At 49.8% G+C, this 137,463-nt stretch overlaps 5 protein-coding genes and 1 pseudogene across 8 annotated transcripts; 3 read left to right on the top strand and 3 right to left on the bottom strand.

Annotated features, from left to right (window-relative positions):
• The first annotated feature begins 512 nt into the window (after nucleotides 1–512).
• PEA15 (proliferation and apoptosis adaptor protein 15) lies at nucleotides 513–9,814 on the top strand. Its single transcript, XM_030303392.1, has 4 exons — nucleotides 513–621; nucleotides 6,139–6,312; nucleotides 7,467–7,622; nucleotides 7,775–9,814. Exons 2-4 carry the CDS (start codon nucleotides 6,141–6,143, stop codon nucleotides 7,837–7,839), a joined length of 393 nt encoding a protein of 130 aa, XP_030159252.1. The 5' UTR covers nucleotides 513–621; nucleotides 6,139–6,140; the 3' UTR covers nucleotides 7,840–9,814.
• A 333-nt stretch (nucleotides 9,815–10,147) lies between these two features.
• On the bottom strand, nucleotides 10,148–51,929 carry DCAF8 (DDB1 and CUL4 associated factor 8). 3 transcript variants are annotated; one of them, XM_030303388.2, is made up of 14 exons: nucleotides 51,499–51,929; nucleotides 50,708–50,780; nucleotides 38,354–38,428; nucleotides 35,085–35,758; nucleotides 34,010–34,150; nucleotides 32,415–32,509; nucleotides 27,336–27,446; nucleotides 19,557–19,629; nucleotides 19,024–19,081; nucleotides 18,409–18,516; nucleotides 17,023–17,153; nucleotides 13,194–13,313; nucleotides 12,714–12,830; nucleotides 10,148–12,092 (listed from the first exon to the last, which is right to left on the bottom strand). In XM_030303388.2, exons 3-14 carry the CDS (start codon nucleotides 38,400–38,402, stop codon nucleotides 11,976–11,978), a joined length of 1,794 nt encoding a protein of 597 aa, XP_030159248.1. In that variant the 5' UTR covers nucleotides 38,403–38,428; nucleotides 50,708–50,780; nucleotides 51,499–51,929; the 3' UTR covers nucleotides 10,148–11,975. The 3 variants fall into 3 exon arrangements, with proteins under 3 accessions (XP_030159248.1, XP_030159247.1, XP_030159249.1); XM_030303387.2 differs by having other exon boundaries at nucleotides 51,653–51,929; XM_030303389.2 differs by having other exon boundaries at nucleotides 51,823–51,929.
• Nucleotides 24,097–24,526, top strand: LOC115505676 (annotated as a pseudogene).
• A 10,821-nt stretch (nucleotides 51,930–62,750) lies between the features above and the next one.
• Nucleotides 62,751–70,704, bottom strand: PEX19 (peroxisomal biogenesis factor 19). Its single transcript, XM_030302597.1, has 8 exons — nucleotides 70,609–70,704; nucleotides 68,815–68,924; nucleotides 68,269–68,434; nucleotides 67,751–67,836; nucleotides 66,913–67,074; nucleotides 65,896–66,072; nucleotides 65,624–65,668; nucleotides 62,751–65,458 (listed from the first exon to the last, which is right to left on the bottom strand). Exons 1-8 carry the CDS (start codon nucleotides 70,676–70,678, stop codon nucleotides 65,375–65,377), a joined length of 900 nt encoding a protein of 299 aa, XP_030158457.1. The 5' UTR covers nucleotides 70,679–70,704; the 3' UTR covers nucleotides 62,751–65,374.
• Nucleotides 70,705–73,632: 2,928 nt separating this feature from the next.
• COPA (COPI coat complex subunit alpha) lies at nucleotides 73,633–119,109 on the bottom strand. Of its 2 annotated transcripts, XM_030303405.1 has the most exons (34): nucleotides 118,978–119,099; nucleotides 115,149–115,262; nucleotides 114,890–114,963; nucleotides 110,578–110,658; nucleotides 106,471–106,547; nucleotides 105,642–105,751; nucleotides 100,582–100,691; nucleotides 98,639–98,738; nucleotides 97,713–97,848; nucleotides 97,192–97,274; nucleotides 94,515–94,665; nucleotides 93,491–93,557; nucleotides 92,514–92,589; nucleotides 90,552–90,634; nucleotides 89,503–89,642; nucleotides 88,617–88,702; nucleotides 88,364–88,502; nucleotides 82,752–82,914; nucleotides 82,507–82,653; nucleotides 81,541–81,730; nucleotides 81,322–81,417; nucleotides 79,819–79,907; nucleotides 79,503–79,626; nucleotides 78,145–78,234; nucleotides 77,846–77,955; nucleotides 77,385–77,462; nucleotides 77,150–77,218; nucleotides 76,491–76,627; nucleotides 76,064–76,250; nucleotides 75,869–75,979; nucleotides 75,382–75,543; nucleotides 74,560–74,754; nucleotides 74,209–74,279; nucleotides 73,633–74,026 (listed from the first exon to the last, which is right to left on the bottom strand). In XM_030303405.1, exons 1-33 carry the CDS (start codon nucleotides 119,015–119,017, stop codon nucleotides 74,220–74,222), a joined length of 3,675 nt encoding a protein of 1,224 aa, XP_030159265.1. In that variant the 5' UTR covers nucleotides 119,018–119,099; the 3' UTR covers nucleotides 73,633–74,026; nucleotides 74,209–74,219. The 2 variants fall into 2 exon arrangements, with proteins under 2 accessions (XP_030159265.1, XP_030159264.1); XM_030303404.2 differs by having other exon boundaries at nucleotides 73,633–74,279; nucleotides 118,978–119,109.
• Nucleotides 119,110–119,207: 98 nt separating this feature from the next.
• On the top strand, nucleotides 119,208–134,103 carry NCSTN (nicastrin). Its single transcript, XM_030303406.1, has 17 exons — nucleotides 119,208–119,327; nucleotides 120,788–120,892; nucleotides 124,518–124,641; nucleotides 125,351–125,472; nucleotides 125,896–126,041; nucleotides 126,739–126,889; nucleotides 127,153–127,262; nucleotides 127,521–127,673; nucleotides 128,368–128,472; nucleotides 128,638–128,715; nucleotides 129,421–129,593; nucleotides 130,924–131,026; nucleotides 131,161–131,256; nucleotides 131,560–131,647; nucleotides 131,914–132,068; nucleotides 132,301–132,513; nucleotides 133,334–134,103. The coding sequence occupies exons 1-17, from the start codon at nucleotides 119,243–119,245 to the stop codon at nucleotides 133,454–133,456; spliced, it is 2,130 nt and encodes a 709-aa protein (XP_030159266.1). The 5' UTR covers nucleotides 119,208–119,242; the 3' UTR covers nucleotides 133,457–134,103.
• The last annotated feature ends 3,360 nt before the right edge of the window (nucleotides 134,104–137,463 follow it).

Genomic DNA, 137,463 nt, shown 5'->3' with positions numbered 1-137,463 from the left:
GAGGAACACAACCGGGCATCACCCCCGAGGAGAGAAGATCCGGGGCTCCAGGTCAAGGGGACGAGGCCCCGTGTTGCTTCCCGCCTGCATCCCTACCCACGCCCCCGCCCCCAATGTGGAGAAGCCCGAGCCAGCCTCCCATCCCTCGCTAGCGGGTCCCCTGACCCAGAAAGGGAGGAGAGAGGTTTTTCCAAACACAGGTCAGCCAGCTAAGAGGATCAGAGGCCCGAGGCCCGCCGAACGCCTAAACCCTAACGCACTCTGTGCTCCCCAGGGTCCCAGCCGCCGCGGCCACCGAAAGGGAACCAGGGGACGAGGGTGTCCCGCTGGGAAAGAACGAAAGCCGAGGGCCGGGTCCCGCAGTCCCCGGGGGCGCGGGCAGCGGCCCTCGGCAGCCCACCCGCCGGCCCTCCCTCAAGCCCCGCCCCCGCCCCGCCCCCGCCGTGACGTCACCGGCCGGCCGGGCGGGGCGCGCGGGGCTCGGACTCGGGCTCGGCGGGCGGAAGCGGCGGCGGCGGCGGCGGCGGCGGCAGGAGCGGCGGGAGCCGAGGAGGAGGCTCCGGACGCTGCCCAGGAACCGGGACGCCGGAGAGCCGCGCCCTGAGCGCTCAGCCCGCGGCGGTGAGAGGCGGGCCGGGGCCGGGGCCGGGGCCGGGGCCGGGGTCGGGCTCGGGGCCGGGCGGGCGCGCAGGGGCGGCGACCCGGGGCCGCGGGGGGCGGCCGGGGTGCGGGGTGCGGGGCCCGGCCCGGGGACACTCGGCCGGGAGCCCGCTTCCCGCGCGGGCCGGCTCGGCCAGGACCCCCGCCGCGGCCCGCGGGGGCCACCGGGGGACCGGCGGGCGCGTGTCCGGGGCAGGGGGGCGGGAGCCGGGGGCGAGGAGGAGCAGCTAAGGCGAAAGCCCTAATTTCCTCCAGTCCGTGTCGGAAGCGACAGGGACACGCACACCTACGAGAGACACGCCAGCACACACGGTGACACACACCCATGTGACTCTTCCACACATCGCTTCGCACACAGCAAATCACAAACGTCCCTGCACTACACATCCACCCCCTCCCCCCACGGCCTCCATGTGCACGTCCCCTGGGAGAACATCTGTCTGCGGGACAGCTGAGTGGGGGCCCCTGTCCCCAGGCCACCCTGATTGTCTGGGCACAGTCTCCGAGCCCTGGGCCTCAGGTTGCCCCTCTTTAAGACAGAGGGACAGGGAGACGGGATCCGGAGTGAGTGAGCCCGCCTGGCGCCCCGACGCTGGGGGAGCCGGGAAGGTAAGGGGCTGCTGCGGCCTCTGCCCCCCAGGTCCACTTAGGTGCCGGGAGCGGCTGGTTTCTGCGCCCCGAGCGGCCCGGGGATGGAGGAGGGGGTGGGAGAAGAGGAGAGGGAGAAAAAGAATGAGTATGAGTCAGCCAAGGATGGAGCCCAAGTCAGAGAGAGAGAGAATGAGGAGAATGTGTGCGAGGGACAGGGACACAGTCGGGGACGGGAGGGGAGGAAGCGAGGCCGAGGTGGCCAGAGCAGTGGGAAGAGGGCTGGGGGCTGGGCGGCACGGGCTCCGAGAGCCAGGACCCGGCGAAAGCAGGATGGGGCGAGGCCCCGGGGAGTTCGAGAAACGTGCTGAATGTGTGGGTTTTGTTTCTCGACGAGTCTGGCCCCCAGGCTGTCAGAACGATTAGCTTTAATTGCTCCTCCCTTTGTGGCTAAACACTCCGTTGGGGAGATTGCCAGAGATGCCCTAGGCTGCCCACTGCCCCGGTTGCCTACTTCCTCGCCGCCCCCGACACCTGTGCCCGTCCTGTGTGCATGTTGTCATGCGTGAAGAGGGCCACGGAGTCACGCCCTGCCGGGCCGTCCCCTTCCCTACGGACCCTCACGCGCCACCTGGATGCAGCCAACCAGTTCAAGCCCCTCCCCCCCTTCCCCAAGCTGCCGCTCTCTGGGCAGCAGGGAAACTCACTCTTTCCTAAGAGTAGTAGCCCTGGGTGTTCAGAGGGGGACACTGAGTCACAGACCCCAGCGGTCCTCGGTACTCGGGGCCACCACCCAGTGAGACCGGCTGAAAGCCCACTGATAGGACAGGAGGAAGGGAGCGAGAGACTGCAGGAAGGAGATGGGTGAGGGGGAGAGGTGGGAAGGAAACCGAAACAGGAGTAGGAGAGACACCACCAGCTGAGTGGCCAGCACTTGGGCCACCTCACCAGCGGGCAGCCCTCTCTGCCCTGCCCGACCCGATGCCAGAGGTCTCCTGATGCCCCCATCGTGGGGCGTCTGCCTTCTCTTAGACTGAGGGCCTCTGTGCCCAGGGCTAACCCACCTGCCTTCTCAGCCTGAGGCCCGGGTATCCCGTCTCCCCTCATTCCCCGGCTGGCCGGCCGAGTCTTGGAGCCCCCTTCTTCCTTTGTTACAGGAAGAAAGACACTGCCCCCCGCCCCCCAAAGCTGAATGGAAGCTAAGGGAAGAAGTCAACTGAGTGGGTTATTAAGGGAATCATTAGGACTAGGACTGCTTGAACTTGGGGCCCAGGTAGAACGGGCGCCCTGCCCTCCCTACTCACCCCTCTGCTTCCCCTCGCCTGGCACCCCATGCCCGGATCCAGAATCGAGGCAGTAAGACCCCCTCCTGCTGGTGTGGGAGACCTCCTCCACCCCCCACTCCGGCAGCTGCCACAGATGGGGTGGGGGGGGGGGAAGGCTTTGTTTTGAAGTTTACTGGGAGTTTGGGACCAAACGGGAGAGGGGATGGGCATGAAGTAGTGTCCCAACGCACAGGGGTTACCCCGATTTGCTAGGCTTCTCAGGGTGCCCCGGCCCGCTGCTTCCGCAGGTGGTGCCCCAGGGCCCCCACCTGTCTGGCTCCGGGCTCCTATCCCCGGAGGCCAGCATGTAAGATCCTCCCCACCTGCCCCTCTCCCCCCAGCTTCCTCCATCACTTCCACTTTTGTCGGGGCTCCACCTGGGGCCAGCTTGGAAGGAGAGGGAGGGAGGGAGGGAGGGAGGAAGGAAGGAAGGTAGGTGTGAGGAAGCAGTGAGCAGAGCACAGAATGATCTGGGAGGGAAGGGGACTGACTTCCTGGCAGCCTCAGCTCCGGTCCCGGTTCCTGCCTTGGTATCCTGTCCCAAGAATGGCCTCCGCCCAGGCTGCCTGGTGTTCCCCAGACAACCTCCGTGCTGCTCCGGGGACCTGGAAGACTTTGCAGGGCTGGGAGGGGAGGAGACGCCTCTGTAGGCCCCGAGGAATCCTGAGTCTCGGTGACAAAAGTGACCGGGGGCGAAGGAGCCCGGCTTCTGCCAAGCCCCACCGGGGCCACACCGCCCCGAGGACGGTGCTTGTCCGTGAGACTTGAGAGCCACCTAAGGAGATTCCACTTCCTTGCACCCCAAGAATTCCCCAAGGGGCTGGCCTTGCCCCTGCTGCCCCGCCCAGGCCTGGCTGGACGACGGATCTCTCCAGGGAGGGAGCCCCCAGGCCGCCTTTCCCACTCCCGCAGGGGGCCTTACTGCACAGCTTCTGTCCCTCCTTGCCGCTCCCACACCCCTCCCATCCAGTGGTGTCATTGTCCCCACCGCTGGGGGAGGGGGGGGCAGAACCGAGGTCACCCTGGTAACCGCGGAGTGCCCGCACCCTCCCCTAGGATCCCTCCTTTGCAGCCTCCTTCCCTCTCCCAGCCCCGGCTCTTCCTCCATTCTGTGGGCCCTCCTCACCCTTCCCTTCTCTCTGCTTTCGGGCCTGTGATTACAGAGCTGACACACGCGTGCGGCGTTCACACACGCGCACGCACACACACACACACACACACACACCTCGTACGCTCACCGCCACCCATCCAGCCCTAGCACGTACACATCCATTCCCAGAACACGCACGCACCCCCACACCCCGCCACCGCCACCTCCCGGTGCCCGCGCCCCTCAACGTTCCCCCCACCCCCGCGCCTCTTGGGGGCCTCGCGTCTGCCTCGCGCTCTAAGAAAGCTCCTACCCACCGCCCCCCTCCTTCGTGGGTGGCTCACTCACACATTAATCCCTCCCCGCCCACCTCCCCTGGAAGTCTGTGTTTTAGATTCAGAGCCCTAAACCCAACTTCCTTCCAGGAGAGACACACACACACACATTCTCCTTCCACAGGATCTAGTTACAGCCTCTTCTGCGTGAAAATGGACAGGAGACCCCTAACCGCTGTCCCATTTCCCAGCCGAGGGCTTGGTCCCAGGGTCTCCTCCATGGGGGGGGGGGGGGCGGGTCTTCTTGGGGGCACCCTGCCTCCTTCCCGTGCTGCCCCTTCCTTTTGAGCTCTCTCCACCCCCCCCCATTGATGTCCTCATGCCTGGACCCCCCTGCCCGTCACCCCCCTCTCCTGGCCCGGGATTATGGAGGGGGTTGGGGGGGGCTGGGCTCCAGAGCCTACTGCTGTGACCTAGATTTCAAGGCAGAGACGGCTCCTGGTGCTGACAGTCAGAGAGCATTGTTCCTGGCCCGGCCTGGTGGGGCGGCCGCCGGGCCCTGCCGGCTGCTTGCACCTAGCTGTGCCAGCGAGCGTGCCCGTGAGTGCCTGTGTCTTGTGGGGGTCCTGCTGGCTCATTGCGTGTGTGTGTCACAGTGCCTGCCACCGAGGGAGGCTTGTTGGTTCTGGTCCGAGTAGGGGGTTGGGAATGCGGACTTCTGGGTCCACGCCTTTTACTGTGCCATGCCTCTCTGCCTCAGTTTCCCTGCACCTAGACCAGAAATAAGGAAAATGGGGTGAGGCCAGCCCCTCGCCGTCTGCTACGTTCCCAGGCCAGCGTTGGGGTGATTTGTGGGCAGTCCCCGTCAAGTACAAGGTCGTCTAGCTCCTTGTCCCAATCCTTGGTTCAGCCAGAGTTTAGGATAGAACTTACTTTTTAAAATGCTTCACTTTTCTGATTATAAAAGAAACATATACTCATCGTGGGGGGGGGGGGAGCCCCTTTTAAACTCAGCACCGGAGTTTCACGTCTTATCACTTCCAGAAGTTCATTCTAAGGTCTGACCTTCCTTCTTCCTGTCTTAGTCACGCTTCCTACCTAGTGGGAAGGAGGGCCTTGAACGTTCTCTACCTTCCCACTTCAAGATCTTCCCGAAAGAGGGGTGGGGTGAAGGCCTGGGGGAGCCGCAGCCTCGCCCAAGCCCCCTCCAGGAGCCCATCCCGAAGGTGGTGCCAGCCGGACGTGGGTGCAGGCAGTGGTGACAGCCCCTTTGCTGCCAGACTCTCCCAGAGCTGCCTCGAAACCCCTTCCCCTGCCACCCAGCCAGCCTGGGAACCGGGCAGGGGGCCAGAGCCAGCCGCTTGGTATTCTGGGGCGCGGGGGCTGCGGGCGTAGCACAAAGGCTAGGAGAGAGGGCTGTGCGGAGGCCCGGCAGCCATCAAGGGAGAAACGGGCTCCACAAAGGTGGGGGTGGCCCGTTGCTTCCCCCTCCCCGCCCGCCCGAGCCCTAAGGACTGAATACAGTGGGGCACGGAGGGGCCAGGGGACCGTTAGACCAAGCACCTAGGCATCCATCCAAAATGAGTCATTGGAGGGGCGGTGGGGAGTTGAAGCGAGGGACCCCTTTGCTTCTGGGGAAGAATGGGAGCTAGAACACACGAGCTCTAACCAAGCAGCGCCCCCCCCTGCCCCTCCTGCCCCTCCCAGAGCTTCTCACTGCCACGGCCGGCCAGCCTGCCTCTCCCTGAAGGTCGTTTTGGAGTGTTGTGGGGTTTTTGTTTTGTTGGTTTTTTTTTTTTTTTTTGACAGGGGGAGGGGTTGCAGGTGGGTGGGGCGATTCTGGGGGGGGGGCCTGGGAGGCAGTGGGTGAGAAAGTCTGGAGCAGGTTGCTATGGTAACCGCCTCCTCAGTCAGGGGAGCTGTTGCCAGGGTTACTGCTGGGGGGGGCAGAAATGAAAAAAGATGGGGGAGAAGGAGGTGTGACTTGTCACTCTAGGCTGAAGCTTGGCCCCTAGCTTCTCATCTCTTCCCGACTGTGCCCGCCGCCCTTGGGTCTTCATTTTCTCCCTCCAGCCGGGGGAGCCCCCCCGCCCCCAGCCTCCGCCAGGGTGGAGGGAGCTGGTGGAGGCGGGTGCCGGTGAGGAAACCGGACCGGCACCTCCAGCTCAGCCGCCTCTCCCTTTGTTCCTCCCGCCCCCAGTCATGGCCGAGTACGGGACCCTCCTCCAGGACCTGACCAACAACATCACCCTTGAAGACCTGGAACAGCTCAAATCGGCCTGCAAGGAGGACATCCCCAGCGAGAAGAGCGAGGAGATCACTACTGGCAGTGCCTGGTTCAGCTTCCTGGAGAGCCACAACAAGCTGGACAAAGGTGGGCGGGGGCCGCGGCCTCTCGGGCTCAGTCCTGGCGGCGGCAGCGAGAAGCAAGGTCAGGGCCGCACGCGCCAAGCACTCTCCTCTCCGGCAGGACGGGAGAGAGGCTGCGAGTAGAGACCCGGGGGTGGTGGTCCCTGCGTGCCTTACGGTGCTGTCAGTCACTAACGGGGGCGCTCACACGCCCCTGTGCTATTGTCAGATGTGTGACAACACATTAAAACACAAGTCGAAGGCGATGAGATTAGAAGTAAAACCACAGGTTCCGACGTTTTTCGTATCCACTTTTAGAGACCACTGCTCTGGGAGTGGCTTGGGCGGGGAGTCGGTGCGTTAAGCTAGCCCTGCAAGGCAAGTGTATTTCGAAGGCAGGGTCCCAAGCGGGGGCATGCCTGGCAAAGGACCACAGTCCCAGAGGCAGGAGTGTCTGGTGTGCCTGGAAGAGCAAAGGGGGCCTGTTTGGCTTGGCTGGTGGGGCCTAGGGTACATTTAGCGGTGGCTGGAAAGGTAAGTTAAGGCTGCGCCGTGGGGGGCCTTGAGGGACGGGGTATTCGGCGGGCGGTAAGTGACCCCTGGGCCGCGAGAGGTACTCGTCTGCCTGTAGCATGGCGAGCGGTCAGGAGGCGGCTGCAGAGGGTCACAGGGGAGGAGCCAGGGAGGAAGGACGGAGGGCGTCTGCAGTCTAGAACCGGCCCAGCCACGGAGAGCATCCTTCTGGCCACGGCCGTGCCCGGGCTCACGAGGCCCAGCATCTCTCCTGGCTGGCCTGGGGCCTGCACCCCCACGGGTGCTGTCGGGAAATTCTTTCTGATGCTGACGAGGAGGAGTGCTAGGGAGTCAGCCTGGGTGTGGGGGGTCAGGAAGGCCATTTAACTCTTCTGTTCTCCCCTCCCCGCAACGTGGAACCTGGTATTCAGCCCGAATCCCTCGTTCTAAATCCCTAATGTTTTAAACCTCACTGACCAACCACCTGCTCTTCCCGGGAAGTCCTCCCCATTTACTGTTGGTGCCTTAGCTTTCTTGTCCTGCTCGGCGGCCCAGCCCCTTCCAGGGGCGTGCCCTCTGATAGCCAGTGTGGGTCCCAGAAGCCTGGCCTGGTGGGGCAGGGGAGGCCTCTCCAGCCTGGCTGACCCCGTCTCCGTCTTCCTTCAGACAACCTCTCCTACATCGAGCACATCTTCGAGATCTCTCGCCGCCCTGACCTGCTCACCATGGTGGTGGACTACAGAACCCGTGTTCTGAAGATCTCCGAGGAGGATGAGCTGGACACCAAGCTGACCCGCATCCCCAGTGCCAAGAAGTACAAAGGTAGGAGGCCACGCCTTCACCGTGCACCTCTCCCCCCGCCCAGGGGTGATCCTTGGAGCACTGGACTCTGGGGAGAACGGAGGCGGATGCGGCGGGCCTGCCTGCCGTCGTCCACGCCTCCCGTCCCTGGACACCTCCCTTTTTGCCCCCAGACATCATCCGGCAGCCCTCGGAGGAAGAGATCATCAAACTGGCTCCGCCACCGAAGAAAGCCTGAGCGAGGGGGAGGAGAGGAGGAAGGTTGGACCTTCACTGGACCACTCCCTTCCCCCAGCCTCCAGGGGAGGGGCGAGGGCAACCCCCCCAGTCTACCCACTTACTAACCTGGTCCTAACCCCCTTACTGTGCGCGTGTGTGTGCGTGTGCGCACGCTCTGGCTGTCCGTCTGTATGTCTAGCTCATCAAGTTCCTCCTCCTTGTGAGGGGATGGGGGTCGGGCTGGGGGGGGGGGGGGCTTCGTTTCCCCACTTTAGGGGGAGGTGGGGGCTGTTTCTATGCAAATAGAAATGGGCACATTCCTCCTACTGCCCTTTCCTCCACTCTTCCCCCACACGGCCGAAGTGTGGGAGCAGAAAGGACCTGTATTTTCCTACACTGAGGAGCCGAGCTGGGGGTGAGGGCCTGGGGAGAGGTGGGTGGACCTGATGACGAGCAGCGGGAGGGAAAGTGGTTACCCAACCCCCACCCGGACGGGGCAAAGAACAGCCAGAGTTCCGAGTTTGTACTCCCATGCTGGATTGGCCAACGAGTCTTTTCTAGTGGTTCCTCAGGCTGGAGGGCCTGGGCCCCAGCAGGTCCCATTTTGCTCCCCTCCCATGGGCCTAGGATGGGTATGAGCCAGGGATCTAAGGAGAGAGGACCACTGGATCCCTTCCTGGCCCCGAAGTTCAGACCCCGTGGAGCACCCAGCATTAGACCCTCCCGCCTCCCCCAGAGCCCATGCTGGGAGCAGGCCCCCCCTAAACCAGATGTGGGGAGGGGGGCCCTCTTTTCCACTCCTTTATTCCTACTCAGACTGTTGCACACACTGACTCCAAACCTAGGGAGACTGAGGAATGAGCTCCTTAGGTCTTAACCCCAACCCCGTCCCACCCACAGGGTCCCAGCGTGGTGACTACAGGCGACCCTCCCTATCTCGGGTCTAGAACGCCCCCAGCTGGAACGAAGGGAAGCAGCTAATTACAGTGTCTTCCTTTGCACTGACCACCCCCCCCCCCCCCCCGCCACCAGTTCAGTCCAGGAGGGGACTTGTTAGCCCGTAGCCCATCTTCCCCACTATCCTGGCGTGTTGGGCTCGTGAATGCCTCCTAGCCAAATCACTAGAGTGCAGTGACCCCAGCCTCCTTCCTGTGCCAAGATGCCCTCCCTGCCCTGACCGTGCTAACTGTGTGTACATATATATCTACATATATGTATATTAAACCCGCACTGCCATGTCTGCCCTTTCTTGTGTCTGGCATTAACTTAGTGTCTAGGCCAGGGCGGGGGTGGGGGGGGGGGGCGCGGTGAAGGGAGCGCCAGTCCAGTGGCTGTGTAGTGAAAACGAAGAAACTTTCTTCAAGTTTAAATTCACATGCAATCTCAAGAGACTATTCAGAGAAAGTTTTAAGTTCAGAGCTTTGAAGACGTGGGAGCAAAACTTAAGTGGGAGCGGAGGGCTGGCTGTCAGAGGAGGGAAGAAGCCAGACTGGCCGGAGAGAGCCGCCTCTGTGCCCAGCCCAGCCGTCCCCTCTGGCCACCGCTGCGGACACCTGCCTTAACACATACACCTTGAGTACTCCACACAGTTTTGCCTTAAAGGACCTTCCCAAGTTTCCCCAGCCCTGTCTGGCTTCTCCCTCAAGGACAGAGAGATACTTGCAGAATTGGGAGGGGGGAACTGAGCACGAATTGTCCTTCCGGTCAGGATATGTGATGTGAGAGTGTGTGTGTGTAAGAGAGAGAGAGAGAGAGAGAGACAGAGGAAGGAATTAGGAGCTTTCTCTGAAGAGGAGAGAGGGTGAGATGGGAGAAGGGAGACAGGGTCATTTTCAACAGAGTCTAGTAGTATCTCTGTAAGGCAAAAATAATCTAAAAAGACTAACCTGCCCTCCCATCCCTGTACTGCTGTGAGATCGTCCCTATCCTGTGCTCCCCTGTCTGCAGTGTGCACGGCCTCATTCTAACCCTGGAATAAAGGTGATTGTACTGTACCCGGTTCTAGAATTTCTGTGAATTACCAGGACTTTGGAGTCTTTGAATGACTGGGGAAGGGAGGGGGAGCAATACCCCAAATCCCTCACTGCAGCCTGGAAAACACCCCTAATGGTATCCTTCCCCCCGCCTCCCCCCACCCGTCTCCCGAGTAGCCCTGAGCTATGGGGCCTGCTCCACTGGAGCCCACGCCTGGAAACAGGACTGTCCCAGACCAGACCTCCTCAAACCGTAAGGGAGACAGGGCCAGGAGCCTATAGTGGAAGAGACCAACCCGGTCCATCACGAATGAATGGGCCACATGTCGCACACACACAGCGGCAGTCAGAAAGGAGAAGAAGAAAAAAAAAAAAAGCTTTACTGAGAGAAAATACACAATCAATTCCAGAGTGCATGGTTTTCAGGCCACGCCACGACCCCTCCGGCAACAGGAGTGCGCGCGTCCCCGCCTTGGGGAGGAAACGCAGCAGCTGACATCTGGTCTGAGAGTTGCTAAGAAAAGGGGCAGGAGGAAGGAGTGCCTTCCATCCCTTCACTCTGCCCTTCCTTCCTGGCCTGTTCTAGGAGAATCGGGCCGCCTCAGGATGCAGAATTCCTGGTTGGGGGCTGGGGGGGCGGGGGGGGGGGGGGTGGATAGCAGCACAAGCAATAAGGGCAAAGATTCAACTCAGGACTTTCATTCAGCGGCCAGTGACGAGACAGGTGTCCAAGCCCCAGCTATCTTCATCCTTAGATTAACGATTTGTCCCTCAGTCGCAAGACGTCAAGAGGTGAACCAGCCAGAGAGGCCGCCCCAGGAGGCCTTTCTCTGCTATACTCTCCTCCCACGAGGCAGGGGGCTGCTGGGGCAGGGTGGGTGGCTTAGAGAATCAAGCAGCTACAGGTAAGAGTGAGCGTGTCCTCTGTCACGTACAGTATGAGGAGAGACAGTCTGCAGTGGCAGAACCTTCCTGAAGTCACAGTGCAGTCAAGTTTTAAAGACGGGCCAGCCTCTGGTTGGGAGAGCATCCTGGGACACCCACAAGACCCAAGGAGAGGTAGGAGATCTGGGGCAAAGAACTGAAAGGAACTCCGTTTTCCCAGCCCCGCAGCCGCGGCAGGAAGCGGAGGAGGGCAGAATGGAGGATCTTCCCGTTCTGGAGCCTCCAAAAACCCAAGGGGTCGGCCCCCATCTCTGGTGGCCGCAAACAGAGGGCGGGCTGGGCCCTGTGTGACTGCGAGGGCAGGACTCCCACCCTCCACCTTCAGTCCCTTCCCTGCAGTCACGGAGGACATACAGGTATTCAAACTGACAAGAATTTTAACGTGCTACATCCAAGTTTGACTTGCTTTTTAATATATTTATAGATATAAAATTAGGCCTCTAACAGTGACAGGGCAAGGAGACTGCTGCCACCAAACAACTTTTTTTTTAAGTAACAGAAGAGGTAACATCCTTCCTATCCTTCCTCCACTTCTGCCCCTCCTCCCGCCACCCCAGCCCCTCTCACCAGACCTAGTTAGGGGTGACGGGATGAAGAGAAGGGCATGTGTGAAACACCGTGGGAAGGACAGAGGACGAACGGGTGGGAAGGACAGTGAAGAGTGTGGGGCGGTTAGGGGCTCCGAGGACTCCCGAGAATAACGGGATCCTGGGATGGGGTCGTCTGGGGGCGGCGGGGGGGGGGGGGGGGGCAGGGGAATGCAACTGTCACAGACTTTTAAAACATAAAGAAAAAGGTCAACAACCTAAACCAAAGAGAGAACGGCACATCCACCGCCCCCACCCCGGCCCATTGGTACTGAACAGCCAGTTATCCCCGCCCCCCACCCAAGAAACAAGGGAGATTAAAGAAAAGGAAACCCCATTCCCTACCCCAAACCAGTTAACAAAATAGGCTCCCCCCTCCCAAAAAAAAACAAGGCTTTGGGGAGAGGCCGTTTCTGCTGAGCCCTCTGCACCTCTCCGCGGAGCCCATGCCAGGGCCTGGCTCCTACTCCTAGCTACTCCGCAGGTTCGCGCCCCCTCCGGTCTGTCTTTCTCCCAGGAGGTCTTTCTTTTATCTAAAGCAAAAAGTCCAAAGTGCGTTTCTGCTGAAGGTAAGGGCCTGAGACAGGAAAGGGCTGTCCAGGCAGGATCGGGGTTGGCAGCTCCGGCCCGCCCCTCCTGGGTCCGAGGCCTCAGGAAGGCATGCACTGCACCCGGTCGGGGCCCTCCTCCTCGTCCGATGTGTCTGAGGAGCTGGGGGACTCATCCGAGTCTGCATCTGTGGCCCCAACCCCAGGCTCTCGCCAGCGCTGTAGAATGGGAAAGGCTTGTTAGTAGTTTCCCCACAAAGAGGACAAGCCCGTTAGGGCTTAACTGTAACTCAGGTGCTCTAGGCCAGGGGTCGGCGGACTTTTCCTTAAAAGGGCCAGATAATAACTATTACCGATCACGGCTATTGCATTATGTCTATTGCAACTCTTCGGCTCCGCTGTGGTAGCACGAAAGCAGCCACAGACAACGTGAATGGACGGGTATGGCTGTATTCCAGTAAAACTTTATTTGCCAAAACAGGCAGCATGCCAACTGCCAGAGTTTGCTAACCCCTGCCCTAGGCCTCTTCGGGCAGAAGGAAAAACAGAAAGTCACTCTGACACTTATCATTTTTCCCCACCCCTTCCCCACCCTCACGCCTCTGCAAACACCGCGCTCTCACGCGCGGCGATGGAGAGCAGAGAGCAGGCCCCACCCGCCTGCCGGGTGGCTCTTCCAAGGCTACACCAGGGCTCTGGTGGGGGTGCAGGACAATGGATAAGAAACCCAACCACAACCACCCGACCGCTTTTTAAAATGGCGAGGAAGTGTGCACTAGGACATGTGACCTTTGCGGGGGTCACCGCCCCCGGGCGCCCACCCCCCCCACGCCAGCTTACCCGGTGGTGGCGTCTCTGTCTCAGGTGATGCATGAGGAACCAGAGCATGTGGCTATCAAACAGGTCAGTGTGGTGCAAGCTGTCTTCATCCCGCTCCCGCTTGTTCTTCTTAATCACCTGAACCAGAGAGGGTGCTGGGGGTGAGTGTGGCGAGTAACGACTAGGGACCCCGGCCCTGATCAGAAGGGACTGGAGCCCCATCCCCCTGAAAACGTCCTTCAGGAGCTGTTAAGCCGAAGGGGAGCCAGACCAGATTAGGAAAGGGTGCCCCAGGTTTATCCACTGAGAAGGTCAGGAAGCTCTAAAATAGAACGATCCTTCCTAAAGACCCCCCTTCCCCACTCCGCCGTGAACTCAGGGCACTCCACAGCTGCCCCGGGACCCCTGCGCAGGGGATGCTCCCCGAGGGCCAATCACAGCCGTGTGGGGGAGGGTGTTAGACTCAAAGTGCAACATGGACCTCCGCAGTCAGCCACTTACATCCTTCAGCCCCGTCAGCTCAGTGGAAGTTTCAGCAGTGGGTGCCCAGATCTTGACATCATGGTCTAGGCCGCTGGTTGCCAGCACAGGCAGGTGAGGGTGGGGCTCAAGACAGTTTACCTGGTCAAGAGGAAAGGAAACCACAGGCTCAGGGGTATATGGGAATAGGACTTAAAAACCACCACTCACCTTGAGCCAAACATATTCCTCAATCAGAGCTGAGAGAGTGCTGGGAAGGCAGGCCCAACCATCACGAACGCAGGCCAAGGGCCCTGGGGGTGGAAGAAACGCTGGACACAGACTGGATAGATAGAACGGGCCCATCTCTCATCTCCCAGGTATAGGCAGGGGTGGCCTCGCCCTAGACACAGCCGCAGGGGCAGGCGGGTGACTGGCCAAGCTCACTGCTGGCTTCACAAAAAGGCAATGAGGTCCAGATGACCTCATCTACTCCGGATTCCACAGTTCCAACTTGCCCAAGGCTGGAAAAAAAACATCTCAGTGCCTTTCACCAAATGGCAAATAAATTTTTAAAAATGAAGAAAGCAGCAGCTGCCGCTGAGCCCCCAGAAAAGAGAGAACAATCACATTCACTTGGCACGGTTTACTTGGACTGGAGGGAGGCACAGGCTGGGGAGGGGTGAGGCAGTGGAGGCACGCGGATGCTGGAGAACCCTGCACGCCCCAGGGGGACGGCATCCTGCTGTGCACCCAGAAAGCCCAACAGGCTCAGCCATAGGGTGGCACAGTGTAGGAACACAGCTTCCTGGGGCATCCATGGCATCAATCTAAACCACCTCTGGGTACAGTGACTGCGCAGGAGAAAGGGACTGTGGCAGACAGGCAGGCCTTCTGGCTTCAGCAGCTTCCTTCTGTCTGGAGGCACCCATGCCCCCTGCTGTCTAACTTGGAAACATCAGCCTTCCAAACAGGGCAGGGCAGGGCAGGGCAGGGCAGGGCAGGGCAGGGCAGGGCAGGGCAGGCAGCTCCCAGGGCCACTGGAAGAGCTGGTCCCAGATCTAGCTGCTAAAGCATTTTGGGGCTTAGTCAGCCGAAGAATAGATAGGAAAGGCACCCGGAAGGAAGAGGGTGTGGCCCTAGCCGGTCCTCCCCCGTGCCCCCCCCCCCCCCACCATCCCATCCCGCCTTGCAGCTGCCCCCGTAGGCCAAAAAAACAACCCCTGGCAAAAAGCCTCTTTTATCTTTTCCTTCTCTCTGGACCAACCTCCTCTGCCTGGCCTGCACACGCAGAGAGCGCAGCTGAGGGGAAACTGGGGCCAGCATGGAAAATAATACTGACCCAGGCTTCCAATCGTCTTTGTTCTTCCATTTTACAAGTAAATAAATGCTCAGAGAAGACTGAAGTGAAGCCCGAGCCTGACAGTAAAGCAGAAACCACGTTTCCCCTCTTCTCCTTCTCTCAAGCCCCGTATCAGCTCACTGCGAAGTTTCTACTGGGGCTCTTTTCAGGTAGTGCGGACAGTTCTCAGCATCTGCGGCATGAGGAGACCCCAGACAGGAGCTCCACTGCCGGAGATTATTATCCAAAGATACATGACAACTTACACGTACAAACCAGAGATCATTCCGCCGCCTCCTGATGAGCCCTCCACCCTGACTACCTCTCCTGGAGCAAGTCAGCAAAATCAAAACAATTCCTTGGAACTTGGGACTAAGGACAAAGCCAAGGGCAAGAGAGACAGCAGTCAATACCGTATAGTACCTGGGTTGGAGCCTGCAGGGGGAGCCGACAGAGAGCTTCTGGGCCAGGCCCGTCTGAACGCCAGCACTACCCGGTCAGTAACAACCTGAGCGGAGCAACGAGCTCCAGCCTCGAGAGGCCTGGGCTGGGAGATACGCGGATGGGACAGAGCACTAAAGTGCTCTGGGGGACCAAGGACTGTCCTTAACGTCAACCCCACCCCCTTGTCCTTAAATGGGAACAAAGAAAGGACTAGAGACTGACGCAAAACCAGAGTCGAGAGACCTGGGCAAGGCGGATGATAACTTCTAAGATCCCTTTTGGCTGTTATATTCTACTTTACAATGAGCTGCTATGCATCTTCTTTGGAGGCTGGTGCCTGGCGACCTGCTGCGGGGAAGTTAGGGCCAAAAACACGGAGGTGGCCAGGTGGGAACACACAGATCATCAAGCTCACATGGGGACAAGAACAAGCTGGGAAACGCTCTTCAGGGTGCGGCCTCTAGATCTCTTGTTCTGGTCTCTCACTCTCGTGACCACCAGATCCAGGCGTGGGGCCCGCCTATCCCAAGCGGCTGCCCTCTCCACCTGAGAACCTGGACTACCCATCAGACCCTGCTACTGGCAGAGCTGAAAGCAAACCGGCCTGCAGAGTGGTTTGGGAGAGGGCATTCGGCCCTGCGTCTCTCCGGAACGGAACGCAAGACAGTTTATGATCTAGAAAGGATTCACTGGGCCCTTCTGACTTCCTTCTGACTACATGCCTACTGCAGAATTCTCACGAAGACTCCAGTGTTTTAGTTTGTTCACTGCAGGTGATAGAGGAGGACCTACGGAAGGGCAGGACAGGAAGCGGGCAACAGTGAGATACGCCTTCAAGCTCCACACCCTCTCCACATGCGTCCAGGCCAGAGAAGCCTGGGATCTCTACTGGCCCCAGGTCCCAAAAACTTAGACAAAACCAGAAAAAAATCTGAAAGAGCTTCACGTGAAGGCAAGAAACACACAAGGAAAGGGAGCCTGACTGCAAAGCACCGTTTTAAGTTCTACCACCATTGTCTGGACACCTCATGAAGAGATGGGCTCTTTGCAACTGCCCGGAGCTGAGACGGGATGAAAAGGGAGAGAGACCAAGCTGTCTCAGCCGTTCCTGACAGGCTCCTAACCAGACTCGGGCAATCAGTACAAGGCAGTCTCCCAAACTGCCTCTTTCAGATCTTCTGCAGTCCAAAAACCTTACAATAGGAAGCCACTAAATTCCTTTTCAGAGTCTGGGTCTCAAAAAAGAAAAAAAATATATGATGAGCTAGATGGGTCTTAAGAGCTGGCCGTACTTCACTCCCCAATTCAGGACCCCTCATGCTTCCTTTCTGCCCTACCCCTACGAAGGCTGTCTGGAACTCAAAGGACAGGCAGACTGAGCTGCTCACGGGCTGTACAGCAGGCTGCTCAGTCATTATTTAAACCACCACCACGACAAATCACCGTATTTGCTCTGTCCCCATCTAGATGTAGACGTTATGGGTTTATATTCGTTTAAATATGAACATGACATTTCACCTCTACGTATTTAATACGTAGCTCCTAAGTACAAGGATATCCTCCTATATAAATAAAATGCTATTGTCACATGACAGAAACCTAACATTGAATGCCCCACGGAAGGCTGTGTGGACCATATTCTGACTCTCCCAACTGCCCGAAAAGTGCTCCTTCTACCTCGTATCCACTGACCCAGGATCTAGTCCAGATGCCTACTCAGCTACTCTTAAGGGATGAGGCACGTGGCACGGAGACCCCTTTGGCACCGGGCACGATGGGAGTGCCCTGAACTCCAGTGCTCTCCTTTCAGAAAAGGTGCATGGCTAGAGACCCCCCGATTCGGGCCACAGGCTCTTCCCTACACTCCCTCTCTCTCCCGAACAAACCATGCCTCAGAGGGGCAGAAGGCAGAACACGGGAGAAAACATTCCATGCAAACCTCAGCACCCCCTGGTGCCTTCGATGTGGCTGGCCAGACTCCAAGACAGGGCATCGCGCCGCCACAGTGAACTCAGGGGCCCTGCGAACACCTACCTCAATGGCGAGAAGAGCAGGGAGCCGGCCAGGCCGGCACAGCGTACTCACCACGCCTCCCTTGTCCCCCTCCATGAACTGCACGATCTGGCAGGAGGACTTCTCCCAGAGGAAGATGTGCCCGCAGTCACTGCCGCTCACCACAAACTCGCTCTTGGGGCCATAGAAATTGACGCCTTTTACTGAAACGACGAACGAGGGAAGAAACCACACGGAAGTTGGCATCAGGCCTGTATGTATTTACCTCATAGGGAATTTAGTTATTCACAAAGTCCGAGTCAGCAAAGAGCCACAGAATCCCTTTCGTTTTCACAAACCAAATCAAGGGCTTGTGCGTATACAACAGACAGAGCAAGAGTCATGCCATTCCCCGAGCCTGCTTCTGGTCCCTCCAAGAGCTCCGTGGGGCAGAGGGGCTCCGGTCCCTCGGTGGCAGCCTCAATCACCGTGGTCTATACCCTGCGGGGCACCCCCGGCCTCACGAATGCCTTACCTGTCCCGGCCTGAATCACCCCACTAGGCAGCCCTGTTCCACACTCCCGGCCCATCCTTGGTTTGTGTGCTTCCTTAGGACCCCGTCAGTGCTTCCTGGGCCGGCAGCGGGGCTAAGGACGACGGAGGAATATGCCACAGCTGCCCGTAAGAAGCGCCCGTACCCAAGACTGAACAACAGGGCTCCACTCTGGGACGTGGCTAGGGGAGCTGGGGGCCCAAGCTCCGCGCCGAGCACGGGGCTGCACCCTCGCCCTGGCTGCCCGTGGACTAAGTTCCAAGCCCAAGTTCTCCCGCTCTCCTCACTCGCTCGGAAGGAAAGGACACGTCCCTCCAAGTCAAAATTATGACAGATACTTGTTGGGAGTGGTGGCGGCAACAGAGCCGTGGCCACCCCAACTTTTCTGTACACGAGAGTCCAGTAGGGAGCTTCTCAAGAACTCCAACCACGCTGTACCCCACGCCAGCTGAATCAGATGTCTGAAGACAGAAGCCACGCTTCGGCATTTCCGAAAGGTCGGCAGTGAGTGAGTCCGTGGCACGGCGAAGCTAGGCAGCCACACGCAGAACCCAGACGGCCGTTCCTGCCGCAGACTGGGGAGGAGCCCCCAGCACCACCCTCCTCCTCTGGCTCCTCCCAGAGGCCCACCGCCCCCTCCACCCTAGAGTGAGCAGCTCCCCATTTCAGGCAGTTCGGTACCACCGGCAGCGGGCGGCTTTCCCAGCCTCCCCGACAAGCCTGGTAAGCCTGCAGTCGCCTGGAAAAATAGTCACCCACGTCTCCTTACGCCCAGAGGAAGTAACCTCACTTGGTGAAAACCCCTGGCCAATTAATCAGGGACACCCTCCCCCTGCCAAGTCCCTCAGGTAGTTCTTATCTGTACAACCTGATCGAAACACTGCAGTTCTCTAAGCCACCGGACAGAAACTAAAAGACAGCCTCACCTGTGGCATTATTTCTGTGGCCCTTGTATCTCTTCACATACTGGGCCCCGTCGCTGTGAGAGGAGTTGAAGAGGTAAATGTCTTCGTCGTTGTAACTGGCCAGGAGCTCTGCCAAGAACAAGCAGACAGTAGTGAAGGCAAAGGCTGAAAAACAGCCGGGACCAGGAGTCGGGGGCTGGGGTGCAGCTTCTGGCCGGTAGTGCCCCCTCCTAATACCCGGGGATGGCACCCATCTCACTCGGTTGGAACGGCAGGCAGGTCAGGTGTCCAGGGTAGACTGAGAACACGCTGCCAACCCAGGGGTAGCAGGATGCCCAGGAAGGTCACACCCACTGACTCGAGGAGGAGCCGAAGGCGTGAGCACCTGCTCAGGCAAGGAGCCTGGGCTTCGGGACGGGCGCTGCGAAATCTGATCTGCGGGTGGCGCCCGGCGCCTCCGGGGGTCGTCTGCTGTGTCCTCCCGCTCGTGTGCTCACCAGCAGCGACTACTCCCCAGCTGCTCCGCTCGGAGCCAGGGCACGGCGGTGAGCGCCGGAGGGCACGCGCCTCACTGGCCCGGCAGCTCCCTGGACAGAGGGGGCGCGCCAGCCTCGGAGCCGGGCCCTGCGCACGTACCTGTGCCGTCGTGGCTGAACACAAGACAGGTGATGTTTGCTTTGGACTCACTGTTCACCTGCAATAAGGAGCAGATACTGACTGATGCCCCACCCCCCCACTTGTCACACCACCTTCAGGAAACAGGTTTTCCTTCAAACTCCCCTACATCTTCTCCCAGAGAGTGAGAGAGCGGAAGAGAGAGACGGACAGGAGTACAGCCAGTGACACGTGGCCGCCTCGGGGGAGAGGGCTTTCGGCTGGCCGTCTTCTGTAGGATGCCAGCCATCCTACATCCGCCCTATCTCACTCAGCCCCACCGTCACGGGGCAAGGCAGGTATCTTTACCTCCGCACTTTGTCGCTAAGAAAACCTAGCTAACGGAGGGGAAGCGGCTGCCGGAGACCGCAAAGCCAGTAAGTGGTGGAGCCAGGATTCAAATCCAGGGGTCTGACTCCAAAGTCCAAGCTCCACCCGCCAGGCCGACAAGTTTGGGGACAGCCTTGGGGTTGAGTCGGGGAAGCCTGGAACCACCGGCCCCTCGTGAACCTTACCAGGTGGTGAGGACAGAATTTCTTGAGCACTCCGTTGTTCTCATTCTCATCAATTTTCCTCTGGTCGTAAATCCTGCCGTGGGCGGAAACGACGGAGATGTTACAACTTAACAAACCGATCCCTTGAAGAGCTGCAATGCGTAGTGGCGGGAACCACGGCCAGTGGGAGGTCAGGACAGATAAAGGACAGTCCCCAACCAAGCTTCTGGCTCCCGCTCTTCCCTGAAGGCCCGACTCTCCTACCCCCTTCCAAACCCTAGCTCTTCTCCAGGTGGTAATCCTAAACCACATCAGCCTGAAGCGGCTTCTCTCCTCTCCCAGCTTGTAATCGCTTACTGTTGATTTCCACCGAAAGCTCCCCAACAGGGTCCGCTGCTACCAGGCCGGGCTCGTGCAGGTCCTCGGGTCTTCGGTCCCGTCTTGGTCCCTTACTTGGCTGGTTCTCCCTCTCGTTCCCCACGGTGGCAATTACGAACACCCACCACACCAGGATCTCCTCCAGACGTCCTCTCTCCTGCCTTCATTCCCATCCAACCACGGTCCCCTTCCCTCATCTCTGCAACCCAACCTCTGACCATCCATTCCAACATCTGGGGCAGATGTCGTGTGCGAGCGTCCCGCCAGGCGCTGGACATCCGGGAGAAACCACACACGGCGGCGTGTTTCCTCCAGTCTCCGCGCCTCCTCTCCGCAGCTGCTCTTAACTTCATCCCTGCAGGACCTGATTCCGTCCGTCTACTCTTCAACCTCCTCCTCGTGCCTGTCCGCCCACTTCCCAAAAACCCTCCCTCCACTGACCGGCCCCACCGCTGCCTTTTCTGCCCTTCCCTGTGGTAGTCAAATTACTAAGCGGAGCAACCTGCATCAACGTTTTCACCTCCTCCCTATTCACTTCTCAATCCACTGCAGTCCAGCCTCGGCCCTCAGCCCTCTACTGAGACTTGTCTGGCTCAAGTCACCAGGACCTGACGGCCTCCACCCACAGCAGGATCTCGGGGCGTCTCTCTCGCATCCCGACAGCGTTCACCACTCCTGCCCTCAAACGGTGTCTTTCCTTGATGGCCAACGGCCCCTTACTGGTGTTCATGAGCTCGTCTGTCTGTCTCTCTAAAATGCCCATGTTCCCCAGAGGCCGGGTCTTCAGCTCTCCAGCCTCTGTACAGGGAAACCGCAACCTAGAGAGAGGTTTCACTGAGATTATTTGTATCCTTCTGACCTCCTTGCTCATGTCGTCACCAGAATCATTCCAAAATGCAGTATTTTGTGTAGATTCCCGGCTTAAAATCTACTCAGTGACTCTGTATTTTCTACTAAATAAAGTCCAAACTCCTTAGTACATACAACTCTCCATCTCTTCTCAAAAGATCCTACACGTTACACAAAAACAAAACAAAAAAGCGATGCTTCCCTGAAGACACCGTGTCGCAACCTTACTCTCTCACCTCCACACACACTGCTCCCTCTACCTGATACGCTAATTTTGTCTTTAATATTTCCTCTGTGAGAAAGAACAGCATGGTGAAAGGGTTTCTACCATATCTGAGGCGTACGATCTGAGTTCAAATACTAACTCTGCTACTTAGTAGATGAGTAATCCTGGGTAGTTACTTAATATTTTTAATCCTTACATACCTGTTTCTCCAGAATGCTCCCTGTATGTCTAGTCAAGTGTGTGTCTAGCACATAGCAGGTGCTTAGTAAACACTGGATGAAGAAATGAATGAATCAATACATACTTCTATTCTCCACAATTTCTTGCTTAATATCCTCCTGCGTTGAGAATTACCCAGAAATCTTTGCTAAATGAACACCGAATAAAGAAAAGACAAATAGGACAGGTGCCTGGGTGACTCAGTTGGTTAAGCGTCTGGTTCTTGGTTTCGGCTCAGGTCACCATCTCACATTTCGTGGGTTTGAGCCCCATGTACAGCTCTGTGCTGACATCGCGGAGCCTGCTTAGTTGCGTCTCCCTCTCTCTCTGCCCCTCCCCTAGCTATCAAAAAAAAAAAAAAACAAAACCCACAAATAGGAGACTGCTATATTGCTAATTAGTACTCTTCAACAAACAGAGCATCTGATAATCAATTTTTTCCCTCTAAACTAAACCAACAGTTCTTAAATGTCACTAAGCAATCGTAAACTTTGTAAGTCTGCAAATTAGTAAAACATATTTACTTATTTTTTAATGTTTATTTATTTTTGAGAGAGAGAGAGAGACAGAGACAGAGCATGAGCAGGGGAGGGGCAGAGAAAGAGGGAGACACAGAATCCAAAGCAGGCTCCAGGCTCAGAGCTGTCAGCACAGAGCCTGATGCAGGGCTCAAACCCACGACCTGTGATTATGACCTGAGCCAAAGTCGGACACTTAACCGACTAAGCCACCCAGGTGCCCTGTAAAACACATTTAAATATGCAATATTTTGGTATACGGACCATTCAGTATTCCTCGGTATCTAATGCGCTCTGCCCCTCCTCTTTATGAGGAAATCTTTACATTCCTTCCCCTTTCTTCGGTATTTATCAAGAACCTACTATATTCTGCGGGGCGCCTGGGGGCACTCAGCCGGTTAAGCATTGGACTCTTTATTTTTGGCTCAGGTCAGATCTCCCAGTTCATGGGATCAGATAGCCCATGTCAGGCTCTGTGCTGACAGCATGGAGTCTGCTTGGGATTCTCTCTCTCTCTGCCCCCACCCCCCACCCCACCACCCCACCCCCGTGCATGTGCTCCCGCTCTCAAAATAAATAAACTTAAAAAAAAAAAAAAAAAAAAAACTACTATATTCTAGCTGTGAAGCTAGACTAGGGGTTGGTAAACTTTTTCTTAAATGGCAAGATAGTGAATATTTTAAGCTGACAAGCCACCTGGTCCTTGATACAACTACTGAACTCTGCCACTGTAGCATAAAAGCAGCCTTGGATAACACGTAGATGAACAGCCAGGGCTGTGCTCCAATAAAACTTTACTTAGGAAAAAAACAGGCAGTGTAGCTTGTCAATTACTGAGCCAGACAGCGCCGATACAAAGATGAATACGAATTTTTCCCTTATTTTCTGAGCATAGGACAGGAAGAAATTTCAAATGGCAGAGACTTTATTTTTTTAGAGCAGTCCCAGGCTCACAGTCAAGTTGAGAGAGCTGACAGAGATTTCTCATACACTCTCTGTCCACACGTGAGCGTGATCCCCACCATTATCAACAACACCCACCAGAGTGGTTTGTGTTTGCTCTTACCAAGGATGAAGCTACACCCACACATCATGATCGCCCAAAGTCCACAGTTTACCTGAGGGCTCGCTCTTGACGTGGTCCTTTCTACAGGTTTGGACAGATGGATGATGACACCTACCCATCAATATGGTATCATACAGAGCGCTGTCACTGTCCCCAAAATCCTCTGTGCTCTGCCTGTTCTTCTCGCCTCTCCCGTAACAACCACTAGTATTTTTACTGTCCTCATAGTTTACTGCCTTTTCCTGAATATCATGTTGCTGGGATCGCATAGTATGTAGCCTTTTCAGATTGGTTTTTTTTTTTTTTTACTTAGTAATATGCATTTCATGTCCCTCCATGTCTTTCTGTGCCTCGTTAGCTCATTTCGTTTTTAGCACTGAATCCCATCCCATTATCTGGATGTCCCAGTTTATGCATTCACCCACTGAGGGACACCTTGGTTGTTCCCAAGTTTGGGTAATGATGAATAAAGCTGCGATGCACGTCGTGTACAGGTGTCGTTGTGGACAGAAGTTTTCGGCTCCTCTGGATAAATACCAAGAAGCATGGCTGCTGGATCAAACGAACAGCATGTTGAGTTCTATGAGAAACGATCACACTGTCTTCCAACGTGGCTGTACCGTTTTGCATTCCCAGCAATTGTTAGGGTTCCCGCGGCTCCACATACCTGCCAGCAGTTGCTGTGGTCCGTGTTCTGTAGCAGTCTCTCGTTGCTTAATAAGTATTTTCCCGACGACACAGAGGTGGAACACCTTTTTATGTATTTACTTGCCACCTATATACCTTCTTCAGTGAGGCGTCTGTTAAGGTCTCTGACCCATTTTTTTTTTTTTGAGCTGTTTTCTTATCGTTGAGTTTTAAAAGTTCTTTATGTATTTTAAACAACGGTCTTTTCTCAGGTCTTTTGCAAATATTTAATCCCAATCTGTGGCTTGTTTTCTAATTCTCTTCGACAGTGTCTTTTACAGAGCAGAAGTTTTTCATTTTAAATTTTTTTTTTTTTTTCAACGTTTTTATTTATTTTTGGGACAGAGAGAGAGACAGAGCACGAACGGGGGAGGGGCAGAGAGAGAGGGAGACACAGAATCGGAAACAGGCTCCAGGCTCCGAGCCGTCAGCCCAGAGCCCGACGCGGGGCTCGAACTCACGGACCGCGAGATCGTGACCTGGCTGAAGTCGGACGCTTAACCGACTGCGCCACCCAGGCGCCCCAAGTTTTTCATTTTAATAAAGTCCATCTTATCAACTGTTTCTTTCACAAACTGTGTCTCTGGTGTCGTATCTGAAAAGGCGTCACCACTTTTGGTCCAACATCTCAGCAAGGCCCGCGGTGGTGCCCGCTGCTCTCTGAGCTCTGCAATGCCACCCAAGGACGACGGGAAGAAGAAAGATGCCAAAAAGTTGGCCAAAAAAGACAAAGGCCCAGTGAACAAATCTGGGGGCCAGGCCAAAAAGAAGTGTCCAAAGGCAAAGTTTGGGACAAGCTCCATAACCTGGTCTTGTTTGACAAAGCAACTCATGACAAACTCCAGAAGGCCGTTCCTAACCATAAGCTCAGACTCTAGCTGTTGTCCGTCCTGAGACACCGGGGATTTGAGGTTTTCTGGCCGAGGCAGCCCCTCAGGAGCCCCTTAGCGAAGGATTTATCAAACTGGTTTCAAAGTACAGAGCTCAAGCTATTTACACCAGGAACACCAAGGACGGAGATGCCCCAGCCGCTGGTGAAGACGCATGAATAGATCCCACCAATTGTACGTTTTAGACAATAAAAACTTATTAAGTCAAAATTGAAGTAAAAAGGCATCACCATACCCCAGCAAGGTCATCTGGGTTTTGTCCTACGTGATCACCTAAGAGTTTCATAGTTTGGGGTTTTACTGGTAGGTCTATGATCCACCCGAGTCAGTTTTTGTGAAGGGTGCAAGGCGTGTGCCTAGATTCCCTTTTTTTCCACACGTGGATGCCCAGCTGTCTCAGTACCATCTGTGGAAGAGGTTACTTCTGCTCCACTGGACTGCCTACACTCCTTTGTCAGAGGTAAGGGGACCACACTCACACAGGTCTACTTTTGGGCTCTCTGGTCTAGCCCACCGATCTGTCCGTCTGTTGTTTTGCCAGAACTACGCCATCTTCATTACTGTGAGTCTTGAGATCGGGTAGCGTCAGTCCTCCAGCTTCGTTCTTGCCCTTCGACACCGTGTTGACTGTTACGGGTCTCCTGCCTCTCTGTATAAACTTTAGAAAGGGTTCGTCACTATCCACAGAATAACTTGCTGGGATGTTGATTAGAACTGCACCAAATCAGCAGATCCAGTTGGGAAGAAGTGACATCTCCGCGGCAGAGAGTCTTTCTATGCCCTTCACATTTTAAATCAGATAAAGAGTGGCTTCGGCATGACCTCAGCACCCAGCACCCTTATGTTACCTCCCTCCACGCTCCTCCAGGTACCCACCAACTTGTCACGTTATAGCCTCTCTCTTCCCGCCTCACCTCCTCTTCCCCGCCACCTGCCGGAAATCTAGTGTTCTCTGTTTTGTGAAGATCAGCCCAAGGACAGGGAAGCAAAGGGACCATCTACCCACTCCAAGTCCTTTACCAATATATTTACCTGTCCACCAACCACCACAGGATTCATTCATCTGATACATTCTCCTCTTCTTCACGCCTTTCGATTCGTTAGCCAACCCAAACAAGATTTAGCAGGAGGCACTCACACCTCCACCATCTCCATTTGCCTACTTTTTCCCTTCTTTCCCCTCCTTCCCCCACCTTTTTGGGCTCACAGACCAAAAAGCATGTCTCTCTAGGCTTCCTTTCAACGCTCCCTCACGACACTAAAACAAAATTCTGTATTCATGATGCAAAGGCCTTGAGGATGAGTAAGCTATTTCTCCGTGTTCCCTTGAAGGAATTCCTTTAGGCTAGGAATGAAAGCTACTGGCGTATGATGTAAACTATCCAGTAACGATACTTTCAAATTTGTACCGAAAAGGTGAGCTCTGATGGGGAAATCCCAAAACATTCACCTGGCTGAACCGAAGAGGTGCCAGACAAACTGGGGATGACCCTAACGTCAGAGAAGAGCTGGGATGCCCCAAGGGCCATCTGCTGGCACAGGGTCAGGGGGCCTCAAAACCCACACAGGCTTCTGCCAAGTAAACAGCCTGTATCTCCTCAGAATCTGGGGTGTACAAAGGGACAGGGGATACCGAAGCTGGTAAGAAACAGAAAATCGAAGTATTTCCCCTTGTGCTGAAATGCTAAAACTGATTTCCAGCTTTACTCTAACTATGGCCAAGTATTAGCTTTGGATTAAGGCATTATCCACTGCAGTTCTCAATAAAGCCAACTGCTTCAGTCTCCTCCAAACATCAAGGACCAGTGGATGAATTATCTACAGACACGGACTTTTCAAGCAATCCAGGACTCTAGGCAGGAAATCCAAATCAGGAATTTCCGTAAATGCCCTATTTGCAGGAGGCACCACCTGGTCGTTCTGACAACTCCAACCCCTGTTGATCAACTGCTTCTTATTTAAAAAACAAAACAAAACAAAAACTACCACTATGTATCTGTTATTGGTGAATAAAGGACAGGAATTTGAAAAGCAAGGGAAACAGGAAGTAGAGAGTAACAAAGTTGCCCAATTCTCCTGTGGCAGGATTCTTGAACAAGGGAAGGTCATCTCTCATGCATTTCTAAAAACTGAATCTATCCCCAAGACACTTATCAATGAAATTAATTTCAGAATACAGTTATAAAAATGAGTTTTCGTTGAAAAAGGAAGATAATGCTTTCCACCCACCACCAGGAAAGCAAAAAGTCATTTATTTTCCTAGTGATCCTGTCTCCTCCCTTTTAAACTGATGATCACTCAGCAAAGGGGGATGGTATAGCCACAGAAATATAGTTCACGCAGGCCAACTGGGTAGGGGTTTTGTGACGTGACTAAGTTTGTGACGAAGGGCTAGAAGGAAGCTAAGTGGTGCACGTGAGCACTGAATCTCTGAAGTCTGGTTTTCCTTAGGATGGGCCTCAACAGCAAGGGTTATAGCAAATGTTCCCAGTGACGAAGGTATCACTATGAAAAAAGAAAACTGGTTCGTGACGGTGGGAGTCAAAAACCCTGAGTTCACAGTGAGAACTCCCACTCAGATCTGTATGTGAAACCATTCAAAATTTTTAGTACATGTTAACTTATACATGAAAAATGGTGGAAAATATTTACCAATAGAGGATTTGCTAGTAAACCTGGGTTTATGTCTCAGCTGCTCTGTAGGGACCTTGGCCAATTTATCAAACTTCTTTAAAACTTGATCATCTCTATAATATGGTAAGCTACCCCCCACCCCCCACATCAGGACTGTTACATTAGGGAACAGAATGCCTCAGAAGGAGCTTAAACTCTTTGGAAGACGATAAAAAACTCAAGATGGCGGGCAATGGATTCCTAGGCCATTCACACATTCCCACAAGAGACACCTGGCGGCAGCCAATGCGTCAAGTCTCAGACTCCTCAGAGACACAAAGGAGCCAGACTCACCTTACAAACTGATCTCGTCCACCCACTGCAAACTGGTGGGTGTTGGCAGGATTCACATAGATCGTATAGAGCCCCACTTTCTTCTCCTTCTCTTTTGTCACCACCAGTTTCCTTTAAGAGTAGAAAAGTAGAAAAGTTATATTCTCGAAAATACCCAGATGGTCATGGCAAGAGAGAGCAGAGAGTAATGCAGACAAAGCTACGAAGAAACCAGATTCTGATTGAGAAAGAAAGAAAAAAGTGGTCTTGGGGCACCAGGAGGCTCAGTCGGTTAAGCATTTGACCCTTGATTTCTGCTCAGGTTATGATCTCACGATTCATGAGTTCAAGTCCGGTGATAGGCGCTGAGCTGACAGCGACGAGCCTGCTTGGGATTCTTTCTTTCTCTCTCTTTCTCTCTCTCTCTCTCTCCCCCTCCCCCGCCCCCACTCACATGTTTGTGCATGTTCTCTCTAAATAAATAAATAAATAAATAAAAACTTAGAAACGGAAAAAGTGGTTTTGTTAGTTTTGAACACTGGAACAAGAACAAGACAAAATCACTTCCACGTATATTTAATAAATGCTACTTTGAGGAATGGAAAAACAAATGTGTAGTGAAGTCATTTTCCGGTGTTCCCCAAGACATGTAAGGTACACGTACGCAAAAGTACTGCTCCCCAGGTGGTGTCAGTTTAGCTGGAGCCCAACATGACGACCCTGCCCATACCTTCCCGTCCTAGATAAAAACACCCTCCCAATCATCTGGGAGCAGTCAGCAAGAGGACCAATCATGAAAACAGTGGCCAGAAGGGACCTTAGGGTTAAATCTGTCTCCCGGATTCCACAGAAGTGTCACAACCCAGCTCTAAACATGCACACTGAAGACTGACAAGCCACAGTTTCCTGGCACAGGGACAGCCCGGAGGAAACCAGCATTCTTCCTTTACCCGAAGCGAGCTAGGAGAGGAGATTCCTAAGAAGACAGCTGTCTACAAGGCTGGCTAATCCTCTCTAAATTACTCCTCTGATTGTACCACAAAAGGCAGTCCTTAGGAGGGTACTGGGGTCCTGAGGAAACTCTCTAAAATTCTGAAGCTGTAGCCAGAAGACTCGGACTAAATAATTCTATTCGGTCCCAGCTTGAAGGTGGCACTACGGCTTCCCAGGTCTAAGCGTCCAGCCAGTCAAATGTGACATCACAGAGGTTAGTAAATTTACAGGAAATGAAAGACTGGGAAGGAAAGGGCTGGGTTCTAGCTTTCGTTTTTAATTCTAGACTTTTGCTCATCTTGTTGCTATGGAAACTGAAAGAAATATAACCATGACAACGAGTTTCTTGGTAAAGAAATGATTTTAGCATCCTCTCTGCCTGGTCAAAGTCACTCCAGCCTAGAAATGCGCTAAGCAAAGTGGAGAGATTTTACTTGATTTTAAAATCTCTGTAACCTTTCATTAAAACAGTAGATGGAAATCATGAAAAATGAATGTCATTAGGAAATACACACACATACACAACCCTCAAAAACACAAGGTAGAAAACACTCCAAAAAGAGTTTAAGGAATAAAACCAGCAGTGGAGAAGAGACAGCTCTAATCATTTGTTTTTGTTTTTTTGAAAGAGAGCACGCAAGTGGACGGGGGCGGGGAGGAGAAGGAATCCCAAGCAGGCTATGCACTGTCAGCTCAGAGCCCATCACAGGGTTCAAACTCATGAAGCAAGAGATCATGACCTGAGCCAAGATCAAGAGCTGGACGCTTAACCGACCGAGCCACCCGGGTGCCCCGTCTAATCGGGCTGTAGACAGGGAGAACGAGCAGATGCTGCTTTTCACAGGACCATTCCATTTTCTCAGCAGTTTGGACCTTCAGAAGGAGAGGGTCAGACAAATATAAAGGTGACCACGTGGAAGCAAAAGGAAGAAACCTGGGGACACGTGGGTGGCTCAGTTGGTTAAGCTTTCGACTTTTGACTTCAATTCATGTCCTGATCTCACAGTTTGGGAGTTTGAACCCCACATGGGGCTCTCTGGGTGCGAGCTGGAGTCTCTCTCTGCCTCTCTCTCTGTCTCTCCCCACCTCAAAATAAATAAACTTAAAAAAAAAAAAAAAAAGGGACAGATTATGAAATAGGGCTTCACTGTCCTGTAATCCTGACAGAACTCAATCTTTCTAATGCTTCACTTTATTCACCTGAAACAAAGAATTCTCTCTCCCGGTGGATAAATGCAGAGTACCTTGGGCCCTCTGGGGAACTAGCAGATGTGCTATAAAAATGATTAATCTTGTACCCGGCTGGCTCAGTCGAAAGAGCATGCAACTCTTGATTTTGGGGTCGTGAGTTCAAGTCTCATGTTGGGTGTAGAGATTACTTAAATAAAAACTTAAAAAAAAAATTGTTTCAATGATTAATCGCAATGGCAGCAGGGGGAAAAATGTTTTTCACATTAGGAGGAGGCAGCACACGAAAACACAGGAAACAAATTTACTAAGTTTCGCTATAAAATTTGCAGTTTTTTTAGTAAGCAGGTATGTTCCAGCAAAAAAATTAAAAAAAAAGGAAAATAATTACAAGTCAGGCCAAAGAATTCCTTTGAAGAAGATCTCAAACTGGCTGCCACTGGCTAAACGAATATCCCATCCACAGCTCCAAAGCCAACTCTTTTCCTAAGAGGTTGGCCAATACCACCAGCTTCCAGAGACGCAGCTATCATAAATATGTAAAAGTTCCCCTTACGCCAGCTTCACACAAAAACGTCTCTGATGTAAGTGGATGTTCACGTACCAGCTTAAACTTAAGAATAGCTTGGATTTTCCAGCCATTCAAGCTCCCCACCTCAGTCAAGCTTTCCGCTACTATTTCAATCCTTAAAGCAAAAACTTTTTGAAAACTCACAGTCCCTGATTCCCCAAATCCAGAATCTGGGCCTGCTCCTACGTGAAGTTTCTCCTACATTCCCCATCTATCACTGCTCACACCAGAGCCACCGTGTACATCATTTCATTCCAAATCCAGTAAGCTAACACACTCATCTGTTCTGCCCAGTACTGGGCTCCCAACTCCTTGTGGCCTCACAGTGGTTTTCCTAGGACCTGACGCACAGGATAAGCTCTCTCCCACCTGCCTCACAGCTCTCTACCAGAGCAGACCGAACAAACTCAGCCCATTTCCTTCACCTCTGCGTTTCTCCCCCTGCCCCTACTCTGGAACTTTAAAATGAAAACCACAAACATGCAGATCAAGAAATTAATTTATTTCCTCACAACTAAACAACTGCAAGCTAGTCTAGAAGGTAGATCTGTTGTCACCCAGGCCTGTTCACCTTCCAGTAAAACCTATGATCTCCCAATCTTCATTCTCTTGAAGGTTTATAGAAGTACAGTACATCCTTTCTACAAGCCTAAAACATTTTTTAAATTCTTCCACTTTCTAGACAACATTTTCTATAGTGACCTTTCTAAAAATAAAAGTCTGGAGTGCCTGACTGGCTCAGTCGGGAGAGCGTATGACTTGATCTTGGGGTCGGGAGTTCAAGCTCCATGGTGGGCATAGAGCTTACTTAAAAAGATAAATAAAAAGAAAGAAAAAATAAAATAAAAATAAGTCTAATAATAATCAGCCTTAAGATTATATTCCCTAGGGGCGCCTGGGTGGTTTAGTCCGTTAGATGTCTGACTCTTAGTTTTGGCTCAGGTCATGATCTCACATTCGTGAATTCGGCTCATGTGCTGACAGAGTTGGGCTCTGTGCTGACAGCGTGGAGACTGCTTGGGATTCTCTCTCTCTCTCTCTCCCTCTCTGCCCCTCCCCAGCTCTTGTGTGTGTGTGTGTCTGTGTGTGTGTGTGTGTGTGCGCGCGTGCGCGTGCACACTCTCTCAAAATAAACATTAAAAAAAAAAAGTCCCATGTTCTACTGAGTGAGCCAGCCAAGCACCCGTCTTATGATTTTTAAGACGAACAAGACAATAAAAAAATCTAGATAATCCATCAACAAGGTAGCAATTAAATAAACTGTATTACACCAATGCTGTAAAGTAGACCTTTATGGTCTGATGTAGAAAGAACTCCAAAAACACATTATAACATGAAAAAAGCAAATTGCAGAGTCCTACGTGTATGTACGTATATATATACATGGGTGAAACATATATGTATATATTAAGATACATAAAAGTATAAAAAAGGATTGGAAAGGTATTCCAAAATTTTTAACAACGGTTACCAATAGCTAGAAAAGTGGGGGTGGGGGAGATGTGCATGAAGAATCATATACATTTTGCCCACATACTTTATTATTTGAAATTTTTAAACAAGATGTACTTGTTTATTATAAGAACTAAAATTTTAACACAGTAAAATAATTAGTAGCCATAATATAATCAGTTCCAAACACAGTGCCAGACACTACGCTGGGGCTTCAAGCACCTTTATCAATAACCCTCAGAGACAAGAGAGTAAGATATACTGATTATGCCCAAAGTCAGACAGAAGAAACTGAGGTTCAGAAAAGTCAGATAGGTCGTAACTAGTAGTGCCTGAGTCGTAATCTGACCCAGGTCTGTCCAGATCCAAGCAAGATGCTATGTTCCTTCTATGAGATCACATAGCTGATAAGGGTTTAATCATTAATCACGAGTCTCAAATTCATGTATAAATGAGCTGTGATAAGACAGAACTCTATTATAGCTACCAATATTTTTGTTCAAGATTTATCATTTGTTTACATGTTTCTATAAATAACTGAAAACTACATAGGACCGTATCTCTCAGCTGCCCTGCAGGGTGATGTGCTTCCTGTAGGTGAGCTGAGTGGCACCCAAGTGAACGGAGAGGAGATCAACAAGTTATTCAAGCTCACACGTAAGATGACTGAATCTCGTTCTGGAAATAAAAGTACACATGAACAGTGCTACACTGCTGAGAAACAGACAAACAACAACAAAGAAGTGAGGAATTGCCCTAAACCTCAATCTGCTTCTTAGCATAGGCACAGAGGGACTCTGGGGACTGACCGGAGAGGTGGGTATTACCTAGGACACGTAGGGTACTTTCAAGGCCAAGAGGTCCAGTGATGTAAAAATATCTACTGCTACACTTACGAAGCTGGCCGGTCTTGTCTGAGGTCAATGGTGAAAACAACGGCGTCTTCACCTGCAGACAGGAACGTACAGGGAGAGTCCGGTTCCAGGGCCAACTGAAGGAGAAAAAAAGAAAGGATGAGGTTTCTACAGATTAGAATCAGGGCCATCTAGTTTATTCCTTTATCTTTAAGAAGGACTGCATTTTATTTACTATTTAATATTTACTCTTAATAGAGACAGTGTGTGTGCGCGTGCACAAGTGGGGGGGGGGCAGAGAGAGAGAGGGAGATGGGGGATTGAAGTGGGCTCCATGCTGACAGCAGAGGGCCTGATGGGGGGCTCCAACTCATGAACTGTGAGATCATGACCCTTGAGCCGAAGTCGGATGCTTAACTGACTGAGCCACCCAGGCACCCCGGGAAGGACTGCATTTTAAATATCTCAAGAGGGCGCCTGGGTGGCTCAGTCGTTAAGCATCTGACTTGGGCTCAGGTCATGATCTCACAGTTCATGAGTTCTAGTTCCACATCTGGTGAGCTCAAGCCCTGCTTCGGGTGAGCATGAGCCCTGCTTTGGGTAAAACACAAGCCCCAGGTGAGACCCAACTTCTCTCTTTCTCTTTCTCTGCCCCTCACTCATTTGTGCCCTCTGTCCCATAGCTAACTAACTAACTAAATACCTAAGCGAGAAACCTGCCTAGCTGTTTTGTTATAAAACCCCAGGAAAAGAACTAATAAACCCATTCTCTCTTGTTGTGTGTGAATTAGTTAGAGCTTGTTGATCCCATACAAGTCAAGAGAACAGGAGTTTTGCTTTTTCAACTAAGTCCTCAAGGGATCTGAGTAACAATACCAAAGAAAAACGTCAGCCATTAAGGTTCATTCTCAAAATCAATTCCACTCTCGGGTGGGCAGAAAAATGGTGCCCAAGTGTCACTCTCTTACATCGTAGTTCTAAAAATTAGCTAACTAGCAGGTTTGGGGTAGGCTTAAGAATCAAAGAAATAGGTAATTTTCATATTTTCCGAGCCATTTGGGCTAGAAAAGGATACCCATTAGCTTAGGGTTTGTAAAAGCGGGCCACTCTCCTCCCACAGTATGACCACTCTGAGACTAGGCAGCTCGCAGCTCCTCACTGGCTGCCCCCATGACTGTCTGTCCTATGTTCCCAGTTCTAAATAGGGCTTCCAGAAATAGTGCTGTCTGTGCCCTGAGACCTGGGCAAAAAGTTGGTGCTCTCACATGCAAAGAGCCGACCACTAGGGCTTTGGCGCCGTTAAGATGTTCTAGATACAATCAAAGTAGATTTAAGAAGTTTGGAAGCCGCAGGAGACCTCAAGGATTTCCAAAGCAACCGTGGGTCGGCTTCGGCTTCATCAACTGAATGCCACACGTGCAAAATCCAGAGAGCTCTCAAACACTTGCCTTCCAAGAAGTTTAGGGTGGCTGTGGCTGCTTTTTCTCCCTTTCCAGCTACAAATTTTAGGACGGAGAGAAGTGAGGCAGGTGTCCACAACAGAAGGGACACAATGGGCAGAGATCTACGAAGGCCTTGGCTGAGATCCGGGGCTGAGGAGCTGGACCACACAACCGTGGGGGCGAGAGCTTGCTTACCTTGTGGGACGCTCCCTTGTGCTGGGCCACACGCTTCGTGTTCTTGCAACACTGTGTGGCAGACAGCTCTGCTACCCGCACCTGCCCGTCACGGGCACACATGGCCAGGGTGGAGTCACCGCTGTTAGGAAGGAACTTGGCCTGGAACGTTAATGACAAAAAGGGATACACAAAAGAAATTGAGGAGGTGAATCTGAGAGGGAAACACGGGATAACGGCCCCACCCCATCCCTTCTGTTGGGCAACGGTTGGAAACTTGGCTCTCCTAGCCTTATACCCTTGGCTCAAATCCCGTTTCTTCCAAGAGTTAAAGAAGAGGGAGGAAAACTTTCTGATAGAAGACGGCATTGCAGGTGACTCTGGAAGGCTGAACTGGCACAGGATTAGTGCTCAGGTGAACTAGGGCTACGCCTACGAGGGGAGAACCGTAAGGAAAAGAGGAGCAAAGTCTATCTTGATTCAGGAAGCAAAGGGAAACTTGTTACAAAGGCAACCAGTGCCTTCTCTCCGCAGAAGAGCTCCCACCCAGGAATCAATGCTAGTTGCAGTATGATGGAGGGGCTGATGAGTAAACGAGAAGGACAATACTAACAGATATTCATCAAACGTTTATTAAGTACAAGACAGGATTCTAGACTGCTCAGCTTCCGTATTAATCCTCACGATCCTGTTACTAGCTCCACGTTACAGATACACAAACTGAAGCCGGAGATTACAGAATTTGCCCAAGATCACAAAGCTAGCGAGGGGGCAGGGCCAGGATGGGAACCCCGTCTGGCTCAAGAGCCTCTGCTCTTAGATGCATGCCTTCTATCAGGGTCCCCTGAGTACCTTCCTGATGACTTCCAAGCACCCGACCTATAACGAGGCTTCTGACCGCCACCAGGCTTGGGAAGAATGAAAGGCGGTCATGGCTCTTTCAGCGTATTTAACTCCTCTAAGTGATCAAGGGAGCCACGGCAGGACTGAGCCCTGAGGCCAGTCCAGACTCACTGTCTGCTCCCGCTCCAAGCACCTCAGGCTTGTCTAACTCCTGCCTGACTTTCCCAGTGGCCGTCCTGCTCCCTTGCCTCACCTGGAAGACATTGCTTTTGTGGCCGCTCTCAAAGTCCAGCACTGGCTGCCGCCGCACCCAGTCCCAAACCACCACTTTCAGGTCATCGCTGCCACTGGCCAGCCAGGTGCCGCGCTGGTTAAAGTGCAGGGTGTTGACACAACCAGTATGGCCCTCGAGCCCATGCTGCAGGCGGAAACGCTGCACAAAGACTCTTGCTCCGCAAGCCTCATAGACAAAGCGGGCGCTAGAACCCAGCTCCCGCTCCCGAAGGGCAGGAAGGGCTTGCCACCGAGGTCGAGGCAGGGCGGATGTCTCCGAAGACACCCAGTCCTCCAGGGCCCGCTCATCATCTGATGAGTCCTGGTCACGGTTGGCCCGCTTCCGCTGGACACGGCGCCGAGGGTGCGCTTCCTCCTCCTCCTCCTCTTCTTCCTCTTCTTCCTCTGAGCGGTCATGGACTTGGTTTTCGTCGTTGATGGAGTAATGGCCAGTGTCTTCCATGCTGTCAGAGTCCTTGTCTTCACCTGAGCTCTCCGTATCTGTACCCCGGCTTCCTGTGCTGGCACGGTTGGGGCCACCATCATCCCCAGTCAAGCTCAAGCTCAGGTCTGAGGCTTCCACTTCAATGCCTGAGGATGTCTCCCTCCCCTCCTCAGCGCCAGACATCTCCTCTGGACTGCTAGACAGGCTTCCTGCATGGTAGTGAGGAATGGGCGGGCGAGGGGGAAAACAAGGAAACGGGAGAGTGATCAGAAGGATGTTCCCTCCTCGGTCCAAGAAATCATCACGCCCAAAGATCCAGAAACCAACTCTGGTCGACGTGCTTTTGTTCAAGTGCTTACCATAAATACTACCTTCTGAGGGGGGTGTCTCGTACAGGACAAGAAACTGGAAAGATTAAGATCAAAGCCACAGGCAAACAAAGGTGCTTCAACCCAAGTGAAGACCCACAGGGCAGCCCAAGAGTCTGATAACTCCCCCCGCCCCCACCGCCTCTCTCTAGCAAAGCACAGCCAGGTGGAGTCCAAGTACATCCGATACAACTACCTTAAGCTCTGTTCTGCTGGACACACGTCTATTAAGCACAGCAAACAATTAAGTCAAATAGGGAAAAAAAAAAAAAAAAAAAAAAAGAACAGCCATTCCCAGCAACAGCTGGCACCTCCATCTTCTTAGAGGAAGGCAGAAAACAACAGATTAAAATCATTCTGACAGTGGGGGTAGAGAAGAACAATTTCCTACTTCAAGGAAGTACCACCACCTCCCACCTCCTAAATCCCAGTTTCTTCCCTTGAGGTCTTAAAGTCCACTAAGAATCCAGAAGGAGGTAGAAGGGACATGCGGTAACTGCGGTCCTGGGTTCCTGGTTCGCTGTTTGCTAATAAATGTGTTCTAATAACTTCCATTAATTCAATAACGTTAACACTACATCTAGTTATTGGAACTCTACCCTGAGGTAGAGTTTTACCAGGAAGCACACGCAAAACTGATGACAAGCAACGCTACCAGAGTGGCACCCGGGAAGGGAAGTTCACCACGTTTTTCAGTCTGCCATGCTGGTGGCCGTAAAAGAACTGGGCCACTTGGAGCAATCTAACCCCTGACAATGAGACACTGCATTCTCCCAACAACAGCCAGATCTTATTTCAGCGAGCACCCTGGCAATGTGCTAGAGCCAATACGGCCACAGCTTCCACACTGAAGCCGAGGTGTGAAGAAAGGAAGGAGGGAATGAGGATTCTGAACACTGTTCACGGCCTCCTTTCCTGATGATGCCAAATTTTACCTTACCAGAAGTGAAGGCTGTTAGGAGAAGCAGACCAGCGATGGGCGACTCTGGTATGAGCTATCCAACCCCACAATGACGTTTAAAGGGTTCAAAGCAGTGCCTGACCGCTTAGTCACCTGGAGCAGAGCGGCAATTTCTAAAAATCTTTGCGGCAACGGAACCCCTTCACAACGAACTCTGAGGCAAAACCCAACACAGAAAACAGACGAACAATACAAGCACTTTGGTTCAAGCAGTGACAGAAGGCTGGGAGACACATAAACAGCTCTTTTCAGAAAAGCACCCCAACTAAGATCCCAGCATGAAAACAAGTGGTGCAGGAACTGGAAGAAAAAGGGGAAAAGTGCAGCAATTTTCTCCTAGGAACTACATTTGCTGAGACTGCTGTGGATGCTGAGAAAGATTAGTAGTTGTGGTTTCTGACACACAATTGGCTTTGAAACTGGGAGTGGTGAGAAAGGACGAAATACCACACTTCCGCTTCTACGCAGAAGGAAAATGTAAACACCGAAAATCCTAGCATTTACTGTTAAAATTATGATTAACAAATCAAGATGACTTGGGGGCTCTACCAGATTAAGTTAAGGGCCAGAGCAAATCGCGAGCTCAGCAAGATGACCCTAACAGTCGATGACCAAGATCTAGCCCAGAGGCTGGCCAATTTTTTCTACAAAGGGCCCTGTCGCAAGTACGCGATGCCGCTGTTACGGCACAAAAGGACCCGTAAGCACCATGTGAATGAATGGGACGTGACCGTGTTCCAACACACTTTACAAAAACAGCGGCAGGCTGGATCTGGTCTGCTGGCCATAGCCCGCTAATCCCCGATCTGGCTAACAGCCAAATTCCAAACCACTCTAGAACCCTGAACTTTTCAATTAAGCCCAGCAAAAAATCTGAACCACTGTCTTTCACAGAAAGAAGATGACTGAACAGCAACGTTAAGAAGGGAACAAGGAGCAATACACAGCATTTTTTAAAAATCTCACTTTTCCTTACTCCGCTTCACTGTTCCACCAATCACATCAACTAGAATTTAGCCTGTAGTCCTGGCCCGCAAGGTGTTGAGGAACGCTAGACTCTTGTGCTGCCCAATTCTATGCATTTGAAGGACATTTCTCAGTTAAGAAGCTGGCTCAGGGTTCAAGCACTGATTGAATAACCCATGTCAAAATCCCGACGTTCTACCTTCAAATCTGCCCTCGACCCAGTGATTTAACACTTGCCAAGACCCTACAAAGCAAGCAAGCAAGCCCCGACTCCAGTCGGTCCAGGCTGTAACCCCGTCTGTCGTCCACTAGCTCTATCGAACTATAAGCTACCGCAGAAAGAGACCTCTCATCACAAGTGGGGAAACGCACCTTCCCACAACTCCTTGTTTCCTACACACAAAACAGCGCAGGAAAGGTCCACTCTTAGGAAAGATGTCCTTCCCTCCACTGAACTCCAGGCCTCCGCTTTCCCTGGGGGAGGAGGAGACCCTCAGGTGGCCCCTTACCGTTGGCTAAGTCTGTTTTGCCATCTGCGCCGTTCCCTTTGCTGGACATCTTGAGCGATGTTTACCGTAGCCAGCCTGCATTTAGGAGAGGAAGAAAAGGAAACAATTAGGAAATAGTCTGGGAGAGAAGAGAAAAGGGACAGGAGATTTAACAACGCACAGCTTTTATCGTTTTCATAAAAATGACTTTTTGAGGGGTGCCTGGCTGGCTCAGTCCCTGGAGCATGGGACTCTCACTTGATATAGGGGTTAAGTTCAAACCCCATGTTGGGGGTTTAAAGTAGAGATTACTTTAATAAAATATTTTGGGGGGCACCTGGGTGGCTCAGTCGGTTAAGCATCCGACTCTTTGATTTCAGCTCAGATCATGATCTCCTGTTTTGTGAGACTGAGTCCCGCACTGGGCTCTGTGCTGGCAGCACGGAGCCTGCTCGGGATTCTCTCTCTACTTCTCTCTCTCTGCCCCTCCCCCACTCCTGCTTTCTCTCTCAAAATAAGTGAACTTTTTTTTTAAAGCTTTAAAAAAAAAAACTTTTTGAGTCTGTGCTCAACAGGGCTTCTCAGCTGCTGAAAATCCTATCAGGCCTCCCTCCCCCATGTCTAAATTCCATAAAGAGACAGTATCTTTGGGAGGTCAACTGCTATCTCTTTACCTGAGTAACTGGCAATGATTTTTCAGATGGAAAGGAAGGAACTGAAATAAAACCTGAACCAGCAGGCATATATCCAGTGACAGGTACTACAAGCAGAGAGCCTGAACACAAAAAGCTAGCTTCAGCATTGCCCTCTAGGCAGGAATCTTCTGCTGTAAATTCAGTCAGGTGTGTCCATAAATTTTATGAAACACCGTCTTCATAACATGAAGCAGAGGGCCAGACTCTGAATATCATCTTACACCCAAGTCAACAGAGACAGAAGAGACCAAGCTCTTGGGGTGAGAGCTTGGGCTTTGTTTGCTCAGATGCCTAGCTTCAAACTTACAGGCACAGACATTAACTAAGGACGACAAGAAGCAAAGCCGCATTAGAATTCAGGAGCAAGGAGCGCCTTGCCCCCAAGAAAGAACCTAAGGTTTCTTTCTTCCTCTTACAAGTAAGTCACCGAGTACAAAGCTGGGGAAGAAGAGGGTGACGTTTCCATCTCAGTCCGTTTCATAAAACAGCAAACATTATTGCACCTAACTCCACCAACTTTCACCAGATTTATCTTTTCGGCAAAGCTCTGTCTGGGAACCGGGGTACCTAGCTTTTTTTCCTCTTATGCCACTATAACACATTCATTATTTTTACAGAGCCTCACTCCCACCTCGAGCAAATTCCAAAGAGCGAAGAATAATATTATTCAGACTAGAATTTTGTGAAGCCCTTTCAGTGCCTGGACAAAAGGCACTGGTAAAAGACAAAGTATGATTATGACTCCGGTCCTCGTACCCAGGCACACTGGCTTCTAATCTTTCAACAGCCCTTTCATTCCCATAACAATTATCCCAGAAGCAGCCCCGCCCGCATCCTTACCCCCTACTCTCCTCTACAGAAATCCAAGTTGCTTCAGCAAGTGTCCCCTGCCAAGAGACAGCTGCCCAAGGCTCGCTCCGCAGCCCAGGGCGGGGGGTGGAAATAATGCACAGGCAGGACCAAGGCCGAGTCTGGGGAAGGACCTGGAAGGGTGCTGGGAGGCAATGCCAACAAAGCACAGATTTGTGAAGCCGCGCGGAAAACGACGGGCGAAGAGCGGTCCGCGGGGCCGGCTGGTTTCCTCCCGCTGCTGCTCGGAGGCGGCGTGTTGTGAGCGTTCTGCACACAGCACCGGCCTCTCCTGGCGGCAGTCCCTGTTTCTACTCTTTAGCATCTCGCAGCATCTTCTTCCCCACCCAGGGCTGAAATCCATTCTATTTAAACTGCAAAAGTCCCGCAGGGTAAGGAAAACAAGCTGTGCTACTTTAAGATTAAAAACCTCAGGTCATAAGCACACGGTGATGATGGTCAACTGAGGAGAGACCTGAGGTTTCTGACCTCCAGGAGCAAACCTCTCAACCGGCCCCTACTTTCCACCTCACCATCATCCACCTCCAAAGAAGAAAGTGGCTCCAGAGACCCCTTCTCGAGCCCGAACTGCACCAACTCCTCCAGAGGCCCAGACGGCCTGAGCTGCAGACTCAGGTCGGTGCCTGAAAACACAGCCGCGCTCCCGGCCTCCGGGGCCAGGAGAAGCCAGAGCTCCTAGCTTGCCGAGGGGGAGACAGGGCCTCATGGTTCAACCCCAGGCTGCAGAGCTGGTCTTTCGGGGAAAATGGCTTACGGTTCTTGCAAAATGAGATCTTCTTCGTGAGGAAGAAAGCTGACGGAACGTATTGCTAAATTCAGAAACAGGGACAACCCCGTGAATGCTTATGCCAACTCTGTTTAATCACGGAGTTGGAAGGCAGATAGCTTCTGAAGGTCACATCTTAGGGGCCATGGAGTTTAGCACAATTAGTTGTAGATTGAAAATTAGTCCAGGGTTGCAGCATGAGTAAGCCATTAGCATCCTTTCTGACTTTGGATGAGCTACTTAACCTTTCTGAGGCTTCATTTTTCTCTTTTTGTAAAACAGTAGTGGTTAATTCCAGAGACGGTCGAGATAAGCAGAATTCTACGTTAAACGTTCTGCAGAAGGACGCTCTGGAGCAGTGGTCTCAAAACGGATTATAAACCCCTATCGGTGAAAATTTTTACCATGAATCCCGAATATGTGTGCGTGCATGTACATACATGTTATCTAACCGATTCACATTAAATATTACATTTAATGTTTGTAGCGGAAAAAAAAATTCCAACATTCTTTCTCTATACACCACCGGACCACATTCCATACCCCTCTGGGTGCACACCTTCCCCCTCAGGAGGACCACTTTTTTAAAAAGCCAAGAAATGATGACAATAAAATACAATCACTTTGCAAAGGAGTTGTTGTTCTTATCATATAAATTTCTGTCAGAATGAAGAAGTTTAACGCCATCTCAACTCTGGGGCAGGAACTCAAGTGTCCAACTGAAAACAGGCTAAGATGCTATGACAGGGCCCTAGGTCTCAAGTATAAGAACCACTCTAGAGTCTCCGCCGCCATCAAAGATGATGGTTCTTTTATAATCAGAGGTTAGGGACCCTACTTGACCCAAACATAAATTGCTTTCTTCATTTTTTAATGCACTACATTCCCAGCAAATCCACTGCTTTTACCTTGATCAATTTCCATGTAAAATTCAGTCCAGAACAAACGAATCTGAGCTCGGAGGAGCTGATTGATGAGCTCACTGTCCCAGGTAGCTTGGGGAGTTTAATTAGATTAGCCCTACTGCCTACACTCTAAAAATAACCATAACCCCTGCCAAACAGAAGGTTAAAGAGTAAACTACTGGGGGATGGGGGAAAAAGATCCAGGTGTCATTTTAATTTCTACCCAAGAAAGGCCAGTGACCTAGATCTCTCCTGTCTTAAGGAAAAGGCCTTAAAGTTTTAACCAAATACATGACAAAATATTAACTAAAAACCAAGCAAAGAGGCAGTTAATACAGTGTACGAGAGTACTTTGTGGGGGTGCCTGGGTGGCTCAGCCGATTAAGCGTCCCACTTCAGCTCAGGCCATGATCTCACAGTTTGTGAACTGGAGCCCTGCGTTGGGCTGACGGTGCAGAGCCTGCTTGGGATTCTCTCTCTGCTCCTCCTCCACTCACGCTTCCTCCCTCCCTCTCTCTCTCTCTCTCTCTCTCTCTCTCTCTCAAAATAAACTACTACAGAGCAACAAAAAGGAGTGGATTATTGACACACACAGCAACGAGGATGGGTCGCAAATACGTCATGCTAAGTCAAAAGGGCAAGACTCAAGCAGCTACGTAACAGGATTCCTCTCATGGGACATTCTAGAAAAGATAAACTACGGGGACAGACAGCAGATCAGTGGTTGCTGGATGGGGGTGGAGAATGGACAACAACCAGGCACAAGAAGACTTCTAGAAACGACGGAGTTGTTGTCCGCCTCGACCGTGGGTGGTGGTGTTATGTGAGTATGCGTTTGTCAGAGTCCACAGAACAGGTCACTGAAAAAAGGCATAGATTTTACTGTATGTGAATGATCCCTCAATAAATTTGGCCAAACAAAAAAGAATGAGAGAAAGGAGGCAGGGGGAAGAAGTTGGGCAAATGTTAAAGGACAAAGCCCGATCATTAAAAATTAAAAATACTAAATTCTCATGGGGCGCCTGGGTGGCTCAGTCGGTCAAGCATCTGACTTCAGCTCAGGTCATGATCTCACAGCTGGAGTTCAGGCCCCGCATTGGGCTCTGTGCTGACAGCTTGGAGCCTGGAGCCTGCTTCGGATTCTGTGTCTCCCTTTCTCTAACTCTCCCCCATTCATGCTCTGTCTCTCGCTGTCTCAAAAGTAAATAAACACTAAAAAAACATTTTTTTTTTTTTAAATACTAAATTCTCAAGCCTGTGACAGTAACAAGTCAGCTAAAGTGGTCAACACACCACAGTAAATGAAGGCAAAACATCAGGTCTTCTTGTTTGAAAAAGAAAGTGTGGGAGGAATTTTACTGTGACCAAAGCTGCCTGTGACTTACCAGCAGCACCATTAAAGGCAAGCGAGGGGTGCCCGGGTGGCTCAGTCAGGTAAGCGTCCGACCCCGGTCATGATCTCACAGTTTGTGAGTTTGAGCCCCATGTCCCCTGCTTGGAATGCTCTCCCCCCCACCCCCCTACCCCTGCCTCTCTCTCAAAACAAATAAACACTAAAAAAAAAAAAAAAAAAAAAAAAAAAGGCAAGATAGGCAAGATGAAGCCTAAACTTCTAAAAGACCCCAACACCTAGTTGGTGACAGCTATATGTATCAAGAACCGAAAGCAATTCAAAATAGTTCCAGTGGTTGTACTGTTATTTTGTAGACTTACTGCTTTTATTTTTCAAATTTCTCTTAAATTAAATTTCATTTTAACTCCTTTGTTAGGAAAATAGGTCTGACAGTTCTACCTCACCTCAGGCCCAACGGGCACATCTACTCCTCCAAACGGTACCGCCACTGCTCCCTTTACTGAGACCCGAGCTCACCGACACACAAGCCCGGAGCGCTCCGGGCGGCCCGGTGCCTGGCGTGGTGCGCCTCCCTCTGCGAGTCAAGGGCCCCGTTCTCCTACACCGACACCCGTAGTTGGAGCAAGTTTTAGAATTTCCTCTGAAACTGAGAAAGAGTGGTAGGAAATACTTCAATTATTGGTAAAACACCTACCAGAGAGCCACACGGTCTCGGGTTGCTCTTGGGAGGACAGACATCCCAACACCCCCATCACGGGACAGCTGTTCAGGGCCAATCTCCATCCACGGGCTTAATTTACCTCTTTACCCTGGGCTCTGCGGTCCATCTGGAATCGACCAGTCCTACTTTCCCCATCCCCAATTGTGGAGTTCAAGCTGAAACGGTTCATTTTAAATCCTTTCTCCTCACCTTACCATTTCTTTACTTCACAATAAACACTTCTGGCCAACCTTCCGGCCACCAGCCACACTCCATCGGTATGGAGTTTATTCACCAGACAACCTCACGCACTGAAATTCAAAGGATAACCCCAAGGAAACTGAAACTCATACTATAAACCACGTTTCCAGGGGGGTAGGTTCTGGGCCACTCTCTATTAAGTGCCTGGAGGGGCTGACCACACTGCCCGGTCTCCCCTGGTAAGCTGGACAGAGGAGCAGAAAGAGACCATACGTGCTTCCGGATCAGGGAAGTTAATGTCCATCAGTTTTTTGTTGTGCAGACTTCACAGCACAAGGCAACCTAACTGCACGGCACTCGAGCTGCCCCTGCTTATCCCGATTATAGGGCTCTGGCACCACCCAGTGGCCCATCTACACACAGACAAGCTACTAACACAACAACGTACAAGGCAATACAGGAGCTACAAATACAGACAAGGCAGTCATGATCCCCTCTGCAGCCAATCATCGATTAGGAAAAATGAGTACACAACTACGATACAAGTGATCCAAGCACCAATCACGGTTACAAAAAAGATAAACTGGGCTTTAAAGGAAGGACAGGATTTCAGGGCGTAAAGGTGAGAAAGACCAGGACAAGGATGAGAAAATACATGGAGGATGAAAAACATGTTCAAGTCTGGTTTGGCTGGCTGGTGGGGTACAGCTGATTAGTTAAGGAGTGCAGGAGGTGTAGGGGTGTGTGTGTGTGTGTGTGTGTGTGTGTGTGTGTGTGTGTTAGGCATCAGGAAGATTATTTTGTCAAGGATAATAAGACCGACAGAAACGGACAAAAACGGAAGGACAAACCAGTTTAAAGGCTGCCATGGTTGTTGAGGTAAAAAGCAATGAGCACCTGTCTTAGGCTGGTGGCAGAAGACATTAAAAGAAGAGAATTGATGTGAGAACCCTGTAGAGGTAAAACTGATGGCTCAATGGTAGTTATGAAGCTCACAAAGTCAAAAAGACAAGCTTGAGGCTGGGTGCCCAAGGGAAGTCAATCCCACAAATGAGAAGCTGGCATGTGGGAGAAGAGATGAATTTGATTTTATGTTTAAAATCCAAGTCGACACGTCAGGAAGGTAGCAGAAAACAAGTGTAGGTCTGAAATTTGAGAAATCGGGGTCACAGATACAGACTTGGGAACGACTTACACGGAGAAGCTTCAAAATCAACTACCTTATAAACTTTACCTCACTCAACAACAAAAACGTATGTACCCGAGAAAGGTGAGAGAGTCCGAGGAAACAATCCCGGGTTAACATCTACCCCTAGAGAAAGAAGTAAGAGGGAGGCAGGAAAATGCTCAGGAGAGCGGAAGGAATAAGGAGTGCTAGGTGTCTTGGAAGTCAAGAGATAAAAAGGTTTCAAGAAGGTGGGGACGGTCCATGTAGAGAGAGAGGGAGAAAGAGGGAATTCCCATTTCAAATGCTACAGAGAAGCCCAGAAAGACGCGTACTGAGAAAAGGCTCGAAGAGTCAGAGAAGCTGTCCATGGAATTACCTCAGATATGAAGGGAGAATGTCATTTCCTCCCTCTTCAAGGATCATAAAAGGACTCAGTTATCTCTTCAGTTGAGTCCATTAAAGTTATTTCCTGAAAAAATTTATCAGTCTACCAATCAATCATCGCCTGAGACCCATGTTTAAACAATTCAGTATTTTTTTTTAATTTTTTTAATGTTTACTTTTGAGAGAGAAAGAGCGTGAGCAGGGGAGGGGCACAGAAAGAAGGAGACACCGGATCGGAAGTGGGCTCCAGGCTCCGAGCTGTCGGCAGAGCCCGACGTGGGGCTCGAACCCACAAACCGCGAGATGGTGACCTGAACCGAAGTCGGACGCTTAACCGATTGAACCACCCAGGCGCCCCAGAAATGTTTTTATTTATGCAGTCATGTGGACAGACCTTTTATTCTTTAGATACGCTCTTATAAGAAACACCGAATTCTTCCTTTGAGCTCATTTGCTTCATCACTCGGCACTGAAGAGCCCGGTTTTTAAAGACAGAATCTGGTAGAACAGAAGGGTTTCTGGTGTCAGTCGGACCTGGGTCTGACTCTGCCTCTACCACTCACTTTTACGTTTGTTTCTCCTCCTATAAAACGGGACGATACCATTACCCTGCAGAAGCTGGTTTAGAGAATTAAAGACATGTTTGCAAAGAGCTTATCTGTACCTGGGAGGTACGTGTATTTTCTTTCTGGCTTCTCATTTCTGGTTCCAGACCACATTTCCTAGAGAAGCCTGGGCGTCTTCACCACCCAGCAATGATCTTCCAAACACTGTACACAAATGAGAACACGGTTCTAAGTCTAGGAAATCTGTTTACCTGTTCTCATTGACCTTTTAAAGACTCAGAGATCTGCCAATAGCTCTCGAGCGCATCCATGCTCTACGAACTACAGGTAAAGCAATATACCCAGGTGCCTCTCTCTGAGTTCTTCTCCCTCTTGAAGGCTCATCGGACGGCCAAGATGAGGACCTCAAAGCAATCCTCACAGGTGACGAGGAAGAAAATAAAGAATTCCTGCATCAACTGTACTATGAACAAGAAACTTCTTTCCTCCTTTGGATGAATGCCTCCTCTCCCTGTTGGTAATTCCAAATGTCCTGTGTTTACAGTTTATTGGCTTTAATTCTAGTAACAGTATTTCAGAGTATGTTAGGAATGCGCTCTAAACCTTAAGTGCTGTCTGCGGCAACAGACTTAAGGGACCTTTTATGACAACATTTAAGCCCATTTACCTCAGTTTAAATGATTCTAAGGAAAATTCATTTCCAAGGAAATCCACTGTGTTTCCACGATGAAATGATTTACCTTTACATGAGAATCCAGCCCCCATTACCAGTTTTTGCACTCACACTGCAAACTGTTCTTTAATCGCTGGAAAGGAGATGGAAGTGTGATGCTCCAAAGATAGAACTTATAACAAAACAGTAAAACGGAAAGTCTCAAAACCTCAAGAAGTGCCCTCCTACCTGCACTAGGTGAGAGGGAAGAGTCTTAATGCTGGGTCCTAAAATAAGGTCAAAAACACGTCTGATAACGTGGCAGTGCTTAAACTACACCAGGGGAATACAGCCTCCTGGCTACCACCAGAGGTAAATCCTACGACAGGTTTCCAGATGGCTGAGAAAAACCAGAACAACAACAAAATGACATGAGAGGGAAGCATGGATCTCCTTACACAGGATCCGTACCAACGACAAGAGCAAAAATCTAACCTCTCACACGCGATACCAAAAATGTCGTCAATAACCCAATCCATTACACGTACTCCATTTCATTAAAAAGATGCCATCTGTGTCATATTAGTCACTCCCCAGGCCCTATCTGCAAACTCAGGGCAGACTCAGTTCATTAATTTATCTTTAGCATGCATACTCCAGAGGTGAAGGTAGCACTTGAGAAAGTGGGCTTCTGGCCCAGAAACCAGGTCCTACAGAGACACAGATAAAAGCCTGCTCTAAAGAAGCGTGACCGAGTCACCAAATTCATCACACACTAACTTTCAAAGACCTTTCAAGGACTTTCTTCTCCAAGAAAATAACTGAATCAGTAAACAAGAATTTCTGACCAATCCTAACCGTGGCACAGTTCCTCTATTATATGCATAAAAACATTAAGATGAAGTTTTCATTATTACTGTGAAGCTAACCTAAAATCACTGGCAGGTAGCTTTGACATGAAGATATACACGTGTCACTACCTCCGCGTCCACTGCTGGTTCAATTCTTCCAGTTAGTTGCCCCGGGTTCCAAATTGGTTGAGTGTAAGCCGATTATCTTGGCTTACTGATAATTTGTTTTTTTAAAAAAGAAAAAGCTAATTCAGTCTTAACGACTAACTTTAACGCCAATGTTATGCAAAAAAAATCTCTTAATTCTGTCTTTTATAATCCGGAAAATTCCTAGACATGTTTAGAATAACTTTTCTCCAGTAGAAACAATCCAGAAACAAATCTATCTCCTGAAAACAAAGGTTAATTAGTCACTGCAACTCACCTGATAGAACACAGGACCGAGAGCATGAAACTCGAAGGTCTCAGTCTCCCACAACAGGGCACACTTCTGCAGAATGTCTTCTAGAGTCCTTTTGCTTTTGAAATGTCAGTATTGTTTTAAACAGGCCACAAAAAGGCTGCTTTCTTTTACTCTCTCTGCAGACAAGCTTGTCTTAGGTTGGTCCTAGTGAACGCTAAGGATCACAGCACTGGTACTGGTTCCTATACATTCCACAGACTGCTGTATACAGTGCCCTGTCAGGCTGGTGGTGGGAACTAAGGTCACAGTCACAAGCATACCTACCCTCCCACTCAGCCATGCTAGGAAATACTTCCTACTAAGATGCGACAATTCTTATGCGACGCCCTGAAATATAAAATAACTTCAGAAAAGTAAGAATTTTATCGTTGTGGCCCACAAACTAAGAATACTGGTTCACTATATACACAGATGTCACCTGAAGCACAGAAGGTGAAACCCCTGGGGGAGGAGAGATTCTCACCCAGCACACAGAGTAATAAGGAACAAAGTTATACCTTTTTCAACATATCTCCTTTTCTCCTCCCACCCCACCCCTCTCCCAACACAGATCTCCAGATCTCACAAAAACTAAGTAATAAATCAGGGTGCCTGGGTGGCTCAGTCGGTTAAGCATCTGACTTCGGCTCAGATCATGATCTCAGGGCTCGTGAGTTCGAGCCCCGTGTCGGGCTCTGTGCTGACAGCTCAGAGCCTGGAGCCTGTTCTAGATACTGTATCTCTGTCTCTCTCTGCTCCTCCCCAACTCGTGCTCGCTCACTCTCTCTCGCTCTATGAATGAATAAAAACAGTAAAAAATAATAATAATAATAATAATAATAATAATAATAATAATGCAGTCTCAGTCCACCTCAACACCCTCTACCCAAGTCTACTTTTGGTGGTGGTGGTAATGAAAGCTGACCAAGTCTAATTTGGTCACTGGCCTGAATGAATACAGTTGATTTCACTGCGACGTTATCAACACTTTAATTTTCATGTGCCCTTACCTCCCCCAAAAATGTAGAAGAAAAGCCAACAAGAGAAGGTTAAAAACCTGCATCTATGCCATCATGCTGTTAAGACGGGCCAGCTGAGGAGATGAAATAAAACGCTCCACACTCCTAGCTCCCTAGCCCAGACTCACTTCCGAGAACAAGGAGACCTTTTCATGGTCTAGGCCTCTGATGATCTATTGATGGGGGTCACTGCAGAGCCCAATAGCTTGAAAAAATGTATTCTCGTCAAGGCAAAAAAGGAAAAGGCATAAGGGGTAGCTGGAGCAGAGGTAGTGAACGCTGAAGCAGCAAGGGAAGGAATTCCAATCCTCGTGTCAACGCTGACCAGGTGTGCATGAACAGAGACCAAGAGAAGGAGGCGATGAACTAAGGAGATACACTGATGTTTAGTCTAAGAATGCATTTATTTAGAGAGACACATACACACGGACATCTAATTATTTCCGCTGTTCTCTGGTCTTGAACCCCCACCACACTGACTCCAATCATGTTCAGAAGATAACTGTAGATGGGTGCCTACAAAGCAGACATGACATCTAAGCTGACCAGTTAAAAACGATTCACAAAAAATAAAAAGGAAACTACGCTGGAAAGCAGAAGGCAAAGAAGTAGAAACTGGCGCATGCCTTATTCAAAGCCATAGCAACAATGTGTAAAGAAAACAGAAGACATTTTTTTAGTGTCTATCATGTGCTAGGCACAATATAAGAGCTTCACACAGGTTCCCTCCCACGAGACCAACAATGACTGTAGGAGGTAAGTGGCGTTATCCCACTTTTAGAGGTGTGGCAATTAAGAGTCAGACAAGTTTAAGTAGCTTGCCCAAGGTCACATGGCCAATAAATCTTAGTACAGTAGTTAAGTTCTGATCTGTCCAGCTCTAACGGCTGTACTTATCTGTCTCAATGACACACAAACATGCCCGGCTGATGTTCCAATCAGGACACCACACGGAACAAAACTCAGCAGTGTCCCACTCAACCTTTACCTACTACCTATCCTGAACGTATGAAGACTCAGCCAGGCCTCCCTCCCAGAGCCACTCAGCTCTTCTGTCACATCCCGTGGACTTCAACCACAGCACTATCCTCCGCTACCAGAAACCCAGGAGTCTTACAAAAACTGCGTTTACGAGTATGTTCTGACTCCCTCTCTGACCCTGGCCTGTGCTGTTGAATGCACAAGATGATTCCTCGGCTGACCCCAAATTCTTCAGACCGGCTATTAAAGAGCAGCTGATTGGTTTTTTTTTTTAACCCCAACTTTACTACGATGTCCTGCAAAACTGGAATTCTGAAGTGGACTGAACTCGGACGCTGACCTCCCAGCACCACTTCCCAGCTTTCAGGGACAAGCAGCTGAATATTCTCATCCAAACACAAATAACAATGCAAAGCCCTGAGAAGGGAGGAGACTGGATTTGACAAAAGGCTGAAGAGAACTCAGGCAGACTAATTCCCAGCTTTTAACAACGTAAGAAACACGATCCACAGAAAAGCAACACACAAGGCAAGTGAATAAAGGAAGAGGGGGACACATTCCCTTCTAGGCTTAACGAGGTGGGGGGGGGGGTGCGTTATTTGAAGATACACAGCAACAGTTTAGGACAGAAAGTCAAGACGCCCACAGCCCATAAAACTTGTCAACGTAATTTAACCGGAGCTGGAACACAGCCAAGAACAACACCCCAACTCTTTGGGATACTGGGGTAGGAATTTTATGACTGTAGTGGTCAGCACTCGGGCATCAGGGTAGGGTCTGTCTTGGGCTCAGGAATTTAAATGCCTTCAACTCCTACTCACCTTTCCTTCTTTATCACTGAAGTTGGGCCAGGCTGAGCTCCTGAGAAAATAGGTCGGTTGATTCACTGAAGGGCTGAGAAAAGTTAAAGTTTAAATGGCAAAAGTATCTCTACTGACCATAACACAACATATCTGTGAATACATTTTAGTTTCTTTTCAGACCTCCTCGGCACTGTTTAAAACCAGAGTAAGTCCGACTACTGAATAAATAACCCAGGCAGTTACAGAAACACCACGAACCAGGCAAGTCATCTCCCAGCTCCGCTAAAACGTTAAAAGTCATTTAAAAGGAAAACCTGAATCTTGTCGCTGCTAACCCATAACCAAACCTCTCAACGAGAAGCCACAGGGCAGGGGGGAAATCCCGGAGAGAATGTGATAGCGTTAGTGCCGGTTTGTTTACAGAGACTCCAGCGACAATCATATGAGTCAGAAATTCAAGCCACCAGATGCTTTCCAACTAACAGGGAGCAAATGGTACGGTTCTGCGGGGCCCTGGAAGATCTGGGGGTGAGGGGAAGCAAGCTGCGAGAATTGTATTACAAAGGGAGCGAGACCAGACGGCGACAACTGACTTGGACCTCGGCCTTCCGTACAAGGTGCTGGGCCCGAGAACTCGGGATGGGGGAGGGGGGCACACTGCGCGGTGGCCCCGAGGTGACGGGGAGACGCAGGGCGACCGCTTCCCCCAGCCTAAGGGGTAAACACGCGCACCCAAACGGGTCACCCGAGCAGCAAAGCCGTCCCTGTGGACCGTGGGGCAGGCTCTTGGGGGCAACCCCAGGGCTGACCTGAGGCAAGGGCAGCCAGTCCTCCCGGCGGAGACTCGGGTCAGGGCCAGGAGAAGACCTGAGCCCCGGGAGCTTGGGAAAGGAATCCAATCTATCCTGAAGGGGAGCGGGCCAGGGGCGAGGGGGTCAGGCCAAGCCGGAACGAGACACGGACCGGGTAGGTCAAGGGGGGGGTGTCCGGCTGGGGCAGTTACAAGCACGGGAGCCGGCGAGGCTCAGCAGCCCGCTTCCCGTCTTGGGTCATCCTTCTGCCAGCGGCTGCTCCGACTGTTCCAGGCCCAGCCGCCCCGTCCACTGCCGCCACCAACGCCGCCGCCATCTTACACTGGCCAGCGGCCGCCACCACCACCGCCTCCGCTCTCGGCGCTTGCGCCTGCGCCGCCACGCTTTCCGGCCCCGTTTGCGACGAGGTGCTGGAGAAGACTGAAGGAAGAGTGGTCGCGCGAGCTCTCGGCTCCCAGCCCTCCGCGGAGGACGCAGAAGGGGCGGGGCTTAGGGCCAACGGCAAACAGAGCAAGGGGCGCGTGCGCGCTCCCGTGAGGCGAAGCTGTTTTCGCGGCGTGCTTGGAGGGGCTCGCACCTCTCGCACGGCTGCGGGCAGACGCGCGGGTAGGGGGCCTCCCGGACTTGTGGCTGCGGTGGAACCGAATTTCCCTTCCAGCGGACTGGAGGGCAACCTCCTGGGCGGCCTCCATTTCCGCCCTGTTTTTGAATACTGGGAACAGGCAGTGCTTGCCAGGCTCCCTGTGGAAACCCCATTTCCTTTGAGGACCTTGTTTCCTTAAGTGGTTTCAATCCCTTTGAGACCCGCTTCCCCGCGAGAGCTTCCATTTACCCATTTTTAAATGAAGGGATTCGGAAGCTTCAGATGCAGCTGAGCGATTCAAGAGGCTGTTTCTCCGAAGGGGGAGGCGGGGGGGGGGGGGGGGTGTCGCAAGTTCCGCAGAATGGGCTTGGTGGCGGACGCTGCTTGGCTCTGACACCTGAAGGAATCTTGCAGGAGATCCCTGGAAAGGTTGCTGCGAGGCGCAGGGCATTTTGACCGGGGCACGGTGCAAGAACCTGACCCCATTCACCTCTACCATTACCATCCTATTAGAATGCATTGTATGTTACTTATGAACGTATGAACGCCTAGCTGGTTTGTCTACTTCCATGATTGACTTCCTAGTTAGAAGGCAGCCAGACTGGCGGCCTAAAATGTAAGTCAGGCCACATTATTGCCCCCAAAGCTTCCCTATCTCACACACGCACACACACACACACACACACACACACGCACGCACACACACTGGCTTCCAAAGAAGGCCTTACATGACCTGGCACCTATTTGTCTGATTTCATCTCCCATACTGCCTACCTCTGCTCTAGCGTTGTTGGCCTTCTCCACTCTTAGCTGCAGCCAAAGCACGATCCATCCCTAAGGGCTTCTGCATTTGTTCCCTCTCGGGATTTTCCTCTATCAGATCTTTACTAGGCTTGCTCTCTCCACTCAGATCTCTACTGAAATCCTCCTCCTTCAGAGAGGCAGCTCTTGACTGTTCCAACTAGAATGATACCCCACACCACCATCCTCCTCTGCCTTCTCTCTCTGCGTTGTTTTTTCATAACGATTTTTACCTGTGACATTTAAGCTATAATTATGTATTTGTAACTGGAAAATACCATAGAATATAAGCTCTATAGTGGCAGGAACTATGTCTTTGTCACCTTTGTCACCCCAACATCTAGAAGAGGACCAGAGCACAAAGCAGCTGTCTGATGCCTCCCCAGTCCAACCATTCTTTCATTCACTCCATCAGCATATACCGAATTCCTATAGCGTCCGTAAGCTCCTGTCCTAGGTACTGGGGCTGAAGCAGTGAAGAAAACACACCGACGTTCCTGCATTCACAGAAGTTATTTATCAGCGCAGAGGGTTGGGACTGTAAAGGGAGGGGAAGGTCACAAAGATAATAATACTAAGAAGACTAGTGGAAAATGAAGCAGGGTAAAAGCGGGTTACCTGAGTAGGTGTGCTCTTTTACAGAGGCGGTTCAGGGGAAGGCCCTCTGCCAAGGTGACATTTGAATAAAGATTTGAAGTGAGAGAGTGAATCATATACACTGGGGGAAGAACCTTCTAGGCAGAGGAAACAACAAGGTAAAAAGACCTGGAGCTTGAGTGGGCTTGGTGTATTCAAAGAACGGCAGGGCAGCCAGTGTGGCAAAAGAGGAGATTAGAGAAACGTGATCAGAGATGACTCCCAGATTCATAGACCAAGAAGACGATTTAGGATTGTATCTCCTACAGGTGCTAGGAAGCCATGGAGGGTTCTGAGTAAAAAGGTGACACGATCTGATTTATAAATGAAGAGATTTGGTCTGGTTGGTTCTTTGAACGCTGTCTGCAGGGAGGCGAAATGGAAGCTGAAAGACCAGTTAGGAAGCCGTTGCAAAAGATCTGCAAGGCTAGTGTTGCAGTGGAAGTGGCAGGAAGTGACCGGATTCAGGAAATAACGTGGAAGGTGGCAGAGGTGCCCTGCTAATAGATTGAGTCTGGAGTGCAAGATAAAGAGTCGGGCTGTCTCGGGCTTTTGGACTGGAGCAACAGGATAAACAGTCGGGCCATTTACTGAGATAGAACTCCAGGCAGGAGGGGGGAGCAGGAGGAGGGTTTTTGTTGGAAAAATGTCCAGTTCTATTTTAGACATGTTGAACTGGAGGTGCCTATTAGATTTCCAAGTGGAGCTACTGAGTAAACAATTGAAATATGAATCTGAGGCTCATAGGAGAAGACAATTGCTGGTATAAACTGGGGAGCTGTTAAGGTATAAATGGCATCTATAACCACGGAGTGGGGAGTGCTTACTTAGTTAACATGGAAGAGAAGACAAGCAGAGTCTATATATAAGTTGAGCCCTCTAATCCCAAGGCACTCCAACTAGTAAAGGTCAGAGAGAAAAAATATCCAGCAAAATTTATTTAAAAGGAGCAACCAAGAGGGGTGTCTGGGTGGCTCAGTTGGTTGAGCGTCTGACTTCGGCTCAGGTCATGATCTCACAGCTGGTGAGTTCGAGCCCCGCGCTGGGCTCTGTGCTGACGGCTCGGAGCCTGGAGCCTGCTTCCGATTCTGTGTCTCCCTCTCTCTCTCTCTGCCCCTAACCCACTGGCATTCTGTCTCTGTCTCTCTCAAAAATAAATAAACATTAAAATTTTTTTTTTTTAATTTTAACGTTTATTTGTGTTTGAGACAGAGACAGAGCATGAACAGGGGAGGGGCAGAGAGAGAGGGAGACACAGAATCTGAAACAGGCTCCAGGCCCTGAGCGGTCAGCACAGAGCCCGATGCGGGGCTCGAACTCACGGACCGTGAGATCATGACCTGAGCCGAAGTCGGATGCTTAACCGACCGAGCCACCCAGGCGCCCCCAAAAAAATTTTTTTAAAGGAGCAACCAAGGAAAAGAACTTAAAACCCCAAAGAGCAAGGAATCCTATGATACAAATTTTTTAAATGTTTCAAGAAGGGCACTATCAACTCTCATTCCTGTTTAAGAGTCTGAGGGCTAAAAACTGACCACTGGGTTTGGAAACATGGAGGTTAAGACCTCAACAAGAGTGACTTTGGTGGAGCTCTGGAGATGAAAACCTCCCACTCTGTGATCTGGTTTCTATGCTCACTGCTTTGGACACCATTGCTGTTGCCACCAAATCTTATTTTGGGCTCTCCTATTGCATTTGAGGTTGTGATGATCGTCACCCCTTCTAAATATCCAATCTCACGGATTTCTGTGACACTGTGTGTCATAGTTCTATTTATATCACTTGACCATTTATTTCATGAGCTGTTCTCACTCTTCATTCTAAGTGTTCTTCCAAAGTGATCTTATCCATTCTGACAGTTGGGACTACCATCCATGTCCCAGTCTTTATTGCCAATCCAGGCTTCTTCAAGCTCTAGACTCACATACCTGATAGCCAATGGCACTTTTATTTATTTTATTTTTTTTAATTTTTTTTAACGTTTATTTATTTTTGAGACAGAGAGAGACAGAGCATGAACGGGGGAGGGGCAGAGAGAGAGGGAGACACAGAACTGGAAGCAGGCTCCAGGCTCTGAGCCATCAGCCCAGAGCCCGACGCGGGGCTCGAACTCACGGACTGTGAGATCGTGACCAGAGCTGAAGTCGGACGCTTAACCGACTGAGCCACCCAGGCGCCCCCGAATGGCACTTTAAAAAAAAACAAAACAGCTTTATTGAAATGAAATTCACATGCCGTACAGTTCACCCATTTAAAGTGTGCAATTGAATGGTTTTTAGTACATTCACAGATACGTGCCACCATCACCACAGATAATTTTCAACCATTTTTGTCACCTTGAAAAGAAACCGGGTACCCTTCAGCTACCACCCCCTATCTTCCCATCCCGCTGCAGCCTAAAAAACCATTAACTCCTTTGTCTCTATAGATTTCCCTATTCCGGACTTCCATATGAAAGGAATCATATAATACACTTTGTGTGTGTGATCGGTTTCTTCCACTTAGCATGTCTTCAAGGTTCATCCGTGTTGTATCATGTGTCAGTACTCCGTTCTTTTCTATATCAAATATCGCTCCATTGTATGAATACATCACATCTTGTGTTTCCAATCATCTGCCGACAGTTTGGTTGTTTCTTTTGGCTATTAACGAATAATGCTACCATAAACATTCATGTACAAGTTTCTGTGTGGGTTTATATTTCACTTCATTTCTCTTGGGTATATACCTAGGAGTGGAGTTTCTGGGTCACATGGTTAACTATATGCTTAATCATTTGAGAAACTAACAGACTGTTTTTCAAAGCAGTGGTACCATTTCACACTCACACCGGCAGTGTATGAGGGTTCCAATTCCTCCTCATCCTGGCCGATATTTGTTATCTGACTTTTTAATTTTAGACAGCCTAGTGGATATGAAGTGGTATCTCAGTATGGTTTTGGTTTGCACTTCTCTGATGACTAACAATGTTAAGCATTTTTACTCGTGTTTATTGGACATTTCTGTCTTCTTTGGAGAGCTGCCTATTCAGATCCTTTGCTCATTTTTAAATTGTCTTCCTATTACTGAATTGTAAGAATATATATTCTAGATACAAGTCCCTTATCAGGTATATTACTTATTATTATTATTTTCTCCCATTCTGTGGATTGTCTTTTCATTTTTGATGGTCTCCTTTGATGCACAAAGCTTTCTAATTTTGGTGAATTTATCTTTTTTTTGTTCTGCTGCTCGTGCTTTTTGGTGGCATATCTAAGAAACCTTAGCTAAGTCCAAAGTTATGACAGTTTTACCCCTCTGTTTTTAGTTATTACTTTTAGGTCTTTGACCTGTTTTGAGTTAATTTTGCATATAATGTGAGGTAAGGATTGAGCTCATTCTTTTGCATGTGGCTGTCCAGTTGTCCCAGCACCCCTGTTGAAAAGACTGTTCTTTCCCTCTGGATGGGTTTGGCACCCATGTGAAAAATCAGTTGACCAAAGATGTAGTTTATTTCTGGACTCTTAATTCTGTCCCATTGGTATCAATGCCTATTCTTGTGCCAATGCCAGACTGTTTTACCATTGCTTTATAGTGAGTTTTGAAATTGGGAAGAGTGAGTCCTCCTTTATTCCTTTCTCGGGACTGTTTTCTTATTCTGAGCCCACGGCAGTTCCATGTGAATTCTAGAATTAGCTAGTCAATTTCCACAAAGAAGTCAGCTGGGATTCTGATAGGGAGGGAAAACACTGACTCTTGAGATCATTTGGGGAGTACTGCCCTCTTAATGATGTTGAGTGTCCTGCTCTATGAAAATGAGATGTTTTTCCATTTATTTAGATCTCCCTCTGTCAACGTTTTATAGTTTTCACAGTATAGTTTTGCACTTCTTTTGTTAAATTTACTAAGTACTCTTTTTTTTTAATTTTTTTTAACATTTATTTATTTTTGAGACAGAGAGAGACAGAGCATGAACGGGAGAGGAGCAGAGAGAGAGGGAGACACAGAATCGGAAGCAGGCTCCAGGCTCTGAGCCGTCAGCCCAGAGCCCGACGCGGGGCTCGAACTCCCGGACCGCGAGATCGTGACCTGAGTTGAAGTCGGATGCTTAACCGACTGAGCCACCCAGGCGCCCCTCTTTTTTCCCCAAACATATATATATATATATATGTATTTCTTGAGACAGCAAGGGAGTGAGCGAGTGACCAGGGTTGGGCAGAGAAAGAGGGGAAACTGAGGCTCTGAAGCAGGCTCTGAGCTGACAGTACCGACCCCAATGCGGGGCACGAACCGACAAACCATGAAATCATTACCTGAGCTGAAGTCAGATGCTTAGCTGACTGAGCCACCGAGGCGCCCCTCCCCAAGTATTCTTTTTGATGTTATTGTGAATGGGACTATTTTCTTAACTTCCATGTTTGGATTGTTCACTGCAAATGTATAGAACTACAATGTATTTTGTAAATTGACCCTATATTCTGAGAATTTCCTATATACAAGATCATGCCATCTGTAAATACGGTTTTATTTCTTCCTTTCCAATGTCCGTGCCTTTTATTTCTTTTTCTTGCCTAACTTTCCTGGCCAGAACCTTATATAAGTAGTGAAAGCTGATATCCTTGTGTTTATTCCTGATCGTAGGGGGAAAAGCAACCAGTCTTTCACCATTAAGTATAACGTAAGCTGTAGGGATTTCATAGATGCATTGTATCAGGTTAAGGATATTCCTTTCTCTTCCAGACAATGGTACTTTAATGTTTCCAAATTGAACTCACCTTTGCTCTACCTCTGTCAAACTCACACTGCTCCTGTTCTCCTCTCTTGGTTGGCACCACTGTTCTCCTGCCTTAGGCTACATTCCCTAGAAGCTGAGCTCAGAAAAGGGATTCCATGCGAATGGTACGTTGAGGGAGTGCTCTCAAGTAAAACGTGTAAATGGAGTGAGGCAAGCAAGGTAAGACAGGGGGAAAAGTTAGGTAAAGATAGGGCTCCTACATTTAGCCTCCACTGGGAACTCCCGGCATATACATGGCACATTTGCCCCACCTCGAGGAAAGGGGGGAACTATCTATTATCATTTACTGATAACACAACTAATGATTACATGTCATTGCTGATAATGCAATCTCCAGCAGAATCCCAGCTGACTTCTTCACCCAAACCGGCATCATACCATTGGCCGTGATGCTGTCCCCAGGAGGGAATAACCTTCCAGAAGTTTCCAGAAGTGGTTCCTGTCGGTACAGAGGGCAATTCTCAAGAGGATGCAGCTGTGAGCTATCAGCAGCCAAACCTTACACTTCCTGGTAAAGAGGATCTGGACAGGGTGTCAACAATGTTTATATAGTCCACTTCTAGCATTGCTCAGATCCATATGCTTTGTACATAAGTTCATTCTATCCAGGCATTCTGGCTAACTTCTGGGGACACTTACAAGGGGAGTCCCTAAACTGTAAATGCTATGATCTCCCTTCTCTAGCACCCAGTCTAGAGTCATCTCCCCCTCGACTAGCACTTGTTAGTCAAGATGGCTTACCCAGTGGAGTAAGCCAGACCCTCATTCCTGAGGGTTTTGAGCCCTAAGAGATCATGCCCTTAATCAGGCTGTAATTCTTTACTTACTCATTTACGGTTAAAGCTGAGTATAGGAGGACCAAGAGATATCCCAAGGATCATGTGCGCATCAAACACTTCCCACTGTGTCCATGTTAGCAGCAGTCCTACCTTCTCGTAACAGAGTCAATTGTCCCAAACAGTATGGTAACTTCTTTGCTTGATGGTCTGCAGGCATTAGGAGCTCAAAGCGACCAGATGACGGTCATATCTTTAAGTTTATTGAGATTCTTACGTTGTGCCTGATAGAAGCATCCTCCCCGCACCCCTTACCCCCTGATCCTCAAGTAGATCACTGGGAGTGATGTTGAATAGGGTCACTTCTGTTTCCGCCCCTTGGTTCCAGAGCCCTTGGATTCTACCTAGGGGCTGAGGATAAAGCACCCTATTATGGTCATGTAGGTTTACACTGTATTGTAAAGGACAGCACCCCATTCTTGCTGGCCACCAATGCACCTTCAAAAGGCCATCCCGATGCTCTACCGGGTCCCACTCTCACAGACCCACCCAAATCCTCTTCACCAGATCTTCTCTCGCATTTTCCTATCTTGCACCTTCTGGGCCCCTGACCAACCAGCCCACTGACCTTGAGTTCACATACACCCTTGCCTCAGGCCACTTCTCACTCTCCAAAGCGGATAATCACTTACACTGCCTAAAGACCTACTGATTGAGAATTTGCTCTCATCACTGACTTTTAGGACCACTCCAGATGGGGCCATTGAGAAGCGATAGTCCGTATTTGGCTTGCCCTAAAACATATCAAACCAACTCCTCCACGAACCAGACCGGGATTTTTTTCTCGTCTGGCCAATCAAATGGTTGCAGGATTTCTCATGTTGCCACAGGCATGGGCTAGGACAAAGCTATCACTGTAACAGATGTACATAATCTGGAGAACTGAGGACCCTTGTTCAGTTAACTTATTCGTGCCCACCAAGTCTGTTTGGGCTTCTTCCCAAAGGTACTGTTCCCATTGTAAGACGAATTGCTATTGTATCCACCCAATCTTATGACTTGGCAGGTCTCACAATAACCAGCTGGTTATATGGGCAACTGCTCACAGTCACTTGATATTTTGTGGTCAAGCACTGAGTCTCTATCAGGGTCTAATCGTATGCCAGGAGATGCTTTTCAAATGATGAAACTTTCTTTACTGCAGATGGCATAACCTTACTCCAGAACCCGAGAGATCTATGCTGGAACTCTCCTGTTGAGGATAGCCCGAGAATCCACACACCATCTCTTCCTACCACAGATACCTCTAGTACCACAGAATTCTCCAGGCCATACGGCCCCTGCCGCGGGGCTGCTTGTATATCATAGCCTGGATCTGCTGCGGAGGCCTCTCTTGCATTCCTAAGCACAGAGTACGGTGCCCCCAAAATAGAAGAGGCCTACTTAAGGCACCGCGCTTCTTTCTTGGGGTAAAATACACAAGATGCAATAACTTACCCTTTACTTTAGAGAGAACGTCCCAGAATGCGCCAGCTCACTGGACTCCTAAAAACTTAACCAACGTGGCAGGACCGTGCATCTTTGCAGGATTTATTTTCCACTCTCCGGAGTGCATGTGTCTCACCAAGGAACCCAGAATACTTGACACTGCTTATTCATCAAGTCTGATTAGCATGTCCTTAATCCCTGAGTAGCGTAAGCTACACGAAGCATACAAACGTGGTACCCGGCAGAATGGGCTACACTGTGACGATGGGGGAGAAGTAACATAGCTCCAGATCAAGACTGTGAATATATACTGGTGCCCACCACTTGTGAATGCAAAGTGTTTCTGATACTCCTTGGAAGAACGTATTCACTAGATGAGGGGTTGGCAAGCTTTCTGTAGAGGGTCAGACAGTACACGTTAAAAACCACGTACCTATACCAGAAGCTGCGTTACTTCCTCTCGTAGAGGAAACACACCCAACACGGTACTGCTTGGACTACTACCCACCGAAGTCTGCAGTAGCCCCAAGCAATCCGCCTCAGGCCAATCCAGTTTTTCAAAGAGCCAGACGGGTGGAATTAAAAGAAGAAATGATGGGGGCGCCTGGGTGGCGCAGTCGGTTAAGCGTCCGACTTCAGCCAGGTCACGATCTCGCGGTCTGTGAGTTCGAGCCCCGCGTCGGGCTCTGGGCTGATGGCTCGGAGCCTGGAGCCTGTTTCCGATTCTGTGTCTCCCTCTCTCTCTGCCCCTCCCCCGTTCATGCTCTGTCTCTCTCTGTCCCAAAAATAAATAAAAAAAAATAATAATAAAATAATAAAAGAAGAAATGATGGAGACCCACACTCCAGCATCCCTCTACCCTTTTAAGCGTGGAACTAATTACTGCCATTTCCCCCAGAACGCAGTATTTTTTATTTTCTATCTTGGTAGAGGTGGGGATGCAGTTTCAGGGGCTTCTACTTGGGCTTTCTGCCGATTGTCAAGAATGTCCATTCTGATTGTACATTTGGAAACTGAAAAAAAAAAAAAAATGACCATAAAGTGGGTTTCTGGACCCACCGTGAGGCAGATTCAGGCAAGCACTCCGTTCTGACCCCATATTCCCCTACTGAGATGAGGACGGGGCGTAGGAAGGGCAGCGCTGTGGTGGCGCTTCGGGTCCCTGGGTATCAAAGTCAACTCAGGCCCAGTATCCCTATTTTCCAACTTAAAAAATCTGGGCAATCTTCCCCCAATACATGGTTGACTAAGTAAATGGATCTTTCAATTGATAGTTTGAATCTAAGAACTGTCTCAGGCCTAAAAAATGGGCAAGGAATTTTTTTTTTTTAATGTTTATTTTTTTTGAGACAGAGAGAGACAGAGCATGAACAGGGGAGGGGCAGAGAGAGAGGGAGACACAGAATCGGAAGCAGGCCCCAGGCTCTGAGCTGTCAGCACAGAGCCCGAGGCGGGGCTCGAACTCACGGACCGTGAGATCATGACCTGAGCCGAAGTCGGACGCTTAACCGACTGAGCCACCCAGGCACCCCGGAATTTTGACTTTTCAAATTACTGATCTCGTTCTTCTGCTCAATCATTCTTGATCTCTTAATTAAATACAAACCAATACCTCGCTTGGCTGTCCATTTATCTGGTCCCTGGGACCACCCACGTTCCATTAGCCATCTCCACTTTGAACATGCTGCCCTATGGAAACCCGCCCACCCTGACTCTGAGAGTTAAGTGTTGCCACTTGGCTTCCGCTACGCGAGGATCCTATCATCCCCAGTGCTACAAGGGAAACCAGTTCTTAAACATCCCCTGCCATCAGCCTCCACCCACAGAGACAGCCACTTCTAAACTTCCCAAAGATGCCAGTGACCCATTCATTAGTGCCTTTCCTTCATAAAACAAACAAAAATGTCCCCAGGCCTTCCTAAGGAACATGGTCAGCTAGTGGGTTTTCCGGTGTAATATACATTCATTCTCACATGCCCACTTCCTCTAAGCCTTTTGATCGTTTCTCGTAAGGTCTATCATCTCAACCTCGTTTACTGTGGACCATCGTTTTTTCCAAGCTCCCCAGCCATCTTGACAGTGTATGATAAGCACCTCCTGGGGCCCTTGCCAGGATGGTCTCCAGAGTCACGGGAAAATATCCTCATTACCACAAATTCTGTGTGAATTCGATTCTTAACTCATGAAACCATCCAAACAACTACAAATTTATTTTCTAACATACAGAATTTTGGAACAAAGGGGTACCTCCTTTAAAGTCTGAGAGCAGCATAAAAACTCCACATACAGCTTAAACCTGAACTTCTTAATGGTTATTTTTAAGCGGAAGAAAAGGCTCCAAAAATAATATAGAGGTCCTTACAGCGACACACCCTAGCCAAAGAAAAAGTGGACTGGAGGCAACCCTCACGTGAGAGAGAACAAGTACAGACACATACCAGTGTGGCCGACGGAGCTGTGGAGACCGGGGAGGGCCCCAGAGCAGTGCTACCCAAGGTGGTTCAGAGACTTGTACTGGTCTGTGAACAGTTTTGTACCCGTCTGCAACATGATGAGTTAGAAGTTCAGAGTGTCTAGAAATGTCTTAGCGTTCTGACATTGCTGTGATGTCCAGGTGCATGATCAGTGGACTCAGCCTGCTCAAAGGGGTCTGGTCAGCTTGGGTGTGGCCAAGCCTGCGTGGTGGGTGGCACGCTGTGTGAACTGCACTTGTCACGGGCAACGGGAACACATCTGAGCGTACGAAGGACTGGGCGAAATAAAACAAAAACCCTGGCTCTTTAGCAGACAGTTTGAGAAGGACCGCTCTGTCTTCCATGAGCCCAGAACCACTCCAACAGCGCTTCCGGGACAGAGAGGAGCTGGAGGTCCGTTTGTTCATGTTCAATCAAAATGAAAACAAATGGCTTGGGAACAAAACTAAACTGGACTAGAGCATCTGTCTGGATTCCTGGAGTAAGCCCTGACTAGGACAGCAGGACTGAAAATCGGTAAAAGAGAACTGCCAGTACAGCAGGTACATGGTTCAGGGACAGGGTCTTTTTGTCCTTCCCTCCTCCTCTCTATCCTCGTCCGGTGTTTGGACGGAGCTGGTAGAGACTTTTGGCCATTCAGGCCCTGTGACCACCATCATGAGTCTGCCTCCGCTTTTCCCACCTCCTACACAACAGAGGAGTCAGATTCAGACTGGGGCTTTCATATTCTGATGCGGTCCAGTACCTAGACCTTCCCAAACAGCTTGAGGCTCAATCCCCCATCCACAGAATGTGTGGAATCGTCTTAAGGGTAAGAAAGCTTAACCCCTGGAAAGTGGCACGTTCGGAGCGCAAAGTGACTCAGAGGCTGAGTGTCACCTGCCCTGTGCATTATCTTCTGAGTGCTGAGACAGGAGAGCCAGCTGGTCTGACCAGAGTATCCACCAACACATGGCAGCCAAGGTCCATAGATGCAGTGGTTCCCAAAGAGAAGGGCAAGATCAACTCAAAATAACAATGATAATAGAAATAATTTTAAAAACGTTAGTAATATATTGCTAACAATAATAAAAATGTGAAACCTTAGGATACAACACCAACTGAAGGGCTTCCCAGATTGGAACACCCAGAGGCAATGAGGCAAGATGGCCGTCCAGCGTCCTTGGCCAACCGAGGGGCAGCCTCAGCTGGGGAAGGGGGCGGTGGTAGAACCAGCACTGCAATGGTATGAACTGGTCTGCAAACATTCCTCACGCTGCAGCTTACAGAAGCCGAGGAAGATCAGAGAAAGCCCTGAACGAAAAACAGGCCACACTCCTCAATCAGAATATTTATTAGTCAAGAGAAAGGACCCGAGCTGCACCCCACTCCCGTTCCCAAGTCACCTGCTTAATCAAGGGACAGGATTCAGAGAAATCAGAGGTCTCAAATAAGCCAGAACACATCTGGGGAAGAACGGTCTTTCATTTCCTAGACCTGACACTGTAATTATGTATGTTTTCCAGGGAGGAGGCCAATCAGAGTAGTGGATGGCCCTTCCATGTCACAGCTTGGGTGCAGAGAAGGGCTGGGATAAACAGGTATTTAAAAAGAGAGAAGAGGAGGAGAGGCAGGGGGCACAGGAAGGTCAAGGGCTGGGTTCACCCAGATCACACAGCGTCATACAAAGACCCAAGCTGGTGACTTGAGTTCTCAAACTACACCAGGGACCTGGAGGCTCAGCACCTGGCGAGAGGAGAATCCCAGGGCTTCTCTTTCAACCCTACTGTGATCAGAGGCAAAAGCCCCTACTTCCTTTCCCTCCACGGAATTCCCAACGGTCTGTCTGAAGGCAAGAGGACACGGTGACAGACCGAGAGCCCCAGCCCAGGCTGAATTTCTCCCCATTCATTTCCAAAGGCTCTTCCCAAAAGAACTAGAGAAATACGGAGCCCCAGGACTCTGTCTCTGCTCCCCAGTCCGAGAGAGGGAGTAGAGACAAGGCACAAAGACCCTGGATGTAAAAGTGAACATCAGTGTGGCCATATATAACATTAGTTGGGAGGGGGAAGAAGGGCATGCCCCCAAAGGGATGCTTTCCTTCACCTGGTAGGTAGCTGGGCCTTTGCTAGCAGCAGAAACCACAATGGATAGGGTTCACAGAAACGGCCCGCACAATAGGCCTTATTACCAGAAAGACAGAGTAAAAGCCTCAGCTGGTATGGCACAATCTCAGCTGGGATGACAGAGGGCAGTGGGCAGACTGCTCTTGCAGACGACACTCCTGCCTCGGCTCCCAGTGGTTCTGCTGACTCCAGATGTTCCCCATGGCTGGGAATCAGGGCCGAACGCGTGTTGTGTTTCACATGATCAGACACTGTTCACCATTGGCACCTGGTGGGCCTGACAGATTGAGGGCATCCAGGTCAAAGTTGAGGCCAGGAGGCTGGAGAAGAGACGGAGGGACTGAGATTACTGCTCTTACCTCAAGCGACAGCTTTTGAAGGTGCGTCCCCAGTGGCCACAGCGATCACCTCAAGTGGAATCATTCGAGACTACAGAATTCCAGAAACTTGGGCTCAGGTTCAAATCTAAGAGAAGATATACTCACCATCTCCCCAGCCAGCTCTTTTGGAGGATGGCCCAAATCCTGTAGCTGGAAAGTAAGAGGAACTTGAGAAGCAGAGAATCCCACGAAACGGCAGTCCGAAAGAAGTATCTGAGCCACTGTCTCTCTCCTTTCTCCTGGGGACCAGGCTACGTGGCCTCTCTCGTGCTCCCTCCTCCACCTGGGTTTGGCAGTGTGGCCTTCTTCCCAGAAACCCGCTCCACCGAACACACACCCAGCAGCACCCGGGGGCAGGTGGCAAGAGGAGGCCTCACCTGCTGCATGAGATCCAGCACCATCTCAAAACGAGCCTTCTGAGTGGCCTCGCTGTCTGTGGGGGTCTCGGCCTCAAACTGCTCACATATCTTGCCCATGACACTATGTTGTTCCTGATATTTTTCAAACTGCTCTGGAGGAAGAGACCCCCGGTGACTCTGCAACCATTCTGGATACTAAGGAAAGGGAGAACGGGTGCAGAAGAATTAATGGACAGTGGATAGGAAGGGCAATAAAATCTGAAAAGCAAGAAAATCCGAAGGGGGAGGGGACATAAGGGAAGTCAAAGCTAAAGACGTCAGCAGCACTGACTCCAACCACGTCACCTGGCTGTGCCAGCATTTACAGTTCCCAGAGGACGGCACACTTCTTCTGTGAAGAGCCAGACAGTAAATATTTTAGCCTTTATGGGCCATGTGTGATCTCTCTCTGTCACATGTTCTTTCCTTTGTCTGTTCTGATTTTACAACCTTTATAAATGTCAAGAACCACTCTTCGCTTGACAGTTGGATTTGGTGCACCCGGACCCCAGTCTGCTGCCTCCTGGTCTCCACTGTCCACTTCACTCTTGACCGCATGTTGCACCGTGTCGTTGAAAAGCTTCTGTTCCTGTATTTTGTTTCTTTAGTGAAACCGTAAGCTCTTTGACAGCAAGGACCATCTTTTACACTATCTTAAATTGTTTATAGCATAAAGCCAGTAAATCATCGTCAGAGAAACGACTGGTAAGAAATACAAGAAAGGGTTGATCAGACAACAGCCTCGAACCAGTTTACAGAAAACCAGAGCTGAAGAGCCTCCCCTTCTGCCCTAAGCATCTTCAGTGTGGTACGTTTATTCCCAAAGACACAGCTCCTCCCCGCTCTCCTGTTCCAAATAAACAAAGGAGAAAAGAGCAGACAGACTGTGCACTCGAGTTACTCCCGCTCTGTAGGCTCGAGGCAGACAAGGTTGCCCACAGGGTCGTCGACACAGTGGAAAATGAGGAGGAAAGGCAGAAACAGAAGTTCACAAACCTTTTCTGTAATCTCCTTCAGTGATGGGTACAACACGTCCTTGGACAGTAGGTTCTGCATGATACTCTGCATGATGGGGAGGATGTTCCCTTCCCCATCGCCTTCTTCCATGCCCAGCCCTTCCATGGCCTTGGTCAGTTCCTCCTCTGACATGCCTGAGTTCTAGAAAGGACAGGAGAGAGGTGAGCAAATACAGATGGTCCGACTTAAGACCGCTTTTCAGTTTTAGATGGTGTGAAGAGGATGTACATTCAGGAGAAACTGTACTTCAAATTTTCAATTTGGATCCTTGACCGGGGCTGGCGATATGCAGATGATACTCCCTCGAGATGCCACGGTGGCCGTGGCTCCCAGGCAGTCACGTGATCACCAGGATCAACAACTGATGACATTGACAACCACTCTGTCCCCACGTAGCCGTTCTGTTTTCTACTTTCAGTACAGCATTCACTAAATTACACGGGATACTCAACACTTTACTAGGAAATAGGCTTGGTGTTGGGTGATTTTGCAGACCCACAGGCTAACGTAAGTGTTCTAAACACACTCAAGGTAGGTGCGGCTAAGCTGCGATGTTTGGAAGGGTAGGTGTATTAAGTGCATTTTCAACTTGTGGTATTTCCAACTTATGATGGATTGGCCAGGATGTAACCCCATCGTAAGTTGAAGACAGTGCCTTCTTGGGATGCTTAGCACCCTTTCAAGTGGGAAAGAACTATTTAAACTTGCCAGCAGCAAAAGAGTGTGGCAGGGACAGACTTCAGATGCTACCTGAGAGAGTCTGTCTTTTTGCTGATGTGTCTGACGGGCTCTCGTGGCCCCTGCCCCTTCCCCTCACCTGAAGATCAGTGGCATTTTTGGCGAGTCCACTTAGTGTCTCCTTCAGGCAAGATGTAAATTCTTGTTGGGAGGTTGCATCACTGCCTAGGAAAGATCGAGAAAGGCCAAGACTTTTGGACTTTTACTGTCTGCTTCCCCAGACTGCGCTGGTTATCAGCTTGGATACGCAGCATTTACTGGTGAGTCACTAGCACTCCAAACCTCTGAATCCTCCGTGGTCACCTTCATAGTCACTTTCACAGATCTACTCGAACCGGGTGTCACTTTGCTCTCCACGAAGACACCCACAACACTATGACCTTTAAAATGGTCAGTTTTCAGTAATCTTTTCTGTGACTTTTCAGCCTCGCCCCCTCGCATGACGCAGTGTCCCCGTCCCTCCTCCCATCTCCTGGCCCCACCCGATGGCCGTGATATGCTGAGTGCTGTCAGCTTGACTAAGACTGCTCTCTGTGCGCAACAAACACTGTGGAGGTCTGCTCAGGGGTCTCCAGCCCCCCAGGGCCGCCTCCTCACCCACTCTCCCGGCAGCCTCTGAGAGCTTTTGGAACTGCTCCACCAGATGGGGCTCTTCCTCAGCCAACTCCTTCATGGCCTTCTCGAATTCTGCAGTGGCTTGGGAAGCCAGCTCGCTGTCGAACAGTTCTTGGAAAAACTTCTCTTGGGAGGCGAAGAGGGCATCCTGCAGCGAAGGGGGGGGGGGCAAAATGCATCTCTTACTTGGCCCCCACCGACAGAAGCCACAGGCAGGGGCTCTGGGAAATGCAGTGCTGCCCTCCTGCCCACCTCCACTGGACATTCTAACTACCTCTTTTCAGGAGGACAGTAAGAAAGGCACCGGGCCACTGAGGGAAGGGTATAGGGTGGCATTCCCAACCCAACCTTTTAAATCTGCCTTCTCTTCGAAGCACTTCCTCAAGATCCCACCACTCCATCCTCAGGGTCAGGCCAGGCCCCCTCCCCCCAATCCACTCCAGCCCACAAGGTCCTGCCCCACCTCTGCTTGCAGGTGCTTGCCCACACACCCCCCCCCACCCTCCCTTAAGAGGGTGGAATTTATACTTTGGCAGTGTCTCCTGGCGATCTCTTCTGGGGCCCCGAAGCATCAGGGGCCGTGGTGGTAGGAGGGGGTGCTGGGGAGGGTTTGGCCTTATCGAAATCATCAAGAGCACCTTCAGAGACAAGAGACATAGTGTGTGTGTTGGGGACGGATGAGGATTCAAGGCTTGGTGGGGGGGGCGGGGTAAGTTCTGGGCACAGCATTAAGAGGACAGTCTTTCAAAGTGCCATCTCCTGGGGCGCCTGGGTGGCGCAGTCGGTTAAGCGTCCGACTTCAGCCAGGTCACGATCTCGCGGTCCGTGAGTTCGAGCCCCGCGTCGGGCTCTGGGCTGATGGCTCAGAGCCTGGAGCCTGTTTCGGATTCTGTGTCTCCCTCTCTCTCTGCCCCCTCCCCCATTCATGCTCTGTCTCTCTCTGTCCCAAAAATAAATAAACATTGAAAAAAAAAATTAAAAAAAAAAAAAAAAACAAAACAAAACAAAGTGCTATCTCCCTTTTAAGTGTCCCTCTCCTGGCCCACCCCTCAATAAGCTGCCCACTTCCCTCTTCATTACCCACTTTATTGGGATCAAAGAGGAAGAAATCCCTAAAGGTGGAAGAGGCATCTCTCTCATAGCAGGAAAGAGAGACTTAAACGCCCTGCAAAGACATCTCCATCTACGCAGTGACTTCCTTGCCACATTCTACCGATTCCCCAGAAATCCCACACAAATATCCAACAAGAGCAGAGAACACAGGTGTCCTTAAACTCCTGAACTCACTCTGGAGCCCTCGAGGGCGTAATTTTTGGCAAGAATGCAAAAGCCACAAGACGTTCCACCCCGCTTCCCGTGGGTCCTGGTACTCGCACAAACTGAGGGATAGCACGTGACAGTCCCTGGGGGACATTGAACTCTCTTCTCCTAATGCCGGGTTCAGCCCTCCCTAGGCAAAGTTCCTAGAGCTTCCTCTGGCCTCATCTCCGCAGATAACTATGTGCCAATCCACAGAGTCACCTGGCACTCCTCACAAGTTTCTGTTCATCCTTCTGCCTGCCCACATCTCTGTGACTGGGCAAGAGACAAAACATATTCACCTCTGCTCTAAAAACCTGAGTCCTCACCACCAATCCGCTTGCTGGGCTTAGCGGGAGGACAGTGGCTCCACTGTGGGCAAGAAACCAACAGAAGAGCGGAGGGCGGGGAAGAAAAGAATATCCAGCCTCTTTCAGGAGGATGAGCTGTCTCCCCCTAAAGCCCTCTCCCCCTCAGTTTTTCAGAGTAATGGAAGGGAGTCGGCTTGAGCTGTCTGACACGGCGAAAGTACTGGAATGGGGCTCGGGGAGGGAAAGGTGAAAGGCTTGGCGAGAGGAAAAAAGGGGGGAGAGGGCAGCGCACAGAAGGCCGCGCCAAGGGCTGGTCGACCCTTAACGCGAGCAGTCGGTTCGCAGCCCACCAAAGACCGAAAACTACCGCTGGCGGGAAGGAAGTTAGGTTAACAAGAACTTGCTCACCGAAACCTAGGGGAGTTCGGTGCCGGATCGTGAAACACCGTCCGGCGGGCTACTGCTTCCCCTCCGGCAGGGAGATCAACGGTCTGAGACGCTCTGGGGCCCAACGTGGGCTCCCGAGCTCCCGCCGCGGAGGAAGGAGAGGGTGACCCAAAGATTTTCTTCGGAGTCACAGGCAGACCCTCTGCCCCCGGCCAACCTTTGGAAAGCCTCTCCCGCTCCGCCCCCAATATCTCGGGCGCAGTCTGCCCCGGAATGAGCCCTTACAACCGCCCACCGTCGGGCCTTCCCCTTTACGAGTTCTTACTTTCCAGAAGCTCTTCCAATTCCCGGTCCGCGTCGGCCCCAGCACCACAAGCCTCCTCAGCGGCGGCCATCTTGCTACCTCCGGCTTGCCGTAGGAGGCGGAGCTTCGCGGCGTCCGTGCCTCGGCCCCGCCCTCGCGCCCCTCCCCTTGTCCTCGTGCAACCAGTAGTAGTGCAGGCCGGGCCGGAGCCGCCATTTTTAAAGGGACAGGAAGCTCTGTGGGTTGGGTTTTATTTTTTTTCTTTCTCGCCAGGAACCGTTGAACTAACGGAGTGGAACTCACTGTGAAATTCTACCAGGTTACTGATTAGCCCGGTTTCCTTTATTTCAGCTTCTCGCGTTATCCAGAGAAGAGACTCTTTCATTATATGCTTCTCAACACTTAGCACTTTCTGACATTCTATTGATTTTACTTCCTTGTTTACACTGGCCCCCCAGGCACTGCGTGGAATTTGAACACCCAGCGGGCGAGGACTGCCATCCGTGGTCTTCACTGCTGTAAGCTCAGCTCCTAGGCGAGGGCCTACCCCCGCTGGCTCTCACTGGCCACTCGCAGCCCTCCCGGACCCTGATGAGGCACACTTCTCCGCGGGATCCGGCGGCTGTCTCTCCTATTCTCCGACAGGGTTGCCAGAATGAAGGACACAGGACTAGGAGCTTAGTTAGAGCACAGGGTGCGTTGGAGCAATTCAGGCAGAAAAAGCAAGTCTGGAACCTCGGACTGAGCCAGAGGACCATTCATCGTGGTAGCCATAGACCTACCTCCCCCGAACCATCCCCTTTTCTCCATATAGAACCCAACTTCTAATCCAGTGAAGCGGGGGGAGGCTCGGTAAAAGACAACTCCAGACACCCCTTCCCTCCTCTGGGATGGTTCTCCTCTTCAGATGGGTCAGAACTGCCTCCCACGCAAATCTGTGTTAGCATTTAGAGCGCATCCACTGTTGTGCAGGATCCTGTGCGGGGCACAACCCAGGAGAGTGACACAGATGGGACCAGCCCCTGCTGTAAAAGAGCTGCCTGAGGATTAGGGTGGAGGTAGGATGAGACTGAGAGGTACACACACAGGATGGTACAAGGCAAATGTCTTAAAAGAAGGGTCAAGCGCTATAAAGCTTAAAAGGGAGAAATCACATCGGAGTGAAGTCACTTAGGGGCGCTGGGGTGGCTCAGCCGTTTGAGCGTCTGAGTTTGGCCCAGTTTGGCTCACAGTTCATGAGTTCAAGCCCCAGCATGGGACTCCTGCCGTCAGCGGCAGAGTCCCCTCTTTCTGCCCCTCCCCCACTCACGTTTTCTCTCAAAAGTAAACATTAAAAACAAAACTAAACTAAATGAAGTCACTTCATGGCTTCCGTCCTTAGCTTCCTAACCGCACACCTGAGTACCGTGTCGAGTACCAGATTAGGTACTCTTTCCGGCACAGATAGGGCACAGGGTTTTTAAATCATACCTGTGCAAACCGTACTGTATTCTTCCAGACACAAGTGGTGAGTGAAGAGAAAGCATTCTGAACTAAAAGTCAGGAGACTTAAGTCCCAGTCCCAATTCCGTAACTAAGTACTTTTTTTTTTTTTTTAACATTTATTTATTTTTGAGACGGAGAAAGACAGAGAATGAACGGGGGCGGGTCAGAGAGAGGGAGACACAGAATCCGAAACAGTCTCCAGGCTCTGAGCTGTCAGCACAGAGCCTGACGCGGGGCTTGAACTCACGGACCCCGCGATCATGACCTGAGCCGAAGTCGGCTTAACCGACTGAGCCACCCAGGCGCCCCCATAACTAAGTACTTTTGTTCAAAACCCTTTATCACTCTAGGCCTCAGATTAAAGTTCTTTTCAATTCTAAACTTCTATAACCTAATCCTTCTCTGATTAACCGCTTTCTCCCCAACACCTGTTGTTCCAGGCTTTCTCATTTAACTCCAACCCACTTACATGTATGTCTCTAATAGGACTATAGTTATATCAAGCACATATTACAGGTATTTCGCCTGCCTTTATACTACTATGTTAATATAAACATGTTAATAAGAAAAATACTGGAGGTAAAAAAAAAAAAAAATACTGCAGGTAACTGGAGAGAACTGTGACGGAGTTGAAACATGATTTGTCCTTTGCATCATCTCTTAAACTTGCTTCTGCTTTTCTATTCTTACTAGTGTGATACTCCTAGCACCTCCTTTCCATATTTATTCACCTCCTGCCTAATGTATAGTGAAAGCTGTTGCCAAACCTTATTTTACAGCATTTTTAAAATGTTTATTTTTGAGAGAGAAACAGAGAGTGGGGAAGGGACAGAGAGAGGGGGAGACACGGAGTCCAAAGCAGGCTCCAGGCTCTGAGATATCAGCCCAACGTGGGGTTCGAACCCACAAACCGTGAGATCACGACCTGAGCTGAAGTCGGATGCTTAACCAACTGAGCCACCCAGGCACCCCTGAAATGGAGTTTAAAATGAAAAGTACAAACTGTAATCAAAAACACAGCATGCCAATCTACCCAATGTAGTCTAGCACACGACAAGCAAAACCCTGTATTACCAATGTAACCGCTGCAATATGTGTATTACCTGTAAAACGTCTAGAACAGCGAGAAGTACCTGGTAGGTGCTCAGTAAGTACTGGCTATAACTAGCAAAAGGGGAAAGGTTGCTGTCAGTAACGGAACAGGGGAGCTACTTGCTATGTTCTCACAGTTTAATGTATCCTATGAAAAAAATGTATTTTTTAAAAAGACAGTGGGTGTTTATTACTTTTGTAATTAAAAAAAAGATATCGGGGTGCCTGGGTGGCTCAGTCCGTTGAGCGTCCAACTTCGGCTCAGGTCACAACCTCACGGTTTGTGGGTTCAAGCCCCGGGTCGGGCTCTGCACTGACAACGTGGAACCTGGAGCCTACTTCAGATTCTCTGACTCACTCTCTCTAAGTAAAAAAAAAGAAGAAGAAAAAAAAGACATCTGCTTTGGTGGGGCAGCTACATAAAGTAGGAACATGAGAGTGTCCAGGAAACAAACGGAGCCACAAAACTATCATAGAAATTTACTTTATTAAGTGTGAGAAACAAACACAAGAACAATGGCTATAAAGAACAAACCAATGAAAAGTGATGTGCATTCTTGGGAAACCAGTTTCTTCTCAGACTTTTGAGTTCCTGGGTACACACAGGGTACCTGCCTGGGAGTTTACATGCCCAAGGAAAACGGCGTGGGGGGGGGGGGATGGCTAAGAGTTTGCTATGGCTGAGTAAAAGTTACGGCCTTATTTATCACATCCAGCTTCCATCCAAAAGAAAGATACAAAGGTGGTGGGGAGGGAAAAGATAAACACTGAAGGAATGCAGTAGGCAAAGTTTCATCATGGAATTTTCATCTGTTCCTTGAGCGATCTAAGCTGGGAAGGAGATCACCACAACTGTAGTCACCTTGACAAGACGACAGAGAGGTCAAGACATTTTGATTAACCATAGAAGAGGAGAAAGGGACATTAAGTTTTAGGGCAGGACAGCTCAATGTCAATAATTTGAAGGGCAGCTGAGGAAGAAAGAAGTTAGGATATAGAGATTGGTTCTCTAGAGGAAAATACGGTGTTTGACCCTGCATGCACCAGAGGGAGCCTCAGCGGAACTGCAGAGGACTGATCCTTAAACCAATGACATCTTTGCCAATCTCTGTCACCTGTGGAAAAGGAAACAGGGAAAAATTAGGGAATCTGTGAGGGTGCACAGCCCAGAAAGCTTACTCCCTCCACTCCTCAGTGAGTACAGCAGAGTATGTGGTTAAGATCTGTTACTGCTCAGTAAACAGCAGTGGGGAGAAGCTCTAATTTTCTTTAGTATCACTGTCTCAAGGAGCCAGAGGCAAAAACGGAAGAAAAAAAGAACTAACACGCTTCTATTTTCTCTTTCTTTCCTCTTCCCTCCATATCCTGGATGTCTTTCTAGAGGACAGTACTTACTGTAGTGACCTTGCAGACTTGACCCTTGAACTCAGGGGAATAGCAGGCCCCACTGAGTGGACATTTCTCCACTGGCTTCCCACGGTAGATGGGCCGGTAAGACGCAGCACAGATGTCAAAGGGGTTGTGCATGTCGTAGCTGAGCTGGCAGGCGTCTGTGGGGTTCTTCTCACACGCAGACAGAATTTTGCGGGTCTAAGGGAGGGAAGGAGTATTTTATTTAAGAGGACTGAAAGCTGCATGTCACAACTCACCACGGTTCAGTAATTTCCTTGACTCGAGATGCCACTGTACCGAGTGAACAAGTATGTCCTTTTGTACAGGACACACGTGAAGGCGTCACGACAATCACCACTCCTGTTGCATCAGGATCTCCCCTTCTCAGTATCAGTGGTTCCACGGATCTAGACCCACAGTCCTCCACCAAGCCTGGAGATGATCAGAGCCAGGACTCAAAGGGTTAAAATTGGCTTCCACCGCCCAGGAGGAATGCCTTCAGAGACCCCAAGTAACGGGACCTGTGCGCGGAGGTTAGCAGTGGTGGGAACGGGTAGCAGAGCTCAGGGACGGGAAGGCGGAGCTCTTCTAGGTGGCAGGTCACTCTACACCTGTGCCTTGTCTGAAGGAGTTACGAGTTCGCCTTCCAAGAACAAAAGGAGGCACCCTTGCCACTAAGTAAAGAGAAGACGGCGTTCGGTTGCCTCCTTCTGTTGAATGTTGTTATTCAGTGCTTTGTTTTAGAGGCAAAGGCCTTGGCTTCTACTCCCTCCGTGTGAGAGCCGGTCTGGTCCCTTTATGTCTGAGGAAGGAGCTCCCATCTACCTGTTGAGCCACCTCTGGCTTGGGCCCAAGTTCCAACAGGCGCCGAGCAAAGGTGGCAGCTGTCTTAAAGTTCTTGAGCTTGAAGAAGAGGTTGAGGGCCGTGCGCAGCACCAGGATCATGTGAACAGGCTGCAGGTTGGAGTGGGTGAAATAGGCTGCCATCTGGTGGACAGAGAGGGGGACACATGCCAGGCTGATGGTACAGCAGACACAGGTCATTTCTAAGCTGCGGCACACGCATTAAACACAACACAAAGCAAACAAAAACGGGGCTGACTACACGGCATTGCGATCTTCTGCTCCCGGGGTGTGAAGGACTGATGGAATGAAGAAGCGTAGAAAAATACACCCTCTCCTCAGAGAGGTAGGCCCAAACTTCTCTTACTCCCCAGACTGAAATGTGGGTTTGGACTTTAAGAATTCAGGCCTAATGGAGGGTGAAGGGGCGGACCTCTCTGCACCGTGCAGAAGCCCAGAGAGATCGTACCTCACAGATGCGCTTCTGCTGTTCCAGAGTCTCTTTGGGAAGCTTCTTTCTTTCTATCTCCATGGACAGGCCCACAATGTACTCACGGCAAATGGTGATAAGCTGCTGGGCCTTGAGAGAGGGGCAAAGCAAGGTCACGGCACAGAGGCAAGACCGTGCGGGTGCCCGGGACTAGGATGGGCTACCCCCTCCTACCTCCGCAATCTCCTGCTTATTGTCCACGACGAGGAGGGGCACACTGAGTAAAATGGAACGGAACTTTTCCACGGCCTCCTCGAACTTGCCAACTGTGGTGAGCTGGTAGCACAGCTGTAGCCGCTGAATGAGGTCATTGAGCCTCAGGCCCACGGCTGGCACGCCATTCTTCAGCCCCGCATCCTTCCTGGAAGTTTGGAAAAGGAAGAAGAAAAAGGGATAACCCGGAATCCACTAGACTCCAAGGGGAAACAGGTGGGGGAACTGGACGCAGATGTAGAAACCAAACCTCACAGAGTGTCGAGCCCAAGTTCCCTCCTACTAGGAAACCTCCCCTCTGGGACGACCATTAACTGTCCCTCAGGCTATCATCTGAAATATCCACCCCACGCTGGAAGACACGGAAGCCAGGAGCAAGGGGCCTTACCAATTGCGATTAGGGTAGCCATACAAGGAGGGCAGGCAGGGCAGAGCCTGATAGGTGGTGCGGCCTCGGGCATAGGTCTGTAGGAACAGTTGCTTGTAGGGGCCAAACTGGGTCACCCCCACCTGGTCGTGAAGGAGCTAGAATACAAGAGGAAAGAAATATAAAAATTGTGACCTTGCCACTGCAAAACTCGCTAACCTTGGGCAAGGTATTTAACTTCTCTGTACTTGTTTCCTCATCAGTAAATTATACTTAATTATAGAACCTACCTCGTTTAGTAATACCTATAAAGCATTCAGGATAGCGCCTGACACACAGTATGTCAATGTTAGCGGTTGTTGCATTTGTAGTTACTGCTGTTGCTATCGTAACATATGTAACATATCGTAACATACATGCTCCTGAGGGCCCGCTAACTTACTGATGTGAGCCAGAAAGCAGACTATAAATGGGTGGGAGATGGCTGGAAAGATCCACCCGGTAGAAGAAGGCCTTAGGAGGCTACCTTCCCTAGGCAAGACCGGGGTTTCCACGATAAATCCACGCCTCTGCCCTCGTGCATAGGTTAATTTCCATTTGGTTAAGAGGAGCCAACCGCCTCCCTGGGGACCCCGGGCGACAAACACTCCGCAAGAGCCAACGTTACTCTTAAGACTTACCCGCATGGCTGTTTCAAAAGAGCCTGCCAGGATGTGATCGACTGGAAGCTGAGAGTTATTGCACCAGATCTAACAAGAAACAGAAAACCCAAGCCAACTGAAACACAGCCCCTTCTCTTCCCAAACTACCCTCCCCTGTACCTAGAGCAGAAGAGCAGCCACGTTCTTTACGCACGAGTCCAGCAGAGCCAGCTCAGAAACGTGCATGCCCGCAGGGTTGCGCTTCCCTGCTCACCTGGGTTGGGCTGGTTCCCTTGGTGGGAGGCACAAAGAACCCGTCGTCAGCACCCCCGGCTGCCCCAGGGGGTACATCCTAAGAGAAAAAACATCAGTCATTCATAAGCTATTCAAGCAGTTTGTTCTGATAAGTCTAAACACCGTCCTTGACCTTGCTCCCAGCCTCGACCGGGGAGGAAGGGGTGGGGGGCGCTTGTGGGAGAAGACCCTCAAAACAGGGGCAGCTTCACCAGTAACAAAACGATAAACCAAAAGCTCCAATTCAGACGACAAAGCTTGCTGCCTTTTCATAAGCTGCTGTTGCTGCAGCCTGACCGGCTGATGGGAGATAAGCATCAGGTCAGGAGGGTCTACACCCCCTCCCTTCTGGGGGCCTCGGGACGGGTGGGGGGCAGTATGGCCACCGGCTTTCACAGGGAGACCCAGAGGGAGCCTCCCCGGGGCGAGAACCCCACACACCAGCTCAGGAGGGAGCTCCAGGTCCTCTTCCACATCCCAGCCGCCTCCTTCTTCCTGTCCCCTGCCAAGAGCGTCATCCCCCAGGCCATCCGTAGCCTCCACAAACCCATCTGTAAGGAAAATCCAGGCTCAAAGCGGATTTGCAGTGACGGAATTTTAGCATCAAGAAAGCCCAAAGCTGGGATCCTTGTCGGTTCCACGGTCTGGAAGCCTGCAGAACTGCCCCATGCCCCAGGCCCCACCCGTCCCCCCACCCCAGGCCACCCATCCCGCCAGGAGACCCCCAGAAGAACTCTCACCTTCATCCAGCTGCAGCTCCGCATCCTCTCCCCAGCCTTCGGTACCAACGGTGTCAATGTCAATATCAGCAGCCAGGGCTCCTCCCTTGCCTACAGACAGAAGAACACAAAGGAGCTGGTTACAGCCAGGCAAGGCTGAGATCCGGCCTCTTCTGCGAGCAAGCTGCGTCCTTACAAAAGCAGATGCCAAGCCTCTGTCCACTTAATATTTTTATTATTTACTTCTGTAGTACAGATGCTATGCTACCTTGCAGCAGGTTTCAAAAAGAGAGGAAGCAGAAGAGAGACGGGAACAACTGGCCTTGCTGACACCAAACACAACCCCCGAACCATTTTTTACTTAGCAACTCCTGGAGTCTCCTGCCGAGATCTCTAAGTTGCTGCCACTCCAGCGTGTGCAGGGCACGGGGACACAGGGTAGGTCAGAGACGGAGGAGAGGGCGGGGCTGGGCACAAAATGCCCTGGGGTCCATCTAGGCTGTCAGCCAGGAAAAATAAGCCAGCAGACATCTCCAAAACAACAGGAGCAGGTAAGGGTGGGAGTGGGGAACGGTGGTAGCACACATCTGCAAACGCCCACGGGACAGAGTCTGACATTGCTGCTTCGGTGCCTTAACGCTGTCCCTCACGAATGATGAGATACTGAACAGGGCTGATCACACAGACGCTAAAACCTGAGGAAACGCACCCACGTGGTCACAGTGGCTGCCCGAGGCCTGGACTGAGACAACTCTCTTTTCTCCCCCTATTTTCCAAATTCTAATCATCTCATATACTTTTATTTAATTTTTAAAACATGGGATGTCTAGGTGGCTTCGTGGGTTAAACTCAGGTCTTGGTCTTGGGGTTGTGAGTTCAAGCCCCACGTTGGGTTCCACACTGGGTATGGAGCCTGCCTCTCTATTTATTAATCCATACATACATCGATCTATTTATTAATACATACATACACATATACACAAACACAGGGTGCCTGGGCGACTCAGTGGGTTGAAAGCACCCGACTCTTGATTTCAGCTCAGGTAACGATCTCACAGTTCGATCTCACAGCTCCTGAGTTCCAGCCCCAAGTCAGGCTCTGCGCTGATAGCACGGAGCCTGCTTGGGATTCTCTGTCTCCCTCTCTCTCTGCCCTTCCCTTGCATGCTCGCTCTCGCTCGCTCGCTCGCTCCCTCCCTCAAAAATAAACAAACATTAAAAAAAAACCAAAAAAACGTACCACAGCTCAGACTGGCGTGTCACTGCTCCATGATGCTCACACGGAAGAAAGGACAAAGAGCTGAGGGTACTCTGGAGGACAGCTCTTCACAACACAAACACATGACAACAAAAACACTACGGGAGGGGTGGGCACTTACCCTTGCCGGCAATGGAGCCTTCAAAGAAGCCTTTGGACACAGTCAGTAACGGCCAGTTGGTATCCAATGGCATGATAGGCGCAGGTGGCTGGAGCAGCTTGGCATTAGGGTCAATGTCTGGGATCTGAAAGGCAGAAGGTTAAAAGCAAACAGCTCTCAGGAATCATGTGGGGAAGTTTACAGAGCCTCCTTTGACCTCGTTTATTCCTCTGCCTCTCCTGGTAACCAGATGGGAGAGTGACACTTGGAGGTTTAAACTGTCCCCCGATCTCAGAGTTAATTCTGTAATCAGACACTCATGTAAATAAAAACTTACCGTCTCCTTCTCTGGGTCAAATGTCTCCTTCAGGCTCTCGGCTTCTTCATCTAAGCCATGAGTAGCAGCTGTGAGATAGGCCAGGGACTCTGTAGAGAAAACAGACTTTGTGGTAGAAAGTCCAAGATGTCCCCCGGCGGTCTCTGCCTCCTGGTATTCAAGCCTGTGCACCATCCCCCCCCTAAACCGTGGAATGGCCTTGTTAAGTTGCTTCCAACAACAGGACGTGGCAGAAGCCACGGGATACCACTTCCAAGATTGGGATACGAAGAGCGGGGCCTCCACCTGGATGCCATTGCCTGCTCCGAGGGAAGCCAGCTGCCGTGTTGCAAACTGCCCTATGGAGACGCCTGTGTGGCAGAAGGTTGACATTTCCCAGCCATCAGCCCGCAAGGACCGGAGGACTGCCTGCAGCCACGCGGTGAGCGTGGGAAGGGATCCTCCCCACTTGAGCCGGAGACATCCGCAGTCTTGGCCAACACCCTACCCTGATGCAGACTCCTGACAGACAGTGAGCCAGAGGTACCCAGCTAAGCCATGCTGTAAACTGAGGTAATGTGCATTTGTTGCTCTAAGCTGCTCAACTTTAGGGTAATTTGCCACACGGCAGCAAGTGGCTGATGTACTCGCTTATCCTTAAGCTCTAGCATCGATGCTGACAAGAACCTGGGAATCGTCCCTGACTCCAATCCTCACATCCCACATCCAGCCCTTCAACAGATCACATTGTTTCCACCCGCACAAGATATGCTGAGTCTGACCCCTTCACTCCTTAGCACCGTCATCCAAATCACGTCTCCCTCGTTTCCTGGCATATCTCAAATGCTAGCACTGTGCTTGGTACACAGTGGGTTCTCAGAAAATTCCCTTTGAGAATATATAAACAAGTAAATAAGAGGGCACCTGGGTGGCTGTGGCTCAGTCAGTTGAACGTCTGACTCTTGGTTTCAGCTCAGGTCCTGATCTCAGTTCAGGGGTTCAAGCCCCACGCTGGACTCCACGCTAACAGCACACAGCCTGCTTGGGATCCTCAATCTCTCCCCCTCTCTCTGCCCTTCCCCACTCGCACGCACGCATGTGCTCTCTCTCTCAAAATAAATAAATAAACTTGAAAAAACACGACTATAACAAATAAATAAGTAAATGAGTAAAACCTCCAGACTTGAAAAAAAAACAAAAAAACAAAACTCTAACGACCTCTAACCAACTATATTTACTAGGGTATCTGCTTCAGGACCTTTTAAAACCTCCTAACCTCCTAGTTCCTCCATGACTATTAACTGTCTTCCTAAGAGTGCTTGGACAGACTGAATATTCTGCCTGTACCTCCATTTGGCCCTGAAGCATGTCTTCTGAGCATGGTAGGAGCATGCGCTCTCTTCTGGAAAAATGCACAACAAAGGGAAATACCTCACCACTAGGGTAACCAAAGGGTAACTCACCACGAAGAGAAAATACTTTCTAAGCCCCAAAGGAGCTGGTGAGTCCCGCATGCTTACTTACTCTGCCCACAATTCTTCAGGATCCGCACCCGCTCAGACACGTCACCCAGGTAGAGTGCATTCTGATAATGGCCACTCATGTCCTTTCGGATCTCAGCTGCATCAAGTCAGTAAGATACCAGGTTAGGTCTTCTTTCCGAAGTTCCCTCTCTCCTCCCCTCTACCTGCCTTCACCTTCCCTCAAGGACCCCACTCCCCACCCTTAGCTTCTGGGGCTCACCAATCTTCATCATCTTGCGAAGTTTCTCCAGGTTGCCAGTGATAAGGTACAAGAAGGAAAGTTTGTCGAAGTTTTTGGTGCGTTGATAACACATTTCCACAATCTGGTGGTTCCCCTGTAGCAAGGCCACTTCTCCCAGCTTTTCCCAGCAGTTCTTGTCATCCAGTGCTTTGGCTGCTTCCAGAGCAATCTAAAGAACCCCCAGGGTCAGAGGTAACAGGTTGGCGGGTATCTTGACTCAAAACCAGGGACCATGGTCGAAGTATCCGCCTCTACATAAATCTCCCACAGACTCTGTATACTTGCAATCACTCCTACCATTCAGTCTAATTCTACTGAAAATCCTATCACCAAACAGGATCCCTTTGGCTCCACGGAGAGAAGAATCACATCACACATCCTCCTCCTCAGAAATTTACTTTGACAAACAAAATCATCTCCCAGCAGTTGCTGACTCCACAGGGTCAATTCTTCCTTAGCTACCTTATTTTCCACTTGCTAGGTCTAAAGATCTCCGGGGGCTTTAGAAAAGATAAGAAGTAATAAGGAAGTTCAGAACCAGAGAGTCAATGTACCTAAGCCACCTCCCCATTTAAAAATAATGCCTGTACGTCTAGGTCCCAATATTTCCTAAGTACCTGTTCATCTGAGCAGCCAATCAGCAAGTAAAAGGTGAAGGAAGTGAGAACTTTCAGAGTCCCTGCCATGTTGCTCCTACGCTAGAGGCTAATGGATTCAGAGTAACGGACAATGGGGACAGTAGCACTGCTGTGGCAGAAGCAGAGGCAGCAAGTAGCAGAGACGGGCAAGCTGCAACAGGAAGACAGCGCCATCTGACAACCCGGACCATCTCAGACTCCGTCCTCCTCGCTGAAGAGGCAAGCCCGGAATATGCCTTCACGCTGCAGCCCGCACCCTCTCACATTCTCTGTAACGACATGGGGCTTAGGACCCCGCCCCCCTCACCTCGATGTTCCCGCACTCCAGTGCCAGGCTAAAGCGAGTTTTCTCGTCCTTGACAAAATGCAAGGCCACCTCAGGGTAGCCCTTCTTCTGGAGGTAAGCGATGATAGACTGGCCAACTAGTTTCGCGTTTCTCACCATGTGCAGCACCTAGACGTATGGGGTGCGGCAGGGCAGGAAGGAGACATCACTCAGGGAGAAAGCAGTGCTGCCCTCTCGCACCCCTAGGGGGCCCTCTCGTTTCGTACCTCATCATATTTTCTGTTGATCAGGGCCAGCTTGAACTTGAACTCCGTGGGATCAATGGTGAGCACCCGAGGACGACACTCCCTATCCAGGCAATACACATTGTTGCCCTTCACCCGCGTGACATAGATGGGTAAATCCAGAGTTCGGATGATCCCGTAGTCCCTGCAAACAGGAGTTAGCGGATTCAACTTTCAGCCAGCGAGGGGGAAAATCTAGCCTGGAAGGACATGGAGCAAGCCTAGGACACGACTTTGGATCTTCCCGCTGCTCTTTTGCCAAGTGCCATTTGCACAGCGGTATAGACAGGAAGTGGTTCAAAAGAGAGCAGAGCTAAATGCCACATTTACTGATGTTATTCTTCTGTGTGAAGCGGGAAAAGATAGGGCAGATGGTCTGATCTTTCCTCATACGCTATTGCTCTGGGAGCTAACAGACATGGCTGCAGGAATCAGGCCTGAAAGTTAAATCTTAAGTTCTGATGTACAATCACTGCGCCACTAGGGGCAGCTGAAGTCTCTCCTTGCAGCTACAGGTGGAAGTGGAAGAGAGGGAGATGTGAAGTCTGACACACACGAGAAACGGTAAAAGGCAAAAATAATTTTAAACTGAACGCAAATTAAAAATGTATAATCTAGGGCGTTAAGTGCACATACTGTATTAGAAGAAACGCTGAAAACTAATGACCTCTATACAAATACATTAGAAAATTAATAAATACAATAAAAATAAGCCAGCAACTCAAAAATTTGTTCCTTTACAAGTTAAACCAGAGTATACTTCGAAAAAATAAGCCAATCATAAAATTAAGAAATAGAAAAAAGAAACAAAATACAGAAGTTCAAGAAAGGCAAAAGCTAAATAAAATTCATAAACCTCTTATGAGTCATAAAGAAGATGTGGTTTATACTACTTGGCAATGAGAAAGAATGAAATCCTGCCATTTGTAGCAACTTGGATGGAACTGGAGGGTATTATGCTAAGTGAAATAAGTCAGCCAGAGAAAGATAGATATCATATGTTTTCACTCATATGTGGAACCTGAGAAACTTAACAGAAGACCATGGGGGAGGGGAAGGGGAAAAAAAAATAGTTACAAACAGAGAGGGAGGGAGGCAAACCGTAAGAGACTCTTAAATACAGAGAACAAACTGAGGGTTGATGGGGGAGGCAGTGGGAGAGGGAAAAATGGGAGATGGACATCGAGGAGGGCCCTTGTTGGGATGAGCCCTGAGTGTTATATGTAAGCGATGAACCATGGGAACCTACCCCCAAAACCAAGAGCACATTTTATATACTGTATGTTAGGCAATGTGACAATAAATTACATATTAAAAGAAAAGTAAAAATAAAAAATAAACCTTTTGTGACTCTAATTAAGAAAAAAGATAAAATGGCCAAAATAGGAATGAAAAAGGGGATATTGCTAGAGCTCCTGCAAGATGAGGGTGGGCGTAAACTTTTTTAAATGATCAAATTCCAAGAAAAGTAAAATTTACCAAAACTGACTAAAAACAAATAGAAAACCCCGACAGTCCTATAACTGTTACACAAGATAAACTGAAACTGAATCACAAAAAATCCTCCTATAAAAGAAAGTCCTAGGATGGGGGCTTCACTGGATGACTTCACTGGCAAATTCTACCCAATATTCCAGGAAGAATTAAACCCAATCTTATTACAAACTCACTAAGAGAACAGAAGAAGGTATATTATTTTCCTTATTTTATGAAATTAGCGCAACCTCAACACCAAAACCTGGCAAAGACAGAAAGAAAAAGGGAAGTCGTAGGCCAATCTCATTTATATATACACGTGGATGCAAAAACCCAAAACAAAATATTAGTAAACTAAAACTAGCAGTATCAGAAAAGGGTAAAACATCATAACCAAGTTAGATCTGTATCAAGAATACAATGTTGGTCTCATATTTTTAAAAAATCAATTTAACTCACTATACTAATCAACAAAAGGAGAAAAATCCTAGGACTACCTCGGTATATGCAGTAAAAAAAATTTTATGTAATAAAATTCAGTATTTATCTGAGATACAGCACAGACAGACATTCCTTAATAAGTAGAAGCTATCTCTAAAGAAATCTACAGCAAGCTTAGGTAATGCCAATACACTGAAAGCTTGCCCTTTAAATTGGGACCAAGACGAAAAAGTCTACTATCATCATGTGTATTCGACACTATGCTGGAGATCCTGGTCAACGCAGCAAGACAAGGAAAATACATGAAAGTATAAGTACTGGAAAAGAAGAAACAAACTGTCAATTACCCACAGATGCTCTGATTACTTACCAAAATAAGGCAAATTACCAGAAATAATGAAAGTCTAATAAGATCTCTGAAATCAATTTAGAAACTTAATTATATTTCTAAATATCATCAGAACTTAGAAAGTTAAATTTTTAAATGGAGAGTTTCCATTAAATTTTTTTAATGTTTATTTTTTGAGAGAGCGAGCGAGCAAGCGAGCACAAACAGGGGAGGGGCAGAGAGAGAGGGAGACACAGAATCTGAAGCAGGTTCCAGGCTCTGAGCTGTCAGCACAGAGCCTGACACGGGGCTCGAACACGCGAACCGTGTGAGATCATGACCTGAGCTGAAGTCAGACGCTCAACCGACTGAGCCACCCAGGCGTCCCAGATCCATTTACAAATAGCGCTGAAAACTGCCAAGTGCCTAAAATAATCCAACTAAAGAAATCCAAGATCTCTATGGAGAAAATTCTAAAAACTTTACTGAAAGATGTTCTGGAAGACCTAAATAAATTAAAAAAAAAATTTTTTTTAAGTTTATTTATTTTGAAAGAGAGTGTGTGCAGGAAGGATAGAGAGAGAGAGGGAGAGAGAGAATTCCAAGCAGTCTCCACACTGTCAGTGTGAGGTGCCAGATGCGGGGCTTGACCTCATGAACCCGTGAGATCATGACTTGAGCCAAATTTAAGAGTTGGAGTCCTGCATTGGGCTCTGTGCTGGCAGCATGGAGCGTGCTTGGGATTCTTTCTGTGTCGCTCTCTTTCTCTCAAAAAAAAAAAAAAAAAAAAAAAAGTGGATGCTTAACCAACTAAGCCACCCCAGCGACCCAATAAATTTTTTTTTAGAGGGAGTAGAGTGCTAAGGCAGGGAAGAGGGGCAAAGGGGGAGAGAAATTCTCAAGCAGTCTCCATACTCAGCATGGAGCCTGATATGGGGCTTGATCTCACGACCCTTGAATCATGTCCTGAGCCAAAATCAAGAGTTTGACACAACTAACTGAGCCACCCAGGCGCCCCACAGAAGACCTAAATAAATGAAGAGTTACTACACCATGTTTACAGACCAGGAAACTTAGTATTGCGAAGATGTCAATTACGTCCAAAACAATAAACGCCCTCAATGCAATCCCAAATGAAATCACAATAGGGCTTTTTGTTTGTTTTATTCCACATGGAATTTCACAAGCTGATTCTAAAACTTATACTTTAAGGCAAAAACGTTTTGAAAACTTGCCCTTTCAAGGCAAAATTAATTAGAAAACAGCCTAGAACTTAAAAGAAAAATAAAAGTAGGAAAGATCTGAGAATCTGCTCTAGCATGTGGGAAGACCCCTAAAGCACAGACCACAGAAAACAGGTCCTTGCATTTCTGTAAACATGATTTATGTGTGACAAGGAAGGCACTGCAGAACTAGGGGGAAAGGCTGGTCTGTTCAGATGATGTTGGGACAGCTGAGCCTGAAACTGAGCCCCTTCACAGCCCCTCACACCACACACAAATATCAACTTTAGGAAGATCACAGCCCTAGGTATGAAAAACAAAAGTATAGGGGTGCCTGCGTGGTGCAGGTCATGATCTCATGGTTCATGAGCTCAAGCCCCACATCGGGCTCTGAGCTGACAGTGTGAAGCCTGCTTCAGATTCTCAATAAATTTCTCTCTCTCTCTCTCTCTCTCTCTCTCTCTCTCTCTCTCTCTGTTCCTCCCCTACTTGTGTGCTCTCGTGCTCTCTCACAATAAATCAATAAACTTTAAAAAAAAGGGGAAAAAAAAACAAAAAACGTATAAAGTTCTTACAACACAATATAAAAGGGGTGTCTGGTATCTGGATGGCTCAGTTGGTTAAGCGTCTAATTCTTGATTTTGGCTTAGGTCATGATCTCATGGTTGTGAGATCAAGCCCCATGCCTGGCTCAGCCTGGAGCTCCACACTGAGCCTGCTTAGAATTCTCTCTCCTTCTCTGTATGCCCCTCCCCCACTCATGCTCTCTCCACCTCCCGCCCAAGGTAGACAAAAAAAAACAGCAAAAAGTTTCTACAAGAGGATACAAAAGAACGCCTTTATAGCCTTAGAGTCAATAAAGGTTTCTCAAATAAGATACAAAACCCAATATCCACAATAGGTAAGAGTCATAAATTCAACTATATTAAAATAACAACATCTATTCATCAAAGGATAGGATATCATGAAAAGAATCAGAAGACAAACTATGGAACGGAAGGAGGCATTAAGATTTGTAACATGTAGGCCAGACAAAGGACTGACACTCAAATATATGAAAAACTCCTAAAATAACCAGGATAGATAACCCATTAAACAAAAACAGATAAAAGTCCTGAACAAAATTCACAGGAAAGGGAACCCTGAGGGGTGGTCAACTGGAAAGTTGCTCACTCTCATTAGGAATCAGAGAGTGGCAAAGCTCAATGACAGTGAGATGCCATCACAAATCCACCATAAAGACAAAAGAAGTCTGACAAAGCCAAGTGTTGGCCAGGATGACAAGCGAGGAAGCTTTGATACGATGCTGCTGGCCGTGCAAATCGGTACAGCCACTTTGGAAAGCAGTTTCACATTACCTAGAAAATGTGAAGATACGCATACTCTATGATCCAGCAATCTGGTTCCGGACACTCCAGAGAAATGTTGTGTGTGTATGCACCGGAACACGTGTAGAAGACTGTTTAAGAGAACACTTTATCACAGTGGCAAAATCCTAGAAATAACTCAAATATCCCTGTAGAGCAGAGCGGATAAACTGTGGTATGTTCACAGAATATTATACAACAACGAAGACAAGCAAATTAGAGCTGTAACATAGGTACATACATCTTACAAACAAAATATGGAGCAAAATAAGCAAAATACGAAAATAATATACTCAGGATGATTTACATGCAGTTCAAACCAGGCAAAATTAAAACATCATTTGAAGACATACTGGGTGGTAAAATTACAAAGAAAAGCTTGGACGAAATTACCATAAAAGTCAGAATAATGTTATCTTTGGGTGGGAAATGGAGGTGGTTGTGATTAACAACCACATGGTGGCAAGAGGCCTCTGGAGGCCAGCACTTTTCTATTTCCTGCCTTGGGTGGCAGGAACGTTCATTATATGACGATTTGCCATTCTCTACGTATATACTCCGCATTTTTCTTTATTCAAGTCATATGTCACAATTTTTTAAAGACTTGAAAAAGAACGTTCAGCTGTGCCTAGCACATATGCGCCAAAGATTTTCCACGAAGAAAAGTTCAAGGAGGACTTCAGTTACATCCCTTGAGACAGGACAGTGATTTTTAAGAAGCTACCTTCTCCCACTCTGTGTATCAGAGAATTCACTTACCCAGTGGTGACGGCATATTTGATGTGGTTGCTTGTGGTATAGATAAATACCCCACTCTCATCCCAGGCCCCACTCTTGACGCGAATGTTCTCATGAATGTTACACAGAGCCTCCAGTTTGCGGTTACAGATCACAATGGCTGTAAGAGGCAAAGGGCATGAGTACTCTGCTGGACAGGGTGAGTGAAGCAGGCTGGCAGGGATGGGAGCGCAGGACTGGTGTCTACATCAGGGTGGGTATAAGGGAGACTCACCATGTTTGGCCAGTAGTGCTACATGGGACATGTCTGCTGACCAGATAACGTATTTCACCTTGGAAATCTTCACAGATGCCAGAGTCCTGGGACAGAGAAAGGCGAACGTGAGTGGACCTGACTCCAAAGTCCCAGGTTACGACCTACATCCTTTTCATCACCAAATTAAACCCTAATTTCTTAAAATAATACCAACTAGGGGCGCCTGGGTGGCTCAGTCGGTTAAGCGTCCAACTTCGGCTCAGGTCACGATCTCATAGTTTGTGAGCTCGAGCCCCCTGTCAGGCTCTGGGCTGACCGCTCAGAGCCTGAAGCCTGACTGCTTCGGATTCTGTGTGTGTGTGTGTATGTGTCTCTCTCTGCCCTTCCCCTGCTCGCCTTCTGTCTCTCTCTCACTCAGAAATAAACACTAAAAAATATATATTTAAAAAAATAAAAAATAATACCAAATAAACAGTCCCTGTATTGTAGCTGAGTGACGGAAACACTTTGGCTCACACTGTAGGCTCCCCCCGCACACCCTCCCGGCCGTCAACTCCCTGTCCTTCAGGGATTTGTGTACGTCTGATCTCACCAGAGGACTATAAGCTCCTTTAAGCACAGGATGCCACTCATCCCTACGTGCCTGTGATTCTAAGTGCCGAGAGCATTCTTTGTTCAGGTAAGTGCTCCAAAAACAGATAAATAAGGCCCTCACTGTTAACGCTATTGGGTACGGACAGGATGGACAGTGATCACAGAGGGGAAAAGTGGCAAGAAAGAGTCTCGGAGTTACACACAGAAGTGGTCAAGCCTGAGGCGAACTTACTGGGGGAAAAGCTCCCACTACAGACGTCCACTCCCATCCACTACATGCCTGTCTGCTTAGGGGCACCTGACATGTTACCGCTTCTGTTGTACGTCAAAGAGCGTGATGGATTCTGCATCTCGGAGCAGGAGGTTTCCTGTGCCAGCATAAAAGATCTCATCGCAGTTGGGCACCTGTACCTTTTTGGTGATCTCATTCTTCAGATTCTTGATCAGAAGCTGAAATAATTATCACAAGTGGGGTTATCGGAAATGTGTGCTCATAAGATGATGACAGCTGACAACACGCCTCAGCAACTGTCCCTTGGTTTCAATAAACCAAGTTAGGGGGCGCCTGGGTGGCACAGTTGGTTAAGCGTCTGACCCTTGATCTCGGCTCAGGTCACGATCTCACAGTTCGTGAGTTCAAGCCTCGCATCAGGCTCTACGCTGAAGGTACGGAGCCTGCTTGGGATTCTGTTTCTCCTTCTCTCTTCCCCTCCCCTGCTTGTGCACACACATGCACTCTCTGTCTCTCAAAATAAATAAACGTTAAATCTACTCTTTCAAAAAAAAATAATAATAATAAATAAAATAAACGAAGTTCGGGTGTTTTCTGTCCGGGCCGGTCACCATTTTGGCAGACCACCCTAACCAAGACCCTCTCTGGAGGCCCTGACAGCTTCTGTTTCGTCCCTCAACTGAAATACCCCGAGAAGTCCAACTAACCCCCAAATTCCTCCATCAATCAGAGCGAGAACGGTACTTCTGGGCTGGGGCTTACATCTGTGTTACACATTTTCTTGAGATCTTTGTTTCTCTCGCTCAGGATCACTTCCACTTCAAGTACCAATGAGGGTAGTTAGGATAAAAAAGGAATTACTCCTCACCCAGACCACCGCTTTCAAATCTGACATTTTTTGGCTTCTGTTTTGTCAACAGTGTCTTTACCTTTGTTCTCAAACCCAGACCCACAGTGACCATCAAGCCAATCAAGTCAATTTTAAGGCTCTTTGTCTCCCAAGGGGACTGTGGTATCTGCACGATGATCCCCAGGGGAGAGGAGAAAGAGAACATGCTCTTTCTTCATGCAATACACCACTGCCCCCACACTTCCCAAATCAGTTTCCCCTTTCTGCCCTAACTCACCGAATGCATCCGATCCAGGACAGCAAACCGGTTTCGAGCAACCCAAACGGCCGTCAGGCCTGAGGATCGTTTCCCTTCGGGAGCTGAGAACAAAACCAAAGGGCGGGAAGCGTGTGGCGAGCCACCGGCAGGTGACTCAGGCGCCACAGAGCTGCCTGTCTTGCTGGCTGCCACGCCCGCTTTGCCGGTTCAGCTGCTTCCTGACTAATTCAGCTGCAACCCGGAGGCTATCGTCAGTGACTTTTCCCCACCAGTCCCCTCCAAACTCCAACCTCCACCCTGCCAAGCCTCTTCTCTCCAGGCCAAGCGGCTGCCTGTCAGCCAACACCGGGTACTGGCACAGGGACCGCCCATCTTGGGAGACAGCACACTCCATCGAGCTAACGAGCAGGGCCTCGCTGGCCAAGCTGTGGCGCGGCAAGCAGCCTGTCAGTGTCCAGGACCTCCTATCTCAACAAGCTGGAGTGGAGACAGAGCCCCCTCCCCAGGACGCAGCTGCTCTGCTGCTTTTAACATGCAAATGCAGACCCCCGGTAGAGCAGGGTGGGGCAGAGCGCTCCCAACTGAATCTTGACAGGCAGATGAGCTCGGTGCCGGGCAGTATTTAGCACCAAGCCGTTGCTCCATAAATGTCACTCACTCGCTTCACCCTGAAGAAAGTTACGAAATGTTCCTCGGTTCCCAAACATCTCACTGGCTGACTACGAGTCCGAATGGGCACTCCAACCTCGGGGAAACTTCAAGGGTCGTGCACAGAAGGATGCGCCGAAACGCCCATATACGAGCCCATCGGCAGCGAAGTGGACAAAACGTGCCGGCCAGCCTCGCTTGGTGCCCCTCTGGCACCTGTGGTGACAGGCAATTCTAATCATGACCAACACCCCCGTTTTCCAGGGGCTGGGGAGCCACATTATTCGAGCTTTTGGTCTTTCTCTTCCTCTCTGCTGCCTAGCACCGGGCTGCACCTTTACACCTTTGCCAATTATTACCTCCTTTGAAAAATGGAGAAGATAAGACCTAAGTGGTAATAAAGCAAAACTAAGAAACAATCGTGAATGCGTGGGGAAAAAGAACAAGGAGGTGGGTAGGGAGGGGCATAATCACAATTTGATCAGAAATGGCTTAACTGTTTAACTTATAGGGGAGACTGTTACGGATACCAAAGACACACAAGTTCCCTGTCCTTTCACCAAGACCACACTTTCAAAAAAGAGTGAACCGTATTAGCAAACAATCATGACACAGTGAGTGGCACCTGCAAAAGGGCCAGAGCTAGCAAAATTACTTCTTGCAATCTGCTCATGGAGTCTAAAATATCATAAAAGTGTGCCAGTAAGGTGAGGACCCGAGAAAGCCTCTATAAAGCAACGGGAGGAAGCGGACTGAAAAGAGCCTAAGTGAGACACATCCATTCTGGAAGGCTGTCGGCAAATCCTAACAGGAAGGACAGCGACAAGGGCTGGCGGTGATGGACGAGGTAGACAGGGGTCTCAGCTGGATCCTGGGATCCCTGGCGGGGTGTGGGGCTGTTAGCAGCCTCATTTCTTTGACATGCAAAGGAAGCAAATCGGATCTGGATGTGGATGGGAGAGCATAAATCCCCAGTCCCAGGATGAGACGTTGCAAGATTGGAACCACATTCTTAAATAAATGAAACTACCAGGGTGAAAGTCATATCGGCTGACAATAAACTAGGATAACATGCTGTGCTGAAAGGGAAAATGGAGAGTTTCTAATAACCAAATTATAAAATATATATATCTAGCTGGAGTAATAAAATGGAGGAGGAACATGAATATTTCACACCATGGTCGCCTCTGATGCAACTGTCAGCAGCACCTGCCAACAGACACGAGTGATGTGACCGTGGCCTGGGGAGGGAACGTGAAAAACTTGAAGAGGCGCGACAGCGCGGCGGAGGAGAGCTGTGCGCGAAGCCGGGCAGACACAGGGGGCACCTACCGTCGGGATTCTGGGAATCCGCGTCCTTGGGGATGGTGTACAGGTCATAGGTGCTATTCTCCAAGTTGCTGGCTCTCTGTAGAGGAAACAGGAATCAGCTGGTGACAGGAACCCAAGACAGCAGTTTATTCTGACAGAGGAAACTGCGCCGTCACACAATGATCTGTAGCCATCCCTTTCTCACCCGTCACCCACAGGGACAGGTGGACGTGTCTAGAGCTAGCAGTTCTCAGACTCGTCGCCAAAGAACTCGGAATTCATGTCACTTCATATTTTTTGTATCCTCCAAAGGTTTATGCAGATATTATTTGGAAGGCAGCAAGGACTGCTCTTGACTCCACACGTTAATAAACTAAATCCCCAGTATTCTGGTGCTCTACCTAAGTATACTCGTCAACTTAAAAGTTTGTTCAAGGGGAAAAAAAAAAATCAAAGACAACAGTAAGCACAACCCCCAGGGAAAAAATGTTAAGACTCTTAGATACTGAACAAAGAACGGGATTAGACACACTAGAAGTCATACGGGGAAAGACAAGTTTTCGTTCTTTTTAACTTGGCAAACAGGGCACTCAAACTAGAATGTCATTCCTCTCTTTCCCCCAAATTACACGGCAAGAAGTACGGGGGCTACTTGCTGACCCTGAAGGCAACTTCACTGAAAGGCACCCCTCCTCCAGGTCAGCTCTGCTATTTTTGCCCCCATGAAGGAATCAAGACAAGCATTCTCGATTCAGGTCGTTCATCTTGAGGCTGCGTTACGTGTAGAAATTGCCAGCCTTGGTGAAGATGTAAGTTCACAAACCCCTAACATGCTTATGGTAACTGGAGCCGACCTGGTTTGAGGCTGCTTACTGTGTTAGCCCTCTCAAAATGACCACTACAGAGCTTCTAAACGGCCACTAGAGTTTTCCTAAGGGCATGAGAAAGAGGCCTACGGAAAACGGGAAGATCCTAGGAGGACAGCAGGGGTCACATACCGTACACAACAGGACTGCATTTTCTGCTGGATTGTACGACATATTGAACACTGGGAACTTGGAACCACTAGGGATGTACATGGAGAAAGAGAAAATGAGGAAGGGGAGTAAGGACGGAAGGAAGAAAGGCATGACTCCCACATCTCCTACTTACCCAATCTTTACACATGTAACTCATCACTTTCATAATCAGGAATAAAAATAAACATTCCATCTACTCTCTTCCTTCTTTCAAGGCTAGGACACCCCTAGCTCAGCTTTGACAAACAGTTTAAAAAAGGCAAACCCTGGTACAGGTCCGATTTTTCAATGGAACGTAGGGTCAGCACTCACTGCAGTGAGCGGGACTGGGTCTTCTTGGGGACAAATTCCTACACATAACTGCAGGGGACACCACAGAGCAATGTGATGGGCTCTGTCTCTGGCTAATTTGTCCCGTCCCTTGGAGTGTTCACATAAACCCATCTTTTTATTGTAGTAATGCCGGAGGGTGGTTATCAAAGCCTCGTGCCAGAGCCTGCCACCATCAATGTTTCAGCATGCTGATGCAGCTGGCCCTCCGAAAGGACAGTTTTTTTGCCAGACATCCCAGAGCTGATCACATCTTCAGAGTGAAGAGCTTCCAGAGACGTATATTCTAGTTTAGAGTTGTATGCGTTTTGCCGGAAAGTAAAGCAAAGTCACAGAAACGCCAAACACAGGCAAAAAGGCCTGTCACCAAGTCGGGCCACTCTACCAGGAAACTTTCTCTGGTTCGCAAGAAACCCGGCCGACTGTGGCAGTAGTGATATCCTGTGCACAGGCTCACTACCATTCTAATCAGGGAAACTGCCCTTCTCTTCATGGCCTCCTCCTTGCCCACCATGCTCCTGGGGTTCAAACTGAGCAGCTTCCCCAGTGGGGACTCGATCTGCGACAGGAGAGGAGACCCAAAATGTCATCAAAAGAACAGAATTCTATTTGCGGGTATCGCAGTGTGGTGACAGACCAGAGGGTCTGGCGGGAGGAAACACGTCTGATTTACCTCCGCAGCTGCATCACCGCTACATCTTTGGAGCTGTTGAAATCCAACTGACGTAAGAATCGGTCCTTGACATAATGTAGCATATTGCCGTGAACAGCGTAGGCTGGCCTTTCCCGTTCCAGTTTAAACACAATCATGCCACCATCATGGCCTGGGGCACAGGGAGGAGAGAGGAAAGAATTAGCTGAAGGCAAGAAAGCTGGAAACAGGAGATACACGAGGATGAGGATTATGTACGTGCTAAAAACAAAGGTACCTAAATGTGTCCTTTATTTGCCTACATTCCCACAGTTGTTAGAAGCTTCCCTCAAATCAATTTCTGTGAATCCTTTTCTAATACTCTACCTAACACTGTCACATTTACACACACCCTCCTCTGTGTTCTCCTAACACCTTGTACAAAGTTCCATCACACTGAAAGTAAACAGACAGGATTACATCAAACTAAAAGGCTTCTGCACAGCGATGGAAATCATCAAGATGCAAGAGCAACCAACCTGCTGAATAAATGGGAGAAAATATTTGCAAACCAAATATCCAATAAAGGGTTAATGTCCAAAATATAAAAAGAACACAACTCAATATAAAGACAGAAAACCACACACAAACAACCCAATTCGAAAATAGGCAGAGGACTTGAATAGACATTTCTCCAAAGACCTACCAATGGCCAGCAGGCATATGAAAAGGTGTTCAACGTCTCTAATCACCAGGGAAATGCAAATCAAAACCACAATGAGACATCGGCTCATACCTGTCAGAGTAGCTAGTATTAAAAAGACAAGAAATAACAGTGCTGGCGAGGATGTGGAGAAAAGAGAACCCTTGCGCGCTGCTGGTGGGAATGTAAATTGGTGCAGCCACCGTGGAAAACAGTATGGAGGTTCCTCAAAAATTAAAAATAGAACCACCATATGATCCAGCAATTCCATTACTGAGTATCTATCTGAAGAAAACAACAGAAACACCAATTTGGAGAGATACATGCCTCTCCATGTTCACTGCAACATTATCTACAGCAGCTAAGATATGGAGGAAGCAACCTAAGTGTCCCAGGGCTGGTAAATGGATAAAGAAGATGTGGTACACACACACACACACACACACACACACACACACACACACAGAGGCCTATTACTCGACCGTAGAGAATGAAGTCCTGCCACTTACAATGACATGGATGGACCTAAAGGAATTAGGCTAAGTGAAGTGAGTCAGAACGACTAATGTTAAGATTTCACTTATATGTGAAATCTAAAAAAAGAATACATGAACAACAACAACAAAACAGAAACAGACTCCTAGGTACAGAAAACAAACTGGTAGTTACCAGAGGCTGGAGGTGGTAGAGAGTGACCAAAATAGGTAAAGGGGATTGAGAGGTGTAAATATCCAGGTATAAAATAAGTAAGTCCCTAAGGATGTGATGCACAGCTTAAGGAATATAGTCCATGATACTGTAGTAACTTCACGTGGTGAGAGACGGTAACTAGACTTAATCATGGGGATTACCTGGTAATATATAAAAATATCGAATCACTACCACGTAAACCTGGAACTCACAGGCTATATATGTCGATTATGCTTCGATTCAAAAAACAATAAGCCTCTAGCATCGCACTTAGCATCCTGCACTGTAATGAAGTCCACCAGCTCCACTATCCCACGAGCTCTGGAAGACGGGAATTATGGTCATTTCCAAGCATCCCCAGTCCCTAGCAAACAGCAAGGACATAAAGGTTTCTGCTGAATGGGGATACTAGTTTAAAAAGCCTTTCTTTCCTTTTTTTAATGTTCTCCTTTTCCCTACTAGCATCATCCGTCTCTCAGAGAGAACGTCCACCTCTGTCGGCTCTCCACGCGTAAATCAGATCATTCGCTTCCCTCCCCAGCCGCTTCCCATGACCTTCCGCCCGCCCGTTCAGAAGAAAATCCTCAGTCTAACCCCGGCCTTGCCTGCAAGGCGGAGCACAGCTGGGCCCGCTCTTCCTCCCGGACTACTGGGCCCCTACTCACCGCGCTCCCGCTGGCCTCTCCGCCTTCTCACGCGCGCTCACCGCCCCCCTCAGACCCCCGGCCCGCAGCCCCGCGCCCCCCTCACACACACTCGGAGTCTCGCGCGGCCCCGCCCGCCCGGGGCCTGCCACCTCCTCACTTTCCTGAACGGCCCGGTCCCTGCAGCCGTCCCCCTCTGCGCGCCTTTGGCTGAACGTTTCTTCAAAGCCTCCTCTGCGTGTTCATTGCCTTACGGTCCCTCTCCCCTCACCACAAATAACATGCCATAGAGTCAGGGACGCGGCCTCGGGCACCGCTCTACCAGCAGCACCCAGACCGGGGCCCGCGCTCAGGGCGCATCCGCTACCTGCGTGACTGCCGCTCAGCCGCCAGCGCCGCAGCTGGAGAAGGCTGAGCGTTCACCATGAGCCTCCTGACTTTTCAGAGAGGATGGGCTTTATTGCCCAGCGGACCCGGGTGGAGACAGAACACTACACGAAGGGTCCTCCAGGACGGTAAGGGGGACAGACGGACAGGGGCTTCGGCCGTGTGGCTCTGAGAATCCCATATCCCCTTCTCATTCTATTCTGTGTCCACCGGAGTCAGAGCTAACAGAGCATCATGCTCAAGTCTTACAAACTCTGAACTTCAACGAGGAAAAAAGAGAAGAAATGACCCTTACCTGCCGCAAAGAGGTTCAGGTTGGGGTGGGCGGCCAAGACCCAGAAACGATCGTGGTCCCTGCGGAAGGTCTGAACCCCAGTCCTAGGAAAGCAACAGGTAAGCAAAAAAAAAATACTAATTTCTGAGACATCTCCAGCCTATCACATACAAGAGCACTGAGTGGGAGTCAGCAAAACCTCACTGGTCCTGTTATTCTGAATTTCAATTTCCTCTTATTCATCACGATTTCCCGTTACGCTACCTTCATTGCGTATTTCTTACGTCTCTAGCTACAGAAGAACATGCTTAAATTTGGAGGAGAAAAGAATGCGCGTGGAGATTGTATTTGATGGGCAATCTGTAAATGCTGGCTGATCTCCAGGCCCCCTCGAGCTTTCCTAACACCGGATCTGACCTCTCCATATGCTGAAGATGGTTAAGAGGCACACAGAAGCAGTCTAATCTAACTGGCAGGAGACAGAACGAGACAGAGGAGGGCCTTCCCCCCAGCTGTGGTCAACACCATCGTAACCCCCTTACCTCTTGGACATATCCCAGACGCGGATGCTCTTGTCCTCAGAATTGCTGAGGATCAGCTCTTGGCGAGGGTGGAAGACGGCACAAGACACGTTGTTGTAATGACCGCGACAGGTGTCAACCTCCCACGCCTTTGACTCTAAAGGACCAAAAAGAATTAGATGATCTCTCACAACTCCCTACTACTTACTACAAGTTTAGGATTTAAAATGATGGCATCTCAGTTGGTTGAGGGTCTGACTCTTGATTTTGGGTCAGGTCATGATCCCAGGGTCATGAGATGGAGTATCAGGCTTCTCGCTGAGCACGGAACCTGCTTAAGATGCTCTCTCTCCCTCTCTCTCTGCCCCCTCCCCCACTCGCGCGTCCTAAGATAAAAAATTTAAAAATTAATAAAATAAAATTATGGCATCTCTAGCCAAATGCTAGGTATACTTCAAAACGTTAAATCAGCAACTTCTTTCTAAAATGGCAATTTTCTCCATTTAAGCCTCTGAATCTCTACGCGTTTGTTCTTCCATTCTGACCCTCCTATCAATAACAGCACCTCTTCTCCATCATTCTTTATCCTCTTACCCTGTTTTACTTGTCACTAGCTGTCACGATTGAATAAATATACAAGTTCCATATGCTTTAGTCACCTTTGTATCTTCAGAGCCTTGAACAGTGACTAGTACAAAGCAGGTACTCAACCAATAAATATTTTTTGAAAGAATGAATTCTTCCACTTAACTGTGTTCTGACTCCCCCAAATCAGGATGCCTCAAAAACAGGAAAATAGAGGATGGGGCAATTTTTGTGCTCCTAGGATTAGCACAACCATCTAAGGTAGGAAAATGGGTCGTGAAGTCCGGACGACCTGGCTACGTCACCTTGCTGGCCAGCAGTCCATTTTTTGGACACAGTGATACTGTCACTGGTTTACTCACCGTTCATGCGCCAGATTTTCACTTGGCGGTCATCTGCCCCAGATACAATAAGGGGCATAGTGGGGTGGAAGGCAGCCCAGTTTACTCCGCGATCATGACCCTGCGGAAAACAAGAAGTGGTTCTTCTAAAATGCCTTTATAACTATTACTCAAAGCAAACTGAAGGGCCACGCTGGTGGTTATAAAAGATGTCTCTGACTTCTACTCTTCCTGTGAAAAGACGCGAGGGGTGATGCTATTCTAAGGTATGAACACGAGAGCCACCATGTCAACCCATCCAATATTACATCCAAGTTCTCATGGCAACTCCCAGATCTTTCTCCTCCCAAGTTCAGCTTCATTTGCATTTGGGATATACTGCCTTGTTTTATCTACTTACATATTATTTCCCCAACTCATTATTAACATCTCAAGAACAAAGACCAATTTTATAACTTACTGAGGAAATGTGGCTGGGAAACTCTCAGCTGAGTCCCAATATCCTTTTAGGAAACGCGCAAGGTCAAAACTATTTTCATAATAATGTTAAGACGTGATTTGCCTTTTTCACTCTTACTCTCTCATGAGAGTAGAGTTTTCCAGAGGGCTACGTCGATGTGGTGATACCACTGTTTTCACAGCTAATGGAATGTGTGCTTTTATATTTCATGTTTTAAAAAAATAAAAACAAATTTTTAAAGAAAGTTTTGTTTTTTTTAATTTGAGAGAGAGAGAGAGAGAGAGAGAGAGAGAGACAGAAGCTTAAGCAGTCTCCACACTCAGTGCAGAGCCTGACACAGGGCTTGATCCCATGACCCTAGGATCATGACCTGAGCCGAAGTCAAGAGTTGGACTCAACCAACTGGGTCTCCCATGCACCCCCCAAAGATAAAAAGTTGTTGGTTTTAATTTCAAATATGGTAAAAACTCAAAGATATAATAAACCCCATGAACAACTCTTTGGGGTCCTCAGTAAGTTTTAAGAGTATAAAGAGGTTCTCAGACCACAAAGTTTAAGGATTGCTGCTTTTAAGGTATCTTGCACTTTATTTATATAGTTATATTCTGTACCGTGGCAAGATCATAGAAAAGGCAGTTTCAAATTGGCAGTGTTTTTGAGAGACTTCATGCTGTGGTTAAAATCCCCTGGGTTTTGGGGCGCCTGGGTGGCGCAGTCGGTTAAGCGTCCGACTTCAGCCAGGTCACGATCTCGCGGTCCGGGAGTTCAAGCCCCGCGTCAGGCTCTGGGCTGATGGCTCAGAGCCTGGAGCCTGTTTCCGATTCTGTGTCTCCCTCTCTCTCTGCCCCTCGCCCGTTCATGCTCTGTCTCTCTCTGTCCCAAAAATAAATAAACGTTGAAAAAAAAAAAAAATTAAAAAAAAAAAAATCCCCTGGGTTTTGGCGTCCGACCCAAGTTCAAATCCTAGTTCTTCCATTTACTAGATACATTTGGATTTTGGTAAACTGCTCAATTTCTCTAAATCTCCATTTTTTTTTCATCTGTAAAATGAGGTTCATAATATCTATTTCACTGGACAGCTGACAGGGTTAAATTGAGTATTTTTAAAAATCTAGTTTCCTTCTCTAATGCTCTTCTATTTTCCCACCACGCACACAAGTGACTTACATCTGGCTGGTCCTCAACGAGTACATCTCCCCTCCCACCAGCCCCACTTTCACCAGAGGCCTGAGAATGGGCTCTGCTGCGGGATGGTGACAGCATCTATGCCGGCCTTCTCCCTCTCTCCCCACCGGGTTTAGCAGGTGATGTGACCCCCCCTTAGGTGGCACAGAAGCTTCACGTCTCCCGGCTCACGGACTATTCTATTTCCAGTGCCTCAAAACCATGCCCGGTACTTAACAGGCACCGCACAGATCTCTGTTGAAGGAACGAACAAGTAAGCGGCTACTTCCTGTTTCCCAGAGAGGAGCCCAGAGCAGCCTCGGGCTGTGAAGGTAAGTACCTCCAGCACGTGCTTCACCACCGCATCCGTAGTTCCAAACAGATCAACCCCGGTGATTCCTCTCACGTCGGACTCCACCGCGCCAGGGGACAAGTTCTTTTTCCTCAGACCTTTGAAGGGACAAGGAGTGGGATGAAAGACACAGAACAGTGTTACCAGAGAGAGCACGGTCACAGAGGCACAGGAAGGGACAGTGATACGACTAGTGTTAAGGAAAAGGAAGGGAAAAGCAATCTAGAGAGATCGAAAAAAGAGGAGACTCAAGAGCTCCTATGTGTTTCTTTCTAAAGACGTTCAAAACGTTAAAGTACATTCACTAACCATTCTTTTAACAGACCCACTACTGGGCTGTCTTCCCAGAGGACGACAACCCAAACCTCGGACACAGTGAACTTCCTCAACAAGCCTCACCTCAAGAGCAGTCTATTGGAATTTCTAGTCTTTTCTGTCCTTGAAATGTGACCTCAGATGATGACCGTTCCATTTCCACTTTCAACTTTGCGACGACTATAGCAACTTTTCTTCCATCATCTCAAAAACGTTTGAGTGCTTCTCAAACTGGCAGCTGTTAGGCACCTCATGGGGAGGTTCCAAAGCTGATACGGAAACGAGACCTACTAAATACTAAATGGCTCTTTGGTGGATGAAGAGTGTAAAACTACAAACCATGCAAGAAGTGTCCTCATTCTCCTATGGGACTCCTGGGCTGAGAGCAAAATGATCAGAACTGTCATGTCTTTTTCGTTTCAGATTTTTATTTAAACTCTACCTACAGTGTAACTGTCATGTCCCTTTAAGCTCTTACGTAAGAAAGCTGGTTACAGATCTGAATACGTGTATTTTGCCATTAAAACTTTGGGAGGCTAGTTTCACCGGGAGGAACTACCCATAATTTGAAAACAACAGAAAAAAAAACCCCAGAGTAAGAAGAGTCTTATTTGTGTAGGACCCAAATTTATGGCTCAACTACACCTATCTTTAAAAGCTATTCGCGGTACAGTCACAACCAAAATTATGCTAACAATACGACTACCTTACATTTGAAAGCACTTTGTGATTTTCAGAGCACTCTCTAGCATGTTATGTAATTTGATCCTGATAACGGCCTTTTGAAACAGGCAAGCAGATATAATTATACCAGTTTATAAACAAAATAGAATAGGGACTAAAATTTTATCTTTTAAAGCATCTGTGGAGGAAAGAGGAATTTGGAACTACTGGCACTCGTAAAATTAAAAACAAGTATCCATAACTTGGGGGAAAATAAAAGCTATCATTGAAAATAAAACCTACGTCATTTTAAGCCTAAATTGTGGCATCTGCGGGAAAATATAAACATTTAAGTTTAATGATTATAGTTCTGTTTGTTGTTTTAAAATTACAGTATGTCTCTTCTACTCCAGCAGCACGTAAACGTCAGCACTGGAGAGGCAGGCGCTTAAAAGGACCCGGCAGCGTTAATTATCTTGTCCCATCCAAGATAAGCATCAACAGGTGGGAGAAATAAAGCCGATGCTGTCACAAAAATGCACTCTCCACGGCTTCATAAATACGTTGTCAAAGGGATGCCTCTTCCCGTTGACTTCGCTGGTCTCTTTAATGGGATCTGCCCACTTCTTCTAATGAGTCTGGTATACGAAACAGATTCAAAGGAAGACACAAAGACAGACGGCGGTGAGAGACTTCACCTCCAATAAGCGTCAACAAACACATTAAAAGGAAAGCGTATGACAGAATGCAAGGCTTTGCTGCACTTGCTGTCATGATCCAGGAAAGGGGAAGAGCAATAAAAACAGACAGATGAACAGTGACAGGCAGTGAAGAGATACTTAGAGAAGAAACAGTTGAGCCTTCGACAAGCCACTCACTACGACTGAACGACAGATGGAAAATTTCTACAGCAGCTACTCAAATCCAGAGGGAAGGGAGTCCACTCTCAGACTGGACCAGTTTGACGCATGCTTCCCAATGGGGACCAGGGGAAGTAGTAAAAAGAGAGGGATGAGGACAGGAATTGGCAGCAAATTAATACTTTTTTTAGTCGTCATCGCAAAGATTAAGCCTGAATTACATGGGCTTGACATGCAAAGGTGGAAGCACATTGAGATAATTTAACTGGCAGTTTACTTGGAAGATCAGGCCAAAAAAGTAACCTGCCTCCTACACGTAGATTACAAATATACTCTGTTTTTAACACATATTTTTCCCAGGCTAACAGAAAAGATTCAGGTTAAGTAAGCCCCATGGGGCTCGATTCTCATGGGACAGACAACAAGGAGACAGGTTTTCCTTTAAAATTTGTTTCCTTATTGCTCATCTCAGAGAGCTAGACATGCCGAGAAATTAGAATTTTGAGCAGTCCTTTAACTGTGAGGGTGTTCATTCTCTGACTCAGAACGAACTTTTCCTCTCTCAGAATTACCACCTCTGGTCCCTAACAGATCTGAAAGGTAATCCCTCTTCCTGTATTCAGACTCATCTGAACTCAGGCGAAAATAACTCTGCTAAAAAGAGTATGCTGGTTTGCAGAAGAGGAGAGAATAAATGTAAAAGTCTAACTCAGAGCTCCACTTGGTTAGAGACCAAAGCATTTCCTTTCACTCTGGTTAAGGTGTTACTAGAAGTCGAGAGAGCTGTGAGGAGAGAAAAACACTCAGAAATGGTGGAGAGAGCAACAGCGTTAGTGCAGCCAGTTAGCACAAAACTCCCGGTATCGCTTACGCTAAGTAAGTACAGCATTGCAAAATTATTATAGCGCATCCACGCACTGCACACATTCACGAGCCAGTATGAGCCCCAGCTGGGGTCCACACTCTCCCCCCCTCTTCTCTGATTTCAGGCCCTGAATTCTGATGTGAAAATGTTCTCCAGCCTACAAAAGTCAAGAGAAGGATTTCTTGCCTTGGGCACTTCAGGTTACCAGCGAGAGTCCATCCACCTAACTGTCCCAATCGCTTCAGCCAGGCCACAGGCACCTGCCGCGCCGGCATCGGGCGGCGTAAACACCACTCGCAGAGCGCGGCAGTAGGAGGCCCTGCTCAGCCCGGTGCTTTACGGACAGAATTAAGCCCTACTGGCCAAAGCAGCAGTTTATGCAGATGACAAATTAACTTCTTTATGACCTACGGTGGCATTAGCTACGTACCATCTCATAAGAACTGAGAAAACAGTCGCTCCAAGTATTGAGTAGCACTTAATTCTGTCACAGAACTCTGGCTGGGAAAGGCTATTCTAAGAATCGCAGCTGAGCAGCTGGAAGAGCGTGAGCTGGATCCAACCCCATCAGGCACCCATATCCCGAGACAGAGAGGGTGACTGGAATGTGCACGCAGTGAAAAACCACGAAAAGCCACAGCCGGGTTACTGAGAGAGTAAGCGAGGTCCCTGGCGCCAGCGGTCAGGAGAGGGCACGGGCTCACAGCGCCTGTGCTTCAACTCCTGTCGGCAAGGCTGGTCACATCCGGGTGTACTTCAAAAAGCCTCGTCAGTGGGACGAAAAACTGCAATGGCAAAAGCCCTCGTGGAACAGGCCACAACCGCCCCATCTCCAACACAGTCTGGCTGAGCCCATTCCCTTCTAATTCTGACCCTCTGGAAATGGCAGTAATTCTAGAAATTCTAACAGGAGAGTCACCACAACAGTTCACCACAACACAGGACTCAGACTATCATCTCCGAGTCAAAGCCAATATGCAACATACGCGGAGTTTCTGTCAAAAGCTCTTCCCATGGTTGGGAAGGGAAGGGAAGGGGTGGTGGAGACAGGGAGCATTTATGGCACCGAAATTAAGTTTCTAGCTCTTCAGATCTCTGCCAAACATACTAGAAAGTAAAACAAAAACAAAAACAAAAACCAAAAACCCCAAGACTCTGCTCTGCAACTGACCCCCCTCTCCCCCGGCTGCTTCCCTTGCTGCATGAATCTTAACCAACTGCTCTTACAACGTTCCAAATGCTGCTCCCACAAATCCAAACCTCTGACTTGCTACTCGTTGGTGGCTTGCAAGTGGCTTCCTGCCCCGGCCCACCCTGTCACAAGGGGGCCGAGAACAGTTACCACCCCAGCCATACAATTCAGAAGGGTGGCTCCTTTACCACCACAAAGAACCAGGCAAGGACCTCTGAGGGGCCTTCCTTTTATAGAATGAAACAGGTGTCTTGCAATCTGACCCCACTGACCCTTCACAGAACCCGATCTCTTAAGAATTCCTAAGGCAACAAACGAATAAAAAGAGACAATTCAGCAAGTGGTAAGTAAATTTTACTGGGCAGAGGACCCCCGCATCTAGAGCTCTGTTTCCATGTTCCATCCGTCCACAAAGCACTTCCGTCCATCCGCATGCCTGCCTCACAGGTTACAGTCCTTCCCCAGCATTTCAACTCCCTGCTTAGCAACTTCTCAGCTTTCCTCCACACAGCACTGAACATTTGAATCCGAACCCCCAAATCAAGACACATAAAGTGTGAAAGGAGGAACTATCCCCATCAGCCAACATGTACACATCTGTTTTAATTTCTGATTATTTTAATTTCTAGAAGTCTGCCCATTAAAAGGTGTTCTAGACATAAGAAATCCCACCCTCCCCCGTGCTCCTTACACTAGAAGAAATGTAATAGAGGGAATGTCCTATTTCTAAACAAGGCCATAGGATCCAAGAGTCCTGTGTCCCCGCACTAATCTATTCCCCAAATTTGTCTTTGTCAAACACATATTTATTTCTTGTTTTGTTTTACTGGAAAGCATGATTCTTAATCAAATACTCCCAACTGTACATAGATTTTAACTAAAAACAGTTCTAATTAAAAAGTAAAATTTTCTTCGAGTTCAATACGTTTTCTGGAGCAGCCACTTTTCTTAAGGAATACCTCTAACACAAAGAACCATCGAAAGCAGATTTAATACCCTCAGAAGCAAAGACACTACATGATACTGCAAAGACATTACACGAGAAAGAATATTCTACATTTTCCTGTTGTGAGCCAACCACCCTCATTATTTTAAGCAATTGCAGTTTTGCGGCAGACATGGTTAGGCTGTCCCCTGAACTTGGGCAGCTCACCGGAAATATCCCAAACACGCACAGTCTGGTCCAGGCTGGCCGACACAACCAGGTCTTCTGAGGGGTGAAACTGAGCACACATTACATAATGGTTGTGCCCTGTTAACACACTGCAAGAAGAAAAAAAAGAAAGACAATACCAAATTAGAGGCAGGACTCAACAGATTCCTACACGTTAAATACCACCCTCTATACTTCACAGACCCAAGTACTCTCTTTGGAGGCAACGGCAAGCCATCCTAACGACTGTGAACTAGTAGCAACAAGCAAGGTCAGCTGTTTGAACAACCGCCCCTTCTTTCCTCTAATGCTTCAGTATTCAAACGTTCCTAATTTCTGGAGAAGTGAGATAGCGCAGCCCCCTCGCATATTGAAAACATTCATATGTCAAAGTAAGCGGAGTCTTAGTAATTCATACTAGAAACTATCAGTTAGATTTGGGGGGGGGGCATAACCCTCTTAAAGGGCATCCTTTTACATGGTCCTTACATCTTTGTGGAAAGCCCACAACCCAAACACAAAGCAGGATGGAGGTCTAGACCTTGACTCACGTTTCAAGGGAACAGAACTGAAAACCAGCTAAAAGATTTGTTCTAAAAGCCTAATGATATGACCTCCCTTCCCTGGAAGAAATGACCAGAAGACCCAGAGTCATACATTACTAACAAGATTGCCTCATTTTGTATGTAAGAGCATCTTACAAATCTAGTCAGTACTTAATCAGCAGGAAGAGCCCACTAGGGAAGGGAGACGATGGTTCTAAAGAGAAGTTCATGATGTAAACACAGGCAGAACAAAGCCTGTCTCTGAGCCCCATCTCCTGCTTTACCAGACACAGGTTCTAGACTGCCAGTTCCACACTCGGATGGTCTGATCATCTGAGGCACTCAGAATCCAAGGATATTCCTGAAAGATAATCCAAGACAAAGGGTTTCAACATTAAACAAACATGTTCTTTCAGGTTCTGTGATCACTTCTCTCTTCGGAGGAAACATTCCGTGGCCTGGCGTCTCAGCTGTACCAGCAAAGGGACCACAGCCTCGGATTTGTCCGTCTCGCTGCCTCCTCCCCACCATTCTATCAGCTTTTCCCACGTTGGCGCCTGCACTTGGGAGATTTCAGAATGGAAGCCAGACAAAGGCATAAAGGATCCTGAGAGGCAAATAACATATACTGTACTCACTTTCATGTGTATGAGTGTGTATATGTGCATTTCTACTTATACATGGCTAGTCCTAATTTAAGATCCTATGAAATGATCTTCTCCCTTTAACCCCAGGATTAGACCACTGATTTATGGTCTGACTTCTCCTTATCAGACCATCCAGTCTCAAAAAATTCCCATCTTAGGAACCAAAACAGAAAATAACATCTAAAAACAATGCAGCTTATTTAGAATCTGTAATTGAGAATAGGAAGCATTTGTTATTCACGGTTGTATCTTCAGCGCTTAGCACAGAACCTAGCAAGTACAAGGCACACATATACTTACTGGGCCAAGAAAATAAAGTTTCCCTAACTTTCCAGCTAGACGGCAACTTGTCCCAGGCAAGTCTTCAGCAGGTCCCTTGCACTGATGACAGTCCCTAGTTCACAGATCATCCTATTGAGCGGTTACCATTCTCAAGCAGTTTTGTTTTTTTTTTAATGAATCACATATATGTTTATTAATTACTTAACATCACTGAACCCTAGTTTTTTCCATTCATAAAATGGGTTATTATTGACATTTTTGAGTGGAATGATTCTCTGAAGGCTGCCGTCCTGCACATGGAAGGATGTTTAGCAGCACAGCTGGGTTCTATGCACTAGATGCCAGCAGCCTTCCTTGCCAAGCCCGAACAACAAAAATGCGTCTGGACACTGCCACATCCAGACTCTGCCACATCCTCTGGGGGACAAAATCTCCTGTGGTTGAGAACCATGGAAAAGGTAACAGACCATTCTGGCAGCTCAGCAAGCATTCAATTCACGTTGGCCACCTCCTCCAACCATTCTAAACTTAAAAGCATGACCCCACAGGGTCTGACACTGCACGTGATTTCTTCAAAGTCCCAGCAGTGCTGGAGGGAAATTTAGGATGAAAGAATCTGGAGAATGACCTTAATCAAGTGTATTTCCTCTATTTTGTTTTGTGCATTAAGAGTCATGCATCAAACCGAGAGCGCACTTGGCTTCATTTCTCTAAAGTGAAGTATGTCCCCAGGATTAAGTGCCAGCAGGATGGCCTCATCGACAACACCCAGCCACAAGCTCACAGCGAGGTGTGCACTGTTGCTGAGAATTTTTTTTCCCAACATCTTAAGTGTACTCTTTAACTCCTATCCCCTATATCACACATTCCCCCCCACTCAGCTCCCCTCTGGTAACCACCAGTTTGTTCTCTATAGTTAAGAGTCTGTTTCTTAGTCTCTTTTTTTTCCTTTGCTCATTTGTTTTGTCTCTTAAATTCCACATGAGTAAGATCATACAGTATTTGTCTTTCTCAGACTTATACTGCTTAGTATTATACTGTCTAGCTCCATCCAGGTCATTGCAAATGGTAAAATTTCATTCTTTTTATGGCTAAATAACATTCCCGTGTGCGCGCCACACACCATAACTTCTTTATCCATTCATCTATCAATGGACACTTAGGTTACTTCCATAATTTGGCTACTCTAAATACTGTTGCAACAAACACAGGAGTGTATGTATTCCCTTGAATTAGCTTTTATATTTTGGGGGTGAATATCCACTAGTGTGATTACTGGATCCTAGGGTAGTTCTATTTTTAACTTTTTGAGGAACCTCCACATGGTTTTCCACAGTGGCTGCACCAGTATTCACTCCCACCAACAGTGTACAAGGGTTCTCTTTTCTCCACACCCTCGCCAACACTTGTTTCTTTTGTTGATGTTAGCCATTCTGACAGGTATGAGGTGATACCTCACTGCAGTTTTGATGTGCATTTTCCTGATGATGAGTGATGTTGAGCATCTTTACAGGCATCTGTTGGCCATCTGGATGTCTTCTTTGAAGAAATGTCTGTTCATGTCTTCTGCCCATTTTTTAATTGGATTACTCGGCTTTTCTGGTGTTGAGTTTTATAAACTCTTTGTATCTGGGACACTAACTCTTTTGTCAGATGTCATTTGCAATCTCCCATGCCATAGGTTGCCTTTGAATTTTGTTGATTATTTCCTTCGCTGTACAGAAGCTTTTTATCTTGATGTAGTCCCAACAGCTTACCTTTGCTTTTACTTCCCTCACCGCAGGAGACACACCTTGAAAAATGTTGCCACGGCCAATGCCAAAGAAATTGCCTGTGCCGTCTTCAAGGATTTTTATGGTTTCAGGTCTCACGTTTAGGTCTTTCATCCATTTTGAATTTATTTTGGTGTATGGTGAAAGAAAGTGGTCCAGTTTCATTCTTCTGCATGTTGCTGTACAATTTTCCCAACACCATCTGTTGAGGAGACTGCCTTTTTCCCGCTGTATATTCACTCCTCCTTTGTCAAAGATTAACTGACCATTTAATTGTGGGTTTATTCCTGGGCTCTCTCCTCCATTGAGCTCTGTGTCTGTTTTTATGCCAGTACCGTGATGTTTTAATTACTACAGCTTTGTAATAGAGCCTGACGTCTGAAATTGTGATAACTCCAGTTTTGCTTTTCTTTTTCAAGATTGCTTTGGCCATTCGGGTCTTTTGTGGTTCCGGACAAATTTTAGGATTGTCTGTTCTAGTTCTGTGAAAAACGCTGGTGGTATTTTGATAGGCATTGCATTCAATCCGTAGACTGCTTTGGGCAGTATGGACCTGTTAACAATATTTGTTCTTCCAATCCATGAGCATGGAATTTCTTTCCATTTCTTTGTGTCTTCTTCAGTTTCATCAGTGTTTTACAATTTTTAGAGGACAGGTCTTTTACCTCTTTGGCTAATCATTCTCAAGTGTTTTAGTTCTAATTTTAATTATTCTATCCTAAAACTTACTTTTTGAATTTTATAAAAAGAAATAAAATATACTTAGCCAGGAAATTCTCATTTATTTCATTATATTCTTTCTAACTTAATTCAAGAGACTCAGTTTACTAGAGTCAAGAAATGGTACAAATTAAATCTAATAGCATAAGATTATAGAAAGATCCAGCCAGGTTGGGACTGGATTAAGAGGCTGGGAGTCTCTAATCTATATGTAACTCGGTATCTGTCTTCTAGGATACCTGATATATCGATCAAAGAAAGTATGGGGGTGCCTGGGTGACTCGGTTAAGTGTCCAACTTCGGCTCAGGTCATGATCTCACAGTTCATGAGTTTGAGCCCTGCGTCGGGCTCCGTGCTGCTGATAGCTCTGAGTCTGGAGCCTGCTTCAGATTCTCCCTCTCTCTCTCTGCCTCTTCCCCCACTCAAGCTCTGTCTCTCCCTCTCTCTCAAAAATAAAACGTTAAAAAAAAAAAAAAAATTAAAAAAAAAAAAAAAAAAAAAAGGTATAAAGCCTGGGTAAAGGAAAAGCCTCTACTGTACCCTAAAATCCTAAGATAGAAGCACCTAATTGTTAATGCCTCAAAACATTTGTTAGCTCATCCAAAGGGCATCTAACCTTGACCTCCCTCCAGACACACCTACTTAATCACACCCACATGGGATCAGTCTGCAAACTTTTATTCACTAGAGCTCAGTAAACCTAAAATCCAATTTCTACTTTTCCCTACAGAGAATCAATGACTTCCTTATAGAGCCCACTGAACCCAATTAAATTAAATTCAATATAACCCTGAGTGCTCCGTTTTGAAAGACAGAAACAAAGCAGAAAGGTCAATGCCACATGGTTTCTAAAAGAGTCACTCCAAAAACTCCACTAATTCTGCTGTCAGGGGTTCTTGAGAAGCAAGTAAAGATCCCCACAGGGCAACTGAAGAATGCTCTACAACTAGAGCTCCCATGGCCACTTACGTGATGAAAAAACGTGGTGCGGATGTAGTCTAAATGCCCAAGCAATGTGAAGAGACAGCGCCGAAGCTTGTAATTCCACACCTGCAAAGAGAAATCCATCTAAGGGACTCAGGTTTCTCAACAAGTAAGTTTGCCCTATATTTTTGCATTTCTATATAGGTAGGAACCTTGATAGGAAGTCTCATTTAAGACTTGCTTAAGGTTGGAGGAAAAAAAATCAAAGATGAAAACATAAGTCAGCTAAACACATGGCAACGGGAAAAGGCAAGGCTAGGGGAAATTATGGAAAGGTTTTTCCTTTCTCTGGGGAGAAACCAACTCTACTTAAAACAAGATGAGATGTTTGTCCAGGGCTTGACTTGACACTCTTCTTTCTACTGCATAAGTGTGTTCTTAGTTTGAATACTGACCCCCTAGTGTGTTACCCACTATCTTAGTTGAGGATTAAAAAAGCAGGACAGATATGATGACTCTAAAGGAAACATTAATGTAACATACAGCATCACCTCCTCCTAGACTGCTACCTTGCTGGCAAATGATACACATACCTTCACGGTCTGTACTTGTCTATCACACAGACTTTAACTCATCACTATGGAAAATACTACCTTGCTCAGTTAGGGTGAACTAAGCAGAAAAACACGATATTCAGATACAAAGTTGAGCCAACCACCAAAGTACCAGGCATCAAGGAACATAACTGAGAAAGACAGAAATGTGAGCATAGACTCCCATCCAGAAAACCTTCCAAAAAGTTCAAAAATAAGAGGTGAGTTGCCTTTTAAAAAAAAAAAAACATTTTTAACACCTAATATTTTTTTTATAATCTATCCCCAAGCCACCTAGTTACTATTCTTTACTAAAAATTTGTTAAATTTTCTTTTGTAAGTTACAAAAGGTAATACCATTTCCTGAAACAAATTCGGATAACCTAAAAGTATGATTGTCCAAACATGAATGCAAGCTCCCTAAAGGTGGGGTCCTTGTCCATCATGCTCAGCACTAACCCCCTAGTACCTAACACAGAGGTTAACACTAGCAGGTGCTCAACAGGTATGTGCAGAAGTGAGAAAAGGTAAACACCACCAAAGGTGAAAGTATTGGAATGCTTTTCCAATGAATTATCCATAAACAAAATACACATACACAGTGCAGTTTGAGCGTCACACAAAAATTAGATCATACCATAAATGCCATTTGGTAAGTAACTTTTCCACCTTTTACAGAGTTCGGTGTTTATATTAAATTTCCACACTTCCAGGGGCGCCTGGGTGGCTCAGTCAGTTGGGCATCCAACTTCAGCTCAGGTCATGATCTCACAGTTCATAAACTCAAGCCCCACATCGGGCTATCTGCCATCAGCAGAGCCCCCTTCAGATCCTGTCTCCCTCTCTCTCTCCACCTCCCACACTTGCATGCACGCGCATATGCGCTCTCTCTCTCTCTCCCTAAAAATAAACATTTTTCAAAATCTTACTAAAATTAATTAATTAATTAATAAAACAAACTCCCACACTTACAGGGGTACCTGGGTGACTCAGTCAGTTAAGCGACTGACTCTTGATCTAGGCTCAGGCCACGATCTCGTGGTTTCATGAATTTGAGCCCCACCTTGGGTTCTCCACGGACAGCGCGGAGCCTGCTTGGGATTCTCTGTCTCTCCCTCTCTGCCCCTCCACTGGCACACTCAGGCACTCTCTCTTTCAAAATAGATAAAGCTTTTTAAAAAAATAAAAACATCAACTTCCACACTTCCAACTTTGCACTGTCCTGACTCCTTCACAGACTGCTACCGAACTCCAAAACTGTGAATCCATAAAGACCTGTAGGGTTTTGAGAAGCTGGCCACTTACGGCTTCCTGTGAGAACACTGCACACCCACCAGCTAACCAATGCCCTCATTTTAATAGCTTTATTGAAATATAATTCAAAGCCCATGTAACTTAGCCACTAAAAGTACAGAATTCAACGGTTTCTAGTACGTTCGGAGCTGTGCGACCATCACCACCACCAGTTTTAGAGCGTTCCCTCACCCCCACCCCCCAAACACTATACCCGTAGCTCTCACTCCCCACTCGCTTCCAACCCCTCCAACCTCAGACAGCCACTAATCTACTTTCTGTCTCTACTGATTTGCCTATCTGGACATTTCATATACATGGAAAATAATCCTTTTCTAAAACATGTGAATGATTTGGGGAAAAAATCTTTTATCTTACATGTCACTCAGTCTTCCCTTTCTTAAGCAAATTACAAACACCTGAGTTAACCATTCTTGAGCGTCAATGGCCATCAGGAGAAACGACAAATACTTTACTACAATTATTACAATGAAGTGATATTCCTAGAAGCTTCTGAGGTCTATCGGGTGGTTTGAGCTTCCACTGGCTGCCCTCAGGATGCGGTGCTAAAAACCTAAAAAAAAACAGTGCCTCTTTTCTCTGCAGGCAGTCATCACTTGTCATGCCTAAGCTCTGCTGTATAATCTTAAGCTAGCCTCCAAAAAAGACTTTATTCAGTTCCTGGTTTGACTGGATGTACATGCTTAATGAAAACAACATGTGGAAGTAAAGGGAGAAAAATTTTGATTATTTTTTTTAAAGGTTCAAAGCCTCTCACTCCAGTTTTGTCTTTATCAGTCAAGCTTCTTCAAAGAATTGCGTCTATTCTGTTTCCTTCCTTCATATTAAGGCGCTAGGATCACTAATGTCTTCCTAATGAAGCAATCCAAAGGTTACTCGGTCCTTACCTCATTCTGACCACTTTCTCCTCCTACCCCAAATTCCCTCCTTCCTGGGCATCCAACAGGCTTCTGCTTCTTCCCTCTGGTTCATCTCCAACCTCTAAAATCATTCTTCCCTATATGAACTCTACTTCCTCTATCATAAATGACACCCTGTCTTCTCGTTCCACATAATCCTGGGGTGACACCCTCTACTGCTGTTTTGGCTCCCTTCTTCGTGACGACAATTCCCAAATATGTCCCCGGTGCAGACACATCTCCACAGACCGTCCCTGAGGTGCTTCAAACTCATCAGTGTCAAGACGGTGTTCATTAGCCCTCTGCTATGGACTGAATGCTTGCGTCCTCCCCCAAATTCATACACTGAAATCCTAACGCCCAAGGCAAAGGCATTAGGAGGCGGGGCCTCTGAGGGGCGCTGAGGTCACAAGGGTGGAGGCCTCCCAAACGGTAATGTCCTCATAAGAGACTCCACAGAGATCCCCGTCTCCTTCCACCACGCGAAGACACAGAGAGAGGTCAGCTGTCTGCAACCTAGAAGGAGGTCCTCACCAGAACCCGACTGGGCTGTCACCCTAATCCTGGACTTCCAGCCTCTGAAACTGAGAGTTTCTGTTGTTAATAAGCCGCCCAGGCTGTGGCGTTTTGTCACCGCAGCCTCGACACACTAAGACACCGCCCTCCCCCAGCACTCCAGGGAACCGCACCACCTCCTGTTTTCCCTTTCCTAGTGGATGGCACCCCGCACACCCAGTGACCTGAGCTAGAGGCCGGAGATAAATACAGTCATCTCATTAGTCTCCCCTAACTGCCCCTCCGGCAGACTCACAGACTCCCTTCCCTAAGCTCTCACATCCACCTCTTTGTCTCCACCTGCGTGTACCGTCCGAGGCCAGGCTCTGCTCACCTGCCGCTCGAGCTTATACGACAGTCTCCTAACCGGCACTTCTGCCTCCGGACTTGCCCGCTTCATCCAGCCCTTTCTCTAGACTACTGCTCAGGTAAAGTTTAAAAAAAAAAAAAAAAAAGAAAGAAATGTGGATCCGATGTCACTCCTCTATTTTAACCCCTTAAATGGCTCCTTCCTATCTGTGTGATGACATCCAAACTTCTGAGCACTGCAAACAGGTACTGCATGATCTGACCCCTCTCATCTTCCGGCCCTTCTCTCACCTTCTCTCCAGAGCTTATTCACACACAACTAATTACAGCTTCTCAAACGTATCCACCTGTGTCATGCCTTTTTGTCTTTGCACCTGGACTGTCCTCTATTTCACTTCGGTTCTCTCCCTATCGTATCACTCACCAAACTGCATGTGCTATTGTTTCGAGTATACATGGATCTCCTCCGTTAGAATAAAAGCTCCTTGAGAACAGAGATCGTTTCTTGTTTTTTTAATTCCCCCAAAATAAAAGTGTCTGGTACACAGTAAGTATTCAATAAACGTTTCTTGGTAACATCAAAAGCCTGAGCTCTGTATGAATGAGAGGTCCTGTTTTTAGTCCCTTCTACCAGTGCCACACCCGACAGCCTGTCCTTTACTCCCAGTCACGACAGACCCTCTGTACCTTAATCTTATAGTCGTCTCCTCCAGAGACAAACAGCGGCTGCTGCTTATGGAAGTCGATGCCTCGTACTGGACCTGGCGAAGGAAGCAGGCGACGCGTGTTAGAGAGCTGTATTTGCTCATCTCTAAAGTGATCCTTATTCAGGAATTTTTGGTTCCGGCCCTTCCGTATTCTTTAATCCTAAAGAAAGTTTACCCTACTCCAGAAGACAATAAATACTTAGATCTCTTTAATTCCCTCCTAGAAAGTGTCATCTCACCATCATGTTCATCAAACTTGTCAATAAGGGTACACATCCGATAGTCCCATAACTGGATGACCCCATTGTGTAAACTGGTCAGGATCCAAGGTCTTTTGGGGTGAAAACTGAGCCCTAGAGGGGAAGAAAAGAAAAAAACAAGGAATGATCCAATTAACTAAGTATGCCCCACAATGCCACCCCCTGTCGATTCAGGTAAGAAAAACGAACACCTAGGTTAATCCTAGGTTCAGACGCTCCTTCGTCGAATGCCAGATGTTACGAATTGTATGCTATTAGGGGCTAGATTTTGTCATATTCCTTTAAATATTGTTGGGCTTTGTTTTAGGATACCTGTTTTAAAATTTTTTTTTTCAACGTTTTTTATTTATTTTTGGGACAGAGAGAGACAGAGCATGAACGGGGGAGGGGCAGAGAGAGAGGGAGACACAGAATCGGAAACAGGCTCCAGGCTCTGAGCCATCAGCCCAGAGCCCGACGCGGGGCTCGAACTCCCGGACCGCGAGATCGTGACCTGGCTGAAGTCGGACGCTTAACCGACTGCGCCACCCAGGCGCCCCAGGATACCTGTTTTAAAGTTCGCTTATACCTGTTTTAAAGTTCGCTTTTAGGGGCGCCTGGGTGGCGCAGTCGGTTAAGCGTCCGACTTCAGCCAGGTCACGATCTCGCGGTCCGGGAGTTCGAGCCCCGCGTCGGGCTCTGGGCTGATGGCTCAGAGCCTGGAGCCTGTTTCCGATTCTGTGTCTCCCTCTCTCTCTGCCCCTCCCCCGTTCATGCTCTGTCTCTCTCTGTCCCAAAAATAAATAAAAAACGTTGAAAAAAAAATTAAAAAAAAAAAAAAATAAAGTTCGCTTTTAGTTTTGCTAGCATGGGTCGACAACAGCCTTTAGTCTAGATCTAATTTGGCACCCCTATGAAGGCAATACCACCTGAGGTCTCTAGATGATGCCCTGCAGTATTAGGAGGCCTTTCCATTCCAGCCGATAGGAACACAAAACTATTCCCAGATCTAAGTGAGCTCCAGGGATTATTCTGCCTCCCCCTCTCCAGGGGTTCTATCCCAGGCTTGGGGTCATTTCCACACATGCATATGCAGATTAGAAATCAGACAAAGGCTTGACAGGATCCCCTGCAGAACTCCAGTGTTCTGGGCAGCTCCCTCTCTGGTGTTCTGTCCAGCAAATTCTAGCAGTTTTGGCTGCCCTGAACTCTAAACTATGTTTCCACAGTGAGACGACAGGGCTCGAGACGACAGGGCTCGAGACGACAGGGCTCTTCCCTCTTCCCTATCCTGCAGCCTGGAAACTCTCCAGGTAGTAAGCTAAAAAACACTCACAGGACTCACCTTGTTTATTTCCCTTCTCTCAAAAATCACTCTCCTGCACTGCCTGTTATCCAGTGTCTGAAAACTGTTGATTCACACATTTTGTTCTGTTGTGCAGCTGTTTTAAGGTGAGAAAGTAAATCTGTCTGTTACCCCTTGGAGTAACAGACTGGAAATGGAGGTCCACAGAAGTAACAACTGCTAACAGTTTGGAGTGCATCCTTTCAGACTTCTAACGCAGATGGCATCATTTTATCAAAATGGAAATATGTTATGCAAACTTCTCACTTAGCTATGCATCGTGGATCTTATTAAATACACACAAACCTAACCTCATTCTTTTTAACAACAGCAAAACACAAATGTACCACACTTAGAAATTATTCTAGTGATGAGCATTTAAGTTTTTCCCCCTAACTTTCACCTACTAGAAAACAGGCCCTAAAGAAAATACTTCTACGCGTAATCTAGCTTATTTGCATTATTACTGCTTAAGGCTAAAGACCTGGAAGTAGGATTGCCAGAAATAGGTAAGTGCATTTAACATTTTTATAGATACTACCTTATTTCGAAAAGACCATCAAAATACAGTCTCCTTGGATTTCTGAAGGTAACAATTTTGCACACATTGGCTGTTATATTGGTTGTTGTTTTGTTTGTTTTACTAATCCAAATTCAAAAGGTTATTTACCTTTTTTTTTTAACATTTTTTCCACTGTTAGTGGAGAATATTTCCATTTTTTTACCGAACACTCACGTTTTTTCTTCTGAATTGTTTTTTCCTATTACGTCGTTCATTTTTTTCCATGACATACAGTAATACTCATTAAGAGATATTAACTCTCAAATATTCTGACATCTTTTTTCCTCACTTTTCTATTGCCCATTGAGAAATCAAGAGCAGAAGAGAAAATTCAAAGATTAGGAAGACCACTTCAGCCATCCATAAATTCTTGCTGGCATGCTTCACTATCAAGACTCCCACGAGACTTAGAAACTGCTCAGAATCAGGGCACCTGGGTGGCTTAGGTGGTTAAGCTTCTGACTCTCGGCTTCAGCTCAGGTCACGATCTCACAGCTCATGGGATCAAGCCCTGCATCAGGCTCCACACTAACAGCCTGCTGGGGATTCTCTCTCTCTCCCTCTCTCTCTGCCCCTCCCCCAGCTGTGCACGTGCTCGTTTGCTCTCTATCTCAAAAAAAAAAAAAGGGGGGGTGCACCTGGGTGGCTCAGTTGGTTGAGCGTCCGTCAGCGGCTCAGGTCATGATCTCATGGTTCGTGGGTTCCAGCCCTGTGTCGGGCTTCGAGCTGGCAGCGCAGAGCCTGCTTGAGATTCTCTGTCTCCCTTTCCCTCTGTCCCTCCCTCGCTTGCATGTGTGCACTCTCTCTCTCAAAAATAAACATTAAAAAAATTAAAAAAAAAAACTGCTCAGAATCTATTCTTACATAACAATGGCCTCCAGTTTTTGAGCTACGGAGTATACAGCAGGCACTGTAATAAATGTAGTCATATGCTATCCCATTCTAATTCTCTCTGTAGGAGAATGTTAATTATTCACATTGTACGGATGAGGAACCATATTAAGAAACCTTAATAAGTTGCCCAAGATCATACAGCTCGTTAGGGAAATGTTTCAGGATTCCAAAGTAAGGCCAGGTGATTCCAAACACCAAGTTCCCAAGCCAACTTGCTCTGCTCTTCTTACTAAGTATTCAAATCATATACATATATAGGTACGTATGCATACATATACATGTACACTTACACACATATGAAATCTCAAGGGACCTTACTTCTCTGCCTTTCCCATTCTAACACTCCAAAAGACTACTACGGCTGTTTCAGTCTTTCGCCCTCCACCCCCATCCACTGACAGTCATGCTTCGGAGTTGCCCCATTTAGGAAATAAGAATGAAGATACCCCGTTAAAATCTGAACTTCAGATCAACAGCGAACGACACTGGAAATTATTTCGTTCTCTGAAATCCAAATGTGACTTGGCGTCCTGTATTTTATCGGACAACCTTATCAAGCTCAGACTTTACTGGGGTTACAGGTCTCAATGTCCTGTCTCCAGGTAGGAAACAACGCCCAATGGAGGCGCTGGATGTCGATACGGTGCCGCCAAAGCCTCCCTAAGAGAGGCAGCCAGTGCTCATTTCCGAAAACGTTAGACGTGGATGCGAATGGCACAGGTCGAGACTCGATCCCCAGGTCCACTCCCTACAACACGGTCCTCAAAAGGCCGACAGGGACCCAAAGAATCAAAGTCGGGAGCACCGGCCCCCGCAGAAGACGGGAGGGAAGCAAGGGAACGGTGCGGGAGCCGCCGCAGGTCAATCACATCCCGAGGGCATTCCAGAGACGAGAGGGCTGCAGAACCGCCGCCAGGCCGCCCTCCCTCCGGCCCGTACGGTGGGCCCGACTCGGCCTCGGTCACCCCCCGAGACAGCACCGCCCCCGACACCCGGTCCTCGAGCTCCCCCTCGTCTTCCCCATTTACCTTTGACCCGCGCGCTCTTGGTCTCGAATTTGGTCAGCATCCTTGAGACCTGCGGCTCCGCGGTGCCGACCCGAGCCCCGCCACTCCCTACTGCCCTTCGCCTCCCTCCACGTCAGCGCCGCTCCGCCGCGGCTCCCGGAAGCTTCTCGGGCACGAACTTCCGGTCCCGGGAGCTCCGGACCACAGAGACGGCACCAGCGTTGGCCTAGAGAAGCCACTGCCGGGCTGGAGGGGAGGGGAGGCTTCCGCTCAGCCGAGAGGCAAGATGGCCACGGCTGGGGGCGGTTCTGTGGCCGAGCCGGGCAGTCGGAGTCTTCTTCGCCTTCTGTCTTTCTGCGTCCTGCTGGCAGGTGAGGCCTCCCCCGCGCGTGAGCTCCGGTGTGTTAGGAGAGCCGTCGGGACCGGCCGGGCCGCGAGCGCCGCCGTCCCCCCTTCTGGCCCCTCTGCTGCTCTGCGCCCCCACCCTGTAAATCCTTTCTCTTTCGTTCCCACGACAGAAGTCCCCCCCCCCCCACTTCTTTGCCTGGATTTGATTTGAGGGCCCCTTCTACCCCGCGGCACGTCGTGTCGCCCCATTTCCTCCTCCGGGCCTCTTCCCGGACTTCCAGCCTGACTGTCCGCCTGCCTCGTTTTCCCCACGGCCGGAGCCACCCCACCCCCTGTCGGAAAGGACAGGTGTCAGTTCAGCCTCTTCCCAGTGCGTTTAGTCGGAGACAAAAGCGGCCTCGTTCTGTGGGTGCAGGGCGGTGCTTCACTAAGTGGATTCCTCATTCCCTCCTCTGTTGATTCCACCATCGACCGGTGTCCCTGTGTTTTGCCTGTTTGTCTTATCAGTGAAGTGAGACAAAGGTAGGGTATGGGTCCTCTTAACTGTTTAGACCGTGGAATAGTGATTCAAGAAACTTCAGGCATTTACAGCGTGCAGAAACGTTTGCTTACACGCATGTATGTCCTGGCATAGGTCTTTGTAGTTGGTCAAGCCCTAAAATGCGAACGTGCCTGTATGTAACTATGACCATACCTCCCCTCAAGTTCGTATTATCTTTAGAGATTCCCCAGAGGAGAAATTATAGTCGCCCCACACTGTAGCCACACACAAACGACCTGTGGATTAATTGACAGATCTGTGGCATAAGGTTTCTCCCAATTCTGTTCAGATTCCTGGGAAAATGTCTCAAAGATGTTTTATCGTAATCTATATTCTTAGACTGGCACCCTTTCATTAACGAGGGTGCAAGGTACATGCACATGCAAGGTAGAAAGCAGAAGTGTGCTCACCCGTGCAACCGGAAACTGGGACATCTGAGGTTACGTGCCTTTTCCTTTAGGAAATGAAGTTTTCTTTCTTTTAGTTTCAATATCAGCTGTTCTGATTGGGATTTGTAATAACTTTCTGGGGCACATAGCTGGGCGCATTCATCTGATCCAGTAATGTGTCCAGAAAGTGAGAAGGATGGACATTAATCCCACTTTAGAAAGTATGATATACCCAGGGGCGCCTGGGTGGCTCAGTCGGTTAAGGGTCCAACTTCGGCTCAGGTCATGATCTCGCAGTTTGTGGGTTCGAGCCCCGTGTCGAGCTCTATGCTGACAGCTCAGAGCCTGGAGCCTGCTTCAGATTCTGTGTCTCCTTCTCTCTCTGTTCCTCCCCTGCTCATGTTCTGTCTCTCTCTCTCTCTCTCTCTCTCAAAAATAAATAAAGATTAAAAAAATTTTTTAGAAAGTATGATATACCCAAGCCATACGGTGAGGTAAGGACTTGATAGTGCCAATGCCTCTCTTCTTCTAACACTTTTTGTCTTCTGAGCAGGTTTGTGCAGGGGAAACTCAGTGGAGAGGAAGATCTACATCTCCTTAAATAAAACAGCTCCTTGTGTCCGTCTGCTCAACGCCACTCATCAGATTGGCTGCCAATGTGAGTTGAGGCTGGGATTTGTGTTGTGGCCAGTGATATTTCTTTTTTTTTTTTTATTTATTTTTTAACGTTTATTTATTTTTGAGAGACAAAGAGAGACAGAGCATGAGCATGGGAGGGGCAGACAGAGAGGGAGACATAGAATCTGAAGCAGGCTCCAGGCTCTGAGCCATCAGTACAGAGCCCGATGCAGGGCTCGAACTTACGAGCCGTGAGGTGATGACCTGAGCCGAAGTCAGATGCTTAACTGACTGAGACACCTAGGCACCCCTGTGGCCAATGATACTTCAATCTGTGCCTTAGATCTCAAGATCCAAGTCCTGCTTGGGAGTCTCAGCACACAAATTAGGCTGTGTGGGTAGGAGGTGACAGAGAGCCATTTGTCAAACCGGGCAAGATAATTAATAGGAGCTAATGCTTAGTAAGTGGTGCTTACTTGAGCCTCGTGCATGTGCATCTCATTGAACCATCACAACAGCCCCATGAAGTAGATTCTCTTATTGTCCCCATTTTACAAATGACAAAATGGAGACTGCGAGAAGTTGAGTAACTCCCAAGATCATCAGGCTATTAAGTGATGAGGCTAGGAGTTGAGCCCCATGGTTCAGGTTCTAAGTCAGGACACTTAGCATCCACTAGTTAAAGTAGAAAACTGTACTGTTTTCTAAGGAGAAAGGAGTCTCATAGTCTATGAGTCCATCGTCACCTGAACCATCTTTTTGGAACCAAAGTGGACTTCTTTAAGGCAGTAGTCTATTTGAAGGGAAGGCATTGAGAAAGCCAGATAGTTGCAGGCGGAATTAGTGAAGCATTTGGATTCGTCTCTGTGCTTTGTAAATGTGTCCCAAAACAGGGTACCATGACAGTATGGTTATAAAACTATGGAAGTAGAAAGAGCAGAGATGTGAAGGCCGAACCCCAGTTCCTCTGCTACATAGCCTCCCTTCTTCATGTTTTGTCCTGTGAATAATTGCTCTGTCCAAATGTAGTTCTGCGGTAAGCAGGAAACTTAGAGTCAGATCATGGCTTCTTCGTCACCATATCGGTCACCTCTGAATTTCAGTAAACACCTATAAAAACGGTTAGAATGTACCTGCACAAAGCTGAAAGTCAGACTGTCTCCTACATTTATTGATGACGCTGAGTAAGTACTACGGTCTCAGGAGTCCTGCGTGATTGCCTGAAACCTCCTAGTTTGGTAGGCGGACACAGACGCTTCGAAGTGAAGGACCTGATTAATGTGGCAGTTAACTCGTTTCCTGCCCGGCCTTCCCTGAGCCGCGCTCTGTGTACACCGTGCCGTGTCCCTGCTGGAGGTAGGCTAACTGGTTCCAAACGGTTCCCAGTGAAATTTTCGGACTCCGTTCTCCAGCGGGGTTTGTGCGTAGAAGGGAGCCAGGTCCAAGTGTGGGCTGAGATCAGACTGCTGGTCTTGCCGGAGCTCCACTCTTCGTGCCAAAACGCTAGGACCCTGTCTTCCTGGAGGTGTGCTCCTAAGATGCCCTCTGTGGGACTGAGTCAGTCGGCTTCGTGTTCTGAGAGCAGCCCTGTGGGAAGCAAAGCAGTAGCCTCTAGGAGTGAGCCAAGTGCCAGCACAGAAAGGAGAGGGGAGGGGCTGGACTCTGGCCACTTCCTCATTAGGAGCTCGTCTCCTTTTCCGCTTATTTCTAAGTCTTGCTTCGTATTTGCCCGTCCCGAGCAAGCTACACCCTCTTTAATTAGGCCTGCTAGCATGGTAAACGTAAGGAGAGAAAGATTTGGCTTGGTTTTCTGATTATACTGCTCTGTTTCTATGGGCTCATTTGCTTTTACTTTATTTTATTCTAAAGATCTTATTTTTAAGCAATCTCCACACCCAATGTGGGGCTCAGACCTACAACCCAGAGATTAAGAGTCACGTGCTCTACCGGCTGAGCCACCCAGGCACCCCATTGGCCCCTTTTAAAGTGTTCAAAGAGGGTTATCTGTTGGTTCCTTTCCTTTCCTTCCTTTTTAAATCTCTCTCCAAGGTATGAGATGAATAAGGGTGAAAAAGTTTCTCTTCATGGAAGGCCCAGAAAAAGTAAGCAAGTTACTCTGGACTATACAGTCACCAGTTGGAATCCAGATTAGAATCCAGGTGTTTCATTCCAGCGTCCTGGCTTATCTTTTCCCTGTCCTCCTTGGAGCTGAAGCTGTATATATTTTGTTTGTCAGAACAGCTTTTCCTTTTTCCGGGTTTTCTACGCCAAGGACTGTTGCCTTTTGTCAGACTTAGAACTGCTGGTGGTAGCTAAGTCTTTATTACGGTTATTCCAGGTCCTGATATTCCTCTAAAGTTTATTGTTATCACCATTCACATGAACTTGTTGGGTACTTACCACGTGGAAGACATAGTTGAATGTTGGGGACTTGGGTCCGTGTCTCGATTTTGCCAAATCCCACGGAAGAAAACTTCTACCTGGCCGGCAGTCTGGAAGTGCTTAAGGTCTTTCTTTGTCTTGTGCAAATTATAAATATTTCAGTGCCTTGATCTAGAGCTGTAGTTTTCACGACTGGCTAGGTATAATAAAGAATCATGTGGCAAGTTTTGAAAGTACACGTACCTGGGCCTCACCTTCAGAGACTTTAATTTAGTAGGTCTGAGATAAGGCCCAAGCGTCTGTATTTTTTAAAACTCCACAGTGATTCAACTAGGGTCGAGAACTATTGCTCTAAAACAATATGTGACTTTTCATACATGGTAGGAATTTTCACTGGCGAGAAGGCTCGTGGGGAGATGGTAGGATGTCTCCACGTGGATCACGAGGGACACGACAGGCACTGCTGCATAGAATTCAAGGCATTCTGGACGATGGATTACCCATCCTTTACCGCAGCGCTGCCCGATCTTTGTCGTTCGTGAGATACAGAAAATAGTATTTGTATGGCATCCTGGCATATATGGAGACGTATGGTGTTTGTTGGGCATCTTCGGGTACTGGGTCAGTCTGCTCCTGGCTGGGAGTGACCAGCCTAGGGTCTCGGGAGGCCCTCGGTCCTCAGAAATGAGGGGGGTCAATATCAGCTCGTCCCTGACCCATCAAGACCCATCAGTTGGGAAGCTCTCTTCTAGAGATCTCAAAGTTCTTGAGTAACCCTGCCTAAAACAGGCTAAAAGCAAGTAAAGTCATTCCCAAATAGGGCAAAGGAACGGAGACCCAGGAATTGTCCTCAGGTCAAGGGAGTCTGCACATATGTCTTCACACGGGAAGATTCAGTGCTAGAACTCTGAGCCAGAGATCTAAAGCCTGCCATTTCCTGGAGAAAATACAGGTTTGAAAACCATGCTGTCTCCTCTTCTGGAAATGTGTACATGTGGCTAAATGAGGTTGAGGGAAGAGGGTGAGAGAATGATTGTATGACCTTTCTGAGATTTAGCAAATGAGTAGACTTCTCGGGCTGTCTCGTCCTCCAGTCCCTGCTGGTCGCCTTCAGGTGGAGCTGGGGGAGTCAGCTCTTCAGCTCAAGCCTAAGTCTGGAGGTGGCTGCGTTAACCCAGTGTCTGGTGCCATGTTTGGGAGATAAGTGATCTGCAGAATCAGTGAGGCAGAGGCAGAGTCGTCAACTGCGGGAGCTTTAATCTGAGCCCATTCTGTCCTGGCAGCTTCCGTTAGCGGGGACACAGGGATCCTCCACGTGGTGGAGAAAGAAAGGGACCTGCAGTGGGTGCTGACTGACGGCCCCAACCCCCCGTATGTGGTTCTGCTGGAGGGCGAGCTCTTCACCAGGTAAGAACTGCGTGTGCCTTCAGGGAAGCCACAGCCGGGAAGATCTGGGGGGCCATCCCCACACTTGTGTATAAAGGTTCGCTTGGCTGCCCTGGTCCGATCAGGGCAGGAGGCGAGAGTGAGTCTCGGAAGAAAACCTGCCCCATCAGAGGGGTCGTCTGGGTGACCTTACAAATAGGGTCCAGTGAGTAAAGACCCCAGGCAGGAGGGAGGGCCCATAGGGGCACTCAGGGACAGGGTAGATGAGATGAAGCCGAAGCTCAGGTTGGGTCATAGTCCTCACTTAGGAGTTAGAGACAGCAGGGGCCCCTGGCTAGCTCAGCGGATAGAGTATGCTACTCTTGATCTCTGGGTTGTGAGTTCAGGCCCCACATTGGGTGTAGAGCTTACTTAAAAAAGAAAGAAAGAAAGAAAGGAAGGAAGGAAGGAAGGAAGGAAGGAAGGAAGGAAGGAAGGAAGGAAAGAAAGAAAGAAAGAAAGAAAGAAAGAAAAGGAGTTAGAGACAGAAAAGAGGCAAGAAACGAGTTAACAGTTGGGATGGGGGGGTTCACTTCTTTAGGAGTAGAGTCAACACACCGCGTGTGTTCAACAAGGAGTCAAAGGTTTGGATTCCGTTAGTTTCCCATTTGTTTCCATCCCTGGGGGCAAGATACTGGGCCAGGGGGTAACCTTCCCAGTCTTCCTCCATGGCACTCCCTCCCTGTCCCAGGAGTCTGATGGAGAAGCTGAAGGGGACAACCAGCCGGATTGCTGGCCTTGCAGTGTCCTTGGCCAAACCCAGGCCTGCGTCGGGCTCCTCTCCTAGTGTGCAGTGTCCCAATGATGGGTTTGGTAAGAGCCCTGGAGGATCAGGGGACCTCCCGTCACGCAGAGCTCACTGGTGCTTCAGTCTCGTGTCTTTGGAGGGTTGGAGGGATGCGTCTGTCTGTGTGTGGTGTGAACAGCTGACTCCCAAACAGAAGACAGTGTTTCTTTGTCTTTGCCATTCATCGCTTCCTCTGCTGCTTCCCCTTCGTCCACTTCCCTCCATCCTCCTTTTCTGTCATAGGCCCCGATCCCTAACCAGCCAGCCCAGGACACCCTGATACCAGTGTCTGTTTCCCTGTAGGTGGTGACAGGTTGATGCTTGCTTCCTTGAGTCCCCCTTTCCTTTGGAGCTCTTGGTCCCAACCCTACGACATCCTAGCCTTCCTCCCTCACTCAGGCCCTGAATGCTTAGTGTCCCAACAGCCGGTCCCCCATCCTCCCCTTCAGGCATTTACTCCAACTCGTATGGGCCAGAATTTGCTCACTGCAGAGAAATCCCGTGGAACCCCCTAGGCGACGGCTTGGCTTATGAAGACTTTAGCTTCCCCATCTTCCTTCTTGAAGATGAAAATGAAACCAAGGTCATCAAGCAGGTAACGGCTGCCAGCTCCTAGCAAAGAGAAATCTCGTAGGAGCTCCGCCCGCCTGGAGGGCTCGTCCACCAGGGCACCTCTGCATGGTAGATGCTCCAAGAAAAGCCAATACGTTTATTTTTCTCGCCTTTCCCTTCCCATTTCTCTCCTGCCTCTTCTTCCAGCATTGATGGCTGTTGGGCTGGAAGAGAACATAAACTCTACTTGATCTGAAATAAGGTGTGCCCTGGTTAGGAACCCCGAGTGTGGGAAAAAGTCATCAGACTGGGAACTGCGAGAGATTCAGCTCAGAGGCTTCTGAATGTTCTGAGTTACAATAATCTTTAATTCTGGCCTAGCTTCTTTGTTTTGACCTGTAGAGCAGTTAGATTTGTTCCAAAGTTACATGGTGAGTTGATGTCCATGCTGTCTTGAATTTGATTTTTGATATTTGGTTCAGCACAGTTGACAGCTAATCACGTTGGGAACTTGGGCCAGGCTGTTTGGGATGGGGACACTCCGTCCGCCCCAACTCAGTCATTGAGTCTGTGCCCCTTTGCATCTCTTGGTGAGGTTTTCTCTCGGACCTTACACATCCTGGCTTTGTACTATAGCTCAGGGACTGACGAGCGAGCGTCGGGGTGGGGCCGGGCCCTCCTGGGAAGCATGGGAGGGATTCCACGCGAGCTGCCTCAGTGGGGCCCGTCTCCCCTCCTAGTGCTATCGCGATCACAACCTGAGCCCCAACGGCTCAGCACCCACCTTCCCACTGTGCGCCATGCAGCTCTTCTCCCACATGCACGCTGTCATCAGCACTGTCACCTGTATGCGGCGCAGCTCCATCCAGAGCACCTTCAGCATCAACCCAGGTAGGACAGACCCGAGGCCGGCTGCTGTGCTGGGGACCTGGGAAGGGGGGGAGCTCAGGCAGGGAGCACGGGGCGAGAGAGGCGGGAACAATTCCGAACAGTTGAGGCCGCTTGTCCCTGCAGTGGACAGGGCAGAGAAACCAACTTAAAGCAGTGGAGGCAGGAAATGATTGACAGGGTCCACGGGGCAGCAGTCAGAGGCGTCTCCAGGCCTTCTCTGTGGCTTCTCCCTAACTTCTGTCGCTCTCTCACTCTGTCCTCAGAAATCGTCTGTGACCCCCTGTCCGACTACAACGTGTGGAGCATGCTTAAGCCTATAAATATATCTGGGGCATTAGAGCCTGATGACAGGGTTGTGGTCGCTGCCACCCGGGTGAGTGCGGGCCCCTGGTCAGGGTGGACAGGGCTGGCGCCAAAAGGGCTGGGGGGCCTCTTGCGGGCGTATCACGTTTCAGAGTCGCTATGCTGGGGAGCCTCCAGGGAAGAGGGGTCTGGGCCGTGGGGCCTCCTCGTATGGCCATTGTCCCAGGACACACACATTCCCTTGGCCGGAATAGGAGAGGGAGCCTGGGGCCCAGTCCTAATTGCCATTTTCAAAGCCTGCCTCCCCTGCCTTTTCCACTGTACCCAGCTGGACAGTCGTTCCTTTTTCTGGAATGTGGCCCCAGGGGCTGAAAGTGCCGTCGCCTCCTTCGTCACCCAGCTGGCTGCCGCTGAAGCTTTGCAGAAGGCACCTGATGCTCTGACCCTTCCCCGCAATGTCATGTTTGTCTTCTTCCAAGGGGTAGGGGCTCTTCTGCTGGGGTAGGCGGGGAGGGGCAGGACAGCAGGGAGGGTAAATGTGAGAGTGGCTATCGTTTGGGGACGATCTGGGCACTTGACCTGAGTTGTCATTCAGCAAAGAGCTTCTGGAGGTGTCTCCACGTGTCTCCCCCCAGAGTCACACATCTTAGGAAGCTTTCACACCCTGGCCTGGAATCGGAATCAGTGTGCTGCCCGCCCCCTCGCTCCCCCGCTGATGCGATCTCTGGGAGGCAGCCTTTTGCTTTTATTCTCTGGACTCTTTCACTGCCACTTCCACCCAAGAGCCCTGAGGCTCCTGCCCCCTCCCCCCACTGCCCCCACAGCCTGGCCTTGGAATAAGGGGAGGGCAGCCGCGGCTGCGTCGGCGGAGGGGAGGGAGAGGCAGGAAGCAGGCACATAACAGCTGATGTTCGCCTCGGGCCTTTACCGAGGCTGCTCTCCCCATTTCTGGGCTCGAGAAGTCCTGTGATGCTCACACGTGAGGAATAGTCACAGCTGGGAGGCCGGGCAGGGAGGCGGGTGAGGTCACGTGACTGCGTAAGCCGGCCAACACTTGCGGCGACACGAGACCGTAGCCTTAGTGCCTTGAGCCCTGGTGATCTGGCCTCCGGAGACTGAGCCTGCCCCGACCCTTGGGAATCTCTGTTCCCTTTCCCGCCCATCTTCACCGTCAGGAGACGTTTGACTACATCGGCAGCTCCAGGATGGTGTACGACATGGAGAAGGGCAAGTTTCCTGTGCAGTTAGAGAACATTGACTCGTTCGTGGAGTTGGGACAGGTGAGCTGCGTGTGCCCTCCTCCCCCTCCCGCCTCCTCCTCCGCTTTTCGTTGTCCTCCTTGCCACTGCCCCTTCCCTGACTTTTCTCTGACCTTCCTCCTTCCTCTGGTCTCGGGGCATGGGCCCCCGCGGGCAGCCAAGTGTTGCTTCTTCATCCTCCCCCAGGTGGCCTTAAGGAATTCTCTAGAGCTCTGGATGCACACAGACCCCATGTCCCAGAAAAATGAATCTGTACACAATCAGGTAATCTGAGCATCTTTCCGCCTCACTCTGTTTCAACGGCTCAGAATGTGGGCACCCCTCACCCGGGCCTGACCCCCGCCACCCCCCAGGGCCTGTGAGACAGGACCTCAGGCGGGGTACCAGCTCAAGGATGAACAGTGTGGCTGTTGCAGCTCCGCAGGAAGCACCGTGAGCGCAGCTCGTGGCCCCGGTTCCCTGGGGTGGGCGGTTCCCCACCTCCATGCCCCGCAGAGGGCCCGGGAGTGGCCGGCCCCTCCCTCTCTGCTGCCCGGTTGTCCGGGCTGCCCTGCTGCGTTCCTGGCTGTGTCGGACCCTCTACCCAAACCGTCCTCCAGGCTCCTCACTACTTGTTCAAGAGCCTCCTCTCAGGGTCCAGCTTTGAGCCTGTTTTTCTCATGGGGTTCCTGCCACTCCAGTGTCAGCGCCCTCCCCGCCCTGGGCTCCTGGGTGGCACTTGGTGTAGTTTGGCGTTGTTACTTGTTCCTCCAGTTCGGCCAGAGTAGGAAATCAAGCGTCTAGTGAGGATGACACAGCTGGAGTTGCAGGACATTCAGAGCCTGGATCCTGAAAGGCTTGAGGAGTTGGGGTGCAGGAGGGCCGGGGGCAGCACCACGAGCTGGGGACTTGGTGGGAGCGTCGTGGGCCTAGAAGATGCGTCCGGCTTCCCTGTCCGCAGCCTCCCCTGAGCTACCCCTCCCCCGCCAGGTGGAGGCCCTCCTGAGCACCCTGGAGAAGAGCGGGGCCGGCGTCCCTGCTGTGGTCCTCCGGAGGCCGAACCAGTCCCAGCCCCTCCCGCCGTCTTCTCTGCAGAGGTTTCTTCGGGCTCGGAACATCTCTGGTGTCGTCCTTGCCGACCACTCTGCTGTCTTCCATAACCAGTAAGAGCCACTGAGCCCACACCCTCTTCCTTCTTCCAGAGAATCTGTCCTGTGGTCTGGGGTCCGGAGGGGGGAGTGTCTCCTGTGTCAGGAAAGATCACCCCTCTCCCCTCTCCCCTCTCCCCACAGCACCCCTCCAAATCTCAGGTCAATTTGTGTTCTTTGCTCAGTGACCTTTCGCACCTAAGCCGGTCGCCTCGTGTGACTTGATGTCATCTTAGAACACGGGCCCCCTCAGCCTTTCTGTGCTTGGTCCGCCTCCCCCAGCTCTCCCGAGGCCTGGGTCCTTGGGGCTGCCAGCAGAGGGCAGCATCCCCAACAGGAGCGCCCTGAGGACAGCCAGCTGGCCGGGTCTGGGGCCTGCCCAAGGGTGCCTAGCGGGACGCAGACAGCACTCACACTCTGAAATGTAACGTGTTCTTGCCTTTGGGGTAAAAGCGTCCCCTGTGCTGAGGGGACTCCAGAGATACGGGGTGAGGCTCTGTTAGTCACCTCTCTCCTGGTCCTGGGCACCCCAAAGAGCCCCTAACTTAAGCCCTGGGCTAATGGGACTTCTTACTCCGGCCAGATTGCTAGGTTCCCAGCTTCCCTCCCCTCTTCCATGAGGCCAAATGGGTTTCTGAGTAACACTGCTTATGCTCTGGCTCTCTGACCCCAGCCAAGGAGCATCTTCTTGCTCATTTAGGGCAGGGACACTTCTAGCACCTGAGGTCAGCCGTCTGCACCATGTCTGACCCCGGCATCACTTCGGGGTGAAGGGATAGTCCTCATTTGCACACATTTGGCCTTGATTCTATGTGGAGCCGGCATCTGTTGGTGCTGAAGGCTGGGAGCTCTCCTCTAAGCTTCTCTTCTAAGCTCTGCCTTCACGGGGCTCCCCAGGGAGCATACAGTGCTTGGACCCAGGGCAGTGTCGTGTGTCTGGGAAAGACCCGTTCATCCCCCTCGGCCCCCAGGCACCCTCAATGTTCACGTTCATTGGAACCGTCATCCAACCTCTGGTGATGTGGGGCGTGCTCCCCAAAAGTCCTCTCAGCCGTCTCCAGCCCAAACTCTGGGGAAGTGTCTCTTCTGTTTGAAGACCTCCCAGGAAGGGAGTCTCCTGCCTTCTGATCTCATCTGCCTCTTCTACCTTGTCTCTCCGGAAGGTCCTTGTATTTCACTGCTCTGCCTCTCCACACCCTCTTCAGTATGGGACCCTCATTTTCTGTTCCTTCCCCCCCGGATGATGAAAAGACACGCCAGGCTCCTACATGAAGGGCCTGTGAGGGAGGACCGGGGCAGGGCCCTGGCTGAGTGTGGCCGAGGCTCATGCCCGCTCTCCCGGCAGCTATTACCAGAGCATTTACGACACAGCGGAGAACATTAACGTGAGCTACCCCGAGTGGCAGAGCCCCGAAGAGGACCTCAACTTTGTGACGGACACTGCCAAGGTAGCACTCGCCCGGGTTGGCCGGGAGCGTGGGGAACACGGCGAAGATGGTTAGAACGTCTTCTAGGTGGTTAGACCCTCTTGTAGAGGGTAGAAGAGGTGGGCCGTTCAGCCCCCCCTTCCCGCCTGCCACAGGCCCTGGCGGATGTGGCCACGGTGCTGGGACGTGCCCTGTACCAGCTGGCAGGAGGAACCAACTTCAGTGACACCATTCAGGCCGATCCCCAAACGGTAAGGGCAAGTGGGGCCCGCCTCCTCTCCGGCTCTGCGCACGCGGCAGGCCGTCCCGTCTGCACTGCACTTAACCCCTTCTCCCGAACCTGGGAGCCCAGCATGCCAGCGCGTGCCAGCGGGGCTTCCCGCTGCTCCAGGGTGCTCCCGGGTGGGCCTCCGGCATCCTTGTGAGCCAGCCTCTGCGTCCCCAGCCCCAAAGTCCCCGGCCGACCCGGCTCCCGCCCTGCAACAGGGTCTCCACTGAGAGCTCTGCTTGACTCCGGGTCACGGGCTTGTTGACTCTCACTGTCCCAATCCTAGGTCACTCGCCTGCTCTATGGGTTCCTGGTCAGGGCCAACAACTCCTGGTTCCAGTCCATCCTCAGGCAGGACCTGAGGTCCTACTTGGGTAAGCACGCGCTGGGGGCATGGCACCCTTAGCCAAGGCAAGAGACGGAAAAAGTCATCAGCTTGGTTTAATCTCTGCTTTTTTTTTTTCCTTCTCCTTTCCTTTCCTTCTCCCCTGTTTTCCTTTCTTTCCCCTGATACGTGTGGGATCCGTTCCCTTCTCTTCTCTGGCTCCCGTCAACCTCGGGCTCTTCCTTCCCCTCCCACCTGCACCCACCTTCCACCTTCCACCCTCCAAACTCTCCCTTCCCTGTGCTCTCCACTCAGGTGACGGGCCTCTTCAGCATTACATCGCCGTCTCCAGCCCCACCAACACCACCTACGTGGTACAGTATGCCTTGGCGAATCTGACTGGCCAGGTGGTCGACCTCCCCCGAGAGCAGTGCCAGGATCCAAGTAAAGTCCCCAGTGAAAACAAGGATGTGAGTGGGAGTGGGAGTGGGTGTCGAAGGTGCCCCGAGGGCCCCGTACCCCCGGAGGAAGTTGGACAGCATCCTAGACCCAGTTGGACCCAAGGAGTTGGGATGCAAAGGCAGAGGGACGCGGCCCCTTGAACTTGAGTGTTGGAGGGCAGGAGCCTGGGCAGAAGCACAACGTGGCCGGGGTGAGAGAGGATCGCCTCAGCCCCGCCCTGTGGCCGGTCTTCCGTTGCAGCTGTATGAGTACGCGTGGGTTCAGGGCCCTCTGAACTCCAACGAGACGGACCGGCTGCCCCGCTGTGTGCGTTCCACGGCGCGACTGGCCAGGGCCCTGTCCCCTGCCTTTGAACTGAGGCAGTGGGGCTCTACTGAATACTCCACATGGACTGAGAGCCGCTGGAAAGACATCCGGGCCCGCATATTTCTGGTAGCCAGCAGAGAGCTGGAGGTGAGCCGGGAGGGGCATGCCAGAGACCGCCCTGCCCTCTTTGTGTTGCCTCTTACCTCTTACCTGCTTCCGTCTCCCATTTGCCACAAAAACCTACTGCCGCTCTGTCCCCTGTCCACCGCACGCCCCATCGCGAAGTCTGTCTTCACCGACAGAGTGAGTGTGTGTTCACGCCGGAGGTGGGCTCCCGCCAGGAGGAGGGCCCCCCGGAGGAGCTCCTCACCCTGCAGCGTCCCCACAGCTCCCCTCCCAGCTGGGATTTCCAGCTGCTGGCACTAGGGTGTGCACGGGCGCCACGGTTTATTGAGTCCCCATCACCAGTATGTCATAGTTGCCACCGGAGAGTTGCCACCAAAGTCATGGATCTTAACTTCAAGATGCTGAAAATCTAGGGGCTCCGGGGTGGTTCAGTAGGTTAAACGTCTGACTCTTGGTCTCAGCTCAGGTCACGATCCCACGATCCTGTGAGTTCGAGCCCCGTGTTGGGCTCTGTGCTGACAGCATGGAGCCTGCTTGGGATTCTCTCTCTCTGTCTCTCTCTCTCTCTCTCTCTCTCTCTCTCTCTCAAGTAAATTTTTTTAAAAAAAAGATACTTAAAATCTTAGTAATACGAAGTAGAGGAAGAACAGGGATACTCCTCTTTTCGAACGGAGCCACTCCGTCTTCCAGTCGGGAAGACGTCGTCTGTGATTGCTCAGCACTCGGTGCCTGGAGCCAGCTCTGGGATCCCCAGGTCCTGGCTCCCAGCCCCAGGCGGTGATCCAGAACCACGCTGGGCTCTGACAGCGTCTCTCTCCCTCCCTGCCCACGCCTCCCGCAGTTCATCACCCTGATGGTGGGCTTCGGCATCCTCGTCTTCTCTCTCGTCGTCACCTACTGCATCAACGCCAAGGCCGACGTCCTTTTCATCACCCCTCGGGAGCCAGGAGCCGTGTCTTACTGAGAGGAGCCCAACTCCTGTCCGCTCTACGGTTCACATCCTAGGCCACTTGTCCCACGGGGACATAAGCCACTAGCGTGTCACTGGAACCTCTCTGGGCCTGCTTAGACTGGAATTAACATGAACAAGTAGAACTGCCCCGAAGAGAGAGAAACAAGTTCCCTCTCCTCTCCAGCTCCCCCTGCCTGTCTCCCCTTCCTCACCCCTGCCAGATCCCGGGAGGGCAAATGGAAGCTTCTCGCTCCCGTTTGACTCCTGACTGCCCGCCCTAATTTACCCTTCTTCAGGGTCCCTCTTCCCTTCTCATCCTGCCCTAGACCGCCCCCTACTCCCCACCCCACCCCAGTCCCAACTTTCCCGACCAGGAAGGACACAAAGGCTGAATGCCAGGAACAAACCACAAGGAAGCCCCGAGGTGCAGGCCAGGCGATCTGTCTCCCTCCTGCTGTCCTGTCTCCAGACCCGCAGACGGCACCTCGGGGAGGGTGTGCTGCCGGGTCACCTCCAGCCCTCAGTGCTAGCTGTGATTTTATTAAGCTGTAATACCTATTTTTGTTGTTTTCTTTTTCCGTGTGTGCGTGTGTGTGTGTGCGTGTGTGTGTGTGTAAATATATAAATAGCAAGTTTCATTAAAAGACTATCCCTCATGACCTGTATGTGTCATTCTTCCGTGCCCTCCTGCTCGGTGACCTCAGACTGGAAGTCATGGAATTGTTACCACGTGCTCCCTCCGGGTCTCCAGAGGCCCAAGGAGTGCGGCTCTGTCAGAAACAGTGGAAGCCCTCAAAGCGGGGCTCCCATGGAGCCTTGGAACCCCGGTTTCCCCCTCGTAAGAACCGCGTTAGCATCGTTGACCCTCCCACTTTCCATTCGACAGACGTTTCTTTGTTCACTCTGAGACACTGGCTGGGCTGCAGAAATTTAGGGGACGCAGTCCCAACCCTGAGTGGCTGGCAGTTGGGGTGAGGGGAGAAACCGGTGCAATCCGGGGTGATCACGTGCGGCATCTCAGGAGTGCTCCGGTAACGCACAGAAGGACTCCGGGCACTGGGGGAGGCATCCGGGAAGGCTGCTCAGAGGAGGGGGCATCTGGGTTGCAGGCTGTGGAGTTCAGCTGTGGAAGCACAGGGCCTTGAAGGCACGGGCCACGTTTGGGAACGGTAAGTCATTCGGGGTGCTGCAGGAGAGGGGGCTGGGGCTGGGTCACGGAGGGCCTGCGGCGGCCTGCCGAGCAGTTTGGGCCTTCCGTTGCTGGTGGGCATTTAGCAGACGGAAGCGAAGGTGGCTTTGGACTCCTAGAAAGAGAACCTTGGCTCTGGGAATACCCTAGCGCCCTGGGTCTTCATGGAGCAAAGTTCCGGGGCGTAGCCGCACAGCTAAACGAAGGCCGCAGCTGAGTCACTGGAGGGGAAGACCCCTCAGGAGTGGCGCTGGAGGCCAGCCCTCTCCCCTCCCCTCGGCCCTGCCGCCCACGAGACAGATGAGCCGGGAAGGACCAGCTCCGGGCCCCTTACCTTCCCGCGTCCCGCCACACCCCGCCGAGGAGGCGATTTGCTCCAGGTTTCTCTCTGGGTTCCCTCAGGGGGGCACGTCTGGGGGGCCGGGATGTGGAAATGAACCCTGCTCCCCTCCCCCCGCACCCCTCCGGCCCGCACGCGGCGCTGGCGGGAGGTGGGCACAGCTGCCACCGTGCTGGGCTGACTCCACGCCTCCCTCGGCCAACAGGGCCTCCCGGCGGACAGGGCAGCGAGCTCCCTCGTCCTGCTGGCAGCTTCGGGAAGTGGGGAAGTGGCCGGGTACCAGGCGCGGGGCTGGGGGGGACTGGGGGGGGGCTAGGGGGGTGGGCGCCGGTGCCAGCCGTGGGGCCTTCCCTACTCGGGTCTCCTCAACACCAGCTTGTCTTCCGCCTTCCATGCAACCCCTTCCTCGCGCCACCCCCCAAATTCAAAACCAACCAACTGGGCTCTTTCCACGGCCTGTGGGGAGGCCAGGCGCTGTAGAAGGGGCACGGACCCCCCGCTGACCCCTTCAGGGGCCTCCTCTCAGACCTCGGTGGGTGTGCCGAGTCCTCGGGGACCTGCTGTGCCCCAGAGACCCCCTGGGTCCGGCTGGCTGGCTGAGACCCCCTGGGCCACAGACTTTAGCTTCTCAGCCTGTCTCCCCACTCCCCCTCCCCGGTCTGGGTGGGCCTTGCTCTGAGATGTGTCACTTCCCACAAGGCTCCCCCCTCCCCACTACTACCTGGGCCCCGGGACCCAGCCTGTCCCTACCTCTTGCGGCCCCTCGCGCCTCAGCACGGAAGGCTTTCCTGTCAGCCGGTGTTTCTCCTCCAGCCTCTCTGAGCGAAGGGTCTTCTGGGCCCCACATCTGGGTCGCTGCTCCCAAAGGCACATCCTGGGAGGAGACCTTTCCATCCAGAGTCTGGCGTTCTGTACCAAGGCCTCACCCTACTCAGCAGGACTCTGTCTCCACATGGAACCATATAAGACCTTAGAAATGATATGTAGGGCCTAACTCATCTGCTAGGGGAAACCGCAGCCCAGAGGAGTGAGTGGCTTGCCCAAGGTCGCAGCAAATTAGCGCTGAGCTGAGACCAGAACATGTCTCGTATCCACGCTGGCTGCCACGGCAGAAATAAACGTTTATTGAGTGTGGCTGTGGGCAAGGCGCTCTGTCCTGGCATCAGAAAAGGTTATGATGAGATGCTGTGCCTTCCCTTAGGGACTTGGGATCCGGAGTCAAGATGGCAGGATGGGGCACGAGCAGGACAAATAAGCAGGCGGGGCCACATATGCTCCACGCAAAGTCAGTGCAAGGAACAGGTTCTACCTGAGCCCAGAGGACACAAGGTTGGCTCTGGGCGGGGCCGGTTAGTGCGGAAAGAGCTCAGGATCAGGGATCGTCCGGTGTCACGAATGGCGTGCGTGGCTTTGGAAAGGGCATCCCGGCTCTGGGCCCTGGTGGCGTCCGTGTGATGCAGGGTCGGGCAGCGGGGGATGGATTAAAAGGTGGATCAATTCTTGAATTTTGTTTGTTTGTTTACTTATTTATTTTGAGAGGGAAAAAAAGAGTGAGAGAACACGAGTGGAGGGGGGGGAGGAGCAGAGAGAGAATCCCAAGCGGGCTCCGTGCTGTCAGCAAGAGCTCGATGTGGGGCTCGAACTCATGACCCAAGCCGAACCCAACCGACTGAGCCCCCCCAGGAGTCCAATTCTTAAACTTTTTAAGGTAGTTTGAAAGTTTTCCTTCCAGAGAGGGAGGCCTGAGGGGCCCTTATTCCTGTCATTCAACATCCCGTCCTGAGACAGAGCCCAGCAGGCCTCTCGGAAGTTGGGCCTGGGGAGCAGAGCCCCTTAAAGATCGGGGTCCAGATGGGCCTCAGGTCGGATTTTTATTCCTCCCTGAATCCACACGCAGAAGGGGCCCTCCCAGTCCTGCGGTGTAGCCAAGTCCCCAAATAGGGAAAACATGGGGAGGAGTGCAGGGGCCATCTCAGGAGGCCCGGGAGATGACGCAACTGTGAGCAACTCTCCAGGCTCTGGCTCCGGAGCGGGGGCTGGGACCCTGGGGTCCCCTTCCGCCCACACCTTGACTGTGGCCTTGGCAAAAGTGCGGGGACGGAAGGGGCAATGGGGATGAAAGGGGGCATCGTGAAAAGAAGAAACTAGTATAGAGAAACAGGAAGTAGGGAGGAAAGGAAGTGGCAGACAGGATCCCAGGAGCCCGAGAGGAGCCGAGGGGGGGGGAAAGGCCGATGGCGGGCGTGGCCGGGAGGGAGTGGGCCCGGGGCTGCTGGTGACAGATGGGTGGACACAAAGAGGAGACAGATGGATGGGGGAGGGAGGAGGGAGGCTGGAGGGGCAGTGGTTGGAGGCCTTAATGAGATTGGAGCTGGGCTCGGGGCTGAGGAGAGGTGAGTGGAGAGGAAAGAAGAAAGGCCAGGCCGCCTCAGGAGACAAAGGCGACAAGGCCTGGGGGCCAGGGCGGGAGAGGGCTCTGGCGGGGCCGCT

Source organism: Lynx canadensis, chromosome F1 (assembly GCF_007474595.2).
Source record: "Lynx canadensis isolate LIC74 chromosome F1, mLynCan4.pri.v2, whole genome shotgun sequence".
NCBI lineage: Eukaryota > Metazoa > Chordata > Mammalia > Carnivora > Felidae > Lynx > Lynx canadensis.
Note: the sequence above shows the minus strand (reverse complement) of the source record. Positions and strands in the feature narration are given on the sequence as shown.

Coding starts and splice junctions, on each gene's coding strand:
- PEX19 (XM_030302597.1), bottom strand. CDS start 70,678: ATGGCCGCCGCTGAGGAGGCTTGTGGTGCTGGGGCCGACGCGGACCGG. Junction 67,075..67,750: donor AAAATGCCACTGATCTTCAG/GTGAGGGGAAGG, acceptor TGTCCTTTCTAG/AACTCAGGCATGTCAGAGGA. Junction 66,073..66,912: donor TGAAGGAGATTACAGAAAAG/GTTTGTGAACTT, acceptor CCCTTTCCTTAG/TATCCAGAATGGTTGCAGAG.
- COPA (XM_030303404.2), bottom strand. CDS start 119,017: ATGCTGACCAAATTCGAGACCAAGAGCGCGCGGGTCAAAG. Junction 76,251..76,490: donor GGCTACCCTAATCGCAATTG/GTAAGGCCCCTT, acceptor CCAAACTTCCAG/GAAGGATGCGGGGCTGAAGA. Junction 75,980..76,063: donor ATAAGCAGGAGATTGCGGAG/GTAGGAGGGGGT, acceptor CCCTCTCTCAAG/GCCCAGCAGCTTATCACCAT.
- NCSTN (XM_030303406.1), top strand. CDS start 119,243: ATGGCCACGGCTGGGGGCGGTTCTGTGGCCGAGCCGGGCAGTCGGAGT. Junction 128,716..129,420: donor ATGAATCTGTACACAATCAG/GTAATCTGAGCA, acceptor CTCCCCCGCCAG/GTGGAGGCCCTCCTGAGCAC. Junction 132,514..133,333: donor TAGCCAGCAGAGAGCTGGAG/GTGAGCCGGGAG, acceptor CGCCTCCCGCAG/TTCATCACCCTGATGGTGGG.
- DCAF8 (XM_030303388.2), bottom strand. CDS start 38,402: ATGTCCAGCAAAGGGAACGGCGCAGATGGCAAAACAGACTTAGCCAAC. Junction 19,082..19,556: donor AATTCTGTCCTCACCACCTG/GTAAGGTTCACG, acceptor TCCTTATTGCAG/GTGAACAGTGAGTCCAAAGC. Junction 12,831..13,193: donor AGCTGACGGGGCTGAAGGAT/GTAAGTGGCTGA, acceptor TCTCTGGTTCAG/GTGATTAAGAAGAACAAGCG.
- PEA15 (XM_030303392.1), top strand. CDS start 6,141: ATGGCCGAGTACGGGACCCTCCTCCAGGACCTGACCAACAACATCACC. Junction 6,313..7,466: donor CCACAACAAGCTGGACAAAG/GTGGGCGGGGGC, acceptor GTCTTCCTTCAG/ACAACCTCTCCTACATCGAG. Junction 7,623..7,774: donor CAGTGCCAAGAAGTACAAAG/GTAGGAGGCCAC, acceptor TTTTGCCCCCAG/ACATCATCCGGCAGCCCTCG.